General features: G+C 44.4%; 1 protein-coding gene across 1 annotated transcript; it reads right to left on the minus strand.

Annotated features, from left to right (window-relative positions):
* Window positions 1–391: 391 nt before the first annotated feature.
* UGT8 (UDP glycosyltransferase 8) lies at window positions 392–70,763 on the minus strand. Its single transcript, XM_083174472.1, has 6 exons — window positions 70,370–70,763; window positions 45,103–45,926; window positions 12,568–12,710; window positions 8,440–8,516; window positions 7,568–7,787; window positions 392–5,186 (listed from the first exon to the last, which is right to left on the minus strand). The coding sequence occupies exons 2-6, from the start codon at window positions 45,922–45,924 to the stop codon at window positions 4,838–4,840; spliced, it is 1,611 nt and encodes a 536-aa protein (XP_083030598.1). The 5' UTR covers window positions 45,925–45,926; window positions 70,370–70,763; the 3' UTR covers window positions 392–4,837.
* Window positions 70,764–128,485: the final 57,722 nt, after the last annotated feature.

Genomic DNA, 128,485 nt, shown 5'->3' on the forward strand with positions numbered 1-128,485 from the left:
TATATATATATATATATATATATATATATATATATATATGTGTGTGTGTGTGTGTGTGTCCTGGAGAAAGTGGCACTCGGGAGTCTGTTTTGCAGGTGAAAATCTACTTTTCCAATCAGGGATGCAATAATCCCAAACAGGCAGGCTGCGTTCAACGTTTCAATTTATTATCGTCTTCAGGTTCCTGAAGACGATAATAAATCGAAATGTTGAACGCAGCCTGCCTGTTTGGGATTATTGCATCCCTGATTTGAAAAGTCTGTGAGTGCCGCCAGCATCTTTTCCTGTACAAATTTCTTTATTGTGAGGGCACCGGGCACATTGCAATGATTGAATTGGTGTGCCGGGCATCACAACCCGATATATATATATATATATATATATATTTAGATAGATAGATAGACATTTTAAAATGCCTTAAGTATACACATTTTATAAACAAGGAGATGATGCTTGTTAAATTAACTGTTCAGAAATGTTTATTTACATATTTATTTGCATTTTTTAGGAGTAATTTTATACAAAATAATGTTTCAGCTGTGAAATGTTGTAGGCTCCCTATGTTAGTAATAATTTAACTATATATTTATAACATACTATATTCTTTGTCCTCAGGGTTTTACAATCTGGTGTGAGCGCAGATTTCATTTAGTTGCATTATGATTGAGCTACTTTTTTTAAAACATTAAGTCAGAAAAGTGTGTTGCTATTGCTCAACAGCGGAATTTGATCCCGTGCTGTGAGAGTTCTAGAGATTAGAGATTTATTTGTTAGATTATATTGCCTCTTCAAGAGCTCTGTTTAATCCTGGTGTAAATTTACTTCTGATTAGTTTAATCTGATTTTTTTTATATTTGCAAAACTATAATTTCAAGGCCTGGACCTGAAAGCCCAAAACAGTGTTTACTGTGCACGGATCATCCCCAGCCATGCTCGGGGAAACAGAGTGGGGACCTTCACCAAGCATTGGGCATTACAAGGGATTACATTCCCATTAATGCCTTCATTTGAAATGAAATAGCTATTTGACATATATAAATAAATAGTCTATTCTTTCATTTTCAACCAATTCTTCCCAATACTGAAACAATATTTATCTGTACATTAAACTTCTCTCCACCAATCATTGCCTTACAAGTACTTATTTGCTCATTAATGTATGTCACAAAAACATGGTTTTCTACCAATGAATGGAGCTCCTGGTGGATAATGCTACAAGGCAAAATGTATGTATGATAATTAAAAAACAGTAAAATAGTTTGCATTTGTATTAATAAATAAAACACTGTTCACTATGTACATACAGGGTATGTGTAGTTTGAATTCCAAGTAAAGAGATTTCTAAAGGGATATTTGAAGAATTATCTATTGTACAGTAATTTTTTTGAATAATACAACATTTTCTTTACAATCATTTTCACATATTATGCTCAGTCTCAGTTACAGGTACATTAAAATCATAGACTTAGCATAGTCTGCTTTTAGTGTGTTCCTTGTTAATATGCCAGCATAGTACACTGGGTAGTACACAGCAATAGGCGTCAGAGAGAGGGTTGTTTAATAACACTGCTGTAAGATATACATATATAACACAGAAACTAGGCGGATAAATACTAATTGCCGATCATATACACCTGATCCCACATAATGTATGCAAATTATATTTACTTATCTGAAACCAGTGTAACTAGTTTTGAACATTTACGTTTGGAACACATTTAGAAGCAATACCAGAAATAATGGTTATGTCTTCTGCCATGTTCAAATACTGCTAAACTAAATTTTCAATGATACTTGGTCAGAACCATTCTTTAAAAATAAAAATCACCCTTTCCAGTTCTTATGTATATTTGTTTTTAAGAATCAGGATACAGAGTGGTCATCAATTAATATTAGTGACAACTTAAATGAAGCTACAAATACTAAAACTACCCAATATCATTGAAGTCTACAGTAAATGTGCAATGATAATTATGCTTTTAAGGATCCACATTTTGTGCTTGCCCATGATTTTGTTATAACAAAAAAGTTTGATGATAAAGCACATGAATAGCTTAGCATGGGCTTTGAAGTATTAATTAAGCATCTCCCTTTGCTAATCTGCAACCCAGGTACTGCCCCATGCAGCCATTATTTCTGTGGCTTGAAAATGTTTGGTGCCTATAGTTGTTTTCATAACCCAAGGGGAAAAAAAACAGTGGGCAGGTGGTGAGAGGGAGGACCAATCAGGCACACATGCTGCCATTTTAAAATGTTAAGTGTAATTAATTTACTGCATTAAAAAACTGATGGAGCCCTGAGTAATGTGGTAGCGGGAAGCTTCATAAGATTGATCTTGTATGAGGTATTTGCAGCTTTAAAATATTTCCTTTTCTCTTGTAGAACAAATATAAAATGTGACTTTACTGCTCTTTTAAGATATTGGCCATTTAAGCTTTAGGGATTTTTCATAGCATGCATTAGATGGTTATTAATGTGCAATCCACAGCTGCCACCTGTGGTCCCAGCTCCACAGAGGCAAGATAAATATTAGTGCCCCTTTTTCCCACAGACACACACACACATACCACCTTAAATATATATATCTATGCATGTGTGTATGTACAGTATGTATGTTACAGTATGTATATTATGTTTAAAATAAAGAGAGTGTGACATCTATCTATCCTGCTAGGAGGGGTAGTCAGCTACAGATGCAATATCAATGGTTTTCAATTACCTGATTTAAACTTGCAGGGGAGGAGAGGTGCCCCCTTAGGAGCAGGAGCCTGGCAGCAGATAACTCTGTGGCCTTCAGGCAATCGCAGACTTAAACTAGAAATAAAATGGGTACCTCTATTTATTGGGTAGATGTAGCAAAGCCTTTGAGAGCTAAAATAGAGAAGTTGCCAATAGCAACCAATAAGTTTCTGTCCTTTCATAGACTGTGCTTGCTAAATGACAGGAGGCAAGGTGCATGACGCATTGCATTTTGAATATAACGCCACTGATCTCCATTTACTTATGCTGTATACAAGCATATTTCAACAAAGGACAGCACTCCCTATGACAGCAATGCAATAGAAGTCCATAGACTTCCATAGGGTAATGTCACATAAAGATGGGGCTATCCACTGCATCCAAGCTCTAGAATTGATACCATTCTATAGCTTGATGCATACGCAGTAAGCAGCCAAACATTCAAAAATGCCATTTGTGGAGGTTTGGCTGCATTTTTAGGGCCAGATGTTTCAAGCTTAAAATGAAGAGTAATAAACAACCCGCCAATCAGCTCCTAACTGCCATGTTACAGGCTGGGTTTAATAAAAAAGGAATTAGTAGCTAATTGACTGTTTTTTTTACCACTCTGTTTTATTACATTTTGAAGCTTGATACATACTAAAAGCTAATTGGTTCCTTATGGCAACTTCTACTTTTCATCTCTTCTAAAACTTGATACAGCACCCCTTAGGAAAGAACATTTTTAAGTAGCAGTAGATATGATAATTCAGGCAATAGTTATGCAACCATTCCATGTGTATTTACAAAAAAGGCATAAATGAACAGTTATATGCCAGATCACATTATCTACATGTGCCTCAATGCAGCTCTGCCTCGTACTCTGGACACTAAAGTAACTGTAACACTGTGGGTATTCAGTTGGAATGTTCTACTTAGAATAGAATACACATGGGTGGATATGTTACTTTTTCGGTATTAAAGGTCAAGTTAATAAGAAAAATGTTCTTTGGTGCATTTAGAAATCTAGAACAGGGCATGACAAAAACAGGACAGGAGTCAATTTAGAAATTTGCTCATTAGAATGGCATATGATCTGACTATATATTTCTTTGGTTATGTATATTTTACAGTGGTTTTTTTATGGGGAGCAAATTGATGGGTTGTGCAAAGGTATAACGCACAGAAGCAATGGAGACCCCTGCTTCTGGGCTTCAAGCCCAGGAGGGCCACCTGTAGGTATCCAAGTGTGAGCGTTGCTCTTCCAACAGAGCTTTGTGGCACACCCGCTGCTGCAAAATTAATTGGCTCTGTCCCAGGAGCACCGGTAACACCTGCAATAGACGTCAGGAGGGCACCTACCTGGTACCGCTCATCCTATGCTGCAGCAAGGGATGGTGTACACGCCATTGCTGCTGGACTGTGAGATGGGGCCCACTGGTGGATGCTAATTCTGCATGCTGCAGGCGGTAAAATCGCAGCATAGTTGGAACACCACCAAATCACTACATGATCTGGTCCCTGATGATTTTTTTGGTGGGGACCAAATTCCAATGTGCCGATATATACTGTACACTGTCGAAAATATAGGCCCACTTTAAATACCCCCCTATACATGAATATATATGTAGATATATCAAATGTGACAAAGACAATCACAAATATATTCATATAAATATGTTTTAAATAAATATAAATTATACAGTATGCTGTACATGGACCCAGTATTAAAAAGGAAGTAAGATCAGTCACATAACTATGGTGTTCCATAATAAAAATTGAATATCTGTAAGGTATTAGTATAAGTGGTTACTGAATGTTCTCTTTTAGTTACACTTTAACTACAAGGTAATGAGAGAGACTGTTTAAAAGTTTTAGTAGATAATTCTATTTCAAGTCTTTCAGTGCTCGGAAAGGCTAAAATGCACTAAATGGGAAATAAGCAATAGCAATAGAATAAATAAAGATTGAAATGAATGGCCATGGGATTTTATAGTTGAGGACTACTAACTGGTATTTTTCCATGATGTGCTGAAGGTTGCAGTAGTACTGATAGGAATTAGAATCCATGTTATAGTGGCTATTTTTACATTATCCTTTAAACCAGGGCTGTGCTTATTTATTTCACTTTTTCTTTATGTCTGATATAACCATTTTTTTTGTGTTTGCCATTTGCTGTGCCATTATGGCAAAATCCATTAACAGCGCTTTGCTCTGTACTTCTGCTCTTCCGCAGGTATTTCACAAACTTTGAAAGCATGTACCATATTAAAATGACAGTAAAAAGGGCAAGCAATACAACATCGACCAAGAAATACTGATAAGAGGTTATGTCATAGGTAGCAGCACGAAGATGCTCAGCCCCATTGTGGCGGAGGATATAATCAATCCAATAAGTGGCTCTGCTGACAGGATGACCTGGCTGATCCTTGTGTATCTTAGACAATTTCAGTGCTTGTTGACGATAACTGAGTTGGGATAATAAACAAAAGAAAAAAGATATTATTAAAAAGGATAGGTTAGGTTTTACTAATAAATATTATAGAGTTACACTGTAAAGAAAAAGTATAAGAAATACAGTAAATGTTGGAGTCAAAACCAAAGTTAAGGATACGATACAGTACACACAATAGCTAAATAGGCAGTGTCTAAAAATGACATTAAAGCAATTAATATTGTACAAGTACAAAATAACTACTATAAGTCATACTTGCCTACCAGTAGCAGTAACAGAGGTGGAGCTGCAGACAAGTTCAAAATTCAAATAGGGGGCCACACCCACTGCCACCATCTGCCATTCCAAGCTGACTCAGTGTGTGTGGCTTCCCTATTTGAATTTTCAACTGTGCTGCAGCCCCTCCTCTGGAGCCGCCACTGTTGCCTACCCTACCGGAACGTGCAGAATGCTCCTGAAATTGAAATCAGGTGGCATTTCTGGCTCATGGGTGGGCAGGGAGGAGTCCAGTACAAAATGACAAGGGGGGGGGGGTGTTTGTGTGATCTCCCAGAAAAGTAGACATGGCCTCACTATAAGGGCGATAGTGAGGCAGTGGTTGACAGGGAGAGACAAAGAGTGACAGAGAGAAGCAATGGGTCATAAAATAGAGGACAAGGAGAGGCATTGGGTGACAGGGAGACATACAGTAGAGTGACAGGAAAGGGTGATGGCGAAAGGCAGTGTCTGCAGGAAGAGACACTGGATAATAAGAGTGTTTGGAAGGGAGAGGCAGTGGGTATGTAAAGTCTCTGCAAGAGGGAGTAAATGTGGTAAGTGGATAAATTAAGGGTGTAAATTGGATTGAAAGGGTTCGCTGTGGAAACAAGCACAAAAAAACAAAGGATTTAACATGAGACCTGCTTAGAAAACGCTAATGGAAGAATATAGGAAATGGATAGAAGAGAAGGGAAAAAAGATCACTGCATACTTGGCTACATAGTATATGTATGTGTGTGTGCGCGCATGTGTATGTGAGAGAGAGAGAGTGGCATGGAGAGAGAGGGAAAGGGAGACATGGACAGGGAGAGAGAGAAACATGGAGAAGAAGGGAGAGAAAGATATGGAGAGGGATAGAGAAAAATAGGAAGGAAAGAGAAGGAAGAGAGCGGTAGGAAGTGAAAAAAAGAAAAAGGGAGGAGGAAGAGAAAGCGAGAGGAAAGGAAAAGAGAGTTCGAGAGTTAAGAAAGAAGGGAGAGAAAGATAGAGATGGAGCGAGAGAAAGAAGGGTACTTGTATATTGGCACAGCGCCCAATTTGACTATGCACGCCGGCGTAGAGATCGCATTGGTACTTGTTAAATTTCACAGCACCCCTGCCCGTGGATTGTATCGCACGCAAATCGCATGTGATCGCATTCGATTTTATTGTGTGCGATGCCATGCAATGCGATTTAAGACATTCCCACTATCCACGTCACCCCAAAGTGTGGCAAGCGCAGCGAGCCCCATGAGGGCATGCAGAACGCGTTCTCCCGATCTTTTCATACCTCCACTATCCACGTCGGGTTGTAGTTGATTATATAAATTGTGGCGAGCGTAGCGAACCACCGAGTCCGAAGCATGGCGTGCGTCCGCGAAAAATTAGCCCGAAGCTTGGCAAGCGGATGCAGATTACTTGACTTGAAGTAATCCAATGCGATGCGATCTCACTACGCAGAATAGGGCACTACGGTATTTGCTTAGTGGATGCCGTGATAATACACAAGTACCGAAAGAAGAAAGAGGGAGGGTCAGAGAGAGAGGAGGTAAAAGAGAGAGAGTGAGACAAAGAGTGGGGAAAGAGTGAGTGACACAGAGACAGGCATCAAGAGGGAGGCAGAGACATAGAGAATGAGAGAGAGATAAAGAAGGAGAGGGAAGGAAGAGACTAGGAAGGAAGAGAAAGAGAGAGGGAAGGAAGAGAGAGAGAGAGTAAGAAAAAGAGGAGAGTTAGAGTATTCTTATTAGCACTTTTTAGTACTCTGCATTTCATCAGAATTAATCAACACCTGCATTAAACAAAAATAATGGAACACATCTCACAAGGAACCTAACACTATAATTAGGGCTGCGAAGACACTTTACAGGACCAAATACTATAGAAAATTCATAAACTGGCATAGGGGTATACCACAGGCTCTCTGGAAATGATTTCTTGCAAAGATTTTGGGTTGACCCATAACAGTGGCAATCACTAATGGCATGTCATTGCTCAGGTGCAACAGCTAGCTCAGACCATTAGCCAGGTTTCCAGACAAGCCGGGCCAGGGAAAACAGTACTTGCCCCCTCCCCTCTTGGCTACCCTGACTATGCCACCTTTCCCTTTAATAATGATATTGCATAGCTTTGACATACATTAAAAATAAGGATTACCTGGGATTATGGATAACTTCTGAAAGGGATGTGTACAGATTATCTTCTGTCATTCTTTTCCACTCCAGAAGAATTCCCATACCTTTAGCTTGCACTCTGGTCATAGTATCATAATGATCACCAAACAAAGGGATTCCAACTATTGGAACTCCGTGATAGATAGCTTCAAAAATACCATTTAGTCCTCCATGACTGAGGAAGGTCTTCATTTTCGGATGACCTATAAATTTAATGAAACTATTAGTAATAGTAGTTTGTACCAACATACAGGGCAAAATAATTCCAATATTAACAATTATAAAATTGAAGCAAGGCATAGGTCATTTGACTGGGTCATAATTGTTGGACAAATTTAAGATAATTACAATATTGTAATAGTTGACCTTACACAGCATGGGGAATAAAAAGAAAAGGGGAAATAAAAATGCAACAGGTAAAAATTTAATTTCCAGGTTACAGTGATTAAAACAATGAAAAATGGGGGTTTCCAGGCCGGCAATAAACGAAAACCGGATGTTTTCTTGGAGTGTCAGGGAAAATGCAGGCGTGTCCAGGTGTTTGAAGGGAAGTTGTGTGACATCAGTTATGGTCCAAACATTTACACGACAATGAAGTAAAAAAAATTTCAATCCACCCTTTTATACAATTAACAAATGATAGTAACAAAAATAATGTACTATTGCATCTTACAATGTCTCTATAATATACATTTATCCTCATTTTCTCAATCTAATGTCATATAATTATGTCTAGAATGTTGGCATATAAAGAAATTAAATGTTGTAATTGGCTGTCTGTAGCTATTATTATACCTTACAATGATTGACATTTCTTGTAAACATTTGAAAAATAATGTTGTGGCATTTACTTACCTAGTAAATCATTCTGAGGTAGCCATTCCACTAGTTTTGTGTTGTTACCCAAATTTCGAGGTTTGGAGCCTGAAAATCTGTGGGGAAGAAAAACATAATTTTTAGACTGCATTCATCGAAAAGGATACTCTACTGATATTCAACGTATATTATATATTGCTGGATCACTAGAATATAAGACTTTTCCCCTAAATATTATTGCATAGTGGTGCCAGGTAAACATTTTACCGGTATTTGGTAATCAGAGGATTAGATAACTTTGTTCTGCTGTGTTTTTACCAGTAAATTGGGGTACACATTATAGCGGCAAAGATTTGTTTTTTCAATGTTGGAATAAATCTCCATTAGAATCAGAATCAGCTTTATTGGCCAGGTATACTTGCGTATACTAGGAATTTGTTTTTGGTTTGCTGTGCAGCAGCCAGATGGGAAACAAGTAAACAGCATACAGTATAAACAATAAACAATATAAACAGGTGGGGGAACATGTACAGTCATATAGAAGGTTATTCCGAGGGGACACTGTGTTAGATTATGTGCAAAGGGTTATGGCGCGACTAGACAGTGAGGTGTTCATGATTTCACGTGTCAGCAGGTGAACAGCTCGAGGAAAGAAACTTTTTAGGCTTCTGCTGGACCTGGTGGGAATAGCCTTGTAGCGTCTGCCTGATGGCAGCAGCTTAAACAAGCCATGGCCAGGATGTAGTTGGTCCTTGACTATCTTTGTTGCCCGCTTTTTGCTCTGGACAGGCACAGGTCAGAGGGAAGATCTGTCCTGATTATCTTCTCTGCAGTTCTGACTACCTTTTGGAGTCTGCATTTGTCTCTCTCGCTGGCGAAGCCGTACAAGACCAGTATTGAGGAGCACAGTCCAGACTCCACAATTGTGGAGTAGAAGAGGAGCAGAAGCTTCTGTGGGATGTTGAACTTCCTCAGTTGCCTAAGGAAGAATAGCCTTTGCTGTGCTTTTCCAACAATAGTATCAGTGTTGGGCCCCTATTTAAGGTCCCGGGAGATTGTGGTTCCTAGGAACTTGAAGGAGTCCACTAGCGACACCACACTGTCAACAATTGTTAGCGGAGGAACACCAACAGCCTTCTTCCTAAAGTCCACTACCATCTCAATGGTTTTGAGTGGGTTGAGCTCTAGATGGTTGCTGCTGCACCACTGGGCCAATCGGTCCAGATTATGTAACATATTGCAGTGATGTTAACCCCTTGAGTGCCAACATCTCTGTAAGAGATGCGCAAAATATCTGCTACAAATGCAACATTTCTGTGAGGGATGTGCAAAATATGAGTGTCAACATCTCTGTGAGAGATTTGCAAAGTACCGGCTAAAAATGCCACCGTCTCTCACATTTGTTATATCGATTTAAATAAAAAAATGTTGTGTAAAAAAAGATTATATTTCCTGTCACGATCCATCCCATGACCGCATAGAAGAAATGATGTTTTATTATTATGTGTGATATAAATGTATTTCTTCGGAACTGCTGTGAACTTATTGTGACCCAGGGGCGCTAAGAGGTTGTCACTTTGAGGGTATACAGAAAAGATCTTGTGATGTTGTCTGAAGTCAAGATGAGATTAGGACCTCTCATCATAAACCAGGCCTGGGTGGGTTTGAGTAAACATTGTAACTCTGGCTCTGGATTCACATAAATTCTCAGGTTTCAGATACTTAGGTTGGGGGGGGGGGGGGTGGCTCATTATAGGGCCCAGTGTACCACAGTAAGCAAATTCCAAGGGTGGGGGCTACTGCAGCTGAGGGCTATATCAGTCCCTTTCCATTGGGATTGAGTGTCCATTTCTTGGGGTAAGCAGCAATTCATGCTGGGAAGGCACCAATCTTTCTTGATCTGTGAAGTCCCCCACAAAGATTCCTGATAATTGGTGTAAGTTAGGTTTCTGTATTTTTATTCGTTTTTATTTTCATTTGAGATTGTATTCTTCTGTGTGTGTTCTTAAATATATTTAATCATCTTTGTAACCATTTTTGTAACTAAAGCTCTGAAGTATTCTTGAAAATAAATAAATCATATTTCCAGTTATGAGTCTGTGTTCTTATGAGTCACGCTTATTGTGGCTTACACTATAACCTTTTTATACATTGTACTGTGTGTGAAGGTGCGAACGCAAGCAAACCCTGCAATCGGAAGAGCTAAATCCGAGCTTGCATTGGTGGCAGAATACCTTCTATAGGTGACCCGTGTGTCCAAAGTGAACCTTAAGTCACGGCCGGTGCTGTTCAGAATGATGTATATGGAGGAGCGACCGGTGGGTCCATGACATTTACTTTATACTGTAAACATTACAGGTGATTATGATCAATAACAATGTTTGCTTGGCAATTTTCACACTCGTTTTTTTGCGCAGCATATCAAACCTACAGTAGCATTGCTGAATGTGACTGTGGGATCATGGGTATCATCAGTGGGGAAGGAGCAATGGGTTAGGATAAGAGCTGGATGGCCTTGGTGAAGAGCTGGTTCTTGAAAGCCCATTTGAAGTTTTGAAGATGGTGAGCCTGATGGGGTAGGAAGAAAATTCCTAAGGTATGGAGCAGCATGAGCAAAATTATTTATAAAGATGTAAATGGAAAGGAATTGGATGAGGACTTTGTAAGTGAGTGTAAGAAGCTTGAATTAAATTGTCAAGTCAACAGATAATGAAATAGTGGAAGGAAATGCTAAAGGGTGAAGAGATAGCAGAGAGACAGTTGGTGATACTAGTTATAAAAGAAGGGAAGGTCAGGAGAGGAGAGGAAGATATGAGAGTCATTGGCATGCCAAAATAGTTTGGCTTGGGGGTGCAAAATTTCAAGTTACGCCACTGAATATAATTCTTCCCCAGGCACCATAATAAATGCAACAAAAAAAAATCCCCATAAACACGATGATCAAAGACTGAATTCCCCAGGACTTCTCTTCAATGGTCAATCAAATGTGGTTTGCCTTGATGGCTGTTTGCAACTTAATATGCTGTTGTTTAAAGTTCTACAAGTTGGAGCATAGCAGATTTAGACATCCCAGAAATGCTAGGATCGGCAGTTACAGTAACTGTGCAAAAATGCTTATTTATTTACACTTATTGCACTGCACACACCTTACCAGGGATCTGAGATGAGGGTTGGTTTTCATAGGAGGGGAGGCAGGATTTATTTATATTTTTTGCATGCTTTATACCCTTTAGGAATTCTTCTTTATGCTGTAAAGGTTAAGGTTGTATTTCAATATGACAAGAGTATAAGGCGGGCCACACAACTTGCCTACATTTGAAAAAACATCTCAGGAATATTTTCTCAAAGCAACACATATAAACCAGATTTGATATATTATACATATATGAGACTGCTAGGATGTTTCTTTATTTTCCAAATAACAAAAACTAGATAATGGAGTACGGTGCAAATGCATACAGTACCTGCTAAAATGCCCCAGATATTTGGAGCATGGCCAGCAGCTCACAGAGCACTGGGCATGCCCCAACAATCAGGAAAATGGGAGGCGATTGCAGCATTCCTGTCAAGCCATGTCCCCTTTTATTGAGGCCACATTCCCCTTTTTTGTGAAGGAGCTTTAAGCCTTTGAGAGAACAGTGGATAAGTTGACCTATGCTAGCAAATCAGATGTTAGCTCAGATTTACATTATCTAGTATAATCTATGCAATGATGAAGAAGCTAATTGGATGCTCTGGGCAACTTAGTGATAGAGATGCGCAGCCCGGTGTATTGTTGTCACCCGGCGATTAAGATCCAGCATGCTTGATAAATCTAGTTAGATCACAGAACACTGGCCCTGACAAATCACTCAGCAAACATCGCTGGCATATTGCTGTGCAGCACTGTGTGCTGCTGAGCGATCTTGCTGAGCAATCTAGCATCGCTCTAGCAAAATTTCTACGTGTGTAGGCCTCATAAGAAGGTGTTCAGCAGGAAACACTAACTGAATGTGACTTTAATGTCTGAGCTTTAGTTGCCCCTTATATGCTACCCCATGCGGCTGCCTATGCACAAGTCTTTCATAAGCTGTACCAACTCTTGCAGTATTTTCCACAATACATTTTCATTACATGCACAAATAGCATAATTAATATAAAGCTACTGTATATAATAAGCTAACTTACCTCCAAATCACTTTCTGGTGTAATTTAGCCAAGGCACCAGCAAGTTTTTGTGCTATGTCATCAGACAAGTATTTCACTCCGGCCCCAAAAGAGACCAGTACAAATCCATTTTCATCCACATCATCCACCCATGTCTGAAAATCCTAGAACAGAAAGTATTACAACAATTACATCATAATTAAAAATAATGGAATGAATTATGTAAATTTAGTAGGGTAGGGTTTTTTCATATACTGTTTACAGATTGCACAGTTACTGCAGTTTGGGGGTTTCAGGTAAAACCACTGTATGTAACATTGCCTATACTTTACAGTAATGCTTCCAGGGTTACTACAGGTGTAACCTGTGAGAACTGACATTGAAAAATAGGAATTTAATACCTACCGGTAATTCCTTTTCACGTAGTCCTTATGGGATACTGGGAATGGTCTTAAGACATTGGGTATTAGAGGGTATCCGCAGGAGACAGGCACATCTATAACTTTGAAGCTGGGTGTACTGGCTCCTCCCCTCTGATTCCCCTCCCAGGAACCAGTTAATGGAAAAACTGTGCCCGAAGGAGAATGTACATATGAGAGGAATACTTTATATGTCACCTATGTAAACATAAGTGTGAATAGTGTGGTGAGATTCATGCCAGCACACCCGCATTCATCAAAAATAACAACTATAATACCACCAACTGGGTGGATTTTCTTTAACAAAGGTCACTGAACTAGACCTTAGAACCAGAAGACAACAAAGTGAACTTCTGAACTTTAATCAGCAGAAATAAAACTGCAGCCAGACCCCCGCACAGGGCGGGCGCCCAGTATCCCATAAGGACTACGTGAAAAGGAATTACCGGTAGGTATTAAATTCCTATTTTCACTAACGTCCTTGATGGGATACTGGGAATGGTCTTAAGACATTGGGGATGTCCCAAAGCTTCCAGAAAGGGAGGGTACGTGCGGAGACTGCTGCAGTACTGCCTGCCCAAACTGGGTATCCTCATTGGCCAAGGCATCAAACTTGTAAAATTTTACAAAGGTGTGTTGCCCCGACCATGTAGCAGCTCTACAGAGTTGCAGAGCTGACACACCCCGAGCAGCCGCCCAGGATGCGCCCACCGATCTGGTGGAGTGAGCCTTTAAAACCGGAGGTGTCGGCATGCCTGCCGTCACATAGGCTTGTTGGATTGTAGTCCTAATCCATCTAGCAATGAATTGCTTAGATGCAGGGTGTCCTTTCTTTTGTGCGTCATACAGAATGAATAGACAATCTGTCTTCCTGATTCTTGACGTCCTCTGGACATACACACGCAAGACACGCACCACATCCAGGGATACCGGAATCTCCGGTGAACTAGACGCAGACGGGACTACAATTGGCTGATTAAGGTGAAATGAAGAGATCACCTTAGGAAGAAATCGCGGGTTTGTTCTCAACTCCGCTCTGTCTGAGTGAAAAATTAGATAGGGGCTCTTACAGGAAAGGGCAGCCAATTCGGACACTCTTCTAGCCGAGGCTAGGGCCAAAAGGACCACCGCCTTCCAGGTGATATACCTCAAATCTATCGACTCCAACGGTTCAAACCAGGAGGATTGAAGAAAATTAAGAACAACGTCCAAACTCCAAGGAGGAGTGGGAGGTACAAAGGGAGGCTGGATGTGAAGCACTCCCTGAAGGAAAGTTTGTACTTCCGGGATGGTAGCCAATTTCCTTTGGAAGAATATGGACAGGGCCGAAATCTGGACTTTTAGTGAGCCCAGACGGAGACCCAAATCCAATCCCGCTTGTAAGAAGCACAATAACCTGTTCAGGTTAAACTTCGCCGGGGGAACCTTCTGTTCTTCACACCAACCCACGTACTTTCTCCAGATCTTGTAGTAGTGGGTGTTTGTTACCGGCTTTCTGGCCTGAATCATCGTGGTGATAACTGATGAATGCAGACCCTTCTGAGCTAAGATTTCTGTTTTCTGCAGATTTCCTCTGTCCAACACCTCACCGCTGAGGAGTGATCTGGAGGCAGTAATGGCGCCCAGGGAGAAGCAGGAAGTAGTGTATGCGCGCTCAGAGCTCTGGCCTCGCTCCGCTAAAGCCCCGCCCCCTGTGATGGCGCAGGGGCTTCACTGATCTTTATACTGGCGCTGGCTGTCAGTTTTAATGGCGCCCTTTATACTGTACAGCGTTTAAAGGTGGGATCTGCCCTGGTAGCCCAGGGACTGTCACCCGCAGCCAGTCTGTGACGAGGGGTCTGCGCAGCCCCTGTGAAGGGTACCGCGTCTGCCGCCGCCGCCATCTTGCCGCACGATGAGCCGGGGTACCCCACTGTGGGGACTCCGGTTTTTACTCACCACAGACGTCTTCGGACTGTGTCAGGAGTGTGCGGCATGCTGGGGGTGAGTATCACTGCAGCGCAATGCCCGTGAGTACAAACACCCTCTCAGGACAGTGGTCCTGCAGCAGGGACAGCTCGGTACCTTAAGAGGCCTGCAGCTGAACCCTCCTCAACTGACTCCCTCGAAGCAGGGAGACTGTGAAGTCCAACACAGTAACCCCAAAATAATAAAAGAAAATAAACTGAAGACAAACTCTCTGGAGCTCCAGCAGTGTGCATCCTCTCCTGAGGGCACATTTTTCTAAACTGGTTCCTGGGAGGGGAATCAGAGGGGAGGAGCCAGTACACCCAGCTTCAAAGTTATAGATGTGCCTGTCTCCTGCGGATACCCTCTAATACCCAATGTCTTAAGACCATTCCCAGTATCCCATCAAGGACGTTAGTGAAACATACTGTAGCTGGATTAAGGGTGGACGGCAGTGCCCAGTGCTTCCCTCTATAAAGGGGCATTGCTGCCTCTGGTACTGCACAGCAGCCTCCCGGCACAGAGGGGAAAATTCACTAAAGCTTCTAAAAATGAAAAGAAGTAATGTTGCCCATAGCAACCAATAAGATTCTGTAATTTATTTCTCTATGGCATCCTAAATAAAAGACAGACTCTAATTGGTTACTATGGGCAACATCACCTTTTTTAAGCTTTAGTAAATTTCCTCCTACGACTCCTATACATATCCACCAGCCGCAAGTTACAAGATCAGCTGTTTAGGTTTTCTGTTGCAACCACAGTGGTGCTGTTGCTGCAGTCACAGTGCCACCAGCCATATCTTAGGGGGCCTACAAGCTCAGGCTACTCCTAAAGGCGACCAATGTCCTTTGCTTTAGTGAGGGATTGCACGGCACACTTAGACAACTGAGTCCTGGGCAGTGCTAACAAGAGGGGGAGGGACAAAGTTTTGAGTGATCCCCCCCCATGTCTTAAGTGAGCCCCCCCCCCCCCCAGACCAGAAGGATTCCTACAATGCAGTTTAACAAAGAAGCCTGTAGTACATTTAAGACACTTTTAACCATTCACTGTAATTATCTATGATAATCAGATTTCATTTCACAGTTACTTTCATAACTATTCACAAAGTCCTTTACTTAGTTGCTACCTACTTGAGTACTCAAGTGTTACTGTCCTAACCTGTGCACAGGGTTTAATGGTTTAATTTCAGGGATCCTATCTCTTAATATGGCACAGGTAGTTTAGTATGCACGTGGCTGAGGTCACAGAATGCTGATAAGGCAGGCTGTATCTATCAGGATTATAACTCTATTGCAGTCCTCTTCTGAGAGGGGGTTAGCATTAAACAGGCTGTCCAGTGTCCCCTCTTTATAATATAAACATGAAATTAATTTATATATCTCAGGCTTGGATACCAGCCCTTAAATAGGCAAGTGCTGTACTGTCCCCTTTCTGTATAAAAATAATGGTGGAGTCTCAGTGGGCCTCTGTCCTGGCGCAGGGCGCGCGCACATGTGATGTGTGGTTAGGGGATCTCCAAAATACCTGCCCTCTGCTGCCGTCGCTGGCTCATGCCTGTCACTATCACTCGTGGGTCTCTACTAGATGCTCACAGGGCGCTCTCAGTCTCTCTCCTCCCTGCGCGCTAGACTGGGTGCCGTTATGTTGCCACACTCGGAGGGCTGCCAGTCCAAAACGGGGACTCTCTACTTCTCTGTCACCAACCGTGACCTTCTGTCAGTAAGAGATCAGGTAAAGCGCTGCTCCCAGCTTCTGTACACTGCTCTGTACTCCAAATACTCGGATCTCTTTGCAGCACGCTGTGCATACTTCCTCTCATGTCAGGTCACACTGCACACATCAGCCAATCCCAGGCCTCTCTGGTCTCCACACTCTCCAGGCAGCGGCAGCCCTCCTGGGTCTCAGAGGGGTAGATTTATTAAGGGGTGATAAGGGGCATATGCGCTATCCCTATGCACTAAAGTAGGGGATAGAGCTTCCCCTGATCTATGACACCTGCCGAGCGAGTGCCAAGCGTGCGGCGGTGTGGGGCAGGAGGCATAGCACAGCTACGATATTTCGTAGTGCGCGCCTGCCTCCTGCCTTATTTATGAACGGTCAACATCACTAACCGTTCCGCCGCCTGCAGCTTCGACGGCTGCAGTTGGCTTCGACAGCTGCAGTTGGCTTCGACAGCTGCAGTTGGCTTCGACAGCTGCAGTTGGCGATGCCCTATGCCCACAGCAGGGACAGCGCTGTCCCTGCTGCTGGCTCTGAGCTGCGCTGGGGATCTCAGTAAGTAGCGAGATCCCGCGCATGCGCAGTCCAGTCGGCCGAGGAGAAGCAGACAGCGCGTCAGTGTTAACTGATGCGCTGTCAGCTGGAGGAGGCAGGAGGGGGGGTTAGCACTCCCCCGCTTCGGCGTGCAAGATCTTAGTAGATCTTGTCGCTCTCCCCTCCTGCTTCACCTCGCTACTGAGGCAAAGCAGGAAGTGTTATAGCGGCGATTTTAGCACCGCTATAATAAATCTACCCCAGAGTTCTCCAGATTGCAGCTGGCCTGGTTGCTTAGGAACTAGGTCAAAAGTGCAGCAGCTCAGTCTGCACTGTTTTACACTGTTCAAATGTGGCACCAAGGATTTTCCCTGCTATAACCCACCCAGATCTAAAACTCTATACACATAACACCTGGTAAGTTGGTAATGGGTGGTCCCAGTTCCAAATGTCAGATATTTTAAAGAAATAAATTGCACGCGCCACAGGCACACATGCAAAAAGGGAGTGGTCTCATGGCATGGGGCATCGCCTTGTTGCAAAGGGCGTGGTCTTGCAGGAAAAGATTACCTATACAGAGACTCTCGGTGGGTCTGCAAATGCATAGTTAAAAATAATTAACTAAGGTTTGGGAGAATGTGCATCCCCAGACAACCAATGTTCCCTCTAATTTTATGAAGACTGTGTCCGAAAAAAGATTTTGGCTGTGCAACTTTGGAAGGAAATTTTTATTTCTGTGCATCACTTCTATATATATAACTGGAAAATTACGTTCAGCATTTGTGTTAATATTTCTTTAAAATAATATTAAACATTCAAAACATTTAAACATTCAAAACACAGCACATGATGTAGTTAATGTGTGAAACACACATTAATTTAGTCCACAACTGCAAAAAGTTGACCACTGCTGCTTTGTGCGCTCTGTTTGTTATGTCTGTGCGCATGCTCGGAGAGTTGTGTGCGCGCGCACACGCGCACAGCTTAGAGGGAACACTGCAGACAACCCCCCCCCCCCTATGATCAGCCCACCTGCAGTTCCACATTGAATTGCCCAATCGCTTGCTTTTTTTGCTTTCCTTACAAACATACAGGCACGATAATAGTATACAGTCCTTACCCACTAGGGAGGTCATTCTGGTTGATACTTACCATTGCAAATTTGCAATGGTAAACGATGGTGATGGCCTGCACATGCGAATATATGCTTATGCACATGCAATCTGTGCAAACTGAAGCGGCAAGCTGAATAGTCATGGCAGTGCAGGTGGGGGGGGGAGGCGGAGGGCACGGGTCGCGCCCATGTGAACACCCAGCATTTCATGGGCATTCTCATGAAAACGCTGGGCATTCTCATGGTGATAACTCTTCCCTACACGGGCCGCAAATTTGAGTCACTAGAGAGGGACTTGCGAGCTCTGTAGAAATCATTTGATGGTCAGCAACTATCGAATGATTTCTGCCACGCACACAAGCTACGATTGGATGTTTATGCAAACTTATGCCCACCTCCTGTCACCTCCCCGACGGTCCCCGTCAGTCCCTACCGCCTCACCCTCTCTAACCGATCTCCCTGAAGCAGAGGTGGGCAAGGCATCCGCACCCCGACACTGAGTGACTGGGACGCACGAGCGTGTGAGATGCTCATGCGTCCCAGTCAAATGGAGCACCTCTCTGCCACCACTCGCCAGCGGAGGGGATCTGGCGAGTGCTATAATGTACTGTAATATAGTGTTGTACTGGCTGTAATATCGTGGGTGTAAGATGCCAAGAGTATTCCAGAGTTAGCTCCTGCCACTGCAGGACACACGCCTTCGTGGTGATCAGTATGCCCATATGTGGGGTTATACACACCATCTGGGCAGAGCATGGCACGCCCTCTCAGCAGCGTGGCGCATTCTACTAGCAGCTAAAATCTCCCTGAAAGTAGTTTTCAAAAGTAGCCAACTATCCTATAATGTGAATAAGAGACCAAAGCAAAGCTCCATGTAAACAAATCCCCACCTGTCCAGCCTTCATATGATACCAGTATGTGAACTTTGGACACAGGTTAATTGCAGGCAACTGCTGACAGTGAATGTTGTATTTCTCTTTTGAAAAAAATGTAATAGCAACTAAATTCAAATTCATACTGTGTCACAGGTAAAGTATCCATTTTACAATATAGCCAATATTACATTAAAATGTGAAAATTCTACAGTTTTTTCTTAACAAATCTGAATGAATCTTTCCAATCTGTGTTATGTAATGTCTATGGAATGTAGTAGTAAAATGCAGTCATGCCCTGCTCAGGAATGGTATTTATCATCATTTATTTTATAAACCATGTGCACAGGTTAGTAGAACAAGGTGTTCATATGTTTAAAGTTTGCTACATAGGGGTCTAATTTGGTTCAATAGAAAGGATTTATTGCAGAAATAGAAAATATTATATCAACACATTGCAAAGCACTGCAAAATATGTGTACACTATATAAATAACTGGTATTAAATAAATGTTTCCTGCTTACTGACATAGGGGATCTTTGTAATTGACTCTCTAAGCTACGAAGCTCACAGCTTACTGAGTCCATGTGACACCGCCCCGGGAATTCTTCCCTGTGGTGGTTCCCTGTCTCTTCAGTTGGTTCCTGGTCCCGTGGGTACCCCTGCTAGGAGCCTGGTTTATTTCATTATTTCTTGTTGCTCTCCTGAGCAGATTGTTATTTACCCACAATCTGCTTGGTGTGCAAGGGTGTCCTTTCAGCAGTATGCTGTATCCTTATTTTCTTTTGCTTGGGTACTAACTTCCGGTGCATTATTCTGTGTTTAGTGTTTTGTGCGTATTGTTCGTGGTGTGCTTTTTGGTGTGGTGTTATTTATTCTTGTGTATGTGACGCGGTCGCTGGTGGTTGCGACTAGGTCGCTGGCACAATTAGCTGCATTAGTTAGTTTCAGCAAGTTGCCTTTTTCTTTAATATTCAGTAAGGCTTCCTTAGCTAGATTACCTTTTGACTGTACCCTTAGGGGGTCCCCAGTTCTTTGTCCTCTCATAACACCTGGCTGCACCAAAGCTAGGGCAGGCTTAACTTGCCCTTTCAAACGTGGCAGCTACAGGCAAAGCCTAGTATCTGCAGGAACCAGTCACCTAACTTTGGGGGTCAACAGAGTCAGCGTTAGGTCCTGCCATGGCTGTCCTAAACAGCAGTCCGAGCTGCAGGTTCACACCCGAAACCCTAACAGATAATACTCTCTGATAACTTCCAACTACCTTGCATCCTAGAAAGGAATCTAGGATGCGAGGGCACGAGTTTAGATTAGAAGAAAAAAGATTTTGTTCTTCTAGAAGAAAAAAATTCTTTACAGTCAGAGCAGTCAAACTTTGGAATGCTCTTCCTGGAGAAGTGGTGTCAGCAGACACTATAAATACATTTAAAATAAGGTTGGATAAACATTTATTGGTTAAAATCTTTAAAATATCAGAACATACTATACCACAACGGATAAGCTACTATAAACATAGGTTGAACTAGATCGATGCAAGTCTTTATTCAGCCTCGCCTACTATGTAAGATTATCCTGTAACTAGCTCAGCTTTATCATATGATAATTTCAGACAGTGGGAAGCAGTGGTCTACCTACTCTTGCCTGGTGGGAAATTTAGAATGATATAATGACATGAGAATGAGAAAATGACATATGTGACAGGTATTGTGACCATACTTATTGAACCACCCTTGCATAATAGGTGCAGTGAGCTCATCCTGCACTCATGCACTCATTCACCACTGCTTCCCTTTTGTTCAGTGCTACAGAAATCACCAGGAAGAATTCTGTCATTTTCCCAGGGAAATATGCATATGCAATACACTGAGACTACACATAGGCTCAATCATGTGATAATGGTCCTTATTCTGGTTCACTCCTTCTGGCAAATGCCTTCTTAGATGGACAAAACCATGTGCACTGCAGATGGCGTAGTTACTGCAGGTTACTAGTACAGAGAGAATTAGATTTGGGTGGGATTTTACTTCAATGTGAGATCTATATTGCAGTGTAAAAATAAAGCAGCCAGTATTAACACTGCACAGAAACAAATCTAATTCTCTATGCACATTTTACATATGCCCCCCTGCAGTGCACATGGTTTTGTCCATCTAAGAAGGAATTTGCCAGAAGGAGTGAACCAGAATAAGGCCCAAAATGCCCATGCTCTCTACACTTCTTCCATGGAACTTACTGCCAAGATCTCCTGGACAGTAAAAACCAGCCACACCTTGACTGCAGCCCAGGTTTATGTTTCTGATAATTCCTCATTGCATCCTGTAAGCAGGGCCGCCGAGGGGGGGTGGGGGGGGGTTACTAACTACCCGCACCCGGGCTTGCTGGAGGGGCCCAGCAGTGGTGCAAGTATAATTTGTTTTCTTGGTGGTACTGATGGCCTCCACCAAAAATGGGCATGTGTCATGAGGGGGCCTGGTCACACAAAGCTAGAGAAGTGACTAAATGACAATAGTGGCGTGGCATCAGGAGACAGGGAATGAGAAACAGGAAATGACTGGGGGTGGGTTGGCTCCTGCTTGGGGGAGAGTCGGGCAGCTTGTACTTACAATTGTGGAGCTTGCTCTTCATGCTGTCGGCGTTGCTGATGCCTGTCAGTGTGACAGGCTAAATCAGCAGTAGCCGGTAGCTGCATACAGCACCAATCATAAGTAGTAGTAGTAGTAGTACGTTTATTTATAAGGCGCCGCAAAGTGTCCGCAGCGCCGTACATAGCAAACAAAAAAAACAAATTACAAGGTAACGTACAGGGTGTGTTGAAAGATACAGTATAAATAGGGGTATAGCTGGTAGAACTAAAATCAGCATCAGTTCAGAAGTAGGTGTCAAAATTGTCAAGGAGACTGAAGATGAGGTAGAGGAAGGGAAGAACAGGACAGGAGCACAGGTGAGGTAATGAGGTAGGGTGAGTACGTGAGGAAGGAGGGCCCTGCTCATAAGAGTTAACATACTAAAAATAGGTGGGTGGACGAACGAAATACAATAGGATAAGTAGGAACGGAGGGGAATGGAGGCAGGATAGGAGGATCAAAAGAGGTTAGGAGGAGGGATAGGCTAGTCGAAAAAAGTGGGTTTTGAGGGAGCGCTTGAAGGAGGTAAGGGAATCAGATAGCCTGATGGGTGGCGGGAGGTTGTTCCAGTGCAGGGGGGCAGCGCGAGAGAAATCTTGGACACAAGAGTGGGAGGAGGTGATTAGGTGAGAGGTCAGTTGGCGGTCAGCGATGGAGCGAAGAGGACGGGAGGGAGTGTGGATAGAGATCAGTGAAGAGAGGTAGGGAGCTGTGGAGGAGGAGAGAGCCTTGTAGGTGGTGGTGAGGAGTTTAAAGAGATCTCGGAAAGGAATGGGGAGCCAGTGAAGAGATAAACAGAGGGGGAGGCGGAGTTAGAGCGGCGGGAGAGGAAGATGAGCCTAGCAGCAGCGTTAAGAATGGATTGGAGAGGTGCGAGGCGGGTGAGAGGTAGCCCAGAGAGAAGGATGTTGCAGTAGTCAAGGCGGGAGATGACAAGAGAGTGAATGAGAATTTTGGTCGCGTCAGTGGAGAGGAATGGTCTGATGCGTGAGATGTTGCGTAGGTGAAAGCGGCAAGACTGTGAGAGAGCACGAATGTGGGGGGTAAATGAGAGGGAGGAGTCAATGATGACACCGAGGCAGCGCGTTTGGTCGGTGGACGTGATCTCGGTTTCACCAATGCTGATGGAGATAGTGGGAGAAGAGGGGATGTTCGGGGGATGGAAGATTAGAAGTTCAGTTTTAGCCATGTTTAGTTTCAGGAAGCGTTGGGTCATCCAGGCTGAGATGGCCGTGAGGCATTCGGAGACCTTGGACAGGAGTGATGGGGATAAGTCGGGGGAGGAGAGATAGATTAGGGTATCATCAGCATAAAGGTGGTAATGAAAACCATAGGAGCTGATGAGGGTGCCCAGAGAGGTGGTGTAGAGGGAGAAGAGGATCATAATGCTGGGTGGGTGGGCAGATGCATTATATTTAGACTTAAAATAAAAATAGAATTGACAGTGGGTCAGGGGGTAAGTGGTACTGCGTACCTGCAACATATTTCTTACAGGTACTTCATATGACGCCGTACCACCTTACTTGCAACACTGTTACATCATGACATCACATGGATCTGCCCATGCTGATATTAAGCCTACTTCTAAAATACCTGATTCTGATTCAGATTTGTATGCAATGCTGATGTTTATGTAACTGAGCATTTACCAATACTCTATCGATGCGGCTGGCAATCAGCAACAAACATATAGTACTACAGGATGGATTGTTTTGAGGGAGGAGGGCCCCAAACCGGTATCAGTAAAGGTAGGATCCTTTGTAGTCTAAATCCATTTTGGAGTTTGGCATTTTAGATGGCAATATTTTTCCAGATGGAGATCAAGTGTTCAGCCATTTCACCTCTGAAAAACAGCCCAACACAGTTGTGTATTTATAATGAGTGCACACGAGGGGTGGGGCTCAAACTGCGCATACTGCACCCATTTTTTTTTAACAATGCCACTGCGACAATGCCAGAAACGCTTCAAAACTCTCCAGAAAAAATGTATGCCGCACCATTTTTCCCCAGAGATCTATGCATGCACATTACAGTCTGAGTTATCTAGTGCTATGACTATATTATATGCTGTACTACAATTAGCGGCTGCCCAGCAGAGGGGCAAGGGCCTGGACAGAGGAGGCTGTACATATGCCTCCTCCTTTTTTAAAACGCCCCTGGCCCAATGCAGTGTTTTTTTACTACTTCCTAAATAAAGCCGTAGGTTTGAACATAATTTTATGTAAAATGTATTTGGCATACCTCCAATCTGTCGTCAAGGCTTCTCTGTATATTGGGGGTCCCTAGCGCTATATCTATGTGCAGAGTGCGGCACCCCAAAAACCAGCACAAGCCAGAAAGCCCAGAGCAGCACACCAGTGTAAATACTATAGTGTTAATAAGGATTAGTGATATGAAGCCGAAGCTATATAGAAATAGTGTGAGAGAGAGTAAATTAAAAAAAAATAAAAAAATATTTTTTTATTTATTCTCTCTCTCACTATTTATATATATCTTCGGCTTCATATCACTAATCCTTATTAACTCTATAGTATTTTCACTGGTGTGCTGCTCTGGGCTTTCTTGCTTGTGCTGGTTTTTGTGCTGATATAGCGCTAGGGACCCCCAATATACAGAGAAGCCTTGACGACGGCTTGGGGGCTTACACATAAATTTGCGCAAATATATGTAACCATATCTCTGAATTCTATTACCATGTAGTGTTCTAGACTGGTTACTAATGTCATTCAGTGAGCAGGGAGAAACTATGTATTGTTACTTACTCAGTATTACCTCCTCCCATGCACCTGAATGATATTACTAAACCAATTGAGCACCTGCCACTAGCTATGTATACCTCCAAACTGCCCTGATTGCAGCTGTCTGGCTATTTGGAGACTGTCCCTCCCGCAGGTGGCAATGTCCGGTGGGCAGAGTCAGGGTCGTAATTAGTACTCATGGAAGGGCCCCCTGCAGACAAAAGGTTTGAATTAATTCTGACTACACTGCCCTGTCGCAATGCTGTTTGCACCAGGCTGGGGCACAAATCAGTATCGCTGACCTAGTTTTTTTTTAAACCACAAATTGGAAATACTGTAGTGGCGCTCCGATTTCAATCGCCTCGGGAGCACTATTTAGGGAGCACTGTATTTAATCAACTCCAAAGAGGGTGTCAGGAAAAGATAGAAGAGATTGAAAAGAGGTAGAGATGGATGGTCAGAGAAAGAGAGAGCTTAATGGGAAAAGAGGGAATTATAGAAAAAGAAAGTGTCAGAGAAAGACAATACAAGGAACAAGAGTAAGGGAGAGTGGTGCGAGTAGAAGAGAGAGAAAGAATGTCAAAAAGGGATAGAAAGGGATAGAAATAAGGAGTGCGAGAGAGAGATTAGTCAGGGAGAGAAAGGGAGTAGGAGAGGGTGTAAAGGAGAAGAAGGGAGAGAGACCGGGAGATGATCCAAGGGAGAAACAGGGACTACGAGAGGGTGTCGAGGAGATGAAGGACAAGAGACAGAGTGAAAAAGGGTGTCAGAGAGAGGGAGGAAGTGAGAGAAAGTGGGATAGACAGGAAGTGTAAGAGAGAAATTAGGGGCAGAGAGAAATAAAGACAGGTGAGACAGATGGAGTGTGAGGGTTGAGAGACAGAGGGGCTAGTGGGAAGAGTGAGGAGAGGAGAGAGGGGGTAGAGGGCAGAAAAAGGAAGTGGAGGGGGATGGGGATGAAGAGGGGGAATGATAAGAAAGGATGAGAAGTAGGGGACAAGGAGGGGGAGGATGAAAAGGGGGGAAAGGAAGTGGGAGGACCAGGGAGGGAACATGGAGGAGGGATGAGGGGGTAGGACAAGGAGGGAGGAGGATGAGGGGGATGGAGGATGAAGATGGGTAGGACAGACAAGGGGGAGAGAGGGATGTGCTCTGTCCCTCTCTCTACCATGTCAGTAAAAGCCAGGATATGGGACTGCTGCCTCTACGTCTTCAGCCCGGGTCTCTCGCTTCTTCATCCAGGCGCTGGGGCCCCCACTGCCTCAGCCCAGTGTCGGGTCCCCCCCTCTGCCTCTGCCCGAGTCCCTCACGGCACTTTTTCTGCCCAGAGTACATTCTGGTGCCGGATCACCAGCTTCTTCCGTACCATGTCCTTCGCTGCCTCAGCAAGGTCCTCCCTCTCAGTGGCCACCTGCACTCACTCCTACAAGTGCTGCAGGGTCCTTTAATTGCCCAGAAATTTTTAAAAAAGTCAAAAGGTTGCAGAGAATTGTCTCTGTGGCCCCCCAAGCCTCCGGGCCCCATAGCAACTGCATCTCCTGCACCCTCTGTAGTTACGGCACTGACCAGAGTTCACTGCTGCTCAACAGTGATCGCTGAAGAGATGAAGCAGTGCAAGGAGGGAGTCGGGTGCTGCTGACTTGCAAGGGGAGCGCTGGGCATGCCCCGAAAAATGAAGAAATTTTTTATATTTTCATATTATGCTTATTCTAACAGGAAGCAATTGATAATCCTTTTCAATATAAAAAAAATTCACAATACTGCAATTAACTAAAAAAAAAACATGAGATGAAATGTTTCAAGTTTCATAAAATGACAGCTGAAGAGAATTACAAATAGAGTGTTGGTGAGTTGAGACATATTTTACTTTTCACAAATCTGAAATTATAAAATGGTATACTGTGCACATACATTTAGACTTATCTTTTGTATCTGAAAGCAAATTAACAATGGTTTTCTTATCTATTCGCTCCACAGCCAAGTTGAAGAATTTGAAGCTTGAATGTCACAATTCAAGACAAGAAGGGACTGATTCATAGCACTGTGTGGTCTTTGTTCGGTTTGACTTGTTACTTAGCTATTCTATGCAGACTTTAATGTACAGCTGCAGTTATTGTGCAAAGCTCCAGCTGGTACTAGTCAGCACTGGGTTGCAGTGCAAAATACTAAATAGGGTGCATTAAACACATTACAGTACCAAGCTGTAAATTTGTTCGGCTCAAATGAATTTCATAACGGGAAAGTAAATCATACCTGTTATGAATATGCAAGATCCACTGATGTTTTTTATGAGGTTTGCAGGTGGCAGCCGAGGAATAAAATGAAGGCCTCATTTATTTCATGCTTGTTAGCTATCACCCATCCCAATGTACAGTGGGGGGTGAAGTCCGTAAAGTGACTGCTAGATGGCTGTGCCAATGTAACTTACTGATGGAACCATGTACATTGTGCTACAGCACCAGCTGGGCAGCCTCAAGTCAAAGTTTCCTTCCCATGCCACAAGCACTAGATCATACATGCCAGTTATATAACCTTTGTTACAAGCGTATGGCTGGCGGGTCCCTGAGAGCCCATACACATATGTTTGACAGCATTAAAGGAGAGCTACATTTGTGTTAGCCTAGGGCACTGGGACCTTTAATATGCCTATAAAATGAATTTGGACTACTTGCACACTGATATGCCATGGGCATTTTGCAACATCACCAACAATATCAATAGATGTGTGGTCAGCTTGACAAAAAATGATTTATAAATATAGTAAATAACCTTTAACACTATGATTATCGGGGTAAAAAAAGGGGACGGGTCTCCTTAAATGAAGATGTACCCTGGATCATTGGAGGTGTGCTTTTGCAGGATCGAGGTATGTACAGTAATTGCACTGCTATGGTTATGGTACAGGTTCAGTATCTCTTATCCAAAATGCTCGGGACCACAAGCATTTTGGATAAGGGATTATTGTGGATTTTTGATTTTTTTTTTTTCATAATCACTTAGCCACCTGTCTGTGCCCTGATGGTCCCTCGACATTCAAGGTGTCCCCTGACGTTCACGGCGGCCATCAAATGCCTCTTCAGCCGTGTCACCGATCCTAAAGATGCATTGCCGTCGTGGACACCGGGGGTCAAGGTAAGTAAGTTTTCTGAATATTTTGGTTTTGGGACTTCTAGATAAGAGATACCCAACCTGTACTAAAATTATAGTAATGTGGACCTAACTTTTGTCTTGTTTCTATATTTCCAGTCAAAGGCTAGAAATAAGGTTAGCATAGGTGTGAAATATAATTTATGTGTGTCATATGATATTTACATTTGTTTATATAGGCCAACGGTACCAGTCCTGCTATATTGCAGACCGGTTGGGGGTACTTGAAAATAATATTGATAATCACGGAAGAAGAAGAAATCTCCAGATGGTCGAAGAAGTCTTCCATTGTGATGGTTATGAGCCACATTGCATCACTTCCGGATGCTTCTACAGTGTTATCAGCATCTCCTCCTGCTTTTGCCCAACCAGCAATCCACCTGGGTTCGGTATGATTTACTGACAATTGAAATACTGACAATCACATGGCCGGCACTTTTATACCGACAGGGTGTAAATACCGATGATCAATCTACCGACAGGTACATAATAATGACGTTTGAAATGTTGACACACAATATACTGAAATAATTATAATGCCAAACATGTTAAAAAGCCTACACAGTTTTCGACATGGGCACCATATTACTGTCCCAAGCGTGGTGCCCCACTGCACTCCATACACTATTATATTCTCCGTTTATGCCCACTGGGATGGTAAAGTACTGTATGAACTAGTCGATTTTTGTGAAAAACTGTATTTGGTATTATTTGTGTCAATATTATGGCTGTTGGCAATGTGATTCCTCAGTGTTTTTATACCTGTTTGTGTTTTGATTGTCAGTATTTTGATGTTGTCAGTGTTCTGAACCTGTTGTTATTTTGTCCGTCACCATTTTTTTGTGGGGATTTTGTCAATCAGTATTTTGACCCTTGGCTAAGTAACTACATATTATTCACTGGGAGCTACCCGCGCTGCCCTCAGACATCAGCATTCATCTTTCCCACACTGACACAGGTGGAGGAAGCAGCCACATTAATCCTACAGGCTTTAGCAGGAACCCCGGAGACCGTACACGCTTAGGGACACACATACCGCTCACTTCCACTTCCCTCGTAAGTACTGTGGATATTTTTTTGGGAGAGGAGGGAGTACTCAGAAATAAAAATTCTAATCAAGAGGTACTGGAGAGCAAAAAGGTTAGGAACTGCTGATATAGTCGAATGTACCTTAAAAAGACTGTAATATCAAGCGTTTACTGATCAGTTACAGTAGTAATAGAAGTTGATATTCCAAACAAGGCATACGCCAATTGTTTTAGGCTGTGGACAGGGCCGGTGCTAGGGTGTCCGGCGCCCTCCTGCAAACCATAAATTTTGCGCCCTTTCACATTGCCATTGCAACAAGCTGCAGCCCGATTGTGGGAGCGTATGCAACATTCGATCCTATGGAGGGTCTCGGGTACATGTACATGTATGCATGTGTCCGCAAAATGTTGCAGGCACTAAAGGTGCCCATACAAGCTGCGAGAATTGCATACGTTACGAGCTAGATCGCATCGCACGGCATGCATTCAATGTGTGTGCGATGCGATCCGAAAGCAGTACAAAAAGTATGTGCAGCACATCATTTTTGTACTGTGCGATAGCTGCAGGAGCGCACATCGCATCGCACACTGCTATTGCAGTGTGTATGGCCACCTTTAGGCACATAACCCAGCCCATTATTTAACAAGTGTCTAAAAAAATCTACAATTATTAAAAAATTTGTTATAAACATGTATAATAAAAGACTCACTGTTCTTTTGCTGTTTAATTATTGTGCAGTCTTTAACTCTTCTATCTGTGTAGGCAGGATGCGGAGGACGCCATTACACCCCTCTCGTGACTGAGGGGGAAAGGAGGGGAGAGAAGGAGGAGATGGAAGAAGAGGGGAGGAGATAGAAGAGGCGGAGTGTTGAGGACTGGCAAGGGCACAGCACACTGAGAAGAGGGAAGGAAGGGCGGCGCTGCTGCCTTTTCGTCATTTGATTGACAGCTGACAGGCTCAGGGAGCAATGGGTAGGGGGCAGATCCGGACATGACATGTCATCCAGGCATTCACAGACAGTGCTCAGCACAAGTGTCCGTGGGAAGAGGGGGCAGGTCACAGGAGGAGGACAGTGTGAGTGCGGTGCAGGGAGCTGCTCAGCCTCACCATACTGCCATCCGCTGTCTGACAGGCACTGCGGGCGGCGTGCAGGCTGTGTGCACTTGCAGTGCAGGGAGCAGCTGTTTATACTGCCGCCCACCCGCTGTCAGACAGGCGCTGTGGGCAGCGTGCAGGAGGCAGTGACAGTGAGGGCTGAGGTAGCTTTAGCAGAGCAGGGAGGGAGACAGCGCCTTTTCAGCATGGCGCCTCCCTGCTTTGCAGGAGCTGCTGAGTGGGTAGCGCCGGCCCTGGCTGTGGAGTGGTCAGATTTACTTATTTTTGAATAACTAAAACTGATGCAGGACTATACATTTACTTTTTGGTAATTCTATTTGAATTACACATTTCAGTACAATTATTTTTTTAAATTCAGTCAATATTCAATGCAAAATAAACAGATTTTATCTGGTTGGTTAAAAAAAAAAAAAAAAATTGGTACTTATGTATTATCTGGGCTCCCATGTTAAATGCACCCCATTTTTTCATACCCCTACTATCCAACTACGCATGGAGTTGATTTTATATAGTGTGGCGAGCGCAGCGAGCCACCGTGCCCGAAGCGTGGCGAGCGGATGCGGTCTCATAAGAAAAACGGAAGCCCAGATATTACATAAGTACCAAAAAATGATACTAACCACAATAAATATGTTACTTTTTCTTATACACAAATCTGTTACTAAACAGAGCAGAACAACCACTCTCACTGCTGATAACTGCTCAACAGCTGGCAGGCCTACAATGAGAACCAATGAGTTAAAAACAGTGGTTACACAGAAACATTGCCAGGGTGCATCTAACAGCCCTGCAATATCTTTTATCTATCTGCTGAAGTTGAAATGTGCAGTAAAAGTATGTTGGAATTAGTTATCAAAAACTAGCATACTTAATGATGATGTATCCTCCTAATACTGCAGCCTCCTAATACTGCTGAGAACAGTGAATACAGTATGCTTAACTTCTGTCATTTAAAATAATAACTTCACTCACCCTTTGACAGAGCAGCTTTTCCTACTTTGGTGTTATGTGGGACTGTGTGAGCGATAAAATAACTACCATCATGTCTTCCACAATCAGGGACTATCCTCAAAATGTATGTTGTATTGCTTTGATGGACAGAGCAGGGAATTGCATCACAGCGCTCCGCTTGTTATTCAGGAAGTGCCTTTGCAGCCATTAGTCAGAATGATTCAGTAAGTTAAGACACACTTCTGCAGCTCTCCATAGTCCTGTGGTGGTTTGCACACAGACCCCTTCACAGTCCTAGGCAGTTTACAGTAAATACCTGCATTACAGTTCTCTGTTGAAAGGTTGCACTGATACAGACAGTATTTACGAAAACAACGAGCAAAAGAGAAACTGTATTTTACAATAAAATAAATGTATATCCTGAAGTACTGTTCCCTTTTGTTACCAAACTTACAAATCTACATCATGCCTCTGTGAAGAAGTGGCCTTTCCACTAATTATAGCAGCGGGGATCAAGTTTTTGACTTGCAGTGGTACTAAAATTAAAGGCCCATACACGCTGGGCGACTTTCATGTGAAAGTCGCTCAGTTTTCTCATCTGAGTGGCGTTCAGCATGAAAGCTTAAACCATCCAGTGTGTACGGGCAACTGGTATTACCCGCAGATGAGCAGCTTTGTGGACGGCTTTCCATATCGCTTTGGTATGGAAAGCCGTACGCCTCCTGCTGACAGCAAAATCACCCAGTGTGTATGGACCTTAGTTTTGTATACAATGCTAGTTACTATTGCAATAGTGTACTGTATTTAAATGTATCTAAACACTTGCACACAATGCACTGTAGACAAATTTACCACAAAACACTTGTACATGCCAAAGATGCATACTTGAAATTATGGTGTGTAGCCATATGTCTTTGGGCGTGGCTTAATGGGAAATTACATGAATGTTTTTACGTCACATGGCATGTACTCCCTGAGCTGCTGACCATGCCCGAAATAGATGTCGTTACAAGCAAAGCAATGGGTCAGGGCGAGCTTTCCATACTCCCTCCTACCATGGATCACTGCAGCCCTCAGCCTGAACAGTGAGAGAAAAGGGGGACTGTCCTACAACATTAATTTTGTTAGGAGCCAAATAACCTACCAGTATATTTTTGGATTGTGGGAGGAAACCGGAGTACCGGGAGAAAATCCGTGCAAGTACAGGGAGAATATACAAACTCCGCACAGTTAGTGCCATGGTGGGAATCAAACCCATGACCTCAGTGAGGCAGTAATGCTAACCATTACACCGTATGATTCATTTACAATACACTTTCTACTGTTACTCAACAACTCCTTTATCCTGGGAGTGGTTCTCTGCAGTATCTGTCAATGGGATTACTAACAAGGTTTTCCCCATAATCAAAATGAATGATGCTTCTTCAATTCAGAGAAGCTCCTGAATAAAGATGAGCAAAGTACAGTATCAGTAACATTTTACATATTGTGGGGCTGATTCACAGTTGACAGCGAAGCAAAAAAAAAAAAAAAATTGATTTACATGTGACAATGGCATGTTGCTTGCATCCAATCTCAAATATAAAGTGCAGTGTAAAAATAAAGTTGTCCAGCATTTGTGGGCTACTGTACATGCAAAAACAGCCATTTTTTTTACCCTGCATGCATTGCAATGTAATTTGCCCAGACACAAAATTGCTTTATTTGTAAATTCAACCTTGCAGAATTTCTAGTGTTTATGTCAAGTTGGACATTTTATTGTACTGTGTCCTATGGTATAGATAGGGGGATGCAGTGTAAATCCCGGCGGTCGGGATCCCGGCGTTCAGAATCCCGACGCTGGAATCCCGACCGCTGAAATCCCGACCGCTGAAATCCCGACCGCTGAAATCCCAACACTTTCTCCCTCCGGGGGTGTCCACGACACCCCCGGAGGGAGAATAAATTAGTGTGCGGAGCGTAGCGAGGCACCGAGCCCGCTGCGTGGGGAGCGCAGCAAGCCCGCAAGGGGGGCGATCCATGTCCCCCCCTTGTCGGGATTTCGGCGGTCGGGACTCCAGCGTCGGGATTCTGAAAGCCTGGATCCCGACCGCCGGGATTTAATACTGAATCCTAGATAGGAATGTACACATGCACTGTGGATAAGGGAGAACATTACAAAACAGTTCCTTAACACTTTGAGTGCCAGCATCTCTGTGAAAGATGAGCAGAGTATCCAATAAAAAGGTCAGAGTCGCTCACATTTGTTATACAAATTCAATATAAAATGTTGTATAATAAAATATTATATTTTCTATATAAGGTAACCATTACAGGTCAATACTGTATGATGAATAAGAATGTTTGCTTGCCAATCTTCACACCTAGTTTGACAAATGCACTTGGCACTCAAAGGGGTATATTCAATGCGTGTTGAAACTGCCGTCTTGCCGAAAAGACAGCAGTTTTCAACATGAACAGATCAGAAAGGGTTCCAATCTATTCAATGCTATCTAATTTTTTTTCAGCAGATCGAAATGTTTCAAAGTGGGTTGATGAAATAGCCGCTAATCCACCTGAAAGGTTTTGGCTGTGTTCCTGTCAATCTCAATCTGAGAGCAGCAGCATCTTACATGGCGCCATCCTCCTCTCCACCGCTGCCTGCACCCACCCGCCGACTCCCGTACCCATCGCCGCCGGGCCGGTTGAGAACAGCTCACGCGATTCCCGTGCCGGCCGGGTGAGCATCAATCAGCGGCCAAATCTGACATCAGATTTGGCTGCTGCATTGAATACTGGATGCCTGATCCATTCCAGTAAATAATTTCTGAATGAATCCAGCATCAATTGAATATATACCAAATGGTTAAACATTGACCTATTTATTTAATTGTGCTATTAGTAGGTTTCTTAAATATAATAACTCTTTCTCTAGGTGTGCACAATTTTTGAAGCTATTATGAGCAATTATGAGCTATTCATTTATTTTCTCTTCTGTGAAAATCTTTATGAATTTACAATACTGTATGTTGAAAACACTGGAAGCATTTAACTAATCTTTTGATTCCTAATTGCTACCTGTCCCTTTATAATTAGTGTTTTGTGAATTAAAATTAGGTAAATTGTAAAGTAGTACATGAATAAATAAAACGGATTGTGATTTTAGTCTACATGTCAAGCGTGTTTACTTTGTTAGGAAATCACAAAATGCTAATTTCTAAGAATAATTATACTTTATAGGGTATATTTTATTCAATTAAGGCATGGACAGTTTTCTGTTTGCATCCAAATTGCTATATATTTTTTTCATGGGAATTAGAGATACAAAAAAGATTTAATTTCTAAATGTTAAGAACCTATTTAAAGGAGATAGCTAGGGCTTGATTTAGGGTCACATGCGATGACAAAATGTACTCAAATGGTCCTTAAAAATGTCAAAACCAAATAAGTGCAAAAATAGCATTCAAATTATCCCAAAAAAAAATTCATGTGTACAAAATGAAAGATAAATATAAAAACACACACAACACACATTCCCAACTGTCCCAATTTTGGCAAAATATTCTCACTTTCTGGGCAATGTCCCCCACTCCTAAGCCATAATGTCCAACAGTGTGTTGGTGTGGTTATCAAAGGAAGGGATGAATAGGCGCCATGCTCCTGATTGCAGCATCAATTTACCGGAAAGAGACTGGGGACATGCTCAGCAGCTCCCTAAGTGCTGAGCACTCCACAAGTGCTGAGCAGACCAGGATCCTAGATCAGCATGCTGCTTCCAACTTTACTTAACTGCAAACGAACATAAAGCAACACATTTTGCAGTAAGCTGCAAATAACAACAAACAGTGGTAAAACATGGTACAGCAAATATGAAGGAGAAATGTAAGGCAATGTGAATCTGACATACTGTAGTCAGATTCCAATATTTAACACTCAGTGTGAGGGAAATAGGGTGCGTGGCTTACACCTGCTGAGATTGTTGAAGCTTATTGAGGTAAGCATCCTCATCTTTTATGATACTTCAATAACAACACTTTATCAGCAACATGTGTGAGGGAGGCTACATAGTTCTTAACAGTTTACTGGTTGGAAGTTCTGTTAAACATCCTGTGTAGTCAACAGGGACCACACAGGGTGCAGATTTTCACACTTATCAGACTCCCCAATCTGAGGAGCTTGAGAAAAAGAGGATGTATGGAATTCAGTGGTAGAATGACTGTTACAGATGCCCAAAACCATGAGTTGTAGCTGAAAAATACCATATAGAGGAGAAGAGCTTTATGGGCTATCAGTGTGACATTCTATATGCCTTTGCGCACTACTACCAGTTAAGACAATGTTTTCCCTGTAAAAAGAGTTTCTCTGATCAAACACTCTGGAGACACCATTTTCTCACATCTCTCAAGCGCCATTACCATTCATCCCTCCAGTGCCAACACTCCCTGTGTTTTTTTCAGCACCACTCTCCCTGTGTCTGTCCAGCACCACCCCTCCCTGTGTCTGTCCAGCACCACCCCTTCCTGCATCTTCCAGCTTCCATCCCTGTCATGCTGCTGCCTCAATTTTGGGGCTAATACTCTTGGAGACAACATCCATCTTGGAGACAACATCCATCTACATTTCTCAGGCATCACCCCTCCCAACCTGTGCCTCTCTAGCTCCCCTATATATCTCACCAACGTCATTCCGCTGTATCACTCCAACACTATCACCTCACATATTTCTTCTGCACTATCTACCTGTGTTTCTCCAGCATCATCCCCATCGCACTGACTTGCCTCCAGCCTCATCCCCACTGGCTTGTCTCCAGCTTCATCCTTGTCAGTGTCTCTCCAGCCTCACCTCCACAGTGTTTCTCTCCAGCCTCACCCCCCACCAGTGTCTCTCCAGCTTAATTCATCCTGTTTGACTCTAGCACCATAACCATACCCTGTGCCTGACCACACTTTTATGTTTGTCTTGACTTCATGCCCTAGTCTCTGCTGCCCCCCCCGCCCCCACATACACACACTAAATCAATTTTCATCTTTCAGTTAACCATGCCCAAAGATTCCTGACCTAATCTAACACACCCCTACCACATCCAACCCCGCCAGTATATTTTTATTTTTTACTAACTTGATAGTAGTTCTATCATTGCTGCAGTAGATGTCCTCCTACATGAACACCCATGCAGCACCCCCACCCCTAATTCACTAATTACACCTCAGCAGCACCCCTATATCACTAATAACCTCCCAGTAGCACCCCTACTCCTATATCACTAACAATACCCAGCAGCACCACCACCCCCAATTCACTAATAACACCCATCCACAATCCTCATTGACTATCAACAACCCCCTCATACCTCAGACTAACACTCAGACACATGTAATATAAAGTATACCCACATGCCCTACCGCCAGTCCTCCAGCATGTACACTCACTGATACTGATGATGTTAAGGCTTAGGGACACCAGTGGGCTGCTGGGTGCTCCACCACCCCCACAGCCAAAAGAGATGGAGTGGATTCCATCTAAGGTATTATAGTAAGAGCTGAATCAGGAGGTAGGGGATGGGCAAGCACTCCATCTGTGAGCCCGCTCTTAGGGGGTTATTCTTATTTATTCGGCGCATGCACGTTTCTGCGCATGTGTAAATTTTCACTTATAGGTTTGTTTACATTGTGTACATACCCTCCAACATGACTCATTCCATTAGGTACAAAATGCTCTGTTCCCGGACTTTCCTGCCAGTGGCAGAGGATGGTCTCCAGCACAGTCCAAAATTCAAAGGGGGGGGGGGGGGGTCACATCAACTGCCAGTGAGTCCAGGACAGTGCTGTTTGGGGTGGCATTAGGTGCGGCTCCCCTTTTTGAATATTGGACTGTGCTGCAGCCCCCCTCTGCAACTGCCACTGGTAAGAAAGTCCAGAAACAGAGCATTTTGTAGCTAATGGAATGGGTCATGTTGGAGGGTATGTGTGTATAAGCTGCACCTTCGCAGCATTCTCAGGCCCAAGTTTTAAAAGGACAGTATTATTACGAACATTTGTTTTTAATAACATTTTGGGCTCAACCATGACAAGAAGCAGTGCCTGGCAAACATATGTTTAGTGAATAATCACACTAGTTCTTAGCTCGGGGATGTTTGTTTTTATTTTTTTGTTGACGCAATGCAACTTGGTAATTATGCAACATGCAAATTGGGCTAGGGCTTGGTGATATGATTGCCCCAGAATACAGGTTTCCCTGTGACTTAAAGACAGGAAAGTAATGCAACAAAGCAATGAAGAAGGAAAGTCAGATGCTTAGTTGCATAGGGAGGAATAACAGCAGAAAGAAATATATTAGAACAATTGTAATAATGTGAAATAATGCTACTGTGTAGGTCCTGGTACGACGCCTCTGGAATACTGTGCAAAGTTTCAGAGGCCATATATTCAGATAGATATAAATACATTAGAGAGCGTGTAAGGAAGAGCAACTAAATTGGTACATGGCCTACATCACGGATCTCTCAGCACACATCCTTGCACACCCGGAAAGCACCCGTGATGTGTGCTGAGCATGCGCAGACGGACTCCCGGGTCATAGACCCGGAAGTCCAGCAACGGCGCCGCATCGCAAGGGACAGCTCTTACCGCAAGAGCTGTCCCTTGCGTTAATGACCACATATTTTAGAGAATATGCGGTCATTAGAAATGCGGTGGCCGGCGAAGAGGGCTGCGGATTTTAGAGAATCCCGCCCTCAGTATGAAATCCCGGCGGTCAAAATCCCGACAGGGTCAAAATCCCGAATGGGTCATAATACCGACAAGGACAAAATCCCGACAAGGACAAAATCCCGACATTTAAAATACAGACAAGGACAAAATCCCGACATTTAAAATACAGACATGGTCAAAATACTGACATATAGAATGTGCAGGTGAAACGGTCAACATGACTTTGGGTCGACAGGTCGCGAGGACAACATGTGTTTTATTACAGTTTTTTTTACCCGAATGTCGACACAGTCGACATGGACACAGTTGGAGGTGAACCGCAGCCCCTAGCATCGCTCGCTTCGCTCACAATGCTTCAGGCACACTATTTTATTCTCCCACCACGCCCTAGTGGATGGTAGGGCATGAAATACTGCCTGTCGGCACATGTCGGGTCGAAAAACTGTGAAAAAAACCATGTCGACCTCGCGACCTATCGACCCAAAGTCATGTTGACAGTTTCACCTGTACACTTTATATGTTGGTATTTTGACCTTGTCGGGATATTAAATGTCGGGATTTTGTCCTTGTCTGTATTTTAAATGTTGGGATTTTGTCCTTGTCGGTATTATGACCCTGTCAGGATTTTGACCGTTGGGATTTTGACTGCATCCCGTTGTAGGGTGGCATACACATGGAGCGTTCTGTGCTTAATTTTTTAAGAAATCCAATGAGATCATTTAGAAATAGCCTTCATCTTGCACAGTGGGTATGCCCCTTTACCCAGAAAGACTAAAATATCGTTACTTATATGTTTGTTGGGGCGCCCACTATACTTAGTACGCTCATACCCCCACTATCCATGTCAGCATGGAGTTGATTTTATATAGTGTTGCGAGCACAGCGAGCCACCGAGCCCGAATCGTGGCGAGCGTAGCGAGCCCCATGAGGGGACCCAAAAAACTATGCAAATAGCTTAGTGGGCGCCCAACTAACATATAATTACCAAAATATCTTCATATGGAGCAGAGAAGGGAACATTCTAGCAAATTTTAGCAAGGTACAGGAGGGAGGCAATCTTTACCAGATGTAAAGTATTAGGAATTAGATAATAAAAAGGGGCAGACTAGATTGGGCAAGTGTTATTGCATGCTGGGAAATTCTATGTTTCTATGTTGAATGTTTCCAAGCGAATGTGCGTGACTGATCATCAATTACAGTAAATGTTTAACTGAAGTTATTGATTCTCAAGGTGCTTAATAACAGCTACTGAATCATAGTGATTTGCATACTTCTCCCTTAAAGAAAAATAATATTGGATCAGTTTAATCAAAAAAATTAATAAAAATATAGTTAATTGATTTATAATGTACTATTTATTTCTTTGTGATGCAGAGAATACACAGGATATTACAGATAGGTTTTAACACACACACATACAAATCTGATGTTTCAAGGTCACTTTCAACACATGAGCAGAAAGGGTACTGTGATGTTTGTTCGCAGTCCCCCCTTTAGCTACAGCATGACTGACATATTGTAGCATTTGTGAGGGTAGAGGTGGGGAGATGACAGGGTCAATTTAAAAAAACAGGGACATGTTTTCCAAGCCCAGGGTCTGTGTCATCTGATCCAGACTTTAAGGACCTGGCAGATTGTGTGTGTGGGGGGGGGCACTAACATCCGCCATCCCACATCGACAGAATCCGTGACGGATCCCTTTAAATACTGCAGCGGAGAGAAGCCCATCACAAAACTTACCCTTAAAGACTAAAAGATCTTAATGTGTATAGTTTATAGCAGAGAAGGGAAAGGGGCGACATGATAGAAACTTTCAAATATATCATGGGTTTTAACAAGGTACAGGAGGGAGACATTCTTTGCATGAAGAGGAGCAACAGAAGACAAGGACATGCACTGAAACTAGAGGGAGGAAGATTTAGGGGAAATTTGAGGAAAAATTACTTCACAGAGAGGGTAGTGGATAAGTGGAATAGCCTCCCATCAGAAGTGGAAGAGGCAAATACAGTAGAGCAATTTAAACATGCTTGGGATAGGCATATTGATATACGATACCAACCATATTTTATCCTTATTGCTTACAATGCAATATGGATCAAATATGCTTTGAGGTAACATGTTTAAAAAAAGGGGCAGACTAGATGGGCCAAGTGGTTCTCATCTGCCGTCAAATTCTATGTTTCTATGTAATGCTTTTTATCAGTTTTCCATCTGCTACACATCAGGCCATGTAAAACACTAAGTGCATTTCGATAATGTCATTTAATTATTCAACATTTGGTTGTTTGCTAATTAAAAACTCTGCTGACACCCCACTTTTGCAATGTAGGTATAACTTTACTGGGTTTTGTGACAACTTATAAATAATGCGACAGAAGTAAGCCTGGCAGAACAATACTGTGAATTACCAAATATCCACTCTAAACTACTTTGAGTGCACACAGCAACGCTGATTGTCCGGTTCTAAGAAAATTAAAAATAAAATTGTATGATATGAAAATATCTACTACAAAAAAACAACAACTTACCAATACTACAAAACAAACAGTGATGCAATATAACACATATCAAAAGCTTAATAGTAGATGACTGAGGTGTCTATGTACAGTTAAAAGATGACCCGTGGGAGAGAGGGTAGGCGTCACTAGAATGGGGTGTTTTTGCCAGCTGCTCACACACAGGGGAAGGTCAGTCCCCAACAACAAAGCATATATTTAAAAAAAAAAGGTAGTAAGTGGAGCGCTGAAAAAGATTGTATCAATTGGGTATCACATTAATATGCAAATATTGATTTATTTATGTTAAAAACTCAATTTATTTAAAAAGCATATATGATTAATGCCTAGGCAATGTAATGTATCAACATAAAATCATGGAGTAAACTTATTTGAATAAATTGCTGAGTGTTGAGAGATTTGGGATGAAGAAATGAAATGTAGAGTAATACTTATAGCCAGGGCCGGCGCCACCACTAGGCAGAACTAGGCATTTGCCTAGGGCGCCGGCCACTGGAGGGCGGTACTGAGCCACCGAGGTACCATAGAGAGGTACCAGATAGCGGGGGAGCAGGTGAGTCTGTAATCCTCCGACCCCTCCCCGACCCCCATCCCGCCCGTTAATTAACGCTGCAATCTCCCCCCCCCGGGCCGCCCACTCCCCGCTGGGGGGATTTCAGCGTGGCAGTATCGCACCTCCGCACCCCCCGTGCCGCAGTATCTTTCGCACCCTCCCCCGGTGGGCGGCGGGCGGTGCGGGGGGTTTTGCCTGGGGCGGGCGGGGGGCTTACACCGGCCCTGCTTATAGCAGTCCCGCTTGTTCCTATGCTGCTTCCTTGGTAGAATTAACAGTTCCCAAAAGTAGCATCCAAATTTATAGGTGCTGGATTGGTAGGGTGTCCATAAACATGACTGGGTTCCTATTTTCGAGAATGTGGGGGAGGGTGTAAGGGGCCTAGCATTGTGTGTGGTTTAATGGCCATTATGGGGGGGGGGGGGCAGGACTTTTTTTGGCAGGGAGGAGCAAAATTTGTAGTTATGCCACTGGGAAACACCCACATCATTCGATGGTCGCCGACCATTAAATGATGTGAAAGGTGCACGCATATCTAAGTGACTCTCAGGTCACTTAGATTTGCATGCACCCTCGACAGGAACTGGGCGGTCAGCTGACATCCGGCCCCACGCGGTGCTATCGTCCAGCGATTATTGTCATTGCCAGTGTTCTCTCACCGGAGAACACTGGCACTGACAAGTCACTCAGCACACATTGCTGTGTAGCACCGTGTGCTAGCGATCTTGCTAAGTGATCTAGCATTGTTCAGATCTCTCAGTACACATACAGTATGCCTGTGTACAGTCCCCAATAGTGCACAGACATCTCAGGCAATTAGTACCAAGCTTCTGCTATTTGTTATCTTGGTTGCATCCATCCGATACTTTATGGGAATATCTACAACAAATAACATACTTTCCACAGTGTGAAGCTTTCTCACTGTCGGTATCTGGTCCATAAGTTGACAGTGAGAAGATCGACAGTCAATAGGTCCACACCATATGGTCAACACTGATAAGGTCGATTCAGGAAAAAGGTGGACACAAAATGTTGACATGACGATGGTCGCCACATGAAAAATCAACTGTTTTTTTTTACTTTCTCATACTTTACCATCCATGTGGAATCCAAATGGAAATGCTAAAGTATACTGAGCGCAGCATTAAAGGAGCAAGGCATCTAGCCCAAAGCATGGCATGCGAATCGAGCCATGCGAGGGCCCAAAATACACTAATTTTGGGTCCCCTTTCTGGAAACTACAAATTGACACCAAAAACAGTGAACAAATCTTGTTAACTTTTTCATGTGTAGACCATTTCCACGAGAACCTTTCGCTTGGGTCGACATTTGCCTATGACGACAATGTCACTGTCAGCCATTTGGTGTCGATCTATTAACTGTCAACCTAGACACTGTCGACCTTATATTCCAGTGATGGAAAACCTTGGCATTCAAGCTGTTGTTGAACTACACATCCCAGCATGCCATGCAACAGTTTTTAGCATGGCCAAATAGCAAACAGTTGCAGGGCATGCTGGGATATGGATTTCAACAACAGCTGGAGGGTGAAAGGTTCTCCATCACTGCTGTAAACCAAACTCTCTCTTTTATGCCATTCAGTTTGTGGTTTAGTAGACTGGTCTGAAATATAATTCCCTTCTTTTCTGGTATTCTGGCATCCAGCTAAATGTAGATAGATATTTTGAACTGTCAGTGTAAAACAAGGAAAGGAAAACAGTAATGAGTATTGCAGTGGCACATACAAAGGAAAGCAAACAGAACAAAGGTCAAAAGTCACAGCATAAACCAGTCAAATGACTAAATGAGATGAGACAAAAAGGTGTCCAAAGTCTGCTGCGAATAAGAACTTAAGAATCTACAATTGGTATGCAGGCAGTCATAAGGGGAATACAAGTGGAAAAAGGTATGGGAAGGGGAAAAGGGGTGGTTACCACAACATAAGTTATGTGAGAATTCATAGACCAGTCTGTAAGAATATTAGTAGTATAGCTGGAAGTAACGTACAGGTGGTGAACATGTTTTTATGATAGAGAAGATCTTAAAAGCTGCTTACAAAAACAAAGCAGTGACACACAGCTCGGACAACAATTGGTTCCTGGATATGTTTTGTATACATTTTATAAAAACCTTCATCAACAACTAAACCAAACTACGTAACAGATACATACCTCCCAACTGTCCTGCTTACCGCGTGAATGTCCCGGTATTTGGGGATGTTCCCGCATCCCGCCCGGGGCCGCCATTGTCCTGCGGTGGGGGATGCAGTTGGGAGTCCCCCCCCCCCAGCATGAAGAGACTAGAAACTGTGCACATGAGCAGAGTGTCTATTTTGCGACGCAGAGCGTCGAAAACCAGGGGGCCCCCTTTTCGCTGTGTACGGGCCCCATTCCAGCAATACGCAAAGTTGGGAGGTATGCAGATATGCTACAGGTGAAGTGGATGTCTTGTCAACAATAAAAATGTCAACAAGCATTATGGGGACACCAGGAAGCAGACACTATGATGTCAACGACCGCAAGTCTGGAAAGCTAGTTACAGCATTCTATGCTCACCAGCAGTATAATTGTCAACAGGGGTGTGGCCTAGCACAACAGCCCCATGTTTTTGTAATTTTGGGGGTGTTCCCATTGCTCTCTGATAGACACCATGTGCATGCATGCCATCTATTGAGGGATCACCAGCTTCCCCTCCTTTGCATGGGTCACTGCAACCCAAGCAATGGATAAACAAGACTGTCCAGATGTAAGAGGGACAGTTGGGAGGTATGTTTTAAATGGCACTGACATCCTACTGTTGCATTCTGTGATCTATATCCATACCTCCCAACTGTCCCGATTTTGGCGTGACAGTTCCATTTTTCTGGAACTGTTCCGATATCCCATCCACAGGCATCAGAGAGGGGGGCAGTTGGGTTCCCTCCTGTCACTCACTGCTGTTTATATCCACTGTGCGTATAAGTACAGTGTCGATTCATGGGAGAGAGGGGGCATGTCAGCAGCTCATAGAGCACAAGGAATGCACTAGGAATACCCCATTATTTAGGAAAACAGGGTGCAGCACTCAATCTCTGAACTATCTGCGAGATCATGACCCCTAGACGGGAGACCATTCACCTACCATCAGAGACCACACAAGGCTGTCAGTGTATAGAGGACTACGAGCAATAGGCAATGTTGGACTGGGGCATGAAAAGCCAACCATAGAAATGCAGATGTAAGGTACCATGTTTAGGTGTGTGCCCAGTCGACAGAGGGGGTGTAGTCATTGTGCAGATGTGGTGTGGTCAGCCACCATATCGGTTTGCCTAAACATTGGAGAGTGCATGGGCTGGGTCCCTTGGTAAATAATTCTAGTGCAGGGGTCCTTATTCTATTTTGCTCTGGACCCCAACAGACATTAAAAAAAAATATAAGAGAAAAAAACGATTCCAAAAAGCTTTCAAAACCAGGGAAGTAGTTTTTACAGTCTAGTAAAGCTGGGAGGGCCATGCCTAAAATGTAAACATTGTGCTTATAAATCTGTCCTAACTGCCAGTTATACCACTTTCAGGTACAAATGGCTGAAAATCCTAGCTTTTACCTGACATTTTTATTGCTGGGTAATTTTGCCCTTCCCAGTCTGACCCACCTTCACACAGAAAAACAAATTACCAGTTTCAAAATTCCTAGCTCATAATTTGCTGAATAACACGGGTATTTGTTCTGTGTGAAAGGGTCAAAAATCTAGGGTCCTCGACCCTGGGTCAGAGACTTTGGAATTACAGCCCAGGTTGATCCTTTCACACAGAAAAAGGATTCTTGTTGAATGTCAAATTACCAGGTAGAACTGCTTCACCCAGTAAGTTGGTTTTCTGCGTGAAAGGGATATTAGTGAATTTGCAGTACTTTCATCCTCGTGCTAGTGGTATAAGCCTTTATTTGCAAAGTAAAAATGGGCTTTTCCAATCTTCCCTTGGTCCTATCTACTAAGGAAATGTAGAAGGTCACTTTGCTTTACATTTTATTGTAGTACAGAATAGTCAGGAAAGAGTGATACTGAAGAGTTGAAGTGAGTCAGTCTCTTACAATGCCCCTCCACTAGTGTGATTTGGGCCATTTTTCATCAAATTCTGAAGCATCGGGTCGAGAAATCGGAATAAAAGTGTGAAATTGCATGTGGTTTACCTCCGCATTTTGATCTGATGCGCGATACCATGTGCATCGCATCGGAGGCGGCGATTGTCATGACTGCCACAAGGATCTATTGGATACCGCATACGATACATATTTTGCAAAAGAAATGCTGGGTGCTGGGTGAATTAGCAGAGCATCGCATGCGGTACTTTGCACTAGTGAATGGGGAACATTACTTTCTTGAGTGATTAAAGTCGATAATACCATTCATGCATTCAATTTTGTATTTAAAGACAATTTCTAAATGACTAAAGTAAATATACTATATTAGTTCGAATATTGTTTAAATACTATGTGTAACAGTTGCTTCAGGATTTGTTATTAAGTCTAACACATGATTATTGTGGTATGAAAAGATTGTATGGAAAACATAAAAAAAAAAATCATATGTCATAAGCAATAGAATACCTACCTGGGGTAACTGGCTGGCAGGCTTGGTGAGGATTCCTCCAACATAAACAACATTTGGAAGTGTAGGTCTTGGGAATTCCAGAGCAACATCAGTACAAAGCATCCACAAAGAGGATCCCTGTACCAATTCGTACATTGACCTTGTTGGTAAAATATCATATTTCCTCATTATCTTTTCATATTTTGGTAGGACTAGAAAATTAACTCCAAATCGGGAAACCAGATAAACAATTGTATTTTTAATTCTGTCCAGAAGATCCATGCGGTCTGTGAGAAGTGAATTAAATTCTGGGACATAAGATAAGGGTGCAGGGGCACCTACTTCCGCGGGGTACCAAAGTCCAGTAGAAAAAACGGCATACTTTACATCTAAAATATTGGCTATGACAAATCCACACATCTCATTTGGATCAACAAGCACCAAGTCATACTTTTCCTGTTTTAAACGTTGCATTAGTTCATGGTTACCCACCATAATGTCACAATTCCTTGAGTAATGGTCAAGAATGTCAAACAGTTCTAATGCTGTGAACCTACCAGAAAATATGTTCATCATTTTGGACTGCAGAAATTCATCAGATGTGGAGGTATTAAAAATCCCTGGATAGCGCTGAACATGGTAATGACTTGATGATTGTATGTCCCTGCCTTCAGAAAGAAGGAAAACAGTTTGATGGCCTTTGTCGTGTAGGGAGGTGGCCATAGTTTTGAATATATATAGATGGCTTTCGAACATTATTGGCGGGACAACAAGAATTTTGGCAGCCTTTGTTATTCCAAGAGTGAGCCACAAACAGAAAATGAGAGATGCAGAAGATTTCATGGCTGTTAGACAAGAAAGATATGTGAAGACAATGATAAAGTACACACATGTTGTTCTTACAATTTTTACAATTCTACTTTTTATGTTATCTAATGTATATGTATTAATAAGACACTTTCAAGGTATAGCTCTAGGGCAATTACAGAAAAGTTAATCTTACTGGTAAGACATTTATATGACACATTGTCATTCAGCCGCAATATATCATTTCATATTCTGCATGCATACTGCAGGTAATCCTATTTTTGCGATAGGTATAGAGCATGGATGGGGAACCTTTGGCCCTCCAGCTGTTGTTGAACTGCACATCCCAGCAGGGATGCTGCAGGGCATGCTGGGAGGAGTAGTTCAACAACAGCTGGAGGGGTGAAGGCTCCCCATCACTGGTATAGAGTATCCTTAAGTGTTAGCAGTTGGGAGTTGTCTATTTCCATCTTTAACAATTAACTGATAGTGAAAGAGTTTTCATTCCTCTATATGTGTTAGAAATGTATATACATACTGATGACAGATATTGAGATACTGTTTTCATATTTTCTGAAAAAGTCATAGTAAAATGGGTTAAATATGCAACTGACATCATTACCCTAATGTCAAGTCCTACGCCAACAATGGCTCCATAACTTAGTATGTAGGATAAATATTTGCTGATGCCCTTTACATTTCAAGCTTGCAGAAATACACTTCCCCCACTCATTATCTACTCATTCCAGTCTACAATTTGACCTACTAGATATTCACTTCAATTATTGAGGAAATTGTAATGATGTGTACAGAAAAAAGCAAATCAACCACATTAACACTTTTGACTGTGGAATGTTCCACCATGGAAAGGACCGATCTCTTAAGGGATGAAATTTGAAGATGAATCGTGAAGTCTCCATGGACTTTGCTACAGTGAACCTACCAAAAGTGGGAAGATAATGAGCTCAAAATCACTTGGTTCATGTTATGTATAGTATGGTGAACCACCTGGTATTGCAGGTGCAGTATTATGTGATCTCTGTGTATATTGTATGTTTGTGTGTCTTATAAGTTCTACACATGGGGCGATTTCATGGCATTTTCTAAGCGATATATCTAGATCGCTTAGAAAATGCCCCTACTTCACTCCGTGTGTAGGAGCCATAGCGATAGCGATGCGCGTCCCCACACATCGATGTCGCCTGGAGATTAATATCCAGCATGTTGGATAAATCTAGTTAATCACCGTCAGGGCCAGTGTTCTCACCAGAGAACACTGGCCCTGACAGATCGCTCAGTACACATCACTGGCACATTGCTGTGTGCTGAGCGATCTTACTGAGCGTTCTGAGTGATCTAGCATCGCTCAGAATGCTACAGCATATCTCCCTGTGTGTAGGCAACAGTACAATTGAGGCATGAGGCAAATTTATATGCTGAAAAAAATTGCTACACACTATTCAAGTATGCTCACACCCACATTTTACATTTATTAGAGTTTTTGCTCAGTGAAATGTAATTTGGTATTGATCTGCAGAATCTGCGGTTATCCAACTATTTGCAAGGAATCATAAAGATTTAGGATAACCCCAGCGCTTGGATGAATACTGATTGCAGGTGATCTAATAGACTGCACCCTTATGGAGCCAGACTTACTTATTAGTTCACCCACGCGTGCTTATAGCAGTTTCTTTATATCCACTTAAAGTTAACTGGACACCTCATAAGGCAGAGACTTACTTAAAAATTCTGACCCGCATTCATGTAAAGGTATCTTTCATTGTAGAATCACTCAAACGACATGGTATATCGTAGACCAGGCATGTCCAAAGTCCGGCCCGGGGGCCAATTGCGGCCCGTGATGTCACTTCAAGCGTCCCGCAGCCTCCATCCAGAAGTGGGCAGCTGGAGGCTGACATGGGGCGCACAGCACAGGACTCTAGAGGTGGGACCCCAGCGAGCACGCCTTTACCTTGCTGGCTTGCTATCTGTATTGGTGAGGGGATGCTGGCTGCCACTGTGAGACGTGCTAGCCGTCTTTCAAATGAGTATGTGTCCAACTCCTACTGCTGCAATTATATATCACCCTCCACCGCGATCACAGTGACAGCAGTGTGCGGGGAGGGGGGAGAAGCAAAGGGGAAGCTTGCTCCCATAATCTGCAGAACGGAGAAGGGTGGCGGCGGGAGCCCAAGAATCTGTCCCCTGCAGGGGAATATACAGTGAAGGGAGGCAGTATGTGGTACATTCAGAGAAGGGTGGGCAAGCTGGGGGACATAGTGAATGGGGGCAGAGTGGGGGGCATACAGTGAATGGGGTACATACAGCGAAGGAGGGGCAGTTTATGGGAATATACAGTGAAAGGGGCAGAGCGGGGGACATACAGTGAATGGGGGCAGGCTGGGGGACATACAGTGAATGGGGGCACGCTGGGGGACATACAGTGAATGGGGGCACGCTGGGGGACATACAGTGAATGGGGGCACGCTGGGGGACATACAGAGAAAGGGGGTCGGGCAGGAGCATATACAGTGAAGGAGGGGTATGCTGGGGGACATACAGTTAATGGGTGCAGAGTGGGGGACATACAGTGAATGGGTGCAAAGTGGGGGGCATACAGTGAATGGGGCAGAGTGGGGGGCATACAGTGAATGGGGCAGAGTGGGGGGCATACAGTGAATGGGGCAGAGTGGGGGACATACAGTGAATGGGGGCAGAGTGGGGGGCATACAGTGAATGGGGCAGAGTGGGGGGCATACAGTGAATGGGGCAGAGTGGGGGGCATACAGTGAATGGGGCAGAGTGGGGGGCATACAGTGAATGGGGCAGAGTGGGGGACATACAGTGAATGGGGGCAGAGTGGGGGGCATACAGTGAATGGGGCAGAGTGGGGGGTATACAGTGAATGGGGCAGAGTATGGGGCATACAGTGAATGGGGCAGAGTGGGGGACATACATTGAATGGGGCAGAGTGGGGGGCATACAGTAAATGGGGCAGAGTGGGGAACATACAATGAATGGGGGCAGAGTGGGGGACATAAAGTGAATGGGGGCAGGCTGGGGGAAATACAGAGAAGGGGGATCAGACGGGAAAATACAGTGAAGGGGCACGCTGGGGGACATACAGTGAGTGGGGGCATGCTAGTGGGACATACAGTGATTGGGGGCACGCTGGGGGACATACAGTGAATGGGGGGCAGAGTGGGGGACCAGTCTGATGTGATTAATGGTTCAAAGAATGTCAGGCTGAATGGTCGGCCCCCCCACACATTTTCACGTCACCATATCTGGCCCTCTTTGCAAAAAGTTTGGACACCCCTGTCGTAGACGGTAAAAACTTACTTTAAATTTCTCACCCGCATGCATGTAATGGTATCTTTAAACGGTCCACTCCGGTACAGAAAAAACAGGTTTAATAAAACATCCACGAACAAAAATGCACAAATTAAAACAAGTGGAGGGGATGACAGCAGTCACCTACAAGAGATCCAAGAAAGGAGGTCAAAGCACAAGTTCAGGAGAAGAAGCAACTGGATTGGCACTATCACACACCGTGCCGTTCCCACCTTAGAGGAAAAATGTAAGAATCCAGGATGTTGGTCTACTGACACAGGTTTAGGCAAATATGCATTGTACTGTACCAATATTTGTGTTCTGATATTCTTAATATCCAAGGGCATTTTCTCATCAGGTGGCATTTTTACTTCACAAACTTATGGGTGAGATCAGAGTTTTTGTGGTTCACATTTATGCTATTCTTTCAGTAGAACATTGTAAAGTAAGAAATTTAAAGTAAGTTTTTACCGTCTACGATATACCATGTCGATTGATTCTACAGAATTTTTAAGTAAGTCTCTGCCTTATGAGGTGTCCAGATAACTTTAAGTGGATATAAAGAAACTGCTATAAGCACGCGTGGGTGAACTAATAAGTAAGTCTGGCTCCATAAGGGTGCAGTCTATTAGATCACCTGCAATCAGTATCCATACAAGCGCGGGGGTTATCCTAAATCTGTCCTATATGCTATGTTTTCAGAGGTGGATGGTCTCTGAGGATTTTCTCCAGCAGCTTGTTATTGGCTTAACACTATAGGTGCTAATCTTGAAGAATCTTGTTTTGCTGTTTTTGCATGGATTGCCCAGTTAAGTTGCCCTAACACTAGAATGATTTTTTGGCTGATTGGCCGAGTTCCGATCAATCGGCCGATATATCGTCCGATGTTTACCGATAGTTGGCCGAAAATCGGCCGATATCGGCCGATGTGCGCTCCAGTGGATCTTTTGCTAAATCTTTTGATCTTACATGCTGCATGAAAGATCAGAAGATTTAACAAAAGATCCATAGGATCGGTACTCTTTACCTAGCACGGCGCCCACGATCTTGATCGTGGGCATCGTGAGGTAAAAAATCGCGTCGGTCGCGTCGAATGCGGGCTAAAGATGCCCGGACCCGACGCGACCGACGCCATGTCCACGATTTCCCATTGAAAACCATGTTAAACATGGACATCGCGTTGGTCGCGTCGCGGCCGGCCATAAATGTGCACACGATGGCCGCGACGCGATGCCCACGATTTGCCATAGGAATCAATGTTAAAAGGCCCGATGGACACGATTTTCATGTTAAATGGCTGAATGGACCCGATTTAACCATAGAAAACAATGTTAAATGGGCCTTAGAGCCCAAATACTTACCCTGAACTCTGAAATGGCCCCCCCAATTGTTTACGCCACCCCACAATCAACGTCAACCCGAAGCGTGGCGAGCGCAGCGAGCCCGCGAGGGGCGGCGGTACGCGTCCTCCGACCTTTTCATACCCCCACTATCCACGTCGGCGTGGAGTTGAGAATAGAATAGTGTGGCGAGCGTAGCGAGCCACCGAGCCCGAAGCGTGGCGAGCGCACGCGGATACCTTCACAGGTAAACGCGTCCCTTCGCGGGCTTCACAGGTGTCCGCGTCGCCATGGACACCTGTGAAGCCCGCGAGGGGACGCGTATAGCTGTGAAGGTATCCGCGTCCCCTCGCGGGGCTCGCTGCGCTCGCCACGCTTCGGGCTCGGTGGCTCGCTGCGCTCGCCACACTATTCTATTCTCAACTCCACGCCGACGTGGATAGTGGGGGTATGAAAAGGTCGGAGGACGCGTACCGCCGCCCCTCGCGGGCTCGCTGCGCTTGCCACGCTTCGGGTTCACGTTGATCGTGGGGTGGCGGTAACAATTGGGGGGGCCATTTCCCAGTCAAGGTTGCCTATTTGGCCTCTGTGGCCCATTTAACATTGTTTCCTATGGCCACATCGGGTCCATTGAGGCATTTAACAGTAAAATCTCGTCGGTCGGGCCATTTAACATTGATTCCTATGGGAAATCGGGTGCATCGCGTCGCGGGCATCGCGGGTACATTTATGGCCGGCCGCGACGCGACCGACGCGATTTCCATGTTTAACATGGGTTTCAATGGGAAATTGCGGGCATCGCGTCGGTCGCGGCCAGACATAAATGTACCCGCGATGCCCGCGATGGGCGCCGTGATAGGTAAAGAGTACCGAGAAATCTTTAGTAAAGATGTGCGCTTGCCTGAAATCTTTTGTCCAGGACAGACAGAAGACTTCAAGGCTAATTTATGCGCACATCTTAAGATCGCAGATCTTTGTAGTGTGTGGGCACCTTTAGACTCATGTAGCTAGCAAACATAATAATAGCACATTTATCCCACAAGCAACACCATCATGTCACTGCGATGGCCAAACGGTAATGGCCTGTCCCCACGACAATTGTGAAAACATGCACAGGGCAAACTGGCACACCTCTCATCACAGGTTGGTGCCAGTTGGGGGAAGTGAATGCCCTCCTCCACTTAAGTACCTATGGCAATACTATTTATGTTGTGATATGATCTGTGTGGGAAGAATCTACACAGAACTGTAGGATAGACAAGATCTTGGATAAAAGTATCATAATTCTGCTGCTTAATTATATCACAATTAGCGACAACGAGACTGATATATCTAAGACATTTCAGACTGACACCCAACTGTGATTTTAACACATCTATTCTAATCTTAGAGCACTATGTATGTGTGTACAGTATATTTGTCTTTATTTTTATATTTTAACTTGTATATTTCACTTTTGTCTCAATTCCCTCTATTTTATTGTTAGGGAACTATTATCATTTATCATTAAAAGTTACATTTTATTATTATCCTCTAGTGAGCACCTCTACGAACAGTCCATTTTGTCTTTTTTTTTGTACATTATTGAAGCATATCAATATTGAATGGATAAATTATCAAGATCCTTTGGAAGAATATCCATTTCAAATCAAATGCATTGGATGTCATATACACCCTCAGTTAGGAGGAAACTGCACCATTGTTAACTGGCACAGAATGGAAATTCTTCCAATGGACCTACTGTAGGTTATTGATTGGGGCCATTGAAAATGGGACTGCTTTCAGGGATTTTGCTTCACCATCCTGATTCCTTATTGGGGCTATATGGACAGACCCCAGCACCCCTGGCCAGACAAATCACGGTTGATTTAATATCACCCTTAACTGGTACTCTCGAGAATTTTCCGGGTTATGCTCCAGTGGGCAGACTGGCAATCCCGGAAAGTTCACAGGAGTGCCACTGCCTAGGTTCCCACCTGCCAGGCAGCGCCGCTGAGTGGAGCGCTGAGATCAGCAATGCACTCAGCTTCAGCCACTGCCCGGCCCAGCCTCCTTTACCCCGGCTGTGTGCAGCGTGACCTTGCTAACATCACACCGCACACAGCTGGGTTACCAGGGGCAGGGCCAGGCAGCGAATGATGGGGTGCTCAGCGGCGCTGCCTGGCCCTGGGAAATGCAGTGGGGGGAGGGGGGTTAGGGAGCGCTCCCCAAAAAAACACCACCAATGAAGGAGTTAATATAAATAAAAATCACACCTGGAGTTACAGTCATTGATTCTATCAGAAGTCAATTTAGGAGAACCCTCGACTACATTAGTGGACTAGATACGGCATTCCCTGACTTAAAAGGCCAACTCCAGTTTTAAGATAACAATACACACATGAACAGCCTACTCACCTTCTAATTATATATTTTATAGGAAATATTTACAGGAGTGAAGGCTAAAATCAGTGATTAAAGTGTGTGTGGGGGGAAGGGGGGTGGGGGGCAATGGGGTGGAACTAAGTTACACCACCTGTAAGGGACCACAAAACTTGGTCCTACACAGAAATTCTAACTCTGTTTGTACAGAGGTGCCAAAAACGCTTCCACTGGCCTTGGCACTGCCAAATGGGGGAAGGAGAGAGGGGTAATTATATGGCACAGGGAAGTGAGCCCCCCCTCCTCTCCAGATCCACTTTAAGCCCTGGTTACTACATGCATTAACTGTATATTTTATTAGCAAAAAAAGAATGTGAAAACATTTTGTTAGGACAAAAGTTACTGGGCACTCTCTCTTGAGGCCATGTGCCCTTTTTCGACTGCGCCAGAGATCTCAACTACAAAGGGGCCAATGCTGGAAGGTATGCAATTGTACCGTTTCCGTTTCATTTTTTAATTAATGCTACAAACATTTTTACTTATACAACACTACACAAAATACAGAACACAATTCTGATCAGTTCCAATTCTGAAAGTTTCTTAAACTTTCAATTTAAGAAACCTGTAGCCAGGACTCTTTCTGCAGTAATCATCTGCATTTTTATATTGATTAACTGCATTGCATAAATTCCTTTGACAAGCTATTATCAGTGCTTTTAAAGCTACACTGATATTCCTGAGCAATATAAATAGAGGTAAAGTCAATATAAAAGTACAAAGTCACCACTGTCAAATTGTGTGAGTCAAAGGTTCTTGATAACAGTAATACAGGGAAGTCACAGCTTGGCACACTATGTCCAAATACAATTGCTTTTTACACTAGGGTGATATCGCATACAATCCTTTGATTTCGACCACATCTGTGCGATAAATCAAAAGATTGTATGCACATCGAATGGGTCACCCGATGCAATGCGCGTCGAATCTCACGTTGATAAATATTATTGGATTGCAGCAGCGATCATGTGTGGTTTAGAATAGAATAGAATAGAATCAACTTTATTGGCCAGGTGTGCTTGCGCACACTCGGAATTTGTTGTGGATGTACAGTGCAGCATCAAGCAGGGATGAAGGGGGGAGGCATTACATAGGTTACATTGACACATTTCATGCTGGCAACACATGCTCGCCGAGTAGCACAGCTGTATAAGCAAGGACAGTACAGTATCACTCAGAGAACATATACCCGCCAAGCTTCACAGCGCCTAGGCAGCCATCAGCGGCGCCACTGGTCGCTGCAGCAGCCAGGTAGGTGACAATATAAGCAGGGACAGTACAGTATCACACAGAGAACATATACCCACCAAGCTGCACAGCGCCTAGGCAGCCATCAGCGGCGCCATTGGTCGCTGCAGCAGCCAGGTAGGTGACAATATAAGCAGGGACAGTACAGTATCACACAGAGAACATATACCCGCCAAGCTGCACAGTGCCTAGGCAGCCATCAGCGGCGCCACTGGTCGCTGCAGCAGCCGGGTGGTAACAGTATGAGCAAAGATACCGAGTTATAGCAGAGACAGTACAGTTATCACACAGGGGAAACACAGGGGACACAGGGGGTTACATATGGCTGAGTGCACAGATCCTAGGCAGCCATTTGCGGCGCCAGCTTCCTGTAGGAGAACCTGCGTGGAGAGCCAACATGGGGGGGGGGGAGGGGAGAAAGAGTCACTGAGGCCTGAGGGAGTCAGTGGGGCCTAGGGCTGGAGTTGGGCCCTCCCTGGCCTGAGTCTCAATGGTCCGGTCATACCTCCTCCCTGGTGGGGTGGGGGGGCGACGCCAGAGACATAAAAAGCTCCTGCAACTTCTGGTGCTGGGGATCAGCAGCTGGGGCCTGCGGCCTGGTCACTTCTCATTGGTGGGTCAGCCGGCGCCGATGAGGGGGGGTCGCAGCCGTCTCAGAGGTCATGCCGCCAGGTCCTCCCTCCTGAGCCTCCGGTGTCATCCCGGGGGCCGAGCTCCGCGCCACGGGTGTCTTCGTCGGCGGACGGGTCCAGTGCCGCATTCCCTTCCGGCTCCTCCAGGCACCCCCCTGCACGGAGGTGGTCCTCATGCCGGGCCATGGCGGTGCGCTCGTCCCGGCCGGGTGGGTGGTCACCGTGCTGTCAGAAGCCGGTAGCTGCCGGTAGCTGCCGCCAGGTCCTCCCTTCCATCTCCCCCTCCGTCCTCCCCCGTCTGCATCTCCACGGGGTGCCGTTTCTCTGGGGGCCGGGGATGTAAGCTCCAGTGGATGGGAGCTCGCATGTGTGCGACCATCCCCGGCCCCGACCGGAAGTATCATATCATATCATAATATGTTTGTAACCACAATCGGTGTAGCGTGAAGGAGCGCTGACGGGCAGCGGGGGATCAGAGGCGGTGGCAGAAATTGAAAAAGCAGTTTAAAACACTTGATGGCCCTCAGATTGGCTGAGCCAATTAGCAGCCGCCTGAATATGAGGACTCACTCAGTGTTAATATACAAACTTAGTTTTGCTGAGGATTGGCAGTGCTGGATACATGGCTCCTAGGAAACAGCATTCTTCTCACACTTCTAAGTGGGAGTGGGCAGCCAGCTCTGGGAAACAGGGAGCGGGGCCAGCAGTGGGACATGATAGGGTGGTGCAGAGCTCATGTGTTGGGGGCATGGCAAGCGAAATTGCATCATTGTGGCCATGGCCCCTGCTGATTTATGCTGGTATTACAGGCATTTCATCAGTAGGGGATGGGACCACGAAGATGTGATTCAGAACTAATCACGTCATTTGGTCCCCACGGACCCGCACAATGAGTGGGGGTTGCGGTAGACTGTGTGCATTGCTGGGGAATTGCCCATTTTTCCATGGGGCCAGGAGGCTGACCCATGTTTCAGGAGCCTCCCAGCCATTCCAGGAGAGTAGGCAAGTATGTCCTAAGTCTGCCCCCAGACTCCTGTGAAAATAGACCTTGGGTGGTATGCTCGGAAATCTGCCTCAGAATTTCCGGGCATACCACTAATACGCAGTAGGTGCACGCCAGTGGTGTCCAGGTGTGCACACCACCTCTAGAGCCCCCTCTCCCCCATCGCATCCCTTAACCCCCGTCCTCCAACACCTCCGCTTCCCCAGCCACCAGCCACCCTTTACAGCAGTGATGAAGGTGGCAGGCTCAGGGATGTTCGGGGCGGCTCGGGAGCGCTCAGGAGTTCAGGCGCCCGAGTCCTCCCGAGCCGCCGCGAACATCCCCGAGCCTGCCTCCTGTGGTCGCTACTGTGACTGGCGGCTGGGACAGCAGCGGCAGGGAAGCTCATGGAAAGTGAGGGGGGGGGGGGGGCTCCTACGATCTGTGGTGGGTTTTGCTGGGGCAGGACAATCCTGCCCTGGTAGGTTTGTCCTGCCCCAACAAAACCCACCACTCAAGGGGTTAAGAGTGTGTCCCGGCAATGCTTCCAGGAATATATTGAAAGTACTCTCTCCGGAGATATTACATATCTTCTAAAGGTATACGTTCATTAGGTTGACAAGCTTTGGGTCAACAAAATTAGGTCGACATGCTGAAAGGTCAACATGGCTCTAGGCCGACAGATCTTTAGGTCTTTTTTGAGCCGTCATGTGCCGACAGGCAGTATTTCATGCCCTACCATCCACTAGGGCAGGGCTGGGCAACACCGGCCCTCCAGATGTTGATGAACTACACATCCCAGCATGCCTTGCATCAGTTTCAGCATGGCCACATAGCAAAACTAATGCAAAGCATCCTGGGATGTGTAGTTCATTAACATCTGGAGGGCCGGTGTTGCCCAGCCCTGCACTAGGGCATGAAGGGAGAATAAAATAGTGTACCGGAAGCATGGAGAGTGCAGTGAGCCGAGGGGACGTGGTGCTACGTTTCAGTGTCCATGTCGACTGTGTCGACATTCAAGTAAAAAACTGTGAAAACCCCCATGTCGACCTTTTGACTGTTGACCTTCACCATGTTGACCTAATGCTTGTGTCGACCTAATTACCTGTCAACCTAGACACATGTCGACCTTTCAGCATGTCAACTTAATGGTGTCGACCCAATGGTCTAAAAGCTAAGCTGGGAGAGATTTAAGAGAGAGAGGGCAGGATGTACTAAGGCTACATTGCAGTCATAATTGCATTCCTTATGTATATAAAGCTCCAGAAGATAATCATTGCAGTCATAATTGCATTCCTCATTTATATAAAGCTCCAGAAGATGATACTTTGTGGATCTTCTATGCAGTTGGTCACTCCATCTATAGAGGGAGTTGCCTAATCAAAGCCTATGTGCAGAAGGCAGAACCTCACCAGTATACTTCAAAGTTTTTACTATAGAATACAAAAAAAATGTGTAACATATCTATATAACACAATATGTATTATATAGATTATTCTAATCATTTTTATGTGTGTAAATCTGGCTGTGATACTATCCAGTGGCTATCACACCCATACCTCCCAACTTATGAGCCCTGTGAAGCTCCCGCAAGGCCATGCCCCCATTTTGCCATGGTGAGCCGCTGGCCATGCCCCTAGCCCCATTGCGTCCGGGAATGGGTGCTGTGCACATGCAGAGCAACCTTATATATGCATGCACCTTCCACAGCTATCGATGGTCGGCGCTCATCAAAAGATGTGGGATGGTCCCAGTGGCATGCGAATGGATGTTTATGTAAAACATCCATTCACAGCCAATGCGAAAATACCCGCCTTCCGAATGGTAGGCCAGCGTACCACCATTCGCAAGACGGGATCTGGGTCACTCGCAAGGATGCAAATTCACATCCAAGCAAATGAACCAGAATACCATCCACAGTCACCACCAACACTATTACACTTTTCAACTCTGCAACATTCTAAAGACCTAAAACAGGACATACTGTACCCACTATTGAATCAATACGAGGCGTAGCATTATGCTTACCCCTTGCACTGCGGACACTTTGTGTCATCTAATAATAATCATTTTCATTATGAAAAAAGGTTTTTGGCCTGTCCTGATTTGTTCAGCTTGCATTGACTTAATTGTTTCAGATCTTCAATTAAAATATTACATATCTTCAATGAAAAATATGAGAAAGACAGCCAGAACAACATAAAATACAGTTTTTAAATGATAATTTCATTTATTGAAGGAAACAAGCTATCCAACTCCATCTGAACCTGTGTGAAATAGTAATTACACCCTTTGGTACTCATTTAACAAATGAACCAAGTAGAATTGATAATTAGGTTCAATTAGACCAGACACAATCAGACTTGATTTTTGCCAACTTCGTTAAATATAAACCAATAGTTCTCAACAAGCGCCACTGTATGCCGTGAGCAAAAGTAATTCCAGAAGAGAAATAATGCTATGGAAATATACTGTAGCAATAAGTGTAAAAAGTCACTTCTAAAGGCCCCCATACATTCAGCCGAGGTACTGTATCTCATGCAGCCCCGCATGCGATACCTCGGTGACACCTCACCTCGTCAACTCTAGCCATTCCCCGATTGCAAGGTCACATGCAATATATGGTATGCAGTAATTTCGTATATGATGTATCACATGCGATCCCATTCAGGGATATGATGGTGCAGCAGTCCCAATCCACAGATCCAATGTGATGTGCACACTTATGGATTCTAATCATAAGTAAATAACATAGGATTTGACACTTTCACAGGATTTATTGTCTCGATGCGTCAAAATTTGGTAGAAAAGGCTATTGTACGGCTAGTAGTGTATGGTCACCTCAAGGCTCTGGAACTTCAGCGATATACAGAGTTGTTTTATACAAATCGAGAAAAACTGGAACAATGATGAATCTTTCCGGAAGTCATCTTCAAATGCTGGCAGAACAGAAACCTGGCTTTGACACGTTTTGGACATATGTTCGAAAACCCGGTTTAGAGCTAGAATTTAGGTGAAGAAGGGGTATTCATTTGAGCCTTCATTATTCAACCAATGGTGCAAGGTGAAAACCTCTGCCAACCAAAGAAACATAAAGGCACATATATTCCAAAAAAAACACACTGATGGTCCTCAAACCTTTTTGGCTAATGTTCTATGGATGGATAATTATAAAAAGTATAATATCATGCAAGCAGTAAAATGTGGTGGTGGTAGTGTGAAGTGTGGGAATGTTCTACTCTCTCATCAGTGGCATAACACGGTGGGATAGGTAGGGCATGTGTGCTGGGTGCTGAAATGGTGGAGGCACCAATCCCAAATCACAGTTTTTGCTACCTCATGAGACCACTGATAACCCATCTACTACCCCTTTCACACTGTCAGCATGACAAGGTAGCGGGCAGGGATAAAATTAATATTGTAAAAGAACTGGCAACTGAGTGTGCTCCTCTTGTCCACACACCATCCTGTATTGGTCTTGTCACTGCCTATCTCCCCTTCCATTGTAGTCCACAAGCCATTGCTGAGGATATAGCTGATGTCTCTCTGTCTCTGTCTGTCCCCATTTATCTCACTTTCCCCATGTCTTTTTTTTTGTTCTCCACCAAGGATACTCAGCCATACTCATCCATCCCAACTCTACCTCTATACACACTCCTCTCATCCCACAATACAAAGAAATTCCCAGACATGCCACATTCTTCATTCTCCCCATTGCATTCACTCCCCATCACCATCCCTCTTTCACCCCCATTTTTACCTCCACCAGATTAAATGCTAACATTCCACCCTTCCTACTCTTCATCTTTCCCACAAGACATATTATCCCTCACCCAGCTCCTCCTCTCTCTCCAGAATCTTTCATACCATGTTGAGAAGAGCTATGGGGTGCCAATTCCCATTGTGGCGTTACCTTTAGCGAGTAAGATAAGGGCCCACCTCGTCAATAGAATTAAATGTGGTGTAGATAATATGCCAACAGAGGACAGGTGGGAGGGCAGTTATTAAAGGGTAATTAAGAATAATTTAAATATCTGCACTTCCTTTTAGATTCATGGAAGCCCACGCACCCTCCCAAATTTTTCTCTGTTCACTCTTGATGTGGCAATATAATTCAAATGTATATTGCATTAGTCATATCTAAGAGAAGGAGTCATTATCCAAGGCCACCTGGGGCATAAGAGGTCATTGGGGGGCACCTACCCTTTCTAAGGAGGGCTGGTGAGTGCTGCCCTTGTGGAAGAACCATGGGCATTTCTATCAGAAATGTCCACACTATGCTAAAGGGTGGGGTAACCTTTTCAATACAGGTTATACCTTTCACCAGATTTAAGTCGCCACCATTTTATATCAGTTGGGGCATTTTAGTCACTGACATTTTAAGTTAGGGTGTTTCAGTTGCCACCAATTTTGTTACCTTAGTACTTGAACAGGTCTTAATGAGCCTTCCCTGCTATCCTTATCAACAGGATCATTCCAAATAATAAATATCAATGACCTTTTAAACTTATGCAGTTGTTGCCCGCTTGTCATTATTTTTAGTTGATAAATTACCGTAGCTTAAATTAGTGTTTGAATTGAATCACAATAAAGCAATAGACATCTTAAAATATATATGGTATTATAAGCCAAGTATACATTTAGACATCAGTGCTAATTTATTTAGAAATCATTCCTACTACAATATACATACCTCCCAACTGTCCATTTTTGGGGGGAACGTCCCATTTTTGGGGGGGACGTTCCGGGGGGGGGGGGCAGTTGGGAGTCCCTCCTGTCACCCGTGAATAGACGCTGTGTGCATGGGGGGGGACCTTGCAGGTGACAGCTGGGAAATTAAATTAAGGGCTGGCAAAAAAGTTGAGATATCCAAGGGAGGATATCAAAAAAAGTCTCCCGGGTGGGGCACAGCCTTCTAAGGAAAGTGGTAACTGTTAATACTAAACTTTATTGGGTTAAAACATGACCCTAAAGTTGGGTCCGACAAGGACAAAAGAACTAAAACAGGTAACATAACAATATAAATAGGAGAAAGTAGTGAAATATAGTTAATTTTTATATTTTCTCAATGTCTGTGAATTTAAAGAGGAAAAGTGCCTCTAAATACAGGTAACGGTATAGATATACTGGAATAAGTTTCTAGAAAATCCTATCAGACAAGAGAACGCCTCCACTAGCCATGTGTGTTCTCGGTTATGAAAGTAAATGTTGAATAGTAATATATTACAACAGTGCTCCCTGTAAGCAAACAATACTATAACTGATGAGTTTCACCAAGGTATCTGTAGGTAGTAGAATAGAACGGAATTGGAAGTACCCGAGTTTTGGTTGCTAAGGGAGTGGCTGCTGCCTGTGCATGTGACGAATGTCAGTGAATGCACAGTTGAGCGGACCCCGAGAGCGTCACAGGTATCGGAATGTAGATAAGACGGTTTCTGCTGTTTCCAGGGGTAACCTGCCTGGCTCTGTTATACAATAGACAGTGCAGAGTCGGGTCTCGGGTCCCCTAAAAATGAGAGAACCCTGAGTAGATACAAGTAATGAGTAAAGAATACTCCCTCACTTTGTCCCTGGTGTATGCTGCTGTCCTCTGTGTACAGAGGTAACTGTAGTGAACAGAGGTTGAGCAATAACACCCAGGTGGTGAGGTGTAGAAAGAAGTATAGTCTGCACACTGGTTGGAAATAACAGGGTTGCCTAGGTCTTTTCCTGTTGTCAAATAAATGACATTGCAGAAAAAATTGACACTTGGGATCCCACTATTCGCTGCTGAGATACCGTGCAAAGAGAAATAGGGTCAGAAAATAGTGGAAAAAGAAGGGTGGTGAAAAGCAAACACAGATTTTTGTATCGTTTTTTTATCAATTTTTTATATATGGTTGTGTTAATACACTTTTTTTATTATAAGTAGCAGTTTAGTTTCTCATTGAATATATGCAACACTGTAACAGTTTAAATGACAGATACTCAAGTAATGCTGCTTAAGGCTGATACACTCACGAGCACGGACCCCAAGGTGGCCGTTTTGCAGGTGGTGGGAGATCAGTGCGGTAGACCCAGGCAGAGTAAAGGCACTGTGGCAGGAGAAAAGACGCTGATGCCTTGGATACAGACACCAGGGGCGAAATGTAATAGGGTGCGATTTTTAGACTAAAAAAAAATCGCACCAAATCGCACCTTTAAAAATCGCATTTTTTGCCGCGAATTCGCATATGTAATGAGATGCGAATTAGCGGCAAAAAATGCGATTTGCCGCGATTTGCCGCGATTTTTAGTCATGAAAATGTGCGCATTTTCAGTCATGAAAATGTGCGCATTTTTATAAATGCGATTTTGTGCAAAAAAAAATAAGTTAAAAAAAAAACGGCGTGGGGTCCCCCCTCCTAAGCATAACCAGCCCCGGGCTCATTGAGCCGGACCTGGTTCCAAAAATACGGGGGGACAAAAAGCATAGGGGTCCCCCGTATTTCTGAAACCAGCCCCGGACTCTTGGACCGGTCCTGGTTCCAAAAATACGGGGGACAAAAAATCTGGGGGTCCCCCGTATTTTGAAACCAGCACCGGGCTCCAACAGCCCGCGGTGTCATGCCACAGCCGGGGGACACTTTTTATACAAGGTCCCCCGGCCAAAACATGAGCACCGTGGCTGGTCAGCCTTGTACGGGGTACCTGGAGGAGTGGGGACCCCCCCAATAAAGGGGTCCCCCCCCCAGGCTTCACCCGTCCAGGGCTGAAGCCCGGGGCTGTCACCGGCATCCGTGGCCAGTGGACGCCGGCCTGATAGGGTTAAATCCATCATACATATCATTACATTGCTTTTTACCGGCGAACTACAAGTGCCAGCAGACCTCCCCCGCATGCTGGGACTTGGAGAACCACAAGTCCCAGCATGCAGGGCATTAATGGGCCCGCTGGGACTTGTAGTCCACCTGTAAAAAGAATGTTTATAAAAAACACACACACAGAGAAGTACAAGTTTATTACACACACACACCTCACTTTTACACCAGCGTTACTTACCATTCCTGGATCCAGCGCTGGTCTGGCTGCTTCACAGCCGGCTCCCCCCGCACTGACAGGCAGCGGGGAGAACCGGCTTTCTCCGTTGCCTGTCACCGGCTTTCTCCGTAGCTTCTGTAGCTCTGTCCGAGTGCTACAGAGGCTGAGAGCGCGATTGGCTGAGCTACAGTATGCGTCTCCATGGAGACGCATAGCTCAGTCCTGATTGGCTGAGCTATGCGTCTCCATGGAGACGCATACTGTAGCTCAGCCAATCGCGCTCTCAGCCTCTGTAGCACTCGGACAGAGCTACAGAAGCTACGGAGAAAGCCGGTGACAGGCAACGGAGAAAGCCGGTTCTCCCCGCTGCCTGTCAGTGCGGGGGGAGCCGGCTGTGAAGCAGCCAGACCAGCGCTGGATCCAGGAATGGTAAGTATGCTGGTGTAAAATTGAGGTGTGTGTGTGTAATAAACTTGTACTTCTCTGTGTGTGTGTTTTTTATAAACATTCTTTTTACAGGTGGACTACAAGTCCCAGCGGGCCCATTAATGCCCTGCATGCTGGGACTTGTGGTTCTCCAAGTCCCAGCATGCGGGGGAGGTCTGCTGGCACTTGTAGTTCGCCGGTAAAAAGCAATGTAATGATATGTATGATGGATTTAACCCTATCAGGCCGGCGTCCACTGGCCACGGACGCCGGTGACAGCCCCGGGCTTCAGCCCTGGACGGGTGAAGCCTGGGGGGGACCCCTTTATTGGGGGGGTCCCCACTCCTCCAGGTACCCCGTCCAAGGCTGACCAGCCACGGTGCTCATGTTTTGGCCGGGGGACCTTGTATAAAAAGTGTCCCCCGGCTGTGGCATGACACCGCGGGCTGTTGGAGCCCGGTGCTGGTTTCAAAATACGGGGGACCCCCAGATTTTTTGTCCCCCGTATTTTTGGAACCAGGACCGGTCCAAGAGTCCGGGGCTGGTTTCAGAAATACGGGGGACCCCTATGCTTTTTGTCCCCCCGTATTTTTGGAACCAGGTCCGGCTCAATGAGCCCGGGGCTGGTTATGCTTAGGAGGGGGGACCCCACGCCGTTTTTTTTTTTATAAAAACACTTTTACACATTTTTATTAACAGAACCATGCACAGATCTCAATGATCTGTGCATGGTTCTGTCAAATTCGCCTGTCAGAACCTGGTCTATTTTTTTTGCGATTTTTGGTAACATTGACCAAAAATCGCACCCTATTACATTTGCGAGTTGTATACTTTATAATGGGAAAACATCTGGATGCGAATTGAAATGTGACTAAAAATCGCACTTCTAAAAGTGCGATTTCGCGGTAAAAAGTGCGATTTTTTACCGCGATTTTCAACCTATTAAATGTGCGATTTTCGGAAAATGTGCGATTTCGGCCGTTTTTGACCAAAAATCGCACATGTCTAAAAAATCACACCCTATTACATTTCGCCCCAGCAGTCAGAGCGTGTATCTCCGTGGTGTCCAGGCACATGAGACTAAATTGATAAACTTTTGTTTATGAGTAGGAGTTATTAACTCCACAGTTATATGCAACACTGCAATATTTTGAGTATTGAAAACTCATATAAATTATAGACTGTCAACCCTACAACTTCTACTAGTGAGTAATGATTAAACGATAGGTGAATAGTTTTAAGCAGGTATATTATAGTATAGCCATGTGACTGTGTTAGTACACTTTTTTGGGGTATAAGTAGCAGTATATTTTCTCATTAAATACATGCAATACTGTGACCGCTCAAAAGACAAATACTCAAATAATGCCGCTATGGGCTGATACACTCACGAGACCGGACCCCAAGGCGGTCGTTTTGCAGATAGTAGAAGATCAGTCTGATAGACCCAGGCGGAGTAAAGGCACTGTGGCAGGAGGAAAGATGCTAATGCCTTGAATGCAGGCACCGGCTGTCAGAGCGTGTGTCTCGCCATGCTTCGGGTTGGCGTCAATAGTGGGGTGGCGTTAACATTGGGGGGGGCATTTAAAACATGAGGGGGGTTTTCTATTAAAATGTCGGAAAAATCACGTCGATCGCATCGCATGCCAACCAAATCGCATGCGATGAGATCGACACGATCGACACGATCGACCCGATCAATACAATCAAAATCGCGGGCGCCGTGCTAGGAAATAAGTACCCATTTTTCATCAAGCATCTGGAACCGGCCACCTGGTAATATACTGCTGCTTTAAATAGAGACATCCCCTCCAGTCATATATCATCCTGGATATAGGAGTCTAAAAGTGTCCTTAAGGGTCATCACATATTTTTTACCCAACCTTTAGTGTGTACATCCTGTATATTTCATATGTATGTGTATATTTTATTTTTAATACATGTGTTTAATTTTTATTAAATTTTTATATTGCTAAGAAACCGTCATTTTCTGAATTATTTGAGAAACAAGCCAGCGCTGGTTACTTTTCTGTCTATTTGCTGTATTTACAGTACAAGCCAAATAAGTTGTGGGCCAACACATTTTAGTATTAGAGTGTTTTGTATACAGTAGTTCACCATCCCTTAAACTTCTCTACTTTAGTGTACATCTATCATAAGCTACCAATTCATGGCAAGTAACCATGGGCAGACTAAAAGTGGCCCTGAAATAAATTGGAGTAGCGGCCTCACCTGGGCTGCACCAAATAAAAAAGATTGTCAGAACCAACACCAAAAATGAATACATCACTGCACCTGTGTGGAAGCCGTTGTGAGGTGGAACACAGACCCTACAACCTCTATTAAGAAGACAAACAACACATTACCGTAATCCCGTAATCCCTTGAATATCATAAATATCCCCACCCTCCCCCAGTGGTGCCCAGAAAGCATTAGAAATTGTTTACCCCCCAGATAGCACCCACTCCTGTGCCTTCCACATATGTCACCATAGATATAGATGGGTAACCGCCTTAGATAAGTATTTGCAGCATTGGGTTTTCTGCTCTGAAAACTGTCAAAGATTGTTTGTGTGGGATGGAAGTTAGGATAGGGATGGGACCACTACTCTGGGCAGGGCCATATCTTTAAAAAAAACTCACTTGCTGATAGGCGGCTTTCACCAGGAATCATCAAGGTCTATGGCTGATCAGATGTTCAAAATAGGAAACTGTTAACTGACCTGTAATCAGTGCCCTATATGCACATCAAGGTTTCTTTATTCCTCCTTCTGATCAACCTGACAGTTATAGGGTATACACCACACACTCTGGAACAACTGAAATGGAACTCACCCGGGGTCAATGCCCTATGTTCCTTGAAAGGTATCTTTAAGCCAATTCAACTTGTACAGGGTACCACGATAGAGGTCCAATCCAATTTGGTGCAAATAGTAGACACTTTATTCGGTTTTTCACACCTTGAAAAATAGCTATTATTAGCATGAAACGCGTTGGTGGGAGGAGGTGATACCTGGAACCTTGTTGTGTTTTTGGCTGTGAGTCATCTTCGTTTGCCGGGGGACCTCTCCATCCGGATAGGAGAGCAACCCTGAAAAACTCGCAGGCACCAGGTGTCTCCCCATTTTATGGAATTTTAACAGACTTTTATTGAATCTTTTGGAACTCTGTAATAATAAAGTGTCTACTATTTGCACCAAATTGGATTGGTTGAATTGGCTTAAAGATACCTTTCAAGGAACATAGGGCATTGACCCCGGGTGAGTTCCATTTCAGTTGTTCCAGAGTGTGTGGTGTATACCCTATAACTGTCGGGTTGATCAGAAGGAGGAATAAAGAAACCTTGATGTGCATATAGGGCACTGATTACAGGTCAGTTAACAGTGTCCTATTTTGAACATCTGGACGTGAGGATATAATTTAACTGTACGGTGGATACAGGGAGGATACAGCACCTACGATTATCCAGTTTTTTCAAGTGTATCTTTTCAGGATTCTAGGAGTCCTGGGATTAATTTGTGGCAGCAGTATCTGGGGCGCGGTCATTATTCTGTAATTTTGTGTTCTATGGCTGATCAGGCCCTGCAAGAAACTGGTTTCATTTTTTACTGTATTGTGTATGTTTACTCCACTGTTCCTGTTATTTATATTTTCTTTACTGTCAATCCAAAGGAATTATCATATCTTGACACCCTCTGTCTTAAAATCTGTTTTCTATCCCAATGTAAAACAGATTTGGGTGTGTTTTATGTCAAATGAAGGTGGGTATTGGATGGAACAATGATTCATTTCAATTATTCCTAGCTAAAGTTGTGCATATTGTTAATAGTTAAATAAAAAATAAAAAAAAGTATGCAAAAAATAATAATTAATTACCCAAGAAGAAAATGTGCAGAATGCATTTAGCAATGTGATATACTGTATATACTAGAGTATAAGTCGACCCGAATATAAGCCGGGGCACCTAATTTCACAACTAAAAACTGGGAAATCTTATTGACTCAAGTGGGACCCTCACTCGAGTATAAGCTGAGAGGGGGCTTTTTCAGCATGAAATATGTTCTGAAAAAGTAGGCTTATACTCGAGTATATATGGTAATCAGTTTTATGACATGGAAAATTCCTTTAATTCAGCATTAGAATATGTAATCTAGCATGTTACTTCTGTAAAACTAGGCTTTAACTATGTGGAATTCTCCCAAACTTTTGCTACAGAATGCCCCACAGGCTTTCCCTTCTACCTCAACAACACTACAGACCTGAATTGATTCACGGGGTAAATATACTGAGATGGGAGTTCTATTGAAGATGGCATCTTGCCCATTGGAACCAATCAGATTCATCTTCTTATTTAATTGACACCTTCTAAACGATAATAGATAGAATCTTATTGGTTGCTACTACAGGCAACAACCCATCTTCAATATAACTCCTATCTTAGTAAATTTACCCCACACTGTTTACACCCCAATTAATTGATATGAAGGGAGAAATTTACTAAAGGAAATTTGTAAAAAATAGGTGTATTGGTATCCAGAAATACACTTATTTTTGACATGTACTATCCCGAAAATACGGCAATTCGTATTCATATTGATGTGCTATCAATACGAATACAAATTGACGTATTTTCGGGATAGTAAATGTCAAAAATAAGTGTATTTCTGGATACAAATACACCTATTTTTTTACAAATTTCCTTTAGTAAATTTCCCCCGAAGAGTTTACAATTGCAGTGTAGAACACACTGAACCTGACAGAAGCATCTTTATAATTTCACACCTTTGGGCTCTGTTCTAATGTGAAAACTCATTCATGCTAAATTCAGCAGTAAAGTTGTTCTGCCAAAGCAAATTGCACGTACAGGTATTACAATATCAATACATTGTATACTATAGACTGAAAAATTATGTATACAGTATACTGTTTCACTACAGTACATGTTACTTTTGGGTACTTGTGTAGTTTCACGGCGCCCGATATATCGGATGTGATATCGGCCGATATATCGGATGCGATATCAGTCGATATATCGATGCGATCCAAATTTTTTTTTTCCTGTTCATAACCCCACTATCCACTATGCATGGCGTTGATTTTATATAGTGTGGCGAGTGCAGTAATCCGCGTCCCCTCGCTGAGCTCCCTACGCTCGCCACGCTTCGGGCTCGGTGGCTCGCTGCGCTCACCAAACTATATAAAATTAACTCCATGCATAGTGGATAGTGAGGTTATGAACAGGTAAAAAATCGCATAGGATCGCATCGATATATCGGCCGATATCGCATCCGATATATCGGCTGATATCGCATCCGATATATCGGGCGCCGTGAAACTACACAAGTACCTATTTTAGTTATCTGATATTCCTCTATACCAAATGTCAGCCTACTCTTCTGTAATTTTATTACATTTAGAAGAACAGCATTTACTATGATTAACAATAAGTTGTTAATTACCAAAATAATGATGATGATGATGATGATGATAATAATAATAATACACAATACTGATGTCTGTTCATCACACAAGGTAAGATGCTTCTGAACTACAGTAAATTAAATCCATGGCGCAGCTGAAATGTATGTGTAGCCTGTACTACTACTGTAGGTGTATACTGATATTAATTACATTGAGCCCTACAGCATATAATAAATACCACTATAATAATATATAACTATACATAGTAAATGTAATATAGCATTTCTATAAATAATATATAAATACATTTTCTATAATAACATTCCTTCCACATACAAGACAATGTAGCCAGAGTTAACTAATACCCCTTTCACATTGCAGCTTTAACATGGTATATTGCCATTTTTTTACAGTTTTAAGACGGGAACAGCTGCAGTGTGAAAGCTCCATTGTCAATTTACCGGTTACAGAATACCGGTATTTTGAAACGTGTTAAAAGCAGGATCCTACACGTTTCTGAGCTGTTTTCCCTGCAGTCTGAACAGCTCAGAAACGGTATTTGCTACAAATGATAACCATACCAGGGTGATAGGTTATCTCCCTGCATGATCCCCACCCACAAGCAGGAAATAAACATTTAAAATTACATTGTATGGCTTTCTATGAGTGAAATGGGTTGAATCTGAAAGGTACAAAAACGGTATTGAAACTGCAATACACCGTTTACAACATGCAATATGAAAGGGGTTTACTGGCTTTTGACCCGTTTTAAGACATGTTTAAAAAAACGGGTTGAAACCAGTATTAATTGATTTTACCTAGTCTGTATGAGTTCTAAAATATGCTGCAGGATGGGCAGGGATAATGAATTACATAGTAAAACATACATTTATGTACTGTATGCATGCCATTGCTACTACATATAGAGTAGGTAACTTAAACCTCTGCTCTATTTATGAATCCCACAGGAACTGCATGACCCTGACTACTGAACATTGCACTTTCTAAGAAGTTCTGTACTTTGCATATGAAATGACACAATGACCAGTGAGAAGCACCTATGTGCACAGTGCATGAGTCTATTATACAGAATACATGCTGCATACGGTAGGTTGCTTACATGTGTATGCTGGCAATCAGAGCAGTGCACCTGTGCTACAGATACTGTCGGAAACTCCTGAGCACCATCCCTGCTGAGAACTCACTGAACGAGTATTCATATTGCATCTATTTTGAGATGATAAACTGGAGTGTACACACGGGACAATTCAGCATACAATCTTGACTATCTCGTCAAAATCGCATCGGGATCGCATGCACTGTTTTTTTTACCTTGCAATCCCGATGCGGGCTCCCACACAGCACAAATTGAAGCCAGATAGACAGGGCTGCATTGACTATATAGTACACATCTGTACTATATAGTCAAAATCGCATGCATGTCTCATGGCTTGCAGTGCGATTCAATCCCAATGTGATTTTGCCGTGTGTACACACATGCTGAATTGTACCGTGTGTACACACCATTATACAGTATATTCCCAATAAATGTGCACTGCCAGCATTCTACTATATATAACCCTCAATACTATGCACACTATTTCATTTTACAGACACTGAGACATACTATAAGCAAATCAACTGGTTTGTTAGTTACACTGCGCTTTATTCTGGTTAGCTTACCTCTTTTGTGCCCTTGGTTAAGCTTTTACAAAGAAATGCTCCCAAACCAATGGAGGTGAATTAGCAGAGATCAGTATACCCAGGGATCCTGAACTGTATTTGCAGTATGGATGGACTGTGCTTGCAGTATAGATGGACTGTGCTTGCAGTATGAGGAGCTGCCACTCTCCAGTGAGAACTACTGTAGGTTATGAGGCAACAGGTAGAGCAGATCCCTGGGTGCTGCAGGATAATCAGTCATCAGTCTTTCATAGTTAGATGCAGTGACACAGTCTAGAGATTTCTGTCCTTATAGTTCCCGTCTGTTTCTTCCTGGACACTTGACACTGGATGACGTGCTCTCCCTTCTCACTGACTTTCTCTCTCCCTTCTCTCAGGCTTCTGTGCCCTTTCACACTTCAATAAATGTCCCTGATGTAACCCCTCCTCTCCCCATCCTAATCTGCATACATATCTTCTCTATTACACTCTGGGGGAGGATTGTAACACTACTTATTGTACACTGAATGTGCCTGTCAAAACACAAAAAGGTATGACTATTCATTCCTACGTATAATAAATATGCTATATGATAGAAGTAAAACACATGAACGAAGCACAAAATTACTGTGCTATGGGCCTGTGAGTTGATCACTTTTGTGCGAATAGGCAATCCATTTGATTATCGAATGACTGCACATTCATGCGGGTCGATTAGAATATATCTAATCGCAATCCTACTGTACGCAATTTGTCAGACATGAAGTTAGCGTTTGGGGGTGGAAACCGGACGTTTTCTGGGTGAGGCCAAAAAAATGGCATGTGCGTCCAGGCTATTTTGAGGGAGGGCATGTGACGTCAGCCCCAGCCTCGATTAGCATGTCTCTGTGACAGAGTTGTGGAAGGGTCAGGGTTAGTTAATCACATTTGCACAGATGGGGGAAATCATTGGATGGTGAGCATAGGTGTGCGCAAGGGGGGTGCCAGGGGTGCACAGACACCACCTAAAGACCGCCCCCCCCCCCCCCCCGCACAATTGCCAATTGCTGACGCTGACTTTTCTGTCTTTTTTTTTATATTAAAGTTCGGCATGCAGGGCCATGGACGTGGCTACACCGTCACAACCTGGTCCCTAACACCGGCTGCGGTGTCCATGAAACAAAGCCGGCACCTGAGCTGCACACAGAAGCACAGAGGGAGAAAGGGGGAGGGGGACGTGACGTGCAGGGGGACGGTAGCTGTGGCATCATTGCTGATGCGGGGCCTGCTGCTGCTCTCCATGTGCGATAGTAACAGGAGTCCTCCTGCTGTTGCTGCCCACAGGACTGTGTCATAATAACACAAATCAGGGGCAAACACTGCATTTCTAGAGGGGAAGATTTTATCTGCGCATTGATGTCTGTCCTGGTAGTGGGGATATGACAGGGCACACTGCCAGGGGAAGAAATAAGCTGTGCCATCACAGTATGTGTACACATGGTAGGCCTTAAAATGTGTTTTTTTTTTCTAACACATCTCTTTTATGAGATCAGGGGTAGGGGACGGCTGACTTTAATGCTGTCTATGATTGTGCAACCTGCCCCTGGCCTATGCAGGCTGCAGAAAAGAGACTGGAGCCAGCCGCCTCCCGCAGCAAACCTCCGAGTCACCTCATCCTGCCTGGCTACCGAAATGTGCAAATCAGAATGGGACCAGCAAAGATGGGGATATGAGGAGGGGGCAGGGAGGGAGGGAGGGAGTTAAGGGATGTGTTCAGCCAGTCCCAGTGTGCCCAGTCTGCTGCTCCATTAAGTCAATGGCAAGTTCAGTACTACTGTTCTCCAGGCTCCAGCCCTGTCCCAGAGTCCTCCTGAGCCCTCCGGGCATGTAATCCTCTATGACATCGAGCATGAAGGCCCTAGCAATTAACATGTAGGTAAGCAACACTTCTGCGGCATCATATGTCATGGCCATTACGGTGTGTGGTATAATATGTAATGGGCATTACGGCATGTGGTATAATGTATAATGGGCATCACAGTGCGTGGCATAATGTATAATGGGCATCACGGTGTGTGGAATTATGTGAATTTGGCATTACTGTATGTAGCGTTATGTTATGTTGGGTGGAGGAGCAGCGAAATGTCTGGCTAAGTAACTTCACCCTGCTGCAGGGAGATAACATGGCCGCATGGCGCAGGTATATGTAACCAATATCTCTGGTATATGTAACCAATATCTCTGAATTCTATTATCATGTAGTGTTCAAGATTGGTTGCTAAAACTATTCAGTGTGCCGGGGGAACCAATGTCTTGTTACTTACTAAGTATTAACCCCTCCCTTGCATGCACCTGAAAAGTTTTACTGAACTAATTTGAGCATCTACCACTATCTGTATGTAGGGAGGGGAGAAACCCTGGACATAATAAATGGCTCTCTGAAGGGGGTTTTTAGCCTCTGATGGAGAGACAGTGAAAAGCCCAGTCTAGTATCCATTCCCAAAGTACGAGGAAACGCTGAGACTGAGTAGATTGCTCCCATTCCAGAGGTTTGTAGCTTCTAATGGAGAGACAGTAAAATGCCCGGCTTAATACCTTAACTTTGGGATGTGAAAAACACTGGGGCTGAGTAGATTTTTCTCCTTGGGGGTCCACAGCCCCTAATTGAGAGCCATTGAAAAGCCTGGTGGAGTATCCATTCCCATGCTAGGGGTTAGAAAGGTCCCTAGGTAGGAGCTGATAAACTCTTGGTCGAATGCTGAGTGGTCGCTTGCTTAGAGCCCGAGGTGTAGTTTGCATTTCGGAAAACTCGGAGGTGCCTTAAACATGCACTGGTGTCCCCACCATGCATGTTTGTCACTAGCACTTTGCATTTCCCTTTAAGTATGCATAGCACGTCCTTGCCCTGGGCCTTTTTTCGCACTCCCACCCCAGCCTTTTGGCTGGGGTCCTATTATTTATTTATTCTTCACAATTCTTTTCTCACGTTTGTCACTTTTCAAGTTTCTTGTTTTTTGTTAGTTTGTCACCATTTTCGGTTAGTGGCACAACCCTTATCGGCTACCATTCTCCCCATCTACCAAGGCTCTCTCCTTTTGGGGGGAGCTGAGGTCCTCGATCTTCAGGGTGGTGCTTCGGCTAGAACCGAGGGAAGTTGGGGCGACCCCGAGCAGCAAGGTGGAGGGAAGTCCACTGAGGGTCTCTCCAAGCTTCGGCGAGGAGGACCCAGCCGCTCTAACCCTTTTGAGGGTTGAGGCAAGAGGACCCTCTCCAAGCTTCAGCAAAGAGGACCCACCGATTCCAATTTCCCCTCTCTGCCTTTTGGCAGTGAGGGGTTAGGGGAGTAATGGGGCCCTTCTCCTTTTAGAGAGGGTGCACAATTTCATACTGCCATGGACAGTGTAATGGTTAGCATTACTGCCACACAGCACTGAGGTCATGGGTTTGATTCCCACAATGGCCCTAACTGTGAGGAGCTTGTATACTGGGTTTCATCTGGGTGCTCCGGTTTCCTCCCAATCCTAAAATATACAAGTAGATTAATTGGCTCTCAACAAAATTAACCCTAGAATAACTGTGTGTGTGTGTACATGTGTTATGGAATATAGATTATAAGATCCACTGGGGCAGGGACTGATATGAATGTTCAACCATTATCTGTGCTGTGGAATATGTGTGTGCTATATAAGAAACTGTTAATAATAAATAAATGCTTTCCCTTTAAAAGATTTATTTCACGCACTGGGTTTTTGGAGCACCACCTCTGCTCCAAATAAAACAATAAAAAAAACGCAATTCACTCACAGATTTCTACAAGGTGGATTACCCGCAGTCATCTGCAAATTTATAGATCAGTAATCAGGTCTGAATCAGGCCATATGTGTTCTGATTTGCGCATGTTTATGAAGCAAGATGGCAGCATTTGTATAAGAGCAGAAAAAGCAGTGCAAAACATTTAGTGATATGGAAATGAACGGAAGTACAGGCGGCACCTAGTGGCCCCGCTGCGCCTGCTGCCACCATAATGCTATTAAGAGACAGGGATGCATGCAGGGAAGACAAATCTGTGCACTGTGTGCTAGAAGGAAATGTCAAGTGAGCCGAGTCACTCGTGTCCTATGTGGTACTAGTGGTCTGTAATGGTGGTGTGGACACTGGAGAATCAGAAAGTGTTTACAGTGGTGTGATGGAAGGGCTCCATACATGGAAATTCAGGGTGGTGGTTGGTATATACCAGGTGGCTGAGCATGTAATTATATAGAAGTGGTGGTTGGTGACAGGCCCGGTGACAGGAGGGGTGAAGGGGGACAAGTATAATGGGCCCCAGTGATCTAAATGGCCCAAGAGCCTCCTTGGCTATAATGGCCAACCTATATAGGCAGGGCCGTAACTAGGGGGGGGGTCTAGGGGGTCACGCGCACCGGGCACTGGAGGGGGGGCGCAATACTGTCACTGTGTGTCTCCTTCACTACAGCCCGTACCCCAAGTCATCTGTCTGCCTTCCCCCCTCATCAGCGGTGAGCCGCGGGTCATCCACAGCCCACCGCACAGCCCAGCATTGTGACCTCCCCCCCTCATCAGCGGCGAGCCGCGGGTCATCCGCAGCCCACCGCACAGCCCAGCCCAGTGACCTTAACAATATAAGCGCCTGCCCGCTGGGATGTTTAACTGGCAGTGCAGTGGGCAGCACGAACACCGGGAGCCCCCACAGCAGGACCTTATTGCACTCGTGACTTAATGATGTCACACCTAGGGCGCCAGAGGAAGGGGGCTGAGGAGCAAGCGCCGCCATCCTGAGCATGTACGGGTAAGCCTAAAGGAATTGTAATACATCATAAAGAGGGGAAGGGGAGCCCGGGCGTCTATCTGAGCAGGCTGTAGCCTGTGAAACAGTGACAGGCTGCTGCTGAGATCGTGCTGAGTGTGTGTGCAGATTCACGCAGCAAGGCTACAGTGTTTCACCTTTTTACAGTGTTTCAACATGCCAGCTTCTCCAACCCCTGGGCAGCGAGCACAAAATGCTTCCCTTACCCCGGCAACGGCCATAAAATGCCCCCGTCCCTTGTGGCGATCCCCCTGCACCAACCAGCATGTGACCCCTGGCATCAAGCATGTGACCCCTGGCATCAAGCATGTGACCCCTGGCATCAAGCTTGTAACCCCTGGCATCAAGCATGTAACCCCTGGCATCAAGCATGTAGGTAAGCAGCACTTGTGTGCTATAATATATACTGGGTACATTACGGTGTGTGTTATAATGTGTACTGGGCATTATGGTTTGTGTTGTAATGTGCTCTGGGCATTACGGTGTGTGCTGGAATGTGTACTGGGCATAACAGTGTGTGCTGTAATGTGTACTGGGCATTACGGTGTGTGCTATAATGTGAATTGATACTACTATGTGACCACACCCCCCCCCCCCCCCAAAAAAAAAAAACATGCCCCTCGGCGCGCACTGTCCCTGTTTTTAGGTTCTTATAGTTTCTAGTATATATGTATCTTGATGCGAGTGGACCAATTGAGGGATAATTTATAAATATATATGGTACTCTTTACTTAGATGGGCGCCAGCGATTGAAATCGCGGTCGTCGGGGGTAAAAATCGCGGTCATCGCGGGCATCGCGGGTAAATCGGGATGCCCGCGATGACCGCGATTTTCCCATAGGGAACAATGTTAAAAAGGCTGATTGACCGCGATTTTACTGTTAAATGCCTCAATGGACCCGATTTGGCCATAGGAATCAATGTTAAATGGGCCACAGAGCCCAAATAGTCAGAATTAACCCTTAAATGTCCCCCCCAATTTTTAACGCCACCCCACGATCCACGCCAACCCGAAGCGTGGCGAGCGTAGCGAGCCCGCGAGGGGCGGCGGTACGCGTCCTCCGACCTTTTCATGCCCTACTATCCACTAGGGCGTGGAGTGAGAATAGAATAGTGTGGCGAGCGCAGCGAGCCACCGAGCCCGAAGCGTGGCGAGCGCAGCGAGCCCCGCGAGGGGACGCGGATACCTTCACAGGTAGACGCGTCCCCTCGCGGGCTTCACAGGTGTCGGCGTCGCCACGGACACCTGTGAAGCCCGCGAAGGGACGCGTATAACTGTGAAGGTATCTGCGTCCCCTCGCGGGGCTCGCTGCGCTCGCCACGCTTCGGGCTCGGTGGCTCGCTGCGCTCGCCACACTATTATATTCTCACTCCACGCCCTAGTGGATAGTAGGGCATGAAAAGGTCGGAGGACGCGTACCGCCGCCCCTCGCGGGCTCGCTGCGCTCGCCACGCTTCGGGTTGGCGTGGATCGTGGGGTGGCGTTAAAAATTGGGGGGGACATTTAAGGGTTAATGGGCTCTGTGGCCCATTTAACATTGATTCCTATGGCCAAATCGGGTCCATTGAGCCATTTAACAGTAAAATCGGGTCCATCGCGCCTTTTAACATTGATTCCTATGGGAAATCGGGAGCATCGCGTCGCGGGCATCGCGGGTACATTTATGGCCGGCCGCGACGCGACCGACACGATTTCCATGTTTAACATGGGTTTCAATGGGAAATCGCGGGCATCGCGTCGGTCGCGTCGCGGCCAGACATAAATGTACCCGCGATGACCGCGACGGGCGCCCATCTAAGTAAAGAGTACCATATATATTTAATTTCCGAATACAGTATATATATAAACCAAATGCCAAATGTGTGCCTGCTTCTGAAAAAAAAAAAAATATATATATATATATATATATTTTATTTTTTTTCCCTTTGGGGGGGGGGGCACTAAATGAATGTCTTGCCCCGGGCACCAGAAACCCTAGTTTCGGCCCTGATGTAGGGCTAGGCGTTCTCTGAATGTACGGATCGTTTGCCCTACATACATTATATTGCAGGGACAAGTTATAGTATAAATGACATATTGGGCCTTATTCTGGTTGGAGCGGCCGGGCCATACGCGGACGTCCCGGGATTTTTTATGATCTGCGCATGCGTACATTCGCTAATGCGCAGGCGCGACCACTCACCAACGCTTACGGACGGGTCTCTACGTGCGAAAAAACCTGTACGCGAGTGTACGGGTATTGGGGGCGGCATAGGGGCGTGAAGAGGGGTGCGGCCGAAATAATGAGGGAAAATGGGCGTAAATATGGGCGTACACGGGGTGTGCACCAAAAATGAGCGGTGCTACTACCGCACGATCGACTAAAGCACTGTTCATTTCGGACACGAAACAGGCGGCCGCCAACCGCCATCTCAAACCACCCCTACAGATACCGCATGCCAGCGTGCGCCTGGGTTAGCTAATTTACGCGGATTACTATTTAAACACATACACCTGAATGTAATAAGCAATGCTGCAGTCTATTAAGTCAAAACCATGAATTCACTACCTGCAAGCCACACACAGCACTCTAACACATTGGAAGGTTATCTTTCTATACTTCTCTACATTTAAAGGTTTGTTTAATTTAAGGTAAGAATCTTTGTAAGACCTGCTTATATATGCTAAGGTAGGTATTTGTTAAACAGGTCGACACATTCACTACGTGCTTTCATAGACTTTACACAGTAGCACACTCAATCTACACAAGTCGACATGTGTCAACGTGTTCACTCTAATACAAACATAGGTTTTGTATTTATGATACAATAACATAAACCACATCTAACACCTACAAAGGATGTTTCAGCAATGTTTTAAGCCCATGGCCACTATTTTGCACATTAATTAATTCAATCAATTAATTAATTTTCATAATTATAGTTGAAAGGCAACATTTGCAGGTCCATATATATGAAGGGTATGTCAGCGTACACGGACGTACGCTCACTCTCACGAGCGGTGACATAAGCTGACTTTTCTATTGAAAACAATAGGGACCCGTCCGTGCAAGCTGGCGTACGCTCAGATAGCCGCAAGAAGTCGGTGGGAAGACGGCCGAGAGACGTCCGTAAACGGTGGTGTACGCTCAATTGTACGCCAGTTGTCGGAGTGTAAGGGCTGGTCCGTCCGCGTACGTTGCCGTACGCTCATTTGTACGCCACTCCCCTTCTACGTTGTTTCTGCCCGTACGTATGCGGCTGAGTTGTGGGTGGACTTAACCTCAACGGCCGCGTGCGGCTAGCGTACGTTAATAGCGAACGTACGCACGTTTGGCCGCTACGATCAGAATAAGGCCCATTGTGACTTACAATTAAGTACATGTCGAATTCTAAATATATGACCCATTTGGGGATGTTTAAAATCATGACCAGCTTCCCCATGAGTACACGTAGCGCAAGAAGGACAATTATAGCACCCAGGTTTCTTTCTTTGTACATTAAACAGGGGATTGGTGGGTTGTTTGGTTATTTTACTTTTAACCAATATATACCTTAAGTTCCTTCCTCTTCGATAGCTTGGCATGATTTTTTTGTTTTTTAAACAAGGCAATTGTTTGTCGCTTTTAATTAGTGGCCACACCGCATTTATAGCCCTTGGTAGTATCTGGCTTGCAGGAGTATACATAGTCATGAATGGAATTTTGTTATTTAAGGTTTTTTGACATTTTTTTTTAGTTGAATTCTAGGCATCTGTAGTATCCTCGTTCTTAGAATTTCTTTACCATGGAGTCTAGATTTGACTCAAGCATGGACCTGTCACTGGTTATGTGTGTCACCCTAATCATCTGCGATTTGGGTAAGCCCCTTTTGAGTGCAGGTGCATGAAAACTGCTATTTTCCAACAAAGTATTCCGGTCCGTATCTTTATTATACACTGTGGTAGATATAACTCCTCCTGTAATGTCTATGGTTACATCAAGGTAATTAATTGATTGCATATCTATGTTGTAGGTGAGTTTGGTGGAGCAATTTAAGTCGTTGATGGTTTTCAAGACAGTTTCCAATTGCATGGCCGTGCTGGGCCAGATTAGCAGTAAGTCATCTATGTAGCAAGTATACATGATGATATTTGATCTGTAAAAAAAAAAAAAAAAAATTCCTGTTCAAACATAAATATGTTAACAATACCCATATCAGCATATGTCCAGTAGACAAGGGTGGAGGAATTGTGCTTCAAGACACCACTACATATATTCTGAATTTGGATATTCTTCTTTCAGATGCTAATACGTACAGGAAATTAAATGGAGACCCTACCAACATATACAAAAAGGAACTTTACCTGGTTCTAAAACAGGCTTTCCAGCAAGAACTGTTCAGCAAAAAGGTGTACATACAGATAGTGGTAGATGCTCAAATTAGTTCAGTAATACCATTCAGGTGCATGCAAGGAGGGGTTAATACTGAGTAAGTAACAAGACATTGGTTCCCCCAGCACACTGAGTGGTATTAGTAACCAATCTTGAACACTACATGATAATAGAATTCAGAGATATTGGTTACATATACCTGCGCAGGTGTATGACATGCCCCCAAGCCACGTCAAGGCTTCTCTGTATATTGGGGGTCGCTAGCGCTATATCTAGGTGTAGGGTGTGGCACCTCAAAAACTATCGTAAGCTAGGAAGCCCAGTGCGGCCCGCCAGTGAGATACTATAGTGTTAATAATTAGTGATAGGAAGCCGAAGCTATATATAAAGAGAGAGACAGAAAATGAAAAATGGAATGTAATTAAAATAAGAGAGAGATAGTGTTAGTGAGTGAAAAGTGTTAATAGAATGTAAGGGCATGCCGCACTAAAGCCACCCAGCCCTACCAGTCCAGGGGCACCGCACCCCACACCACCCTTACCCTAAATTGGGTCTACGTTTCACCAGAAAGGAGCCACATGATAATGGCTCCTTACTTGGTATATCCAAACTAAGAGCTACCTACCTTGGAACAACCCCAGAATACTCCATGTGGCATATCAGGACCTTCATTTTCGCCTAATACAAGCTTCCTTCTGCCTCTAACAATATACATACAGATAGTGGTAGATGCTCAAATTAGTTCAGTAATACCATTCAGGTGCATGCAAGGGAGGGGTTAATACTGAGTAAGTAACAAGACATTGGTTCCCCCAGCACACTGAGTGGTATTAGTAACCAATCTTGAACACTACATGATAATAGAATTCAGAGATATTGGTTACGTATACCTGCGCAGGTGTATGACATGCCCCCAAGCCACGTCAAGGCTTCTCTGTATATTTGGGGTCCCTAGCGCTATATCTAGGTGCAGGGTGTGGCACCCCAAAAACTATCATAAGCTAGTAAGCCCATAATTAGTGATAGGAAGCATAGGATACATTCATAAACCTGAGCCAAAATTTAAATCTTTGGGGGTTATTTAGACCTGATCGCTGCTATGCATGCTGCTCACGCCCAGAAAACATTTGATTACCACCCACAAACTGGAACTTCCTGTCAATCAAACTGCAGCCAGGTTGCAAATAACGAAGTCACTGATTTTTATCACTGCGTGCACACGAGTGCTGCATGCCAGATACTTGGACAGTCGTTTAATAAACGGTCACCATGCCAATTAACACTGCAGCGGTCACAGCTGAATAACCCCCCAGTACGTTTTGCCGGTACTGAAAATCAGATATTGCATAACAAAACACATTTTATAGAAGTCAATGATACACAAGACATAATGTTTACCCAAAATACAGTTATACTGCAGTTAAATTACTTTCTGATAGCATCACTGCTTACTAAACACGCAAGTGACCCCGACTATTCTAGTAGTACAAGGACATACTGGAAATTGTGAAATTTGACTGGGTGTGGTCTATGAAATATGAGTATGGTCTCTAAAGCCAGTGTAGTATATGAAAATGTAAAATAGATATACAGGTTGTGTATCCCTTATCCAAAACACTCGGGACCAGAAGCATTTTGGATAATGGATTATTTCGTATTTCAGAATATGTTTATATTTCAATAAGGTATCTTGCATTTATGTTGTATAAACACAAATACACACAAATATATTTTATTTGTGAATGAAACAAGGTTTTAAAACATGAAACAAAGTTTGTGTACTATCTCAGGCACTGACCTTGAATGCTAAGCAGTCATTTTCATTTTCTTTACATTTAGGGGATTATTCAGGTTCACATGCAAAGGTAAATTCACTCTCTAATGGACAAAACCATGTGTACTGCAGGTGGGGCAGATGTAGCATGTGCAGAAAGATGTGGGTGTTATTTTGTTTCTGTGCAGGGTAAATACTGGCTGCCTTATTTTTACACTGCAATATAGATATCAGTTTCAAGTACAAACCCCACCCAAATCTAACTCTCTTTGCACATGTTACATCAGCCCCACCTACAGTGAACATGGTTTTGTCCATTAGAGAGTAAATTTGCCTTTGCGGGTGAACCAGAATTATCCCCATAAGTGCCAATTACATATCATGTCCCCAGCAGTGCTTTTAGCAACAACAGAAAGTACATTCTGTACACTATGATTTTTGTAACAATTTGGAAAATGGATACCATATGTACTCGAGTATAAGCCCAGTTTTTCAGAACATTTTTTATGCTGAAAAGGCCCCCCTCGGCTTATACTCGAGTGAGGGTCCCACTTGAGTCAATAAGTTTTCCCAGTTTTTTTTGTGGTAAAATTAGCCTCGGCTTATATTCTGGTCGACTTATACTCGAGTATATACGGTATATGCCCGAGTATGCAGCATTGGGAACATCGGTCATCTGAGCATAGATTTCTGCCAATACAATAAAATTTGCTCTCCTCCACATATACATTACAGAACACACTAAAGGCCCCCTCACATTAAGCCAACTTTCCGTTTTGCATGTGCTAAATTGCATGGGATTTATCCCATGCAACTCCCAGGGAGGTATAGCCGGAGGGAGCCGGTAGCTGGGCAGGAGGGGGGGGGGAGTTCGGAGAGAGCTGTTCAGGGGAGCCTGGAGCGGGGTTACAAAAACCCATACAAATGAATGGGCAGCCACTATTTGGCTGAGAGCTGTCTCAGCCAATTAGCAGCCTCCCATTTGGGCAGCCTCTGATTGGCTGAGAGAGCCAGTGGTTTCCCATTAATTTGTATGGATTTTTTTTTTTAAATTAACCCGTCACTAGATTTCCCCTGCCCGCCTCTCTGTGTCCCCCTGCTGGCTCCCAGCATCCCAACGCCCGGCTCCAGAGTCCCCCCCATCGGATGCAATACATTGTGGGTGCTAAAAATCATCCACAATAAGGTGTGATATACCAGGAAGTAAAGCAAGTGGGAGACACAAAAAGATGGAGCCCGGCTCACTGGATCTTTACTTCATGAATCTGATGCTATAACATAAAAGTTAAAAGTACTACACAGCACAGCAAGCACATATCTAATAATTAAAAAAAGTTTGTGTGTCTGTGAGTGAGAATGTGTGGTCATGCTACTCACCTTTCTGTGATACTATGCTGCTTCTGGTACTGGATACACTCCTGTGAGCAGCATACAGCTGTATCAAATCCTCTGCTGGGACCTGTGGTGCTTCAAGTTCTGCAGCAGCCCTGTTATTCAGCACTCAGCAGCTTCAATGCAATACTCTCCGGAGTTAGTACACCTCAGCTGCCACAGGTGGCAGTGCTGAGCTCAGACATGGTGTGGATTGGACTCTGTGGAGCTGGATGAACTACAGCCCTGAATCAGTCAGTACAGTTCCTCTTAGCTACCATGTGTGGCACTGCTGTGCTCAGGCAAATGCATATTAGTGCGTAACGGCTTACTGTCTCTTTAAAGGAACCATTCAAAAGATTTGTTTTACTCAAGACCGACCTATCTCTAAACACAACCCCTGGGTGCCGCAAAAGTTCACCTTCCTTGGGTAACAAAGGGTAACTTACTGATAGACTACCACTGCTCTGTTGCCGCTGGTTGGCTCAGTGGTCCTGCTGCATCTGGGAGTTGAGGAGGATGCCGCTAACTGCACGCTGTGCACAATGTGCAGGGAAAGCGGTGACGCTGGATGTCTGTCAAATATGACGAGGGGAGTGCTCCACGGACTGCAGCCAGCCCGCTATGCACTGCAGCAGCTCACTGTGTGGGGAGGTGCGGGCTGCCAGACCACTGCTGCCTACATGGATCAGGAAGAAGAGAGCAGTGCTTCTGAGATGGGGTAGTAGTAGTGGTGGTGATTGAAGACCCGCAACTCAATAAGGAAAGAGTCCCACTCTGCATGTGCGGTGATGGTCTATCAATGAAAATGTATTTACAGTAATTGACAGTCAGGCACCCTTTGTAGGTAGCTGCAACTATTTTGGGGACATGTATCTGTCTACAACTGCGATCTCATAGGCCAGTTCAGTCATTCACTTGTCAGTCAGTCTGCACTGCCATACTGTATGTCTACTCAGAAAGTTAATACTGGACCAAAGAAGCAGCTCAGAGACTCCTACAGAGGATATCAGGATGGATGCAACATGTGCATGTTTTGCAGCTACGAATAATTTATAAATACTGAATCAGATGCAGAATTTTGTTAGTGATGCTGGAGACTAAGATGGGATATCTATTGAAGATGGGATGTGGCCCATTGCAACCAATCAGATTCCATGGGTGCAATTTAATAGGAGGAGAGATTCAGAAAGTGAGAGATTTGGTAAGAAATTTGTTTTAAAGCTGCAATCATTTAGACTGTAAAATCAAACTGGTTTGCCAAATATCTCACTTTCTGAATCTCTCATCCTATTAAATTTCACCCTAGTTTTTATTTATTTAGCACATTCTAAAATATTAAAGATATCTGATTGGTTTCTATAAGCAACATCCCAGCTTTAAAAAAACTCCCAGGAGCATCTAGGTTGTTGGGGCCCCCACTTATAAAATTGAAGCCAAATATCCGCTACCCCCACACAACCTCCACTACTATCCCCCTGCACAAGAGTACTAAAAATACAGTTAGCCAAGAAAGGTGGCATTTTGGAGTAGATTTAGGGCTGTGCTGCTAGCAGGGAGATTCATCTTGAAGCTAAGTACCATCTTGCTGTGCCAGATTCCATCTGGAGCTCACCATCACAGCTGCTATCATTTCAATGAGTGCAAATAGGATGATTCTGCGCTCTCCCTCTAGGTGTATATGCAGGGTAATAATTGGATATAAGACAATCAATGAGTAAAAGGATGATATTTATTTCTGAGAATATATATAAAATATGCACGTGGATATGGGGGGGGGGGGGAGAGAAAATGCTGGTGCATACGATATACACCGGTGGTGGTGTAAGGAGTTATATATTCACTCCAAAAAGGCAGTGAGACAGCTCTCACTCAAAGGTGTCTTCTGTTCACTGTTGATATGACAGGGGTGGATGGGGGACTGGCTGCCTGCGAAAAGAGCACAAAGAGCCTGGGGATGATGGTAACACAGAGTCTCACAAACGCCAAGTCTCTGTGAATGGAGAAAACAGTCTGACAGTATGCTGCTGCTACTGGGGTCAAAGTAGGTACGTGATGTCACCGGGGGCTGGCGTCCCTCACCCGCCGGTGGTGCACAGCGTACTTACCCGATACCCTGTTCAGTGATGGATCAGTCCCTCGCCGTTCTCCCGATGAATGCTTCACCGGCGCCCACGCTGCCAGCGGGTGCGTCGGTAGTGTTCCACACTGCTCACCGCGCGTCGCCGTCACTTCCGGGTTTGGCTGGGAAGCGTCAGCCCGGAGTGACAAAGGGGTGGGAGCTGTGTGCGCTCGACTCCCAGGCTGGAATTGGGGAGGAGACTTTTGTGTGGGGATGTGGAAGTGTCCTCCAACGCGTTTCAGCCGCCTATCGGCCTTTTTCAAGGATGTCATGTGGTGATAGGTGATAGGTTTATATGGGGAATTATGACCCTCCCCTGAGAGTTCTGATTGGATGAAAGTCTTGTCACTCAAATAGCGAACGTCATCCACGAGTATTGTCATTATTAAAGGCATAATTAAGGTGGAGTAGGAGGAGCCCCAAAGCGATAAGCCTTCATGTGTGTGCATAAAGGTTGCACCAAATGTCCAATAAAGTTTGGGGAAGGTATGCAACATGGTGAAATACCGTAGGGTCTATATTAAGTTGCCATTATGAAAGTCTATGTTTAAACCATCAGGGTGTAATGTTTTGAGGGAAAAGATCCAGAATAATTCCCTTTTATTCAGGATCTCAGTATGATCACCTCCTCTCCAGTTCAATGTGGGTGCTTCGATGGCTGTGAATGTTAAACCCATGGGGTTAGACCCATGTACCTGTTTGAAATGTAATGACACACTATGCTTCTCATAACCAAGTCTGATGTTCCTTATATGTTCGTAGACCCTGTTCTTTAATGGTCTGATGGTCCTACCCACGTATTCCAAATTGCATGGGCATCTCAACAGGTATAGTGTGTCATTACATTTCAAACAGGTACATGGGTCTAACCCCATGGGTTTAACATTCACAGCCATCGAAGCACCCACATTGAACTGGAGAGGAGGTGATCATACTGAGATCCTGAATAAAAGGGAATTATTCTGGATCTTTTCCCTCAAAACATTATGTCACAACATTCAGTTATTGTATTGTTTCTTACCTGGTTTGTGGCTTCTCCTGTCTGTTCAGCCTGCTCCATGCTGCAAGGAAGTTATGTGTGGCCTGAGCTTTGCTAATTACAGCACCTGGAGGAGTCCTTGCTGCTGACAATCTCTGTATAGCTGAACTGTGCTGTGAGATCTGAGCTCAGCTAATTAGTTACACCTGGGTAACTCTCTCCTGTAGGAGAGTTCAGTGTAAACTGAGCATGCTCAGCCCATTGATTAGTTCACCTGTGGGTTCCCTGTGCTTCCTATAAAGGGCAGCCTCTGGGAGACAGAAGCTGCCAGAGTATAGGTTCACACCAGCTCCAGCGTCCTTGTGCTTAGTATATTTCCAGTTTCCTGATTACCATATTTGACCCCGGCTTGTTCCTGACTATTCTCCTGCCTGATCCTTTGGTACCGTATCCAGTGACTCTGTGTATGACCCAGCTTGCCGTTTGACTATTCTTCAGCCTTATCCCAGTGTACCGCGAACTGTGCTTCCAGTGTATGACCCGGCCTGTCCTTGGATACTCCTTTGCATTTCCCTTGTGTTCCTACTTGCTCGCACTGATACCAACTCGGCTAGACGACCACGATTCCATATTTCACAAGCTACCGCCACTCATACGGGGAACCTGACCAGGGGGCCGCGACCGACGTGTCGGGTGCCGCAGAAGCCCATATCCCGCTTGGAGGGGTCACTGGCAGAAAACCCCCGGCACGGTTAGACTCTGCGCCCCTGTGTCAGGTCTAGCCAATCCCCGAGTGGTAGTGCACCCCAAGTTTGTGACAGAATACTCTGGCCCAACTGGAATATGGAGTCCGCTAGTGGTTTGTCTCATAAAGAACTCCTGGAACTCCTGCTGGCCAGGGTTAACAAGCAAGAACAGGACCAAGCCCTGATTATGCAAAGCTTGCAGACTCAGCAGCAGCAAATGGACTTCGCTCCACTCTCTCCAACACCTGCTATATCAGATCCAGGCACTATTGGAGTGCTTCGCCGTCTAATACAGCAGTTACAGGGGCTGCTGGCCAACATCCTCACTCTTGTCATTAAATTGCTTGGCGATTCCGCTATGGGTTTGGTACCTGCTAGACCCTTAGATTCCAGTCCAGGAACCCCATCGGCAGATGCATCTGTGTCTTGTAAGGACAGGTTCCTGAGTCAGCCTCGTCCTCAGCTGACAGATGAGGAACGCCAGCGGCGCAGGTCCTTGAACTTGTGCTTCTATTGTGGAGCCCAGAACCATTTTATCCAGGATTGTTCCCTCCGTGAGGCCAGGATTAAGAGTACTGCTTCTACGCTCACTCCGGAAAAGTTCCGTGGTTATCACTGGGGTCCCAGAACTAAGATCGTTTTACATAAAGACAGTAAAATTTTGGGCAAGCCACAAGAGGAGATCCTGTCGGTTCTAGCCCCAAGTGGGGGTCTGCACACATCCAGATGCCCAAAGTCTCCAACCCCAACGGGGGTATTCCCAAGCATTTTGCCCCAAGAAGGGTTTCCAAGTGTTGTGTTCCAGAAGGGGCATCAAAGTACTACACCCCAAGTGGATCCTCACAGCGTCGAGTTCCTAGAGGGATCTCAGAATAGTGAGCCCCAAGAAGGGATACAGAGTACTTCACCTCAGAAGAGGTCTCGGAGGGTAATTTCCCAGGAGGGTTCTCAAAGCTTCAAGCCACAGAAAGGGGTTCAGAGTGTCGTGCACCAGGAGGGGTCTCAGACTGTCAGGCTCCAAGCAGGGTCTCAGAGTACCACACCCCAAACAGGGTCTCTGAGCATTGCGCCCCAGGTGGGTTTCCTGAGCACTGCACCCCAAGAGGTGTCTCTGAAGGTGGTACCCCGAAAAGGGCTTCTGAATTCATTACCCAAAGAGGAATCTCCGAGTGTTGCACCCCAAAAGGACCCTCTGGACGTCACACCCAAAGAGGAGTCTCTGAGTGTGGCTTCCCAAGTAGGGCCACCGAGCACTTTGCCTCAAGAAGGGGCTCTGTATGTCACCCCAAGTGGGGGTTCCGAGTCTATCACCCCAAGTGGGGGTTCCGAGTCTATCACCCCAAGTGGGGGTTCCGAGTCTATCACCCCAAGTGGGGGTTACGAGTCTATCACCCCAAGTGGGGGTTCAGAGTCTATCACCCCAAGTGGGGGTTCCGAGTCTATCACCCCAAGTGGGGGTTCCGAGTCTATCACCCCAAGTGGGGATTCCGAGTTTATCACCCCAAGTGGGGGTTCCGAGTCCGTTACCCCAGGTGGGGGTTCCGAGTCCGTTACCCCAGGTGGGGGTTCCGAGTCCGTTACCCCAGGTGGGGGTTCCGAGTCCGTTACCCCAGGAGGGGGTTCCGAGTTAAGCACCCAAGAAGGGTGTCCCCAGTTAATCACCCCAGATGGGGATTCCGAGTTAATCACCCCAGATGGGGGTTCCGAGTTAATCACCTCAGAAGGGGATTCCGAGCCAATCACCCCAGATGGGGGTTCCGAGTCCTTCACTCCAGACGGGAGTTCCGAGTGTGTCACTCCCAGTAGAGATCCATCTGCCCTTGCCTTCGGGCATGAGGACCCATCTGCCACGGCCTCCGGGCCTGTCTCCGTGGCCTCCGGGCCTCTCTCCGTGGCCTCCGGGCCTGTCTCCACGGCCTCCGGACCTGTCTCCAGTACCATCAGGGTCTCTAAGGTTCTAATGCCTGCCATTCAGGAAGATTTACCTGCCGTGCTGGAAGTCCCTACCCTACCCGAACTGTCCTCCAAGTCCATTCTTCAGGGGAATCCAGTTCAATTAGATCCATCTAAAGAGCCTCGAATCATCCAATTTGATGGAAATCTCACCCATTTCCAAGCCCTAGCAGACTATTATTTAGATGCTATGAACTCTGATCCATCCTCTGGGGTTAATTTGGCAAACATTGTCAAGTACTTAGTGTTGTCATTCAAGGGAGAAGCTATGGAGTGGGTTAGTCCACTCATTGAGACTCATGATCCCAGGCTAAAAGACCTAATTTCTTTTTCCAGGGCTGTGGTTGAAAGATTTGGACCCAAGACTCCTGGTGAGAGGTCTATCCTTGCCGCACCTGAGGTCAGTCAGAGTGGTGAGTCAGCTAGACTACATTCTAAAATTCCCAGAGCATCTCCCAAAAAAATTTTGAGACCCGATTCCTTGAATTTAAGAGGTGGAGTTATACGTGTAGGTTCTTCCAAAGTTGGTGGTGGATCCTCATGAACTCCCTACACTGATCATGGACAAGGATTCAAGTTCAGAGTGTGGCTCAGATCATGATGTCACTGCTTTGTTGGGACGTCCAATATTCTCTACTGCCCGTTTTGTAGAACCAAAGGCCACATCTCAATCAACCAAATCCAAACGATCTTCCAAAAAGACGAAGCACCGCAGACGACCTTGAAAGTATCCATGTGGGGTGTTCGGAGCCCAGCCCTAGAGGGGAGGGTAATGTCACAACATTCAGTTATTGTATTGTTTCTTACCTGGTTTGTGGCTTCTTCTGTCTGTTCAGCCTGCTCCATGCTGCAAGGAAGTTCTGTGTGGCCTGAGCTTTGCTAATTACAGCACCTGGAGGAGTCCTTGCTGCTGACAATCTCTGTATAGCTGAACTGTGCTGTGAGATCTGAGCTCAGCTAATTAGTTACACCTGGGTAACTCTCTCCTGTAGGAGAGTTCAGTGTAAACTGAGCATGCTCAGCCCATTGATTAGTTCACCTGTGGGTTCCCTGTGCTTCCTATAAAGGGCAGCCTCTGGGAGACAGAAGCTGCCAGAGTATAGGTTCACACCAGCTCCAGCGTCCTTGTGCTTAGTATATTTCCAGTTTCCTGATTACCATATTTGACCCCGGCTTGTTCCTGACTATTCTCCTGCCTGATCCTTTGGTACCGTATCCAGTGACTCTGTGTATGACCCAGCAAGTTTGACTATTCTTCAGCCTTATCCCAGTGTACCGCGAACTGTGCTTCCAGTGTATGACCCGGCCTGTCCTTGGATACTCCTTTGCATTTCCCTTGTGTTCCTACTTGCCCGCACTGATACCAACTCGGCTAGACGACCACGATTCCATATTTCACAAGCTACCGCCACTCATACGGGGAACCTGACCAGGGGGCCGCGACCGACGTGTCGGGTGCCGCAGAAGCCCATATCCCGCTTGGAGGGGTCACTGGCAGAAAACCCCCGGCACGGTTAGACTCCGCGCCCCTGTGTCAGGTCTAGCCAATCCCCGAGTGGTAGTGCACCCCAAGTTTGTGACACATTACACCCTGATGGTTTAAACATAGACTTTCATAATGGCAACTTAATATAGACCCTACGGTATTTCACCATGTTGCATACCTTCCCCAAACTTTATTGGACATTTGGTGCAACCTTTATGCACACACATAAAGGCTTATCGCTTTGGGGCTCCTCCTACTCCACCTTAATTATGCCTTTAATAATGACAATACTCGTGGATGACGTTCGCTATTTGAGTGACAAGACTTTCATCCAATCAGAACTCTCAGGGGAGGGTCATAATTCCCCATATAAACCTATCACCTATCACCACATGACATCCTTGAAAAAGGCCGATAGGCGGCTGAAACGCGTTGGAGGACACTTCCACATCCCCACACAAAAGTCTCCTCCCCAATTCCAGCCTGGGAGTCGAGTGCACACAGCTCCCACCCCTTTGTCACTCCGGGCTGACGCTTCCCAGCCAAACCCGGAAGTGACGGCGACGCGCGGTGAGCAGTGTGGAACACTACCGACGCACCCGCTGGCAGCGTGGGCGCCGGTGAAGCATTCATCGGGAGAACGGCGAGGGACTGATCCATCACTGAACAGGGTATCGGGTAAGTACGCTGTGCACCACTGGCGGGTGAGGGACGCCAGCCCCCGGTGACATCACGTACCTACTTTGACCCCAGTAGCAGCAGCATACTGTCAGACTGTTTTCTCCATTCACAGAGACTTGGCGTTTGTGAGACTCTGTGTTACCATCATCCCCAGGCTCTTTGTGCTCTTTTCGCAGGCAGCCAGTCCCCCATCCACCCCTGTCATATCAACAGTGAACAGCAGACACCTTTGAGTGAGAGCTGTCTCACTGCCTTTTTGGAGTGAATATATAACTCCTTACACCACCACCGGTGTATATCGTATGCACCAGCATTTTCTCTCCCCCCCCCCCCCCATATCCACGTGCATATTTTATATATATTATATCCAATTATTACCCTGCATATACACCTAGAGGGAGAGCGCAGAATCATCCTATTTGCACTATAGCTATCCAGGAGTACTGGACTACTCCGGTTCAGCTGCCCCCTCGCTCACTTGTACTTTAGCGCTGACACATCCTTGTTTTTGCTATTGCCATCATTTCAATGAGGACAGAGCGCACACACACACGAGAGTGCCAGTAACTGGGCACTGGTGATTGTGATTGTTGAGGATCATGTCCTCAGCTGCCTCCTTCTTTCTACCAGAGCTTCTATCGGTGACCATTCACGAAGCAGCAGCCTGGGCAGGAGGAACAGGGAGTCATGAGATGGGGCAAATAGGATATAGGGAACCCAGGTGAGTGTCAAGAGCATCCTGGCTCAAGGAAAGACACAGATGGTAGGTGAAGGAGTCTGCAGTTGGTGGTCTGCGATGCTGCTGGGAGAATGCTACACAGGCCAGGGAGGATGTTGCTTGGACTCTGAAGGAAAGATGTGTGGGGGGCCCAGATGTGTGGAAGCCCCTTGGCCATCCATTGTGCCTATAACCTAGACATTTTTAGATGTCTCCTGCAGCTTCTATATATTTTGGTAGAGCTAATGCATACAAAGACGCTGTGCTATGGAATCCAGTTCTGAATCAGCCCATGAATCATAGGCAGAATGCTGCTAGACTGGAAGCAAGATCCAACCAGATCCGACCTACAGCTAAGATACTGTATTTGAAAAACTGAAGGTCACAGCAGCACTGGTACAGTACCTGGGAGCATAGATTTGGTGCTGATTGCAGAGAGTAATCCTAGCATTACTTTAGACACAGAAAACCCCATGCACCAGTTTGATGAGTGGGACATGTAAGCATGAATGCAGGCATCTGATTAGATGGTTCAATCACATGAGTGCACCTAAGTTGGCAGCTCCTACTGTATGTTTAGTAACATTGGTCACAATGTTCATTCCAAACTGCTACTACATCGCAATTTTAGCAGTCGCAAATGCAGGAAGAAGGCGGTATGCAGGTCCTCCTGCATTTGCATTGCTTAGGATCGCATATGCTTAGCATATACAATCCATGATAAATAAGGGCCATAGGGCCCGATTCAGTGTTTATAGCTCATGTGCAAATTTGCAATCCGGTTAATTATCGAATGACTACGCCTGCGTATGGATTGCAGTGCACATGCACAAGCCAAAATACTGACAGAAACAGTGAAAATGTTAGATGGACAGGAAGTCAGGGGGGTAACCTTCTGTATTCTGGCAGAGTCCAAAAAAACACAGGCTTGCCCAGGCATTTTAAGGGCTCTGTGACCACCGGCCTGTGTGACATCAGCTTGTCTCTGTAGCAAAGTTGTGGAAGGGTCAGATTTGCACAGACTGGAAAAATCCTTCAATGTTGAGGGAATTGTGTATGGAAAGCGATATTTAGCAATTTACTAGCAGTGGCTAACCACTCGCAGTCACCTGCAAGTCTAAATTGGGCTCTTATTGTAGTTCCAAATTCTGATAACATTGAAAATATGCAGCCGTAGTACCTGCGAGATAAAATGCATGCAAATGTACTACAAAAATAAAGAGTGTAAATAATGTAATTTAATATTTTAAGTTAAGTTAATGAGCTATCGGGCCAGAGGAATTTGCACTGTGTCTTTGTAGCTTTTTACCAAACATTGGGGGTTATTTTGGTTCACTCTTTCTGACAAATTCCTTCTTAGATGGACAAAACCATGTGCACTGCTGGTGGGGCAGATGTTACTTGTGCAGAGAGAGTTAGATTTGGGTGGGGTTTTACTTCAAAGTGAGATCTATTTTGCAGTGTAAAAATAAAGCAGTCTGTATTTTCCCTGCACAGAAACAAAATAACTCACCCAAATCTAATTCTCTCTGCACATTTTGCATCTTCCCCCCTGCAGTGCACATGGTTTTGTCCATCTAAGAAGGAATTTGTCAGAAAGAGTGAACCAAAGTAACCCCCATTGGGTGAAATTTAATTGGATGAGAAATTCAGAAAGGAGAGATTTGGTAAGAAATCTCCAGGTTTTTTAAAGCGGCAATCATTTAAGGCCCCCATACACTAGGGCGACTTCCCCCTGAGCTTCCCCGGCTGCTCCCCGGGGGAGCTTGATTAGATTGGCACTTGATGTGCCATTTTTTACATGTGATAAATCGTCTCGATTTATCACATGTAAAAAACCCGGGGAGCAGGGGGGGGGGGGCTACAGAGGTGGGAGCAGGGGGGCTGGGGACGCTGCGGGGGACAGCGTCTGTGTCCCCTGCTGCTGGGGACAGCGTCTGTGTCCCCCGCTGCTGGGGACAGCGTTTGTGTGCCCCGCTGCTGAGGACGCTGCGGGGGACAGCGTCTGTGTCCCCCGCTGCTGGGGACAGCGTTTGTGTGCCCCGCTGCTGGGGACGCTGTGGGGGACAGCGTCTGTGTCCCCCGCTGCTGGGGACGCTGCAGGGGACACAAGCGGCATAGAGCCGGGCAGGGGGAGCCGGCGGGAGCTGTCAGTGTTGAATAAAAAAAAAAAGCCCATACAATGCATGGGCGGCCTGTGATTGGCTGAGCGCTCTCTCAGCCAGTCAGCAATTGGCTGAGAGAGCGCTCAGCCAATCACAGGCAGCCCATGCATTGTATGGGCTTTTTTTTTTATTCAACACTGACAGCTCCCGCCAGCTCCCCCTGCCCGGCTCTATGCCGCTTGTGTCCCCCGCAGCGTCCCCAGCCCCCCCTGCTCCCTCTACCGCAGCAGCGCCGCCCCACTAGGTCCCAAGTCGGGTGGTCGGACGTGCAGCAGGTCCGACCACCCGACGCAGATCCGATGCGCACGGGACCGCGCATCGGATCTGAGGGGACATCAAAACTAGCCGATTTTGGTCCGATTTCGGCCAGATCCGACTGATCTGGCTGAAATCTGACCAAAATCGGCTAGTGTATGGGGGCCTTAACACTACATAATCAAACTGGCTTTGCAGTGTAAATGATTGCCGCTTTAAAAAAACCTGGAGATTTCTTACCAAATCTCTCACTTTCTGAATCCCTTATCCTATGAAATCTCACCCTATGTATTCAAACATGTTTTGCAATCTTCAGCGCGTTGCACATTTTTATTATTTTGTACTTAAAGGGTGAAATGTAATAGGGTGATAGAATCAGAAAGTGAGAGATTTGGTTTTTCAGTGTAAATGATTGCCGCTTTAAAAAAACCTGGAGATTTCTTACCAAATCTCTCACTTACTGATTTTCTCATCCTATAAAATTTTCCCCCAAAATGTCTTATATGTATGGGATCATTGTCTGGTCATCACATCTGCATAACAGGTGAGGATTGGGGGCATCATGAGTATGCAGAAAAGATTACAAATTTGACACTCTCTTTAAGTTACTTTAAAATTAATTTTAGCATTTCTAATGAAAAAGGCTCTGAAAATAGTTAATTTGCAAAGATGTACATAAATCATTGAATTAGCATTCAGAAAGTATCTGTATTGGGTTGAATAGCTCTTTTGTTTGAAATGTGCTGTATCTTGGGTCTGCCTAACAACAACAGCATTGTAATAACAGCAAGCCTGTAAGGAAACATGATCTATAACCATTATAAAATGGACATGAGTGCTTTGAGCTACCGTAAAACATTTCAAACAAGTAAAAGTAAAAGATTGTCAATAGCAACTATTCCAGAATATTGTATTGCTATGGTATATTAAACAGAATAGTGTATACGATAAACCAAGATAGGCTTTGATTCTGAGTTCTAGAAACCACAAATAGTTTCTGTTGTTGTAGAGCAATCTAATTGAAAGGGCATGGTTCAGGATCCAAAGCTAAAATTCTGATTATTTTGAGACACACCATAGGCAATTCATTAAGTAATAACCTTTGAAGTTGTTAATTAGATAAAGCTTGATAAAGCCAACATTTGAGGTGTGGTGTGTTAAACCTGAAAAACTAGTTCTATGTAGATAAACTATTTTATAAACATAAACAATGTATACAGCATCAGACATACAGTATGACAAAAGGTAACCAGCTCCGTCCCCAGTGCCCTTGGATTACACACCAATAAGACAGCTCTGGTCTTCCAGCTATCAGTTGATCTCATTTTATACTTGTTTACATAAAAACAAGCATTGTGTAGATACTGTATACTATATAAATCAGGGCTCATATCTAGAATAGTGCTGTTCTGGGTCATCATTGAAATCATGTATGGTATTTCTTTATTCATGATTTATATGTTTCCATTCAGTGGACTGGAACTCATACCTTCCAACTTTTGTGAACTCCCTGATCAGCAGTGCTGCCTGGGAGCGCACTCTCGGAAAGGGGCATGGCCTCTTTAAAATGGGATGTGGCTTCACTGCAATACTACGATTTTGAGATATGCCACTCTGTTCTTTACTGTGGGGGGCATGGCCACTGCTATGTGAACTGCTGGCCATGCCTCCATCCCCTCTCTCTCTGTGGATAGATGTTGTTTATTCACCACTGGTCTGCTGAGCAGAGCAGCGAGTGTCAAGGGGACTCCCAAATGCCTACTCATCCCCCACCATGGGACACTGCTGCCCATAGGTCGAATGTGGGACAGTTATAAACAATTGTGACTGTCTCATGATAATTAGGACATTTAGGAGGAATGGGAACATGAAGGGCTGACCGGGGGAATGCAGTGTCAGGGCACATGTTTAGTGGTGACGACTGTCCCCACATTGGTTTGCCTATCCATTAAAGTCTGGGCCCCTTAATAAACATATTCTGTACTGTGTAGCAAATACTGCTAGTGCATGCATGATAATGTACCAGATTAATAACAGAAATTCACAGTAGTAAATACACCATAGTCCTGTGCAACATATGGTAACGTAATGTATAATGTATAATTCATATGCATAGTCTAGAACCTTGGGGGTAAATCAGATCTGATCGCCCGGGAGCGAATTCGCACTGCAGACAATTATTGACTGTGTACACATATACGCTGCAATGTGCATGTGCCACACCTGGCAACAATGAACTCCTGCTTTGACAAAAAGTAGGCGCCCAGGGGTGATAACCGGCCATTTAGTGGGAGTGCTAAAAAAACATAGGCATGCCAAAAAAATGCTAGGCGTGCCTAGGAAAATGCTATTTCCTAAATTCAGAGGAGGGTGTGACATCAGCAACAGGCCGGATATGCCTGTTTTCAAAGCTTCTAGCTACTGTGCCCAGTGTAAAAACGGTTCTATGGCGAGTGGCTTGCAATGGGATTCGGACATTTTTGCACGGTCAGGTCTGATTTACCCCCCTTCCTTATCCCTAGAGGAAGAGGTGGGCCTCCAGGCAGCCGGGCCCACCTGGGTTTTTCCAGGTACCCCTGTGCGCCAGTCCTACCCGGTAATTATTACTTTATTATCAACAATGTATTGTCCCTGTAAGACAGGGGTGGGGAACCTCAGGCCCGGGGGCCATATGCGGCCCCCGTAGTTGGTCTGAGTGGCCCTCCTACCCGCCCGGCGGCTTTGCCGGTAGTCAAGTACAGGGGAGTTCTCGCGAGAGGTCGGTAGTTCTCACAAGATTCCTCTTAATCAACAGCAGTCGGAGACTGTCAGTCCTATTCAGCGGCAGCCACCGGAGTGTGGGACGGCTGCAGCAGGACAATTTGCAAGGGAAATTTTTACATATGGCCCCCCAAGGATTTTTTCCCAATACAAACGGCCCTTGGCACAAAAAAGGTTCCCCACCCCTGCTGTAAGACATAAAAGTTGATAGACTGGAATTTTGATCCGCAAAACAAACTAGTGAGTGGGTGGCAGCAGAAATCTATGTTAGATGGGGTGGGAATATCCTGAAGAGAAAATAATAAGGGTGAGATGTACTAGGTTGCAAAAAGTGATAAAGTGGAGTGTGATAAACAACCAGCCGATCAGCTCCTACCTTTCATTTTTCAAACACAGCCTGTAACATGGCAGGTAGGATCTGATTGGCTGCAGGTTTATCACTCTCCATTTTATCACTTTTCAAGCATAGTACATCTGGCCCTCAATAACCAAAAAAATGAATTAAAAACAAGTAGTAGTTTCAACTAGAGACGAGCGGTTCGGATTCCACGGAATCCGAACTGCTCCGAACACAGCCGGCCCGATGACCCGCGAGGTGCACTCCCCAGTTTCCAGCTTTGTTCGGAAACCCGAGCATGGCCGAATGTGAGAATCTGGCATTGGATTCTCACGAGACGCTGAGTCTGTAAAAGCTTTGCTGTTCGCATCGGTGGCGGGCTTGGGGCGTTGTGCACTGGGGGGTGTTTAATAACTGTTACTAAACTGAACTGAACTTATACTTTACTAGTTGTCATCTCATCATAGTGTGCAGAGGGTTGTTGAACTTGTGCAGACTGCAGAGGGGTTCTGTCTGTGCAGTGCAGACTGGGTCAGACAGAGGGATGAGAGTAAGACTGCAGAGGGGTTTGGATTTGACACTGGGGTGTAACAGTTTAACTTGAACTTGTGCTGCTGCCATCATCAATCACTCAGAGTTATCATCATTACTATGCAGAGGGGTGTTGTATAGTCAACCCAGTGGCAATTCCATCTTGCACCTCATTTTTGCCATTATGTGCTTTTTGGGGCCTAGTTTTTTTATAGGGGGCTTATTGGGTATTAAACTGACAAAAACAGATACACACTCGTAGAACAAGTCAGTGCTGCACGAAATGCCCACTGCTCATCGGCTGCACATCGTAAACACGATCAAGCCAGATAGGGGTCTTATTGGGTGTTAAACTGATGCTTTTTGGGGCCTAGTTTTTCAAACTGCCATCCTGTCTGCCGCTGCAGTGACACTCATAGATGAGCCACGTGCTTGTGCTGCACACTTGTGTGGTTTAGCATAGTTATCCAGCTATCTTGGTGCAACCTTTCGCCCTAAAAACGATATTGTGAGGTGTAAAGTGGTCAAAATTGTCTGGAAAGGGCTGGAAATGAATGTTATTGAGGTTGATATTACTTTAGGGGGAAAAAAACACAAAAATTACGTGATTTAGGCATTTTTTGACCATTTTTAAAAAACAAAAACAAATCCAAAGCTTTTCACCGCCGCTCGACAAATCCAAATCCAAATCTTGGCGACGAATCCAAATCCAAATCATCCTAATTTCATCTTTGTAATATAGAAACATCTACTATCAAACTGCTGCGGGTTTATCACTCTCCATTATATCACTTTTCAAGCTTCGTACATCTGGCCCTCAATAAGCAAAAGAGTGAATTAAAAAAAAATAGTAGTTTCAACTGTGTAATATAGAAACATCTACTATCAAACTGCTGCCTCTCTATGAAGCTTGGTGGCCCATTAAATTATGCAGAAACAGTAGTCTCTGCATGCTCTGATATTTACACTCCACTTGGGAGATATGAAATATATCTGCAACCAGTGCTGTTCACTTTTCACTGTTCACTCAATGAATCTATTAAAATATAATTTTAAGAGATTAATTCGCCCAATAGCTAATATTATTGTGAGACATATTGTAGCCCATAGACTGAACTATCACATTAATTGTGGAGAGGGCTCTCCAGATTCCTACCTGGTAGTTGATGCTTGTACATGCTCTGACCAGTGGCTACTCATATGCAAATTTGATACCTCATCAATGCAGTATAAAGGAATAAGGAATGCTCATTATCATGGCACCAATGCTATCAATGATAAATAAACAAGTTAGGGCCAGATTAAATTACACACAGTGCCTGCTCCCTTCACCTCAGAGAGCTGTAGTGTAAAGGCCCCCATACACTAGCCGATTTTGGTCAGATTTCAGCCAGATCAGTCGGATCTGGCCGAAATTGGACCAAAATCGGCTAGTTTTGATGTCCCCTCAGATCCGATGCGCGGTCCCGTGCGCATAGGATCTGCGTCGGGTGGTCGGACCTGCTGCACGTCCGACCACCCGACTTGGGACCTAGTGGGGCGGTGCGGCGGTAGAGGGAGCAGGGGGGGCTAAGGACGCTGCGGGGGACACAGGCGGCATAGAGCCGGGCAGGGGGAGCCGGCGGGAGCTGTCAGTACGGAATAAAAAAAAAAGCCCATACAATGAATGGGCGGCCTGTGATTGGCTGAGCGCTCTCTCAGCCAGTCAGCAATTGGCTGAGAGAGCGCTCAGCCAATCACAGGCTGCCCATTCATACATAGCAGCAGCGGGGACGGGCAGCGGAGTGGCGGCTATTATATTTTTAAAATACTTGTCAAATGACCGGCCGCTCTCTGATTGGCTGAGAGCTCTCCGGCCAATCAGAGAGCGGCCGGTCATTTGACAAGTATTTTAAAAATCTAATAGCCGCCACTACGCGTCCCGTCTCCGCTGCTGCTATGTGTAAGTACACTGCCCGGCCAGGTCAGCAGCGCTCACCGCCGCCCGTCCCCACCACCGCTGGCCGCCGCTGCCCGCCCCCACCACCGCCGCCGCTGCCCGCCCCCACTACTCCTCACCGCCCTGCAGCTCCCCGGGTTTTTATTTTACATGGGATAAATCGCATGCGATTTATCCCATGTAAAAAATGGCACATCAAGTGCCAAATTGTATGTGAGCCTCCCGGGGAGCTGCCGGGCGGCTCGCAGGTAAATTGTTCCGACTGGTCCCTAGGACAAGTCGGCCTAATGTATGGGGGCCATAAGTGAGCAGAGCTCCAGAAAGACTGAAGGTTGGAGGACACTAACAAGTATAGGAAATCTTAAGCCTGTCCAGCAAGCGCATTCAGCTCATTGTGTAAAGGAAATTCCAATTGAACAGTGGCCACTGAAAAGACTAATTAGAGAAAATACTGTAATAGACCCCATCAGTACTATACAGCTGACACATCACTTTTACTTGCTGTTATATATACAGATAGAGATACTAAGTGTGACTACAGCATGACATACAGTAATGTGGGACATAAACAACTTTGATATTATTTTTCCTATCCCAGTTTGGAGTATACTCAGTGTAACTGTTGGTCTCTATCATCGCTAGCTTCATGACTCTCTACAGAAAAGAGTTACAACAATTTACTGCAAGGAAATTTTGACCCGGGTCCAACCAATTTACTGTGTGTGCACCAAAGATAAATATTGGCCATAAATTACATGCAAGGTATTAATAATAAATAGGTTTGCGAAAGTTAATTGTACATTGTTTATTCTCGTTACATATGTCATGCTAAGCCGGTTTGTATAATTAATTAATCATTAGGGGAGTTGTTTGTAGTTGTTATAAGGAGTATACCAAGTAGTAATATTTTTCCTTTGTTATTAGATGTTAACTACAATTATTGTACACTTGTTGTTGTTTATAACTGTATAAAGCTTTATATTAGTGAATTAAAGGAAACTTACATTTTACCTTAAATAACAAATTTACACCTGATAAATGTAATTATTCGAGATTTGGTTGTCAATTACTTTGTATTGGAAAATTAAGGGATTCCTTTTCTCTTTGTGTTAGAAAGAGGGTAGAAAGGACCAACTACAGTAAGGATTCATCACTTTTATATCAAGTCAGAAGGTAAGCCCTCAAGGAGATTGACTTAAAGGAGCAGAGTTCAAGCAAATGGGCTTGTAATTGAATAGCTCCAGGCATTAAATCTCATAGCTACAAACTAGACACTTGAAGCTAAAAAATTATATCCAGCCCATACAGTTCCCAAAGGATATGTGAGTAGTAGTAAAGTGCTAAAATACAGCAACATTAGTTAAGACTAATTAACTAATTCACCAGAAAGTCTGTTATATTTAGGTAATAGCGGGTGCCGGATGACCTCCCAGCAGTTGGGTCCCGAAGGTCAGTATACCGACATTGTAATCCTGACTGTTTAATGCCCAACTGTTGGGATTCTGTCTCACAGGGGCTGTTCTTCATTGTGCTCCATGACCTCCATCTTTATGGGTCGTGGACCACACAGGGAAGGACAGCCCCTGTGGTGAGTGTAGCGAGCCACAGAGCCCGCAAGAGTCTAAAGGTGCCCATACACTAGTAAGATTTATCTTCAGATCTGGCTGGTTGGAACAAAAACCTGGTTATGGATGAGTGACAGTTTGACAGTTTTCCAGCATTTCCAAGAAAATGGTCAACTGTCATTTGCTCTCATCCATAACCAGAATTTTGTTCCAACCAGACAGATCTGCAGATAAATCTGCGTGTGTATGGTCACCTTTAGATGCACTCACTCCCCTTTCACAGTACCGGTAGTCAGGATTCCAATGTCGGTATCCTGACCATCAGAATCTACTGATACATATATCAGTACAGGTCGAGTATCCCGTATCCGAATATCCGTTATCCGATTATTCCGAAATACGGACATTCCAGAAAGTGAAAAAAAAAAATTTTTTTGCTAAAAACTCACTGGGGACATTTGTAACAGCATCACTGGGGACATGATACTGTATGTAACTGGCACTATATATGTGCAAGACAATGATTGCTTGGCATTCAAATTCAGTGCTGAGATAGTACACACATTTTGTTTCACGTTTTGAAACCTTGTTTTTTGAACAATTAAAATATATTTGTGTGTATTTTATGTGGTAATAAAATATATTTGTGTGTATATTATGTGTTTATACAGCATAAATGCAAGATACTTCAAAATACATCATTGAAATATTAAAATATTCCGAAATACGGAATAATCCGTTATCCAAAATTCTCCTGGTCCCGAGCATTTTGGATAAGGGATACTCAACCTGTATAAGTATATTCCCCTGCATTATGCAGCACAGTAATACTTTGTCATTAGTTGAAATGCATGGGTACTGGTCCTCACCTCACAACTGTTGCCACTATCTCTTCTAATTATCCAGGCTCTTATGTGCAGTACAGTAATCCTGCCAGTGGCAAATAAGAAGCAAGAAAACTTGTTTAAGTTATGTGTAAATGGAAAGTCACATGGCAGGGGTAGATTTTCCAAAATGCAACCTAGGCACCTGCTTAGGGCCCAAAAAGTCCCAAGGTTCCCCATAAAGATATCCTGACCATCCAAAACATTCCCAAACTAGCATTTTCTCACGACATCACATGGACCTGCCCACACTTCCAAAGTCCCTTTCGTAGTATAAAAATGTTTGGACACACAAAATGGTTTCATCCACTATATGTGGGCAATCAGTTTTCTTTAATCGTGACACATGTAATAAGCCAACTTCAAAAATACCTAGAGCGTGATCCAGATTTGTACACCATGCCGATGTTCACAAAGCTGAGCATTTATTGGTAGACTGTACACGTGGTACTCTTTGAGTGCTGACTGCAGTCAGCAGAAAAAATGCAGCATTCCCCTGTATAAACATATGGTGGCACATTTTATTTGTGGATGCTATCCAACATCCCTTTACCTCATTAAAATTGGTGTTTTTAATAAATATGCCCTTGAAAGAGGTATACAACAATCTAATTTATGGTATATATTCAATTACAGTAGAAACTGCTGTCTTGTTGGAAAGACTGCAGTCTTTCCGACAATACACCCGCTTTTCCTTCAAAAGCAGGTGGATCCACAGCTACTCCTCCTTTCCACCTGGTTTCCAACAGGTCGGAGCAATCCGACCTGTCGGAAAAAAACAGCCAGGACTGAATAGATCGGTAGGGGTTCTGACCTATACAATCCGACCTGTTGGATACCAGGTGTATTGGCAGAATAGCTGCGAATCCACCTGCTTTTGACGGAAACGCAGCCAAATCCGACAGGTTTTGGCCCAGTTTCTGGCAATCTCAACCCGACATGAAAATATGTTGGATTGAGGCAGGGAGGACAGCGCCGGGTGAGCAGCAGCAGCTGGAATATGCAATATTGGTTTCATTGTTTATAATAGATCCTAATCTGTACACACAGTGAGATATGCACTATTTTTCTATTCGATATATATATAGGTGAAGCAGGTGACCGGCACTCAATATTCAAAGGAATGCTCCGGTGACCACCTTCCTTAATGGAAATTATATACCTCTGCTGCTGGCTGGCTCTCAGAGACTTAATCCAATAAATAAACACTACAACAGTGTCAAGTGGTCAACGTTTCGGGCTGTAATGCCCTTTATCAAGTCAGAAAACTTTTTCTGTCTTGATAAAGGGCATAACAGCCCGAAACGCTGACCACTTGACAATGTTGTAGTTTTTATTTCTTTTTTTAAGTCTCTGAGTGCCAGCCAGCAGCAGAGGTGTGTGTGTGTGTGTGTGTGTATATATATATATATATATATATATATATATATATATATATATATATATACATACACAGATAGAGCGCCTCTCTTCCTTGGCTGGGGATTGCCAGAATGTCCTCGCTGGTGATCGCCGGCGCAGAGGCACTCCATCTGAGCGTCCCAATTTCAGGATGGCGCCGCTGCGGGTCCCTGCCCGTCTCCACTTCAGGGAGATGGGCAGGATAGGGGGGACGGCAGGGCGGCGAGGGGCACTGGGGGAGGCGGAGGGGACCCGTAGACAGCTCCATGGCCACGGGTTGCGTGAGCGTCTTGTGTGCACGCGCACCCCTGGCGGGAGCCGGACGCTGCCACTGGCAGCCGGCTCCATCTGTATATGTATATATATATGAAAAAAGATAGAAGACAGAGCGCGCCACTATTTTATGGAGATCCACCACCAGAAGGATCAAGAAAATATATCGATAGGTCACTGTACAACAGTATTTAATACAATTAATTTAAAAACAAAGTAAAAACATTTTTGCTTGTATGAAGTCAGTTGGTCGAATCGATATAATCAGGAAAAAACACCCAATGCATTTCGTCAAAAAATTTACTTCCTCAGGAGTAACTTTCCTTAGGTAAATGGATAGTGAATGTAAGTTTTCATTCCGGATAGCGGTCTTACTGACAAACTGTACAAAAGTGTGCAAATGGATCCCTTGGAGATCTTAATGCTGGTATCCAGCTGCAACAATTTCCATATGTATCGCTTAAAAAACAGGTCTTGAGAGATTCTCTCTGTTCCATATATATATATATATATATATATATATATATATATATACACACACATATATATAAATTGATATATATATATATATATATATATATATATATATATATAAATTTAGCTGGCCACTCCCACCAAATACACCCTGTGACCTGCATCATTGTAACCATTTTAAACTTCCAGTGAAAGAAAACATGGCAAATCATTTTAAGTGTATTACAAGAAAAGAGCTGCCGTGCTGATTTAGTAATTGCAGTTTATGTCTTTGAAGAAATAATGCAGAAGAACCCCTCATAAAACCAAAAATGTGTTTAGGTTTTCATATATACAATCCCTTTATTTTAATCTTATCAATTCCTCTTTTGTTGAGAGCACGTCACTTTAAAATGTCATTGTATTCAGTGGAATGCGACTAGAGGCGTTCAGTGCAAGGAGCCACAATTGTTCTGCATCAATGTGACAATACATCTATACACAAGCCAGGGCATAAATGTGGGCTATAGAAGTACAATGTTCACATTGTTTATGAGGCCCAGTATCTTATCTGATTATATTATTAGATATTTTAATATTATATTACATTACCATCATATGATTGTAAATGTTGTTAACCCCTTCCCGACATATGACGTACATTTACGTCATATGTCGGTTGCGGGGGAATCAAGCCAGCTCACGGAGTGAGCTGGCTTGAAAGAGAGCAGGTAATGGCTGTATATTACAGCCAGGCACCTGCTCTCACGGCCACGAGCGGCGAGTTCGCCGATCGTGGCCGTTTAACCCTTTAAGCACCGCGGGCAAAGCGCCCGCAGTGCTTAAATAGCTGATCGGAGGGGGGGCGCCCCCCTCCGGCGCCGATCGCGGCCTCCCGCGGCAAGATCGGAGGGTGCCGATCGGTTGCCATGGTAGCCAGGGGTCTAATGTAGACCCCTGTGCTGGCCGTGTCAGCATTCCTATTACATCCTGCCTGAGGCAGGATGTAATAGGAAGTGCTGAAAATCACTATGTTCAGCCATAGAGCTCTATGGCTGAACCTAGTACAGGCGATCGCGCCCCCTAGTGGTCAAGTACACTAGGGGGCCTTGTAGTAAAAGTAAAAAAATAAATAAAATAAAGTTTAAAAATAAAAAAAAATAAAAAAATATTAAAAGTTCAAATCACCCCCCTTTCCCCATTTCACAAATAAAAATAAATAAAAAATAAAAAAATAAACATATTTGGTATCGCCGCGTTCCTAAAAGTCCGATCTATTAAAATATAACATTAGTTATCCCGCACGGTTAAAGGCGTAAACGGAAAAAAGTTCCCAACGCCAAAACTACGTTTTTTGGTCGCATCGCCTACCCAAAAAAAAATAACTAAAAGAGATCAGAAAATCGCCCATATCCCATAATGGTATTAATTAAAAAGTACACTTCAGCCCGCAAAAAATGAGCCCTCACCCAGGTCCGTAGGTGGAAAAATAAAAAAGTTATAAGCCGCAGAACATGGCGACGCGACGCAAATTAGAAAAACCGTAAAATTTTCTATTTTTTTTTTTAGTGGTAAAACGTATCGAAAACTATTTAAGTTTGGTATCACCGGAATCGTAACGACCCATAGAATAAAGATAACCCATCATTTTAAACAAACTATGAACTCCAAAAAAACCATAACCAGCGCAAAATTGTGGAATTGCGTTTTTTTTTCTTTTTACCCCACATTGAATTATTTCCTGATTCCCCAGAATATTATACGGTATAGTAAATTGTACAAAAAGTACAACTTGTCCCGCAAAAAAAAAGCCCTCATGTGTCTATATAGCCGGAAAATTAAAAAAGTTACGCTTATTTGAACGCGAGGAGGAAAAAAAATAAAAAAGTTAACAAAAAAGGCAATGTCGGGAAGGGGTTAAACAAAATACTTTATGTAATACTGTATGACAAACATATTTTTTCCCTACTTTCCTACTCACATGAAAGCTAGCCAAGATGTGAGCACTATGGAGCTTGCTCTCCAGTTCCTACAGTAAGCTGCATGGATTACACAGTATTCCTATGTTTTAACCAGATTGTTACAATAATTATCATCAATGTCATCTTGGGTGTAGATGAACATTATATATTGAATAATTGCATGTTTTATAAACTTCTTGGATGCTTTATATTTCATTTAAGACCAAGCCGTTTAATTACATTCCCTGTGTATCACATACCCTCCAACATATCTGACTCAAAAACCGGTACAGGGAGTGTGGCCATATATAGAGAGGGGCGTGCCCATGGGTAAAGGGGGAGTGGCCATGACCCTTTTACATTCCACTTCATATCCAACATTTTTTAGAGTCCCATTTTTAAATAGAGATAACTGCGCTGGCTGTCCCTACCTCTGCCCCATTGGCTGTGTGGGGTCTTGCTGGAAGATGACATGAAACTTTGGCCGCTGTTAGTCCCAACTCCCCTCTGCCGGGTTCTCCGTGCTGCAGCACTTTAGGCCGCCCGCTTGTGACATCACGCAGCCCATTCTGATCCCGGCATAAGCTTGTTCTGTAGCAGTTGGGGCGGTGTGGGGAGAGCAATCCACAGTCTTGTACTGCTGAATGGCAGCACACACAGCATGCCGAGACTTGTAGTCTCCCCCGCAGCCATGCCATGACATCCTCCAACTGCAGCTTATCCCTGAGCAGGGAGAGGCAGGCCCGCTGCGTCCCCCGCTGTGCACCCTGGGAGATATAGTCCTGGCCGGCAGCTTCCCCACACTCCCTGGGGAGCAGTCAGTGGTATTTTGAACTACAACTCCCAGAGACCCTCGATCACCCAGCGCTTCTGTTAAAAATTTAAACAATCGGTACAGTCTATTTTATCCGGTACAGACCATTAAAAAATGGTACAGTTGGAGGGTATGGTATCTATTCAGTTTAAATAATTTACATTTCCTATATTGATATTTTTTTATTTATCTTACCAAAGCATACTCCATTCTACAAAGCTACCTTGAAAAATATAATAATAATAATAATAATAATAATAATAATAATATCATTAATAATAATGATAATAATGACAATAAGTAGTAGTAGTAGTAGTATCCTTTAATATGGCATCACTAGGGCTCTGCAGCATCTAACAATATATATAAACAAATGAGTAAAACAAGAAAACAGTACAAGACAATTTAGGACAAGAAAATGCTCTATAGACATTGCTGCATCTGAAAACATTTTAATGGAAAAAGCTTCAGGATGGCAGAAAGGGCTAGGTGGTGCATAGTAGATGGTTAGGGGGAAATTTACTAAAGGAAATTTGTAAAAAAAAATAGGTGTATTTGTATCCAGAAACACACTTATTTTTGACATTTACTATCCCGAAAATACGGCATTTCGTATTCGTATTGATGTGCTATCAATACGAATACGAATTGCCGTATTTTCGGGATAGTAAATGTCAAAAATAAGTGTATTTCTGGATACAAATACACCTATTTTTTACAAATTTCCTTTAGTAAATTTCTCCCTTATTGTCTATGTAGACAGTGAATAGTTCTAGACAGCTCCTACAGAAGAAAATTTCTTCCATCTTGTATCATACAGTATCATCTACTGTCACTCAGTATGGACTATGGGGCCCATTTATTAATGTATATATGCATCTATAATGAGTCGTTTTGGGGGGTTAGCCACAAATATTAAGTAGCCCCTTATGTTAGAAGGAGCAACAGCAGCAGGTATCACAATAACTATGGGAACCCTCGCCAGAAGTGGGCATTATGCTGAACGCGCATGTGCAGCCAGATCGCTTTTTTATTTATTATTTATTTACCGTTTCTTATATAGTATTTATTTACCGTTTCTTATATTCTGTTGTGCTTTACAATTGGAAATAACATTGACAAAACAAACTGGGTAGAAACAAATCAACATAGAGGTAGGAGGGCCCTGCTCGCAAGTTACAATCTATAGGGAAAATAATAAATGGGCCCCAATATCTGTGGAATGCTAGTTCTGCCATTGTTAAATCATTAAGCATATTTTAAATTAACTAAGTTGACGTTTTTGCAAATAGAAACACAATGAAGGGTTTTCGATTTTTTTCTACTGTAAATAATAACCCTTTTACACCAAGAAATAACCCAGGTCGGACACTGGTCGGACCCAGGTCAGCGTTGGTGTAAAAGGGGTCAACCCAGGTCCAGTAACACTGGTCTCCTACCCAGGTCCTGACCAGGGTTGAACACTGGTTGGACCTGGGTCGTGGGCGGTATAAATGGTACCAACCCAGGTTGGGACATCTGGGTAGTGCTGAAAGGATACCAGAAGTGCTGGACGCTTTCCACAGTGCGCTGCAGTGGCAAAAGACAGCAGCCAGGAAGGATACGGGCAGTGCACACAGAAATCATAATTGGATAATTGGATGCAGTATCATTTATATTATTATTATTATTATTATTATTATTATATTTTTTTTTGGGGGGGGGGGGGGCACATGGGAGATTCGGTGTGCTGCTGCAGTGGAAGGGGCTGGGGAGAGCACATGGGTGATGCTGCACTTTTATACCGCTATGTGTGCTTGAGCAGTGAATAAAACTTTTTGAAAAATATTTTACTAAATAAAAAAAACCAACATTTTTCAGTGCTAACTTGTCATGTCTTTTAATTTTTATTTTAAATCATTGAAGGAAAGTTGGAATGCAGTTTATCCTAAAATGGACATTTTTTATGTCATCCATAGGGAAAAGCAGTGCTGACCCAGGTTCAGTGTAAACAGTGCAGACCTGGGTCCGACCTGGGTCACAGTGCTGTGTAAATGGGGTATGAAGCTGGGTCCAACCCTGGAAACTCCCATGTTCAAAGACCAGGGTCCGACCAGGGATTTTGGTGTAAAAGGGGTATTATTAAGCTATTCAGTGAAGTCAGCAATACACTCAAAATATATTAAAGCCTCGCTATCAAGCTTGGTTTAGAGTTTCATAGTTAAACAATCAGAGCATTGTCATTCAATCTGAATATGATTAGCAATGTCTGTATATACAAATACCTTATTACACAGGGATTCCCATGCAGTTAGTTACTAGGGTTAATCATTTTAGAATTTATTACTTTCTAGCTACCGAAACACGACACTTCCCAATACCCCCAAATAGGTCGATTAGTGAGCCACTACCTAATGTCTCTGTGTAGCTAGTCATTACGAATATAATGAAAGTTAAACTAATATAATGATTAACTAGCTCAAAACCTTTGTAACATGAACAATTTGCACAAATGACTGTAATGTTTTAAATAATAGACATATTTTTTCCTTAATGCTTAAAAATCTATGCAAATCTGTAATAGGATTTTTCAAAACAAATTTATTTTTCAAATTTGTCTATTGACATTAATATATTATACTAGTAAGCCTGCTCGAAGCAAAAGCTTTCAAAGCTAGTCTGCTGCCTTCTGTATTTGTGCATGTGTGAGAAAGAGATGTAGTTTCACTCTCTGCCAGCAGATGGCAGTGTTTCGGAGACTCACGGACACTAGACATATATATATATATATATATATATATATATATATATATATATAGATGAACCACAACAAAAGCAGTTTCTGAGCGCAGTTTGTATGATTCTGCACTGCAGCTGTTTCAAGTAAGGGGGATTAGCTAACCCCTTAAATTCTTGGTACAGAAAAAAAAAAAGATAGAAACAGCGCTGTGCAAAATACTTTGCTTATTTATTAAAAAAGTATAATAATTCTGATTAAAATTTAGCAATAATAATCGACAGCCATAAACATTTCAAACACATATAATACCATACATCTATTCCCTATATAGTTTAGTATTTAAGAGGTTAGTGCATGCATGCAATTTTTAAACTTCAGGCGATATCACTTCCACACAGTTCAATTGATTAGTGGGTTAGTACCCATTCAGCTCAGTTCCACCTATGTGCACATGGTGTAATTTGTATATACTTAGAGTGGTCTCAGCAGTAGATAAGGGAAGTGGCCTCCAGACCCCGATGTCACGCTCCGACCGCTGGTGCTTTCCAGTATTACACGGTCATATCCAAGGGTTTCCACCGGCACCGTTCCCCCCCCCCCCCCCCCCCCGCCGCCACCCCGCCAGGCAACCCCCGCGCGCCGCCCCGCCACCCATGCAAACCCCCCCCCCCAATCCCCCGCAGCCTTACCTATCGCGCTGGTCCCGGCGGCTCCGTTCTTCTGCTGAGGACCACCACAAAATGGCCGCCCCCATACAGCAGACAGTTTCAGAGAACAGTGTGCTATATGGGGACGGCCATTTTGTGGTGGTTCTCAGCAGAAGAACGGAGCCGCCGGGACCAGCGAGCTAGGTAAGTCTGTGGCGGCGGGGGCTGCGGTGCTATAGTTACGCCGCTGATGATACTGTAGGCTTACTTGTAGACTTTTAAAAAAAGGATCCTGTAAGGGCGCAATCACTTGAAATTTATATATAATGACCAAAATATACATGTATTTTGACAGTTATGCTGATGATATAAAATTATATCTTGTGCCTGACAATACAGTGGGTCTGATCAGCTGCCGGAGTCACGGTTGTCATAATATGCAAATGCTATTGTACTTCCAGTGTAGCTACTTGCACTGGAATGTGCAAGCACTAAGGCATCTACAGTAGAGAGTGATTCATGTGTACTCGCAATTTAGCAAGTTCAGCCCCAGTGGGTGCGCCAAGGAAAACACTGAATGTCCTCATGCGAATGCAGGCAGGCTGATGCCTGTTGGGCGGGCAGCTGACATCATAGGATGTCAGCCCCCTAAATATAAATACCCTTTCAGCAGATGTCAGATTGTAATCCAAAATTAGGGTACTTGTGTATTAGCAGGGCACCCAGTTTTCTTAGGTACGTTAACATAGTGAAATCGCATAACGTTCTATTACCACGCAATGCGATTTTACCCTTCCCGCTCCATGATATTCCCGCCCCCTGGCACATCTTGTCAGAAATTCACTCTGAAGTGATTTTCTGTGGTGATAAGAGGTATTTGTCAGAGCTCCAGTGTTTTACAGTTGTTCCAGTGATTTTCAGTAATTTTGACTCATTCCTGTGAGATGGCAGCATCGTCAGTGAGCCTGGTCAGTGAGGAGGACAGTGTTCATTTTTTGCAGAAGCGTCACCTGCTGCCAGTGACGGCTACGTGCACTAATGGGCACCCGATGCGGTTGTCCATGAAGGAGTGCATGTGGAGGTGCCACATAAAGACATGCTGTCAAAAGGTGAGCCTGAGAGCGGCCAATTTCTTCTCAGGGTGCCGCTTGCCTTTTGTGAAGCTTCTGAGGTCATTTACTCGTGGTCAGAGGAGATTGACTCAATTGACTTTTGCCAGCGTGAGCTAAGGATGTCTAATAAGACAGTGGTCCTGTATTATACCTGGATGTGGGAGGCATGCACAATGGACTTGATGGCACAGCCGCAGCGCCGCATTGGGGGCCCTGGACATATAGTTGAGGTAGATGAAAGTCTTTTTGTGAAAAGGAAAGGTAATGTGGGACGAGTTTTAATAGGTGTTTGGAGTGATATCACACGAAACGGGCCAGTGCTTTATCACAAAAGTGCCACAACGGGATGCCAGCACCCTCATGGGCGCTATTAACAGCCACATTGAGCCCGGAACAACTATTTATAGTGATTGCTGGCGTGCCTACAGCACAGAGGAATTGGAATGGGCAGGATACCACCATGCCCGTGTTAACCACAAATACAATTTCATGGATCCAGAAAGTGGTGTCCACACCCAAACAATCGAGAGAATCAAGAATTCATTTGACGCAAATGTTTGTGATGCAAAACAACGCCAGGGGTGCTTGCATCACATGTCATAGTAAGCACCCATCACATCTGATGCCATGGGTGTTTGTACAATGAAATATTGCATCGCATCCCATCGCATTTGGTGCCATTCAATCCTATGCAATATTTAATTTTATAAGCACTCCTGTGCAGTTAACATGGATATCGCATCGCATTGCACGCATCGCACACCACTAAAGACGGTACGCGATGCGATTTTCCTACGCAGAATAGCTCACTAAGCTATTTCTTAGTGGGTGCCGTGATAATACACAAGTACCAAAATTAGTTACAATTAAAACAATGAGGATTGCCTGCCATCAGATGTGATGGGGCCTTTCCCTTTCTTGAACACTTTGAATGCCTGGTGAGACCTTCAGTGTTTGCAGCACTGACCGCACTACTCAACCCCCACATTGCTTCAAGGGAAATGTGAACTTTGTCTATGACAAATTAAACTCCAGTCATGGGTCCCCTTTCTGTCTGGCCCTAGGACAGCTACAGATGGAGCACCTCTCAGCCAGCACTGGGGATTGCCAGAATGTCGATCGCCGGCACTCCATCTGACTGGGATGCACATCCCAATTTTCGTGCGGCAGGGGACGCAAACACTGCCCGTCTCCGTTTCAGGGAGACGGGCAGGGTTAGTGGGGGTGTGGGGAGGCGGTGGGGATTGGCGAATAGTAACGAGGAGGCGGCAGACATCAGCGGGGAGCTCCATTGGAACAGAGCGCACGAGCATCTCCTGCATGCTCGCCCCCTTCTGAGGGATGGCGGGGCCTGGCGGCTGGCGAGGGCTGGCGATTCTATCACCAGCCCTTGCAACAATGAGAGGGTCTCCATCTGTATGTACGTGAAGTCATCTGCAAATTTGCAGGTGAGCAATCAACTCTGAATCAGGCACATAGTTGCATATGCTCAGTCTGATGCATGCACAGTGCAAACAATCTCAAGGTACATTACATTTACAAAATAAAATGACATGAAACTCTGAAACAGGCTTTCAATGAGAACTTTTAATGGTGCTAATTGCTCTTTTGAGATTATGACAGAAAATGTAACTTATAAATGAGAAATCCTATTTCATGAAATCTGAAAAAGTTTTACAAAGAAAACTGCCAAATCTATAAATGTTAAATAGAAAAACACAATAGTCCATAAATACAAAGTTACCATAAGGATTTCTTCCTTTTCTTTACGTTTATAAATGTGTTCAAGAATGTTGTTGTCTGTTAGCATTGGCTTATATCAGACTTGGCTAGTTAAAAAGTTGTTACCCATTAACAGACTATCTGGCATTCTAAAAATGTATTGCTTCAGTTTTTTTTTTCTTGAATGTTTTCATTGCGGTTTTCTATATATTCTTAAAAGATATCTCAACATTTGTAACTGACTTTACTTCACTTAGGCCAGGGATGGGGGACTTTTGGCTTCCAGCTTGAGTTCTTCAGTGCGTTAACATCAATGGTTCATCTAACATTGATTCTCCAGTCCTTCAGCATTCGTCAGTTCTTCAGGGCTTCAATATTGATAGGTCATCTAATATCGATTCTTCAGTCCTTTAGCATTCTTCAGTTCTTCAGTGCTTTAACACCAATGGTACATCTAAAATTGATTCCTCAGTCCTTCAGTATTTATTCTCCAACTCTTCAAGTTCTTTTACACCAATTGTTCGTCCAACATCTGTTCCACAGTGTCTTCTTCATTTAGTATTCACCAGTCTTACATCAAGAACTACCTGTATTCACAGTGTATTATTTGGGACTTTTCTTGTCAGTCAAGTATTACATCATCTCCTCATCAGAGTGTTGATTTTCTTATAATTGATTATTCCTTATTTGATTGCATGTGTGGAACTCTATTCTTTGCAACTATTACCACCTGCCATTGTTATCACCTAATGTGCTTAACCCCTTCCCGACATATGACGTACATGTACGTCATACGCCGGTTGCGGGGGAATCAAGCCAGCTCACGGAGTGAGCTGGCTTGAAAGAGAGCAGGTAATGGCTGTATATTACAGCCAGGCACCTGCTCTCACGGCCACGAGCGGCGAGTTCGCCGATCGTGGCCGTTTAACCCTTTAAGCACCGCGGGCAAAGCGCCCGCAGTGCTTAAATAGCTGATCGGAGGGGGGGCGCCCCCCTCCGGCGCCGATCGGGGCCCCCCGTGGCGAGATCGGAGGGTGCCGATCGGTTGCCATGGCAGCCAGGGGTCTAATGTAGACCCCTGTGCTGCCCATGTCAGCATTCCTATTACATCCTGCCTGAGGCAGGATGTAATAGGAAGTGCTGAAAATCACTATGTTCAGCCATAGAGCTCTATGGCTGAACCTAGTACAGGCGATCGCGCCCCCTAGTGGTCAAGTACACTAGGGGGCCTTGTAGTAAAAGTAAAAAAAAAAAAAAAATAAAGTTTAAAAATAAAAAAAAATAAAAAAATATTAAAAGTTCAAATCACCCCCCTTTCCCCATTTCACAAATAAAAATAAATAAAAAATAAAAAAAATAAACATATTTGGTATCGCCGCGTTCCTAAAAGTCCGATCTATTAAAATATAACATTAGTTATCCCGCACGGTTAAAGGCGTAAACGGAAAAAAATTCCCAACGCCAACACTACGTTTTTTGGTCGCATCGCCTACCCAAAAAAAAATAACTAAAAGAGATCAGAAAGTCGCCCATATCCCATAATGGTATTAATTAAAAAGTACACTTCAGCCCGCAAAAAATGAGCCCTCACCCAGGTCCGTAGGTGGAAAAATAAAAAAGTTATAAGCCGCAGAACATGGCGACGCGACGCAAATTAGAAAAAACTTAAAATTTTCTATTTTTTTTTTAGTGGTAAAACGTAACGAAAACTATATAAGTTTGGTATCACCGGAATCGTAACGACTCATAGAATAAAGATAACCCATCATTTTAAACGAACTATGAACTCCAAAAAAACCGTAACCAGCGCAAAATTGTGGAATTGCGTTTTTTTTCCTTTTTACCCCACATTGAATTATTTCCTGATTCCCCAGAATATTATACGGTATAGTAAATGGTACCATTAAAAAGTACAACTTGTCCCGCAAAAAAAAAGCCCTCATGTGTCTATATAGCCGGAAAATTAAAAAAGTTACGCTTATTTGAACGCGAGGAGGGAAAAAAAAAAAAAGTTAACAAAAAAGGCCCCGTCGGGAAGGGGTTAATAAAGGCTTTGTTTAACTTTTACTTAGTTGTCCAGGTCATGCCTTCGTTCCTTCCTTCATCTGCCGTGCATGTCTAAGAATCTCCTGAGGGCACCACGCTTTGTGTATACATCTACCCTTATGCCTGAGGCTTCACAAGATCAGCTCTCAGGAGTGACACTGTGTTTATTGTAAAAACAGTAACTTTTTAAATCAATGTGACTCTTATTCAAGCCGAACTATATGATATTGCGACAGCACACCCAAGTTGTTGCGAAATAACTCTATGTGTGGTCTGGATAATGCATGTGTGTAAATACTGTTTAATCTGCTGTGGCTGTGCGATGGCACATGCAGCTGCTGAGACCTGAACCATAGAAGCCCAGCAGAGGAGTAGCTAAGTAACATGATGCCCGAGTAAGAGTATGTTTTGTTACATCACCCATTTAGAAATGCCTCTAACACATTATGCCAGAAAATGAATGCCCATTACACATTATGCCACACTGTAATGCCCATTACACATTATTCCTCACACAGTAATGCTATTAAACACATTATGCCACACAACGTAATGCCTATTGCACATGCCAAACATCGTAATGCTTAATTCCCTTTATGCGGCACACTGTAATGCCTCCACTAGTTCTGCTTACACATATAATGCCCCTCCTGTAGAGTCGCATAGATATATGATGTCCCTCCTGTAGTGCTGCTTACACATATAATGAACCCTCAAGTGCCGGTTTCCTACAAGCTCATTGCCAAGGGACAGAATAACATTTTAAAGACAGCTCTGACTCAGGGGAGATACATGCTCATGGCCAGGGGTTGCAGGGCCAGGTAGCGCTGGAAGCTCTGCACTCCCCTGACAGACGCTAGAGGTAAAGGAGGACCTCTAGCGTCTGTCTCCTTTACAATAGCAGCAATTTTTGGAGGGGCATAGTGTCTCCATCTGCCTGTGGACTGAGAGACTGCTCTCTGCAATGCAGCTTCCCCTACCAGCCCCGTCTCTTGTTGCAGCGGAGGAGGGAGGAAAGGCAGTGGTGGCATGCCTTCTCTCCTCCTCAGCTCCCAAAGCTTCAGCTCCACTGGAGCCACACTCCCTATGCCTCTGCAGCCCAGTGTCTGGCTTTGCAGTTTGGCTGCCCAACCAGGGGTCTACCTGAATATGTGAGCACTTTGGTATGTAGCAAAGTGCTCACATAATGGGGGAAATTTACTAAAGGAAATTTGTAAAAAAATAGGTGTATTTGTATTTAGAAATACACTTATTTTTGATATTTACTATCCTGAAAATACGGCAATTCGTATTCGTATTGATGTGCTATCAATACGAATACGAATTGCCGTATTGTCGGGATAGTAAATGTCAAAAATAAGTGTATTTCTAAATACAAATACACCTATTTTTTAAAAATTTCCTTTAGTAAATTTCCCCCAATAGTACAACTGATGCTGAATCATGCCCTATGTTTCAACATACATATGAAAATTATTAATGTTCTCACCTGTTTGGTTAATCATACACCTGACTATAGCCCTACAAAACCCCAGACTTTGTGTAAGTATATCTAGAACTTTTGCTGTTATTGAAGGAAAAGGGTGATCAGACTAAATATTGATTTGAACTAGATTTCTCTTTTGTTCATTGAATTTTCAATTTGTTAATTGTTCAAAATTGATATATACTCTGCACAGAAACCAAATAGCTCACCCAAATGTAATTCTCTCTGCACACAGGTGATGGCAATCATACATTACCAGGGGCGGATTGGCCCACCGGGAAACCGGGCCGTTTCCCGGTGGGCCGGCACATTTTAAAGCAAAAGTGGTTGCCCACCTACCCTAAACAGTGAAAAACTCATCTCGACCTAATGACTGTCGACCTAAACCCATGTCGACCTAGGGCCAGGTCGACCTTAAGTCATGTCGACCTTGACCCATGTCGACCTTGGGGCCAGTCGACCTTCCGGGGTCGACCTAATGACTGTCGACCTAAGTCTGATCTGACAGATGACCGTTTCCCTGTGCTTATACAGTATGTGTGTGGGGGATGTGTGCGTATACAGTGTGGTGTTCATATACAGTATATATGTGTGTATATAGTGGGGGTGTGTGCATTTACAGTATGTGTGTGGGAGGGATGTGTGTGTATACAGTGTGTGTGTGTGTGTGTGTGGTGTTCATATACAGCAGGCATGTCCAAACGGTGGCCCTCCAGCTGTTGGGAAACTAAACGTCCAAGCATGCCTTGCTATAGTTTTAGCATTCCCCAATAGTAAAACTGTTACAATGCATGATGGGTCATGTAGTTTCACAACAGCTGGAGGGCCATAGTTTGGACATGCCTGATATACAGTATATGTGTGGGAGGGATGTGTGCATAAACATATATTTGTGGGGGATGTACGTACAGTATTTAGTTTGTGTGTGTGTCGGATAGGGGGGGTGGGTGTATATACAGTATGTCTGTGTGTGGGGAACGCTAAGCAGAAGTGCCCAGCTCACTATTTTTGCTGTGCTGTGTCTCCAGGCTTCCTTGACTTCCGCCGCCATGTCTATGTCTGCCGTGCTGTCCGCCAGGGATGTTACTGGGAGAAGTGTGTGCTTACATGGATATCCGGGACAGATTAGCGCATCTGCTGTAAGGGACTCCCTGCCACATGATGAAACTCAAACAGGTGCAAAGGGCAAGGTTAGTACACTACACTACACTACACTACATCGCCCCTGACAGCCCAAACCATATACCCCACAGCCTAACCCTAACCATACACCCCCCAGGCAGGCTAACCCTAACCATACATCCCACCCAGGCAGCCTAATCCTAACCATACCCCCCCATAGCCTAACCATAACGCCCCCACGCAGCCTAACCCTAACCATACACTCCCCCCCCACACACAGCCTTGCTCTACCCATACACGCATACTCCCCTCCCTGCATCCTCTGTCACCCTGCGTTCCCCCTCACACTCTGCGTCATGTGCCACCATGTCCCCCTCACAATCTGCGTCCTATGCCACCCTGCATACGTCCTCCCAGCATTCTACGCCACCCTGCGCCCCCCCCCCCCCCTCCCATGGGCCTATTCTGCAGCCTGAGGGGCTGGGGACATAGCCAGCAGCTCAGAGAGCCACTAGCCATGCCCCCCACAGCGGCGAAAATGGGGCGTGACCTCATTAAAATAGGCCACACCCCCAAAAAAATTGCGCACGCCTGCGCTGCGCAACAGGTCCCCCGCCCCCACATTAGGGCTGCTTCAGAATATTTCCCAGGCTGGTTTTAGTTCCCAATCCGCCCCTGTACAGTACCAGGGAAGTTTAGGAACAAAGCCTTTTTCCATCATAGAGAGTCAACTCATGCTTACCTACCTGACCCTCTCCTTCAGGGAGAAAATGCTCTGTTTCTGGACTTCCCTGGTAATGTATGATTGCCATCACCTGTGGGGAGCTAGGTAATTGATGAACGCTAAACGCGCCGCTATAACAGTTCCTTCTTCGCCTCATTAGCGAGGCGAAGCAGGAGGGAACACCGACAAGATATATCAATATCTTGCCAGCTGAAGCGGGGGGAGCGTTAACTCCCCCCTCCGGCGATGTCCCCTCCTGGAGACAGCGCATCAGTTAATCCTGATGCGCTGTCTCCTTCCCAAAATACAAAAGTATATTGATATGTATATATTTTTTCTAAAAATCTGAATATATATGGGTTGACAGCAATTACGAAGGAAATAGCCTCTCCTATATATATAAAAATGGGATTAAAAACATACTGCGGCTAAAAATGCTATTTGCTATACACTGTGCATAGAAACAGCGGCACATGTGATCTATATTAACAAAAAAGAGCCGCTTAGAAATAAGAATGAGGCTTGGTTTGGCACTGGAACGTGGATATGTGCGTTCCACAGGAAAAAGAGACTTAAATACCCTACACTGCGCATGCGCAAACCCGGAAGGGAACGCCAGAACGCAGATGCGTGCATTCCAAATGAAAAAGAGGCTTGAGTATTCCACACTGCGCATGCGCAAACCCGAAAGGGAGGGCTATTTAAACTTGGATATCGTGACATTAAAAACATACACCTTTCTGAGGAAGCCGCCGATATACAGGCGAAGAAATGCATTAGGACCCACACAGGCACCGACCCCCTTGCCACCATGCTCATCACCCTGTAGAGAGAACCGCAAAAGGCCGCATTGCATTTGAAAGGAATCAGCAGCCGGGACACCACAAAGAGGGACCGAGACATAGAGCTGAGAACTGGCAAATGATAGCTCATAAGATCTCAAGCTACTAATCCATATGCATTCTGAGTGACTGAGCCTAACATTGTTTGTTTCTGCATAAACACCTGCAGTGTGCATGATACTAACAGCTGCAGCAATAACAACTAAGAGCTCTGAGACAGCTAATTGACTGTATGTGCCAAACTTCCCATTTTTTCAAAGGAATGGACTTGCAACAACCCCATTAAATCGGGATCAACCCTAAGGAAGCATTATAATTATAAATCTGGTTGCTTGCTTGCTAAACTCTACTAACCTATTAATTAATATGCCTGTGTCGCATGTCTGGAAGCAGCAGTCTTCTGTAAAAGTGCTATTAAGTTTTAATTGTGTATTTACCAGATGTCGATTTGTGTATAATTATGTTATAAAAAATGTTTTAAGGAATTAAAAATATCAATTATAAATTTAATCATCTGAGTCAGCGCTGTCTTTAAGAGTTTTTTCTGTTTCTTTACCTATCAAGGGGTGGAGTACTCCCTTCTAAAGATAGCTGCAGACCCAGAATTATTTTAGAAATAGATTTGCGCTCTGTCATTTGTCTTCTCATTGCCAAGGGGTTTCTTGTTCATTGCCAGGTGTTAAGTTCTCGTTGCCAGGGGGGTTTATGCGCTTGTTGCCAGGGGGTTTACATGCTCATTGCCAGGGGGGTACTTGCTTGTTGCAAGGGGGTTTACGTGCCCATTGCCAGGAGGGTTTACATGCTTGTTGCCGGGGGGTTTACCTGCTATTTGCCAGGAGGTGTATGTGCTCATTTCCAGGGAGGGGGGGATGTGCTCCTTGCAAGGGGGATACTAGCTCATTGCTAGGGGAGATACATGCTCATGGCAAGGGGTTGCAGGGCCAGGTAGCGCTGGAAGCTCTGCACTCCCCTGACAGACGCTAGAGGTAAAGGAGGACCTCTAACGTCTGTCTCCTTTACCATAGCAGCAATTTTTGGAGGGGCATAGTGTCTCCATCTGCATGTGGACTGAGAGACTGCTCTCAGCAATGCAGCTTCCCCTACCAGCCCCATCTCCTGTTGCAGCGGAGGAGGGAGGAAAGGCAGTGGTGGCATGCCTCTCCTCCTCAGCTCCCAAAGCTTCAGCTCCACTGGAGCCACACTCCCTATGCCTCTGCAGCCCAGTGACTGGCTTTGCAGTTTGGCTGCCCAACCAGGGGTCTACCTGAATAGGTGAGCACTTTGGTATGTAGCAAAGTGCTCACATAATAGTACAACTGATGCTGAAACATGCCCTATGAATACATATGAAAATTATTAATGTTCTCACCTGTAATGATTTGTTAATCATACACCTGACTATAGCCCTACAAAACCCCAGACTTTGTGCGAGTATATCTAGAACTTTTGCTGTTATTGGAGGAAAAGGGACATCAGACTAAATATTGGTTTGAACTAGATTTCTCTTTTGTTCGTTGAATTTTCAATTTGTTAATTGTTCAAAATTGATATATACTCTGCACAGAAACCAAATAGCTCACCCAAATGTAATTCTCTCTGCACACAGGTGATGGCAATCATACAGTACCAGGGAAGTTTAGGAACAAAGCATTTTCTCCATCATAGAGAGAGTCAGGTCATGCTTACCTACCTGACCCTCTCCTTCAGGGAGAAAATGCTCTGTTCCTGGACTTCCCTGGTAATGTATGATTGCCATCACCTGTGGTGAGCTAGGTAATTGCTAAATGCGCCGCTGTAACAGTTCCTGCTTCGCCTCATTAGCGAGGCGAAGCAGGAGGGAACACCGACAAGATATATCAATATTTTGCTGGCCGAAGCGGGGGGAGCGTTAACTCCCCCCTCCGGCAATGTCACCTCCCGGAGACAGCACTTCAGGTAATACTGATGCGCTGTCTCCTTCCCCTCGGCCGGCGCACTGCGTATGCACGGAATCTCGCTATTCTCACGAGATCCCCAGCGCAGCTCAGCGCCAGCAGCAGGGACAGCGCTGTCCCTGCTGTGGGCATAGGGCATCGCCATAGGAAGTCGATAGCTGCAGGCGGCGGAACGGTCAGCGATGCTGACCGTTCATAAATTAGGTAGGAATCAGGCGCGCAGCACGAAATATCATAGCTGCACTATACCTCCTGACCCACAGCGCCGCACGCTAGACACACGCTCGGCGGGTATCATAGATCAGGGGAAGCGCTATCCCCTGCCATAAGGAATGGGGATAGCGCATATTCCCCTGATTGCCAGTTAATATATCTACCCCAGAGCATTTTTTCCTTTATGGAGAGGGCAAGGTAGGCAAGTATGTTATAGTATGTATTCATATAATAAATCCCTTTAACCCTGTCGGGCGTTACATTACAATTGATCTAACTGAGAAAGTGTGGGAATATCTATATAAAGAAAATGAAGCATATCAAAGCAGCTATTTGAGATGGTTACCAATTGTTAATTGTCTACTGATTTCTAAACCAGATGCCTTAACTTGAAAACATCACTATTAGCGGTAGAATAGTAATATAGTTTCCCAGTGAACACATAGTACAGGTGACAGTAAGTGTCATGTATAATTTTTTTATTGCCTGTTCACAAGTTTCATGACGCACAATATTAGACAGGAAGACTATGTTGTTAACAACTTGTCCTTTGTTTTAACAATTAACCCTTTGAGTCCCAAGGAAATTTGTCAAAATAGGTGTGAAAATTGCCAAGCAAACCCCCTTTTTTTTTATTAACCCTTTGAGTGCCAATGTTGCTACGAGAGATCCTCAAAATATCTGTTAAAAATGCCAGCGCCATTTACAGCAGGGTTGCCGACCCTCCCGGAATTTCTGGGAGTCTCCCGAAAATCGGGTCCCCCCTCCCGGCCCCCGGAAGGGTGGGCAACCCTCCCGGATTCAGGGGGCACCCCCGCTGTCCCCCGGATCGCGGCATTAAAATGCCGCAATCCTCGGGTCTCAGAGGAGGGGCGGAGCTAAAATGACACAATCGCGTCATGTTAGCCCCGCCCCTCCACGGAGATCCGTAAATTTACTGGTTTAGCATCATGGGGGTGGGGCTTAGTGATGTCACACTTAAGCCCCGCTCCCTGAGCGGCTGCTGAAACTCTCCTCTTCGGGCTTCTCCGGCAACCCTGATTTACAGCGACTGTTCTTTTTTGGGTGCAATATTAAACTAAACTTCAATTAATTGACTTGGCTGTATTTTTTTTTTATTTATAACTAAAAGAACAGTCGCTGTGAGCGATGCTGCCATTTTTGGCAGATATTTTGAGGTTCTCTCACAGTAACAATATAAAAAGTATTGCATTATTCTTAAAACAGCCAGCGCCGGCACAACTTCTTTTCTTTTCCCTTGCATAATATTTGGGTCTGACAACCCAAGTGCCGGCAGCTGTTGATAGCGCACCACACACTGTCCAATTTTCTCTCACAGTAACGTTTGGCACTGAAAGGGTTAAGGAGGATCACATCAGTTTTGGCCTGGATTGAGGAGTCCAACTTTTTTATTTTTTTTACTTTCAATTGTTCCTGATGATGAAATTTGTCAGGATTGCAATGTAAAACGGAAGTAACATAATCAATTAAGCGGTAATCGGTTGTCTGAGAGACAGTGTCTAGGGCAACAGTCAATAGCGTGGCACCAAAAGGTTGACATGCACAAGGTCGACGTTGACAAATGGTCGACATGGAAAAGATTAACACATGAAAATGTCAGCATGCTTTTTTAAAAAAATTTGCATGATGATTTTTAAATTTGCACTTTTTTATACTTTATTATGGACTTTGATCAGGAATGGAAAATTGTGCCAAATGCATCGGTAGCGGAGCAAACGTATGGCCACAGCATGGTAAACAAAGCTCAAAGGTGAAGTCATGCTAGGGGGTGCGGTACACTAATTGGGGTCCACATTGTTAATGGCGATTAAATATGACCAGAGAGACAATAAGTGAAAAGCGCAGGTTACGTAATAAGTCCGCAACCTGCGTACCCTTTATACCTAACTACGTGCGAACAAAGCGTGGCGCAGCGTAGCGTACCTTTTATTGTATTTTGTACACCAAGAACCAATACCTTAATAAGAGATTCCTTCGCAGGACTTTGTCTCTAATCTGCGAATATACCTTAAAGGACAGTGTCCGTAATGTACCTTATCGCTATTATGCGAATAAACAGACACGACCACTGTATAGAAATAAGGAGATAAGAACTCCGTAAAAAGGTTGTATTTAAGTCCCTAATGGACAAAAGGGGGTTACAGAAATAAGAAAATACAGGTATAACAAGAGATACAATATGCTAACAATGAATACTAAACAGGCTCTGCTAGGGGAAAAGAATACAGATACAAGACACAACCAGCCAACAATACAATAAGAATAAATACCGTGAATGCAACCGTTTACCGTCTCATCAAATATGCGAAGCGCAGTCCGGTCAGAGCTCACTATCGTTCAGGGCTGAACTATAGTCCGGTAGAAAGTCAGGGAAAGGTAGATGTGCCGAAGTGACCGAAGCCGCTCTGGGTCGCCTATCTTATAGGGTCAGAAAGGGGAGGTCAAAGGCCGTTCTTATTGGTCAGAGGTCGTATGTCCGGTCAGCTGTGATTGGGGGGTAAGATGATACACCTGGTTTGGCTAGGTCCAGGGGAGTGAACTTTAAGAGTCCTTTGTTTGAGGGTTTCGGCGTCAGCAGTGATAAGAACCGGTTTCATCTGGATTCCTTTGTTACATACTTTCAACAGAAACTGTCTCTGGAATATGGATTATGTCCATAACTATCGAGCCGTGTATATTGCGAAATATTCGCAATGACCGGAATACTTCGCACAATGAACGGAACGGAACGGAACTAAACATGATACAGTCAGATGTATGCAGGGCTAACTAAGCTATGTGTGGCGTTCTAAACCTTTAACTATATTTTATTTAGTGTCAGTATGTTATTATGAATTTATGTGTGATAGTATGGTTACTCTTCTGGTCCACTTTGTCACACATACTCGGGTATGGAAACTTTATTTGCGCAACTCTGCGAACCAAAATGGCGGCCATACTATCCTAAAATGGCGTGTGTGTAACTAGACTTCCACAACATGCTCAAGTTTCATTGACTGGGATTGGATACTTCAATCCTGAGATTGAAATCCCGGATATTTTGGGGCCAAATCCCGGGATCCAGCAGATCCCGATCCCGCAGTTGGCCACCCTACTTGTAAGGTACAGATTATTATATGCAAGAAAATTACACAAAATGGGATTTCTCCAGCACATTATTAGCAATACGATTTGAACTCTATATAGTCAATTATAGTGGTTGAAAATTTAGAGATCTTAGTTACATATATGCACTTGTAAAGATATGATAAGCCATCAGGCCACTTTCGCGGCTCCCCTCTCACACACAGGTTCCCTCCTCAGACCCTCTCATCACTTCTCCCATTGTCATCTTCTCCTTCCTCCCAGTTACAGTACCATTGGCAGCACAGAGACACACACAGGTACTCACACTGTCTGCCTGTCTCCTGCTGTCCCTCACACTGTCTGCCTGTCTCCTGCTGTCTCACACACTGTCTGCCTATCCCCTGCTGTCTCTAACACTGCCTATCCCTTGTTGTCTCTCTCTGTGCACCCTATCTCCTGCTATCTCTCACACTGTCTGCCTATCTCCTGCTGTTTTTCACTCCCCTGCACTATATCCCTCACCCTTGCGGTGTCTCCCTCTCTCCTGCACAAAGGCGAATCTAGAAATATGCTAATGGGTGGTCCCAGACTATACATGATGGCAAAAAGGGGCGTGGACTCATTTCAGGGGTGTGGCTTAACAGGGGCATTTTGCAGCCTGCAATGGCTTTTATAAAAATAAAAAAAATGCTGTAATCTTTCCCAGTGCCCTGCCAAGTGCCCTGCAATTTACTGGGCAGGGCACTGGGATAGATTATAGCATTTTTGTTTTTTTATAAAATCCATTGCAGGGCACTGGGCACATCAGGCAGGGCAAGTCAATTTGCTGAAATCACAGTGAGTCACTGAAATCACAGTGAGTCACTGCACTTACCAGTGCCGGGCACTCAGAGGGAGAGGAGTCAGGAGGAGCAGTCTCACCCAGACGGAACTGTCAATCCCCGCAGCCGCCACTGCGTGACCGGGTCCCGCAGCAGCACATGGAGGGAGGGCGGGGAGGACCATGGGAGGAGCTGTGTGCAGGCGGGCATGCGCACAGCCCTGCCGAGTCCCGTGGTCATCTTTTATGTATAAAATCTGGGCAGCGACGGTTAGAATAAATATTTAAAGATACAGACGCCGGGCAGTCTAATGGGTGGTCTGGTGCACCCCCGGACCACCCCCTAGTATTGCCTATGCGCCTGCAGTCTTTCCCCCTATCCCTCTGGTCCGTTGCTGTCTCTCACAATGTCCCCCTATCCCATGATATTCCTCCCACTTTCTCTATCTCCCCTGCAGTCTCTGCCACTATCTGCATCTCCTCTGCAGTCTCTCTCATTATCCACCTCTCTCCTGAGGTCTCTCCCACTGTTTACTTCCCCTCTGCTGTCTCTTCTACTGTCCCCATGTCCCCTGCTTTCTCTCATAGTGTCCCCCTGTCCCTTGCTGTCTCTCCCACTGTTCCCCTGTCCCCTGCTTTTTCTTACAGTGTCCCCCTGTCCTCTGCTGTCTCTCACAGTGTCTCCTCTCCCCTGCTGTCTCTCCCACTGTTCCCCTGCTGCCTCTCTCTGTGTCCCTGTGTCCCCTGCTGTCTCCCACACTGTCTCCCTCTCTCTGCAGTCTCTTCCGCTGTCTCCCTCTCTCTGAAGTCTCTAACTCTGTCTCCCTCTCTCTGAAGTCTCTCACATTGTCTCCCTCTCTCTGTAGTCTCTCACACTGTCTTCTTCTCTCTGCGGTCTCTCACACTGTCTTCTTCTCTCTGTAGTCTCTCACACTGTCTTCTCTTTGCGGTCTCTCACACTGTCTCCCTCTCTCTGCAGTCTCCCACACTGTGTCTCTCTCTCTCTCTCTCTCTGAAGTCTTTCACACTGTCACCCTTTCTCTGTAGTCTCTCACACTGCCTTCTTCTCTCTGCAGTCTCTCACACTGTCTTCTTCTCTCTGCAGTCTCTCACACTGTCTTCTTCTCTCTGCAGTCTCTCACACTGTCTTCTTCTCTCTGCAGTCTCTCACACTGTCTTCTTCTCTCTGTGGTCTCTCACACTGTTTAACTCCACCTTTAATATTTATTGATTTATTAACACTTTCTTATATAGCGCAGCATATTTCGTTGCGCTTTGCAAAAGGAGAGAGTGATACAACAAACAGGGTATTTACAGACAGTCAAAAGGTAGGAGGGTTATAAAAAAGGTAGTATGATCTGGCTGTTTAAATCACACCCACTTCGTGTGACATAGGCCCTATCAAAGTTTACCTTTTAGATGCCTCTGTAAATTCTGCCACCTGTTAACATGAACACTATAAATAATGCTAATATATATATATATATATATATATATATAATAGTTATCTCAGTAACACTTATTTTTTCACTAGTATAACCTTTAATTATATATGCAAATTGAGTAAATACAAATCTATGTACAACTTTTCTGTCATGCAGAACATAAAATATGTTTTATTTGTAATTAAAATATGACTCTGCATACTTCTTGTTGTTCTTGGTAATGATATGGCTGATAGGGACCACCGTGTTCATCTATTAGAGCATGTCCTTCCAGATGGATGGCTTAAACACCATTGTAAACTTTCATTGTGTTTGAAAAAAGCAATCTTCAGACAATTAAACCACTGTCCAGTATCTGTACTACTTCATTAGCCAGAGTAACGTCTGCATAAATGATTAATGTGCTACAATGCTGGAAACGATACCAGATCCTACTTGCTTTGATACAGTATAGTATAGTAGTTTATTATTTAACAAGGTTAAATGTTTCTGATTTACTCTCTCTCTCTCTCTCTCTCTCTCTCTCTCTCTCTCTCGCTTTGTTTGAATTAAATATCTATCTTTTTACCCTTTTTCACATATGTACAGTAAGTGTCCATATACAGTAGGGCCCTCATTCTGGTTCATTCGCAAAGGCATATTCCTTCTCAAATGGACAAAACCATGTGCACTGCAGGTGGGGCAGATGTAACATGTGCAGAGAGATTTAGATTTGATTGAGTTATTTTATTTATGTGCAGAGAAGATACTGGCTGCTTTATTTTTACACTGCAATATAGATCTCACTTTGAATTAAAACCCCACCCAAATCTAACTCTCTCTGCACATGTTACATCTGCCACCCCCTAAAATGCGGCACATGGTTTATTCCATTTGAGAAGGAATTTGCCTTTGCGAGTGAGCCAGAATAAGGGCCTAACTGTTAGTAAATTTACAGCAGTGGTATCCGGTCTATAGATCGACTGTGTCTAGGTCGACAGTAGGTTGTCCACTATTGGTCAGCAGTCAAAAGGTCAACACCTGAAAAAGGTTGACATAGTCTAGGTCGACACTGACAAAATGGTCACCACAGAAAAAGGTCAACATGAGCTTTTCATGAAATTAGTTTTTTCAACTGACTTGTTCTTACTTCACAATCCAATTGGGCACAGAGGGGGGATATAAAAGTGTGCCAAGTGCAGCAAAGGACTGTGCCTAAAGCAGTACGGTGTCCATGTTGATTAATGTCAACATAGACAAAAACTGTAGAAAAAAACATGTAAACCTTTTCATGTGTCGACCATTTCCATGTCAACCGTTGCTTGTGTCGACCTTTTGTCAATGTCTAACCATACACCATGTTGATCTTTTTCATATCTTGACCTATTGCCTGTTGACCATTAGTGTTGACCTATTGACTGTTGATCAAGACACTGTTGACCAAGCAGCACTGGGCAGTTACCTCAATTCACAACATTCTGACTTCTCTGTGTGAAATCCAGTGTCAGGGATGACATTGAATTTTATCACAGAGCATTAAGACTGAGAAAACATATCTGTATCTTTTCTACCAGGGCCCAACCACACCAGCAGCTATGCCCAGCAAACTGTACCTGCTGCTTCTGCATGCTTTGTCCCTCAGGGACGTCAGCATTGGCATCAAGGGACAGCATGCTCGTGGTCAGGCAGGTAACACACATGGGCAAGGATGTATTGATAGCCAATGCAAATTGAAGTATGAAGTCCTGGTTCACCAATTTGTCCTTTGGAAGGTATTAGGCAATTGGAGAGAGCGATATTGTGCAATTTGGAGAGGTGTTTCAGAGAGTTGAAGCAGGCATGGCATCCAGGAGAGTTGGCAGAGAAAGTAGGAGGAGAAGGAAGCCATGTCGCAGGAGCAGCCTGTGCTTTACAC

This window comes from Crinia signifera, chromosome 1 (genome assembly GCF_055691185.1).
Source record: "Crinia signifera chromosome 1, ASM5569118v1, whole genome shotgun sequence".
Classification (NCBI taxonomy): domain Eukaryota; kingdom Metazoa; phylum Chordata; class Amphibia; order Anura; family Myobatrachidae; genus Crinia; species Crinia signifera.

Coding starts and splice junctions, on each gene's coding strand:
- UGT8 (XM_083174472.1), bottom strand. CDS start 45,924: ATGAAATCTTCTGCATCTCTCATTTTCTGTTTGTGGCTCACTCTTGGA. Junction 7,788..8,439: donor ACCTCAGAATGATTTACTAG/GTAAGTAAATGC, acceptor TTAAATTTATAG/GTCATCCGAAAATGAAGACC. Junction 5,187..7,567: donor GAAGTTATCCATAATCCCAG/GTAATCCTTATT, acceptor ATCCCAACTCAG/TTATCGTCAACAAGCACTGA.